General features: G+C 40.1%; 4 protein-coding genes across 4 annotated transcripts; 2 read left to right on the top strand and 2 right to left on the bottom strand.

The window, feature by feature from the left end:
• Positions 1-67,536: 67,536 nt before the first annotated feature.
• Positions 67,537-75,643, bottom strand: grk7b (G protein-coupled receptor kinase 7b). Its single transcript, XM_079825243.1, has 4 exons — positions 74,868-75,643; positions 73,689-74,126; positions 71,478-71,749; positions 67,537-68,547 (listed from the first exon to the last, which is right to left on the bottom strand). Exons 1-4 carry the CDS (start codon positions 75,465-75,467, stop codon positions 68,211-68,213), a joined length of 1,647 nt encoding a protein of 548 aa, XP_079681369.1. The 5' UTR covers positions 75,468-75,643; the 3' UTR covers positions 67,537-68,210.
• A 4,412-nt stretch (positions 75,644-80,055) lies between these two features.
• On the bottom strand, positions 80,056-89,892 carry rnf7 (ring finger protein 7). Its single transcript, XM_079825211.1, has 3 exons — positions 89,697-89,892; positions 82,598-82,645; positions 80,056-80,495 (listed from the first exon to the last, which is right to left on the bottom strand). The coding sequence occupies exons 1-3, from the start codon at positions 89,869-89,871 to the stop codon at positions 80,377-80,379; spliced, it is 342 nt and encodes a 113-aa protein (XP_079681337.1). The 5' UTR covers positions 89,872-89,892; the 3' UTR covers positions 80,056-80,376.
• LOC307131555 (uncharacterized protein) lies at positions 83,873-89,625 on the top strand (the record flags this gene model as incomplete). The annotated part of the gene is made up of 7 exons (XM_079825267.1): positions 83,873-84,234; positions 86,161-86,360; positions 86,444-86,552; positions 86,799-86,974; positions 87,213-87,421; positions 87,553-87,712; positions 87,884-89,625. 7 exons carry the CDS (start codon positions 83,873-83,875, stop codon positions 88,021-88,023), a joined length of 1,356 nt encoding a protein of 451 aa, XP_079681393.1. The 3' UTR covers positions 88,024-89,625.
• Positions 89,893-92,594: 2,702 nt separating the features above from the next.
• Positions 92,595-139,463, top strand: trpc6b (transient receptor potential cation channel, subfamily C, member 6b; the record flags this gene model as incomplete). The annotated part of the gene is made up of 12 exons (XM_079824743.1): positions 92,595-92,686; positions 106,505-107,261; positions 111,920-112,105; positions 112,292-112,456; positions 112,655-112,871; positions 113,430-113,657; positions 115,657-115,921; positions 126,552-126,747; positions 132,037-132,240; positions 132,484-132,540; positions 132,734-132,809; positions 139,327-139,463. The coding sequence occupies 12 exons, from the start codon at positions 92,595-92,597 to the stop codon at positions 139,461-139,463; spliced, it is 2,580 nt and encodes an 859-aa protein (XP_079680869.1).
• Between the last annotated feature and the right edge of the window lie 4,716 nt (positions 139,464-144,179).

Raw genomic sequence — 144,179 nt, 5'->3', positions numbered from 1 at the left:
CACCCATATATGCATGTTTACACTCTCATATCATAATAGAGATGCTATTAACACATGTACCAGCAAATATGTTGTCTTCATAGCTCCACTGCATCAATTCCCATAAATAAAAGGCAGTATTCATATTCAAGACAGCTATGACTTCACTCTTCTCATCAGAAAAACAGGGATTTGATTTCACAGCTGGTCAGGTGTCACGTACAAGTGCTAAGACAATAGAAGTGTCTTTGTAATTGCACCCTGTCCCATATGATTATATGTCTCTCTTTTTCTCTTATACACACAGTGTAAGACAACGCGTGGAGGAGTGTGGCAAGCCCTGATGGATTACCGTGATTAAAACTGAGTGTAACAGGAGAGCTGCTCTCTCACATCTGGAGTCGACACACACACACACACACACACACACACACACACACACACACACACACACACACACACACACACACACACACACACACACACACACACACACACACACACACACACACACACACACACACACACACACACACACACACACACACACACACACACACACACACACACACACACACACACACACACACACACACACACACACACACACACATACACATACACTCACTCACTCACATACACTCACTCACAAAGCACAATGCTAACACTGTTTGAGCTAGCATTATGCAATTGCCTGCTCTGGTCACACTGTCTTGCAGTATAAATTGTGTAGTCTGGATGCTGTGACACGTTTCCAGGTGAACGTCAAGGAACTTTTGTTCCTAAGCTGGTGGCAGAGAGTTGGAGGAAAGGATTGTGGGATAAATTTATTTTGAAACATCTTTTTTGTTGTTATTTACAAAGCAACATGACATTTTTTTGACAGCCCCAGTCCTCATCCACTTTCTCTGTATGGAAAAGCACACTATTGGGAAAAAGAAGTGTGCTTAATTGTATAGTGGGCTTAATAATCTTAAAATAATATTTGGTTACACTTTATTTTAAGGTGTCCGTGTTACAGTGTAATTATGCATTTAAGTATTAATTAACCGTATGTACTTACTATAGGGTTAGGGTTAAGAATGGGGTTTGGTATGGGGTTAGTTGCATGTAATTATGCACAATTTATAGTGGATACTAACTAAATGTAACGTGTAACAAGGACACTAAATATGTTTTCCGAATATTTTTTAAACTATACCTGCAGATAATATAATAATAGTGAAACAAAAGACCACTTACTTAAAGAGAGCCCAGTTACATGGCTATGATTTTATAACACATTTAAGTACACTTTTAACATGTACATTTTGTGTAACATTTTATTTTGATGGTCCCCCCAACAGACATTGTACTGACTATAAGTAAATTTTCAAGTACATGTCATCTTATTCTACTAACAGTCTACTAATACACAACTAATACTCTAATTAGAGTTAGTAGACATGTAGGTGCACCGTTACTTATAGTCAACAGAATGTCTAAAAGGGCAGGGTTGCCAGCTTTGTGTAGCAAAACCAGCCCAATTGCTAGTCAAAAACCCACTTAATCACAGTCCAAACTAGCCCAATCGTTTTACTGGGTTCCCCAGTAAAAATTGTGTTCAGGGGGGACGCTTCAACCTGCGTTTTTGGCAACACTGCTAAAGGGGACCATCAAAATGAAGTGTAAATGCAAACCAATTTTGTAATATATTAAAGCATACACTCTAAAAAAAAAAAAAGGTTCTATATGGCACCAAAAATGGTTCTTGGCTCGTAATCATAGGGGAACCTATTTAAGTGCTATATAGCACCAATTTTGGTGCTTCAGTGGTTCTTCAGCGGTTCTTCACCGGTTCTTTGACTAAGGTGCTATATAGCACCGCTACCATATACAGAACATGTTAAGATATGGTGCTATATAGCACCAAAAGTGGTTCCTCTATTATTATTCCTATATGATTTTTGGTGCCATATAGAACCTTTTTTTTTAGAGTGTATAGGCTACTAAAGAACACGTACATTGCTTGATTGTAATTTTAACTGTAGTGTGTTATTAAATCATTACACTATTACAAATGTGTTACTAATATATTTCAATACATTACAAAACATTTCAATAGAAATTTTTTAAAACAATATAAATAACAGAAACGATTTAGGTATCATTTGTTAACATAATATATTAACTTACATGAACTAACAATGAGCAATACATTTGTTACAGTATTAATTAATCTTTAATGTTAGTTAAGATGTGGACACAATCTACATATTAGTCTCACAATGCATTGTCTCCAAATGTAACCATAAGAAAGAATAATTTACTAAAATAAAATGTGTTAATGTTAGTAAAAATTCAGCTGTTCATCGTTTGTCCATGTCCACAGTGCATTAACTACTGTTGTTAACAAATGCAACATTTGATTTCAATGATGCATAAGTAAATGTTGAAATTAACATTAATTTAGATGAATAAATGCTGTAGAAATATTGTTCATTCTTAGTTAACTAAAGTAGTTAACTAATGAAACCTTATTGTAAAGTGTTACAGAAATAACTATGCAATTACAGATGCAATTACAGACAGCACCAGTCACGACTGCAAAGCCCTGCAAAGAGTGGTGCGCTTATCCGAGCGCATCTCAGGCTCAGCTCTCCCGTCTCTGCAGGACATCTACACCAAACGCTGCAGAGGTAGAGCTACCAAAATCATCAGAGACATAAATCACCCTGCAAACTCTCACTTCACCCTGCTGCCATCTGGTAAGCGCTTCCGTAGCCTGATGGCAAAGACTGAAAGACTCAGGAGGAGTTTCTTCCCCCAGGCCATCAGACTCCTGAACTCAGTCACGTGACTCACTTCACCCCCGCACACACATAAACATACAGTCTTTTAACATTAACATCCACATACTGCAATTGCACTGCACTTTACGTCCCTATTGTTACTGCGTAACAACCTGTAATAAACCTTGCACATTATACTTCTTTATATATACATATTATATATTTTATGTTAACCACTTATTTTTAAGTCTACAGTTTATCTCACTTATCATATCCACATATTTTTTATATTTTTATTTTTATCTTATTTCCTATTTTTATCTTTTACTTGATTTATTTATAATTCTACTTATGTTAATACTTTTTATTCTAATTTTATTCTATTTCTATTTAATTTCTTGTAACTGTTATTTGCACTGTCCATGGAGCGGACCTGTTTACATTTCACTGCCAGTTGTATATTGTGTATATAACTGTGTATGTGACAAATAAAACTCTTGAATCTTGAGATGTACTTAAACTATAATACAATTTAATTTATCTGCTATTAACATGCAATTAACAGTTAAAAAAACAGCCAGTTCACACTTAAGTATATTCTTTTAAAATATTTTATTTCTGTAATTAGTTTTTTTTTTTTTAAAGTATTCTGAATTGTAATTGTTTTCATAAGGGACAGCATTTTGCACAATTACTCTGTTGCATGGAATAAATAAATCATTACATTATATATAAATTATACGATTCAGATTTGGAACCACATGAGGGTAAATATTGACATTTTGGGTTGAATTATTCTTTTAAAGGGCCAGCGTCAGAGATTCTTTTGGTGTCAACTGAAGCAAATTTGGAATGTTTACAAATAGAATTTTGGAATTAAATTAACTTTCCTTCGGGATAATTAGGAGGAAAACCAGGGCTGTCTGCAGATTACTGATGGACAAAGTTTGTCCCTTATCATGAGGGTTTGCAGTGTTTGCACTGCGTCTTTCACTCTTTTTAGGGTTTGTGTGCTGATAAGAGATACGTTTTTTTTAGATGTGTATTTAGAGGAGTAAGGAAAGAGGGAGATAAATAACGTTCTGCAGCTTCTGAGGAAGATAAACGAAGGATCAGAAACACCTCCTCTTCCTTCAAATCTGTCCATAAAGATGAATAAAATTTTGGATGTTAAATTGATTTAAAAGAAAAGTGAATATTTATTATGACACTTTTGCTAGTTTAACGACGGAAAAAAACCCCACTACGATTGGCATGTCATGCACATGGTCCAAAAGGGTTGTATCTAGTCTCTTAAAGGGTTAGTTCACCCAAAAATTAAAATTATGTCATTAATTACTTACCCTCATGTCGTTCGACACCCGTAAGACCTCCGTTCATCTTCGGAACACAAATGAAGATATTTTAGTTGAAATCCGATCGCTCAGAAAGGCCTCCATTGGCACAATGCACTTTACACTCTCAAGACCCATAAAAGGTACTAAAGACGTCGTTACAAAGTCCATCTCATTACAGTGGTTCTACAATAACTTTATAAAGTGACGAGAATAGTTTTTGTGCGCAAAAAAACCCTAAAAAACGACTTATATCATGATGACCGATTTCAAAACAAGGCATCATAAAGCTTCGAAGCATTATGAATCAGTGAGTCGATTCAGCGGTTTGAATCGCCAAAGTCACGTGATTTCAGCAGTTTGGCGGTTTGACACGCGATCCGAATCATGATTCGACTCGCTGATTCATAACGCTTTGAAGCTTCATGATGCAGTGTTTTGAAATCGTCATCACAATATAAGTCGTTATTTAGGTTTTTTTTGCGCACAAAAACTATTCTCGTCGCTTTATAAAGTTATTGTTGAACCACTGTAGTGAGATGGACTTTGTAACGACGTCTTTAGTACCTTTTATGGGTCTTGAGAGTGTACCGTGCATTGTGCCAATGGAGGCCTTTCTGAGCGATCGGATTTCAACTAAAATATCTTCCTTTGTGTTCCGAAGATGAACAGAGGTCTTACGGGTGTCGAACGACATGAGGGTAAGTAATTAATGACAGAATTTTCATTTTTGGGTGAACTAACCCTTTAATGATCTAGTCTCTTTATAATCTTGGGTGTGTTTCGGGCGTAACGTGCAATAAACCAATCAGACACTCACCTCTCATTTAAGCTTTTTGGTGCGCTTGCACCATGGTGGATTCACAATTTACATGGCGGAAAGACAAAACTCTTCTCCATAGAGGACTTTTATTTTTAATATTTAAAACTGTTTGCGTACTGCTGCGAGTCCGCGCGTCGTGCACCTGCCTATATGTGCATATCACTAACGCGCCTTTTAAATAACACAAAAAATACTGCGCTATTGACTTTAAACCAGGTTTTTGTTAGTCAATGGCGCAGTCGTTTTTAGTAGCCTCAAAATAGCAACGCGCCAACAATGCGCCTGAACACACCTCGTTTTCAGACTAGCACGCCCATGGGCGAACAGATGAGCGCAAGTGCATTTGGTATTTAAACAGTGTGGCGCTGGATGTGAAAATGATAACTGCATTGGGCTGAAACTAGCAAAAAAACACTTGCGTCGCGTCGCATTGTGCCGGGTGTATGATAGGGCCCAAGGAGTCATAGGGCCAGATTGACTAACAGCTTGCGCCAGCGAAAACCCTTTTTTGGTGTTGAAAAACTACTGTCAGGATTTACTAAAGACACGCAGTGATAAATTAGCGCGGAAAAGCGTGGACAGGGTTATTTTTGCAGCTGAACTTATTGTATATATGCATTTGTAGGAGTTAAAAGCCCCCTTTCAGCTGCAAAATTCATGGGAGGAGAGTATTTAAATGAATCACGTAAGGTAATTTACAATGGTTTGAGCTCATCGATTTACGGATGTTTGCGCCATTGTTTACCGCACAAAAAAAACACGTCTTAAACCAGACGCTTTTCTGCAATTGCGCTCTCATGCTAATTTGCCCTGTTTAGTAAATCTGGCCCACACTCTCAGAAAAGAAGGTACAGTGGAGGTACAATTTTGTTCCTTGGGGAATAAAACGTATAACTGTACCTTTAAAGGTACACAATTGGTCCTTAGGGTAAACCATTGTCAGGCAAGTTCGGTCCTAGTGAGTCGATGTCCTGCAGAGTTTGGCTCCAACCCTGAAAGACGTCTATAGAAGCTCTTATTGAGAATTAACAGAGGTTTAGATGTTGATGTTTTATTCAAAATTACATAATCACCATTATGGTGGTCAGTGTTTCCTTTAGTTGGGCAGTTTGACTGTTGGCTTTTTATGCAAGTTTGTGGTTTTGGTACAATGTTAACAAAACACAATCTGATCATTCTACATCCCTAATCCCGCCCAATACCTAGATTTAACAACTACCTTACTAACTATTAATAAGCAGTACTAAGGAGTTTATTGAGGCAAAAGTTGTAGTTAATAGTGTTAATAGTTAATAGTGTCTAAAGTGTGACCGAATATAATAATAAATGTGTGTAGGGGTGTATAAAAAGTTTATGGAATTATTTTAATACCGTAGGTCCATTCTGGGTTGATTTTTCCACAGGTTGATGTTTCAGTAGTCTGCCTTGACAATCCCAGAAGGGCTTATTGTTTGTCTAACTCACAGGCCACACGTACACCTTCCATTAATGTGTTTGCTGTGATTGGATGACAATCAGATCACTTGACCGCATTAAAAGACCATTGTATAGACTATGCACCCAAGATGAATTGCGATTCGTCCACTAAACTACATTTTGAAATGGGCTCTGACCACTAATAAAGGTGTACATTTAGTAAGTAATATGTAATAAGGTTACATTGCAAATTATAATTTATGTCAGTTTGATGAACCGAGTCGTTCAAGTGCAGTGTTGTGGGTTCTTGGCTTTGACATTTTATTTTGCTCGAACAATCAACAATGTTTAATTATTTATCAACATATTTTAGTGGATTACAATTGGGATTTTGTTTGAGATTCATTTTGGGAAAATTTCAGAACCGTTTCTGGCTGAAATCATTTGAAATGATCGGTGAATGTTTTTAAAATTCAGTTAATGACAGAAATAGTTCATTTAACATGACCGCTTATGTAGCATTTAGTGTGGGTATGTGTGATAATCAAAATGAAATAAGAAAAACAAAACAAAAACTAAGGTTAATATTTGGCATTTATGGATCTCCAAACCCCTTCTATTGAGAGCCTACTCTGCTCAGATTAGTCAGATGGCACAGTCTGCTGTGATTGGTCGACCACTTACCGTGAGTGTCGGAAATTAAATATCCATTACCATATCTGAATTTCTGCTCCGGATCTTCCTCAGTGCTTGATAAGCAGTGATATGAACAGTAACGATGCCATAATTTTTTTCCATATCAATTCCACCGCGCGCTGAAAACAGCATCAACACAAACCAAACTCTTCCAGGCCTCAGTTACTACAGTGTTCGAGGGCGGGTCTAAGTAGATATTGTTCGGAATGATCTCTGAAATTTCGTGTGACACTGAAGACTGGAGTAATGAAAATGCAGCTTCGCCATCTAAGGTATTAATTATATTTTAAAATATTTTAAGTCTTTCCCAGCCAGAATTTTTTTTTTTTAAGTTGCCAGCCACCACCAGGGTTTTTGATCATTTTCACAAAAATGTAATGGCCCATAGAATATTTTGTTGTATGAATATCTTAGCATGCAATATATATATAAATAAAGAGCAGACCCTCTGTTTTTAAACAAATGTTTTATTCAAGCTTCATGCATTCCTTTTTTATTAACACTTAAATATGGGTATGTTTCATAAAAAAACAACATTTTGAACAAAAGGCTGAGAAAATCACGTTTTTGTCAATAACTACATCCAGATCAGATTCAGAGCGATGATCAAACACAGATGGAGTAGATCGAGTCCATCAACACCCCTAATGCTTGCCCTGGGTTGACATTTCATTCAGTAACATTAGGCAGTTTTGATTTATATGATGTTTAATGTTGATGATCGCGCTATTTTACATATGCATCTGTTTACATACGATCGCTTGTTTTTTTGCGTCTTCTTCACCTGTGTTTTGATCAGGAGATTCTGAGTTTTCTCACAAATAACGGAAAATTATGTGTTTGGCGGGGAAAGAGTTAAACTAGAAAACAGTTAGTTTGAATTCAAATAACATTTCTCAATATTACTGTTTTACTGTATTTTGATCAAACAAATGCAGTCTTGGGGCCAAATTTACTAACAGCTTGCAACAGCGCAAAACCCTCTCTTGTACTGTCAGGATTTACTAAAGACGCGCGGTGATAAATTAGCGCTGAAAAGGCGTGGACAGGGTTAATTTTGCGGCTGAACTTATTGCATATGCATTTGTAGGAGTTTTCCTTTCAGACAGCAAATTTATGGGAGGAACTTATTAAAATTAATCACACAAGATGATTTACTAAGGTTTATGCTCATCAATTTACTGGTGTTTGTGCCATTATTTTAGCCTGGTCATACCAGACTCTCGTACATTTCATTTGTACAGAGAGTCTGGCCACCCTCCATTGACAAGCGTTTACTTCCTTGAAGGCGGGTACTCTGTTGAAGTTTAAAACTATTGGATCTGCCAAGAGCCACTCTGGATCTGCCATAACCAATCGCTAACGTTTGGTTGTGACGTATGTAATTCGCATGGAAGTCCGTAAAAATAAATGTGGAGCCACCTCAGTGATAAAACCTTGTGCATTCAGATTGTGATTTATTCACAGTGGAGGGGATAGTTTTGTGATCGGGAACACGCTGCTCACGTGGTCCGTAACATGATTGTATGCTGTACATAAAATATCATATGCTTGGAATGATAAGAATAAATGTTGCCGTAAACAACGGCCCAATTCAAATGTTTACGTACTTTTTTTCCTTTTATTTTTTGAGCGTGATGAAATATATTGCTCTTGAAAATACTTGCCAGCATTTAAAGAAATACAAGTCTAGAAATGCATCCAAATTACAGCGAAGCGCAGCCGTACGGTGCTCTGCAGTGGACAAAAAGGATATAAACAGTGAATTTTTAAGCGATATATTCTTGAAAACTCAGAGATTTGGATTCGGACAGAAATTAAATTATCACACGACCTTGGTGTTTGTCAAAACCAGTAGGTCATTCGGCCAGGGATTTTTACATGGGTGGTGGGAGACGGCCGGCAATAAAATCACTGACTAGCCCTTGTAAATGATGACAATACTTTCGGACTGCACGAGAAACAATTACCGGGGCTTCAGCCAACTCCTTCACCACTAACGGAGCGATCTGGAAAATCAAACTTTTCCCGGGACACAACATCATGGCCACCAAAAACACTCAGCAAAGATTGTTTTTGCTCCGGCTTTAACTTCTGGATATTCGGCAGGGTTGCCACAACGGAATGAATGGCTTCGCTCGCATCTTTCTCCGCCGCCATTACTGAACTACAACTCAAACTAGCGCACGACATCAACATCATCGTTCTCATCCACTCCCTCTGTTCGCTGATTGGACCGGTAAAAAAACCCCTAAGACTACACCGCAGTCCCAGAGGGAGTACTGAAGGAAAATGAGAATTGAGCGGAAGTACGTAGGAGTGTGGAGCCAGGCTACCATTATTTATCGCCTATGTTTTTTCATTTGCGTGTCGTCAGTAGATAACGCGCAGAACTTTCCACTCCCATCAGCGCTTTTTTGGAATTCCGTTTTCATGCTAATTTGCCCTCTTTAGTAAATCTAGTCCTTGGTGAGCGGTGAGTTTTGTGTATCCAAAATCAAAACTTTTATGTTTTATATTAGGTGATCTTTCAGGTTAATAATCATATTTGCATAGAAAACCTGAAGTAATTTGAGAGGGATCAACATTAATGTTGACATTCTGATTACTAAGTGCCAACCTGATGCATCCTTTGACTAGAGTGGAAAAAGTGAGCAGCGGTTTCTCTATTTCTCTCCCTCTTACTCGTCTTGTCTTTCCATCAGCTCCTTTGATCAGCGTTTCATTTTAGAGGGGGTCTGATTCAGCTTTGAGGCTCCAGCATAAATCATCTACTCGACTGTCAGGGGCCACATGAATAACAGCCCAATCATCTCAGTTAACTAACACATGCGGTTCATCCCTGCCTCGACAGCCATCAGCACCTGGCGCAAGAGAACTCACACACACACGCGCGCACACACATGCACACTCACACACACAAGAGACACAAACATACTATACTATCCGTGTTTTGTCTATCACACACACTCACACCCACATTTCAATTCCCCACTACTATCACACACGAGAGACCTATTAATAAGACCGAAATAGCAGCAGATACGGGAAGACAAAAACACCCTCTACACTGTCAGTTTTTGTGTGAACATACAACTAACTTTCTTGCTGCTTTTGGGGTTCTTGTAACATGAAATGTGTCTTAGAGTAAGAGTTTTTTGAAAGATCTGTTTATTGGATCAAAAATACTGTAAAAATAGTAATATTGTAAAATATTATTACAATGAAATATAACTGTTCTCTATTTTAATATATTTTAAAATGCAATTTATTCCTGTGATGCAACGCTGAATTTTCAGCAGAATTATTCCAGTCTTCAGTGTCACATGATCCTTCAGAAATCATTCTAATATGCTGCTTTGCAGATCAAGAGACATTTCTTATCAACATTGAAAATGGTTGTTTTTGTGGAAAATGTGACACTTTGTTTTCATCTTTATCTTATTCCCGATAAATCGAAAATTGAAATCTTTTGTAATATTGTAAAGTCTTGTAGTTGTTGACACACAGTAAAACATAGAGCAATCAAATTAATGTGGATAATAAATAATAATGGTGGAAATATTTGTTCATATTGAAATCTTGTGATTGCAGTCTTCAGTATCTCTGTAAATCTGAGCACAGTTTTCAGGATACATTTCTGAGAAGCAGGAGATTGACCTTTTGCTCTCAATTGCATCTCAGATCTGCTGTTTATAACAAACAATTGATATCTCTTTTTGACAGATTTTTTTTTCTTATGGTTAAATTTGAGAGTAATATAGTCTGTGTCCAGGCAGTTGCCTTGGGACGATTAGAGGACATATGCAATGTGATGGTGGCTATCTTCACAGAAAGATTAAAATAAATGACCTCTTCCAAACACACATACACACACCTGAACTCATAACGTATCCCAACTCTCCAAGTAAGACCCCTCCACAGTTTTACTATCACACACACACACACACACACACCCCACCCTGATGGATTGTTAGCGCTTCTGTCGAGCCATGCAAGGCCTATTAATAACGTGTGGATGGATGGAAGAGTCAGGTGGCCCAAGGGGGAGACATCCCGACATGGGGCCCACTGAGGAGGCCTACTGCTCAGTTACTGAATGACAAACAGCCCCTTAGACAGATCCAGGGTTGCTGTTAACCTGCATCACAGGCCAGGAGAGGTGTCAGTGTTAAAGGCTCTTTATGCTGTCAGTACAAGATCTACTTAGTGAGCAATAACTATATTAAACCCCGAGACAGACAGTACATGTCTGTCTGCCTGTATAATGATGCAGCATTGAAAAAGTACTACTTTGAACACCTTAGCAATCATATAGCAATGCTCTACCAAGCCCCATAACACCTAAGATACTATATAGCAACATCCTGGCAACCACCCAGAGAACACCTTAGCAATGTCCCAGAAACAACTCAAACCATCCTAGCAACCACACCTGCCAACCACGCAGAACATTACCTTAGAAACTACATAACAACGCCCTAGCAACTACTCAGAACACCCTAGAAATTGCATAGCAATGCCCTTCAAACAACCCTTAGGCACTTTAACACTATAGCAGCCACACACTGTAACAACAACCCAGAAAACCATTGCAATGACTTAGAAACCACTTTAAAATACCCCAACAACAGTAAAGCAACACCCTAGCAATTATTGGGAACACAATTGCAAACACGTAGCAACTCCTCTTTCTACCACTCAGAATACTTTAGTGTGTTTGACATAGCAACACCCTGGCAACCACCCAAAACCCAGAATAAAAACAGCATAGAAATGCCCTAGTAACCACAGCCACCGTCATTTTGCCAAGTAAGACAACAAGATTTTTTGTTGGTCCTGGAACAACACTGTTTCCGAAAATTCAGTCCTAACCTTATCCCTAACCCTAAGTTATCCCTAAAATCAGAGGGAAATGACATCGTGTAAACTTGTCCCTCGAATCTGACTGATTTAAATGATGTTCCAGGATCAATAAAATAGTTAATCCAGGAACATGTTGCACTTGAAATCACGTTCACCATAGCAACACCCTTTAATCCCTTATGGTGCGTTCACACCAGACGCGCGAATTGAGCGTTTTGAATCGCGCGAATCGCTCAAGTTGAAAAATCTGAACTTTGCTGAGTAGCAGCATTAACAGTAGATTTTAACAAAAAAAGACATGTAAACACAGCCCATGTCAGCCATTTCTCAACGAGACGAGCCGGCTGGCAGAAGCCCCTCCCATGACGCAAATTCGTGTCTGTTGTGCAGTGAATGTCACGCACCATTCGCGCGAATTTCACGCACGAATGAAGCGAGTAAACTCAAAATGTTCAAACGTCCACCTTCCATCAATCGCGTCCGGTGTGAACGCCACATTAGAACACCCTAGTTTGGTTGACATTCTAAGGATCTGGCAACCACCTAAATACTCTAGCAACTACAGCATTCAGTAAGGTATATTTTCTTCAGAAAATGTAACCGTAACACTTTACATTAAGGTTCCCTTTGTAAAGGGTTTTTATAAAGGTGTTTGTCAATGCATAATAACTCATTTACAAATGCGTTAATAAGCAGTTATAACTGCATGAATAAAAAGGGTGACTTTAACACAATACCTGCCAAATAGTGAGCCATTTTTAATTCACATGTTATAAACGCTTAATAAATGTATTTATTCACACTTATTTAACTCAATACCAGATTCCTGATTCCTGAAGTGAACAGGTTCACAGGTTTCCACTTTATATTAAGGTTCACTTTCACAGGTTATAAATGTTTGTAACTCATTAATAAATGGTTCGCAAGTGTCCACCCTACATTAAGGTTCACAATTAACTAATATTGGAATTAAAATATTCATTATTAATATCTCATCAAGTTATCGTTGTGCTCTTGTGTTTTTTGTTTTTTTTTAAACAAGAAAACTGTTTTCTACACTGCTGTGGATAAACTTAAAAAAATGCTGGGTTAAAAATAACCCAAGTTGGGTTAAAAATGGACAAACTCATCAGTTGGGTTGTTTTAACCCAGCGATTGGGTTAATTTAACCCAGAAATTTGGTTGTTTTAAGCAAACATTTAACCCAACCACTGGGTTAAAACAACCCAACCGCTGGGATTGTCCATTTTCAACCCAACTTGGGTTATTTTTAACCCAGCATTTTTTAAAGTGTAGGTATCATGAGCTTTTTGTGGGATATCATGGGTAAGACAGTAACCTTGGGTAAGGAACATTTTAAGAAAAGTTGCAGTCATGAGATATTAATGAGAAAACCACAAATACAACACCCTTCAGTCTCACTATGATAGTCTTTTTTTGCTGCATCATGAAATAAATCAGGAATCTGGTATTGAGTTAAATAAGTGTTTATAAATACATTTATTAAGCATTTATAACATGTGAGTAAAAAATGGCTCACTATTTGGCAGGCATTGCGTTAAAGTCACTCTTTTTATTCATGCAGTTATAACTGCTTATCAACTGCTTATTTATAATGCATTTGTAAATGAGTTATTAGTCATTAACAAACACCTTTATAAAGGGGACCTTAATGTAAAGTGTTACCAATGTAACTACTTTATTACTTATAAGTACTTCATTGAAATATGATGCCCCGCACTGCCTGTATCTTGCCATATCTTGTAGTAAGAGTGGTCAATAGCAAGAGTGTGAGACTTCTGTTTTTGTCACATGGCACATGTGTTTGCCACCAGGGCCCCTGAGCATGCTGTAAGATTAGACACACACACACACACACACCGATGATGCCATCAATCATATAGCAAATGAGACAGACCAAACTGAGCGGACCGACTGGCCTAACTCTCACCTCTGAACACACACACGCAGACATTCCTTAGACATAATAATTTTAATACGGTACAAATTGTATATTCTATCCCCTAACCCTAAACCTACCCCTAAAAACAACCCTCACAGAAAACTTTTTTGCATCTTTACATAAAAAAGTAAAATAAAAAATAAAATAAGCCAATAAATAATAAAAAATAACAATTTTGGTAAGATTTATAACCCCATGGAGACTGAAAAATAAGACAAACATTTCTGGTATTACTATCATTGTAGGGATATTTTGCCCCCACAACATAGGGTACACCTGAACCACATGTCTGGTTCGATATCTTTGTGGGGACTCTCCATAGACGTAATGGTTTTTATACTGTACAAACTGTATATTCTATCCCCTTACACTAACCCTACCCCTAAACCTACCCATCACATAAAACTTTATGCATTTTTACATTTTTCAAAGTACTCATTCTGAATGATTTATAAGCTTTTGTATCCATGGGGACCTCAATTTAGGTCCCCACAGTGACATGAGTCCTCATGAGTCTGTGTGCATTCAGGTTGAAATCCCCACCGGGATAGAAAAACATGTCCACACACACACGCACACACACGCACACACACACACGCACGCACGCACGCACGCACGCACGCACAAACATGTTTGTTTTTGTGAAATGTGAGGACATTCCATAGGCATAATGGTTTTTATACCGTACAAACCGTATTTTCGATATCGTATGATTTATAAGCATTTTGAAAAGTGAGGACATGGGGAACGTCCTCATATTTCACCCTCTTTTTGTAATACCTATGTCATACCCATGTCATTATACACATTTGTGTCCTGATATTTCACAAAAACATGCCCACACACACACACACACACACACACACACACACATTTGGACCCACTTCATTTATTCACGAGAACTCATGTTTAATGGAGCTTGTGAAAATATATCACTATGTTAACTTTTTCTCCTCTTTTTCTGCGGAACAAGGCCCCCTTCAGAACGACTGATAATTTATCCAGTGTTTCCTTTCACGGAGCTCAGAAAAAAAACCAAGGCCTGGAAACACGGGAGTGTGGGTCAGAGAGGTTCTCAAAACCTCAAATCCACAAACTCTTCCTGGTCTTCAGCTTCAGACCCATGGGGGAACAACCTCATAACTGTGTCTCCTTACTGAACATGAAAATACGAATCAATCAGTGCAACCATTAGGAGCTGGATCGCTGCGGCGTCTCGTTAGTCATTCTTACGACTTTTACACAGCGTTCCTTGTCCAGACGAGCTGTTAGCCTTGGAGGTGGTTCGTGTTGTTTTATGCATTTGAAGGCATTGTGGAAAACCACTAAACTAAAGCATTTACTTCCTCCTCGTGTTTCACAAAACAGAGAAAACCCTTTATTTAAAAACCTAGAACAGGAATTCTTGGCTGCACAGTGGTAGTTGCTTCCAAGGTCACAAGAAATATGATGGAGATGTATATGACAGTTAGGCCTATGTTTTATTATATATAATATTTAATGCAAAAGTAGGATTCTGAAATTACGTTTGATCAGAGGTGGTAAGTAATGAAGTAAAAATACTTTGTTACTTTACTTAAGTATTTTTTTCGGGGATCTGTACTTTACTTGAGTATGTTTTATTTGCATCTACTTTCACTCTTACTCCACTACAATATTAAAGACAAAGTTTACTTTTTACTCCAATACATTTCCCCATGCCCGCTCCAAGTATTTATTACACTTGCTTTCCAAACCAACAAAAAACGTGGGTGCAGTAGAGAATCAAGCTAGTAAGCTGGTTCTCCCTGCATGCTGTCGATCGGTCATGGATGATCCAGTCGGGGCTAGACTTGGAAAAGCTGACTAGGTTTGCCACACTAACGTTAGCTCAGTGTTTCCCAAACTTTTTTCTTTCGCGGCACACTATGAAAGCATCGGTAACACTTTACAATATGTGTGCACTAATATGCATTAATTCATGCTTAACTAATGCATAGATAATCAAGAGTTAATGTATGACTCATGAAAAACTAAATCATTTATTAATGATTACTGCATCAGCAATGAAATGTATATATGATTAATAGGTTAAGCAATACATGAATTTCTATTAATTAAATATGACAATGTATTAATTCCCTAATAACATATTATATTAACTAATAAATGATAAATTAATCTGTTAATTATCACAATGGGTCAAAGCCATGTATTTCAACTTCCAGTTGTCTGCTTTAATTAATCATTAGATAACGATTTGCAAAGGTTTCATTATGTCATGACTTCACTTGTTGAGGCACATCACTATTAACTAATTGTTAAGTAATATGTCATTGTGGTTATGGCTTTTTAATTCATTTTAAATTAGTTTAAAGTATCTTGCTCATCTTCTGTTTGATGCAGCTAATGTTATGGAGCATGTCTATTTTAAGTTCAACCCCTATACTGTGTTAAGTTGCTTAATTGTCTCTTATGATTGCAAATCTAACAAATTCTTAATTGCAGTATCTAATCTTATAATTTGTTCAATTAAAGCATTGCATATCACTCCCAAAACAATTGATCTGCTTAATTATTGATATTTACAATTAATTTGAATATTTACTTTTTACTTTCGGTACTTGAGTACGTTTTAATTTGGATACTTTTGTACTTTTACTCAAGTAAAATGGAGGACTTTCTACTTTTACTGGAGGCATTTTTTATTTAGGTATATATACTTTTACTTGAGTATAACTTTTGAGTACTTTTACCACCCCTGCGTTTGATAATGAAGAACCACCTAATTTAAAGCTTGACAGTAGTTTAGCCATAGATTTAGTCTTCCCTTGCAAAAAAGTGTGCCTAATTGTATTGAATGTGCACTTGTAACATATTATATTAAAGTTATATTACAAAAGTCCAGGCTAATCCAAGCATTAGAATTGGATTCATAGTTGCTCTGTTTTTGAAGTCCAAAAAAAGCGCATCTGTCCGTCAAATAACGTGCTCCACGCGGCTCTGGGGTCTTAATAAAGGCCTTCTGAAGCGAATCGGCGCGTTTGTGTAAGAAAAATATCCATATTTAAAACTTTATCAAGTAAACTTTTGGCCAACACCTTCCGTGGAAAAGTGTTGAATGTTGAAAGTGAAACTCAAGATGCATACGTGACGTCATGACGAGCGGACCTGGTCGCATTAGTCTTTCGTTCGGCAGGGAACTTTCAACAGTTTTTCCATAAATTGAACAGGGAAGGCGGTCGGCCGAAAGTTTACTTTGTAAAGTTTTAAATATGTATATTTTTCTTACACAAACGCATCGATTCGCTTCAGAAGGCCTTTATTAACACCCCAGAGCCGCGTGGAGCATGTTATTTGACGGACAGATGCGCTTTTTATGGACTTAAAAAAAACAGAGCAACTATGAATCCAATTCTAATGCTTGGATTAGCCTGGATTTTTGTAATATAACTCAGATTTTATTTGTCTGAAAGAAGAATGTCATATACATTTAGGATGACTTGAGGGTGAGTAAATTATGGGCTAATTTTCATTTTTGGGTGAATTATCCCTTTAAGTGTACTAAAAGAGATGTCATTTTCATGACTATTCCCTGGTTTCACAGACAGGGTTTAATGCTACTCCCAGACTAAAATACATGTTAGAGCCCTTTTAACTGAAAGCAATTTGCACTGGCATATCTTAAAATATGTCAGTGTCATTGTTTTGTCTCAAGATGTACAACAGTAATGTTTTTTTCTAAGGAACATTTATAAAAGCTACTTAAATGTCCTAACTGAACTAAGGCCTTGGCTTAATCCTAATCCCTGTCTATGAAACCAGTCTTATGTGTTTTAACAGTCTAATGTCAAATTAAAGGATTAGTTCACTTTTAAATAAACTTTTGCTGATAATTTACTCACCCATGTCATCCAAGATGTCCATGTCTTTCTTTCTTCAGTCGAAAAGAAATTAAGGTTTTTGATGAAAACATTCCAGGATTTTTCTCCAAATAATGGACTTCAATGGGCTCCAAACGGTTCAAGGTCCAAATGACAGTTTCAGTACAGCTTCAAATGGCTTTAAACGATACCTTTAAAACCGATGGCTTTAAAGTTTTGGTTCCTTGCCACTTTGGCTTGGCTTGCTCAGTTGGGGACACAACATTTTCAACTGAATATCCAAATAAATCTAATTACTAAACTACATTAACTATATCAACTAAATTACTGATCTGCCCACATTGTCACTATATGATAATTGAAATGAGCTGATGACATCACCGTTTTCTCCAGAGCGGCTGAACAGCCGAATCAAATTCTGTTGCATTATTTTCTCTATAGATGTGTTTTACCTCAATAATATCAAATATCATTGGTTCTTGTGCATCTCATAACAGCAAGGTGGTTTGTTTGAATGCTCTGAGTTGAAGACCATGTGGATTTTAGTCTGTATTTGTGGGTTGAAAATAAAAATAACCACTTACATTTAGTGTATGTAAAAAAAAAAACAGCTTAGATATTCAGTCAAATATCTTAGGTAGTATTTTTGTACCACGGAATAAGTCATACTAGTTTGGAGTGACATAATAAATGTTGACATATAGCTTAATATATCACAAACATATAACAAGCCAATATATGCAAATATATATTCTCAAGTCACAGATAAAGCAAACGTCCGTACAATATAAAGACATGTACAAACATGCAATCCAGCTTATTGCCATGAGAGCCTTTGCACAAGCAGCGCTCTTTGAATCAGGCCCCTTTTCTCTCTCTGTATGTTTTTCTAAGAGCAGGAAACTCATAAAAAGCACAGGTTTCTAAATTACTGTCACTCAAAGGGCTCCTTTCTTGCTTCCCTCCACTCCTTTCCTTCCCTCTATACCTTACAGCGCTCTACCTTTCCCTTAATTTACTCAAACCAGAGTCTCTCTCTCTCTTTTTCTGTCCTCTGGCCCTGGAGGTAGAAGAGTAAACAGTGGAACCCCGGCCTGAATAAAGACTTGATTCTTCTCTTTCGTGTTAAAAATGGATACAAAGGCAAATCTGTATGATAATTTCTGGCATATGGTGGCAGGGGCCAGCAAGACACACTGTTGTCCCTTGTTCTCTTGCAAGTATAAAAAAATAGCAGCTCTCCTAACTTAACTACATTTTTTCAGTAGCGGTGACAGTAGCACAGCTTTTTTAGAATTGTGTGGCTTTTCTAGCTCTCCTAGAAAAAACATTATTTTCAAATAAGGCTGGAATGTCTGGATTGTCTGGACAGTTCTTGGAAATGAACCTGTTTACAAGATTCATTGACTTAATTGATTCCCCTGCAATGACATTTTGTAGTGAAATATTTTTAGATGCTGCTGTTTGTCCCTGCTTTGTGTGTGTGTGTGTGTGTGTGTGTGTGTGTGTGTGTGTATATATATATATATATATATATATATATATATATATATATATATATATATATATATATATATATATATATATATTTTTTTTTTATTTTTTATTTTTTTATTTATTTATTTTTATAAATAAATAAAGCTAATTACTTTTTGTTTGTAGCTTGTAGTTTAACAAACTAAATTTCTGGGTCCCAATTTATATTAAGTTTCTTTAACTATTTACAAACATTAATCATTTAATACAATGGACTTATTGTGCACATACACTATATTGCCAAAAGTTTTGCGATGACTGCCTTTACATGCACATGAACTTTAATGACATCCCATTCTTAATCTGTAGGGTTTAATATGGAGTTGGCCCACCCTTTGCAGCTATAACAGCTTCAACTCTTCTGGGAAGGCTTTCCACTAGGTTTAGGAGTGTGTTTATGGGAATTTTTGACCATTCTAGAAGCGCATTTGTGAGTTCAGGCGCTGATGTTGAACGAGAAGGCCTGGCTTTTTTGCAGTCTCCGCTCTAATTCATCCCAAAGGTGTTCTATCAGGTTGAGGTCAGGACTGTGCAGGCCAGTCAAGTTCCTCCACAACAAACCCGCTCATCCATGTCATTATGGACCTTGCTTTGTGCACTGGTGTGCAGTCATGTTTGGGACAGGAAAGGGCCATCCCCAAACTGTTCCCACAAAGTTGGGAGCATGAAATTGTCCAAAATGTCTTGGTATGCTGAAGCATTAAGAGTTGCTTTCACTGGAACTAAGGGACCAAGCCCAACCACTGAAAAACAACCCCACACCATAATTCCCCCTCCACCAAACTTTACACTTGGCACAATGCAGTCAGGCAAGTACCGTTCTCCTGATGTCCATCGAATTATCAGACAGAGAAGTGTGATTCTTCACTCCAGAGAACAAGTCTCCACTGCTCTAGAGTCCAGTGGTGGCGTGCTTTACCCCACTGCATCCGACGCTTTGCATCGCACTTGATGATGTAAGGCTTGGATGCAGCTGCTCGACCATGGAAACCCATTCCATGAAGATCTCTACACACTGTTCTTGAGCTAATCTGAAGGCCACACAAAGTTTGGAGGTATGTAGCTATTGACTCTGCAGAAAGTTGGCCACTTCTGCACACTGTGCGCCTCAGCATGCACTGACCCCGCTCTGTGATTTTACGTGGCCTTCCACTTCGTGGCTGAATTAGAATATTTAGAAGTGAGGAAATTTCACTAACGGACTTATTGCACAGGTGGCAACCTATCACGGTACCACGCTTGAATTCACTGAGCTCCTGAGAGTGACCCAATCTTTCACAAATGTTTGTAGAAGCGTCTGCATGCGTAGGGGCTTGATGTTATACACCTGTGGCCATGGAAGTGACTGGAACACCTGAATTCAATAATTTGAAGGGGGGTGTCCCAATACTTTTGGCAATATAGTGTACAAGTTTTTACATTGTACTTATATTTTAAAAATACCTGCATGTAATTATATATTTCCCTTACCCCTTAACCAACCCTTAAACTTACCCATATCACCCACCAAACCTGTCCCTAACCTTACCCATGTTAAGTGTTTGACAATACAACTTGGACACAATAAGTACATTATAACTTTTTTTTTAATGTAAGTACATTGTAGTTAAAGACAACTAAAATAAAGTTTGACCACATTTTCAAATAAGCATCTTGACTGCAATTTAACTAAATAAGAGTAGTTTGTGAGTAGTTGTATCTTGGGAAGCTATAGTAAGGCAGTGAGCACAAGTGCTTCTGTGCATGTGGCACGTTTTTAGGACTCTGCTGTGTCTGTACATGTCTGCGATGTGTGTTTGGAAAGAAGGACAGCTTTCACGACTCATTCACTGCTGGGTGCCAGGTGGGGATGTTTACATAAGGCTGCCTGGTGCCAGGCTGACAGACGTTCCTCTTTACCAGGTACAATCTGGAAACTTGACACAAGTTACGAGCCAAAAAACTTGACGGTACACTGAGGGTCTTCGGGACACCCTGCAGAGCATGGCATTGTTGGACAGGGGTGTCCTGGTTTTAATCTTTTTGTGAGCTCTGCGGGCAGCTGGAAAGGTTCAGAGATATTTGACTGCTATAGAGAAGTGTGTTGTTTTGTTCAAAGTTAAAATGTTTTCTTCTATCCCAGCCTAAAGTGCAGAGAAAACCCATTGATTATCTTGTCACCTTTAACCTCAGGTTGTTGCAGAGTTGCTTTGGATAAAAGTGTCATTATATACAAATATACAGATTTTAAATAATATAGGTTTTCCCATGTTATAAATTATATAATATACAAATTACATACAGATTTAATAATACAGTTTTTCATAAACATGTCAAGCATAGCAACTTTGGGCTCAGTTGGCTTGCATGTGTGTATTTCTTTTTATTTTCTATATTTTATTTTATTATTTTATTTTGCATAAAGACAATTGTGCAACAATGGAAAGGCATTTATGTTCACCAACTGCCACATGACAGAAACTAATTTTCATTAAATTACTCAAATGCTTTTCACTTAAATGTTAATTCAATGTAAACGCTAAAAAGGTAAATATTAAAAAAATGCATAGTACAATAATCTACCTTCAAAGCCATAATTTTATTACCATTTTATTACATTTTATATGCATAATTTGTTAGCAAAGTGAAGGAAATAGGTTTGTTACCAGAGAGGAACATTGTTTTATAGAGGTTTACCAGAAGATAAGACCCCTCAGCTGGGGATCCTGTCCAGCATCTGTCCATCAATGAATGGCATAAGAAAATCAATGTACAAACATGTCCACAAAACAGCGCTTTGCTCATTGATAGAATCCAGCATCATATTAAGTTCTGATGAGCATCTTTGACCCATAAATCCGTTCAATGTGAAAGAGTGCGATCAGTCAGCAGAGGGAGAGCAGGCCTGAGGTCAGACACGTTTGACAAGCACCACCAGGAGAGAGGATGAGACCGTTTATCTGCAGAGATAAGATTACAGAGATGGCCGAGAGAAAACAGGTCAGGGGAGTGATAGCAAGATGACAGGGGCGAAATAAAGGAGGTGATAGAGGCGTATCAGATTAAGGCCTGAAAAACCATTAAGTCACTATATGAGACCACTACAAAAATGACCACTGTGACCATAGTTTCCAAAACACATAATAATTGTTACAGATATTGTTCCTTCAAAAAAAATTTATTAACATGTGGTGACAATGACAATATTAGACTTCCACGAGTCACAACACAAATCGGCACAATGCCAAATGATTTTGCCTCATTATTACAGTGTAAAAAACTTAAAATACTCCATCATTTATGGTCATACAGATAAGAGTAAGACATCATTCGAAATTGTTGTACACTCACAATAAAAACAAAAAAAAAACTGTGCTTTTGTAAAATAAAGAAAACAGGACACCTCTTTCTGCCGTCCTGGTTTCCTTTCCGTGAAGTTTGTGGAGAGCATCACAAAAATGAATCGAAATTTAGCATATAGGCTACTAGCAAACTCTTGCATGCCACCTGAACTCTTGTTTTGGGTTGGTGCATAGATTGTCTCTTCTACTCTTTTTCCTGTTGTGGCGGTTAGCAAACAGCCTTCTGGATTGGAGTGTGGATCTCCTGTGACGGACTGTATTCACCGTCTGACTGTAATAATAATTTGTTACATTTATATAGCGCATTTTACATTTACTTTTCTAGGCACTCAAAGCGTTTTACATAGAAGGGGGAATCTCCTCACCCACCAACAATGTGCAGCATCCACCTGGATGATGCGACGGCAGCCATATTGCGCTAGAATGCCCACCACACACCAGCTGATTGGTGGAGAGGAGAGAGAGTGATGAAGCCAATTGTATATAGGGATGATTAGGAGGCCATAATGGACAGCGGCCAATGGGCAAATTTGGCCATAATGCCGGGGTTACACCCCTACTCTTTATCGAAGGACATCCTGGGATTTTTAATGACCACAGAGAGTCAGGACCTCGGTTTAACGTCTCATTCGAAGGACGTGTATGCACCTAATTGACGGTTTGGGGCGAATACATGCACTGTTATACCCCTAATGTTTATCATATTGTTTTTTACAGGTAATGTATCTGATCATTGATCGTGAACTCTAAAACTGCACAATTCTTCATTATACAAATATACAGACTTTTTCTTCAGATACGTCAGATACAACAAAACTGTGGTTACCACGGTCATGTTTTGTATGGACAAACACTGTAATATTGCTGTAATAACAATGTATATGTTTTATTGGTCTCCAGCATTTCATTTCATGGTGATGCTGTTCCAGGAAATACATAAACCTTAGAATTAACTTCTAATTTCTAAGTTTCTTCCATAGGAAGAGTGAGATTAAGTTGTTTTTAACTTAGGGTACAGTACCGCTACCAAACTTTGAGCCTGGACAGAACAATAACATGTCAATTCCAAGACCAAAGACGAAATGTGACACAACCCAGTGACTGGCCCAGTCAACAGCCCAATCAATGTGCAATTTATGGCTTTGCATCACAATTCACGCCAATGAAACACCATGTCAGAAATAATTGTGTCCAACAAAAATAAATAAAATAAATAAAGGATGAATGAAAGGTTGGCTCACAGCGCTAATTGACATCTTGTGTGCTCTATCGTGAGTGCAGACACCTCAGACCGGGTCCATAATACCTCAGTTCATTACGTGAGGTGTGAGAACACAAAGCAGGCATTCACTGCAGGCCAACAGACACAGAGCCGCAGGAGTTCGGAGGGGGGGATATGAAACACAGGAGCCGTCGGCTGTTTCTCTTGTAATTGTCCCAAAGGCTGCTGCAAGTTTTCACCCCATCATAGACCCCCTCTCTGTTCCTCTGCACAAGCATCCAGCCTGCCCTGCCAAACCATTGGAAAAAGAAACCAATGCCTCAAAAGACTATAGCCGCTGTGGGCAGGGGAGTAGGGCATTCAGTGCTAACATCAAATGCAGCCTTTTGTGCATTGTTATAGAAGACAATGAAGGGGATATTTATCAAAATTCGAATCGGAGAAGGAAAAAAATCGTACTTAACAATAAGAAATCCCTCAAACTGAAAGAGTATACTTTGTTTTGACAAGCATAGCCGCTGGTGGTGCCACTAGAGAATAAATGCACTGCTAAGTGGCTAATTCAATAAAAAATTACACAAATAAACTATTGTTAATAATAAAACAAACACACTTGTTACAAACCATACTAAATGAACTGAAAATGAAAACATTGAAGGGTATATTTATTTTTAGAGAGCCAACGATTTGCTAGAAGTCTAGCTTGTATAGACTTCTTTAAAAAAATACCCTTGTGAAAAAGTACACTCTCAAGACCCATAAAAGGTATTAAGTACGTCGTTACAAAGTCCATCTCACTACAGTGGTTCAACAATAACTTTATGAAGCGACGAGAATAGTTTTTGTGCGCAAAAAAACCCTTAATAACGACTTATATAGTGATGACCGATTTCAAAACACAGCATCATGAAGCTTCGAAGCGTTATGAATCAGTGAGTCGATTCAGCAGTTTGGATCAGTTTGGCGGTTTGACACATGATCCTAATCATGATTCGACTCGCTGATTCATAACACTTTGAAGCTTCATGATGCCTTTCTGAGCCATTGGATTTCAACTAAAATATCTTCATTTGTGTTCCAAAGATCTTACGGGTGTCGAACGACATGAGGGTAAGTAATTAATGACAGAATTTTCATTTTTGGGTGAACTAACCCTTTAATAGCATGTCATTTACAATTAAATGAAAATGCAGTTAGTTGAACTTAAGAGTGCTTTTTTGACCCACTTAAGTAGTATCGTACTTTCATAATTACTTGTATTGCCTTTGAATATGGACAAAGTGCACTGTCAAATATACTGACAAGCATTTATGGTAAGCTAAAATTTACTTTATTGTCATTTCTATTGAAACTTGTATGTCATGTATTTAAATACATTTGTAATTGCACATTTGTAATGATGACGTTGCAATTTAGAATATTTAAAATAAATAAACTTTGAATGTGTAATAACAAATAATACACTACCAGTTAAAATTATAATCAAGTACTTTACATGTAGTGCTGTGTTAGTCAACGCATTAAAATGACTGTACTTCTTTAAAGCATAACAAAAGATTATTAAAGCATGATGAATGTAAAAATGTAGTTTGAAATAACACTTTTACTTTTACATAAAAGTGTAGTGTGTCAAACATAGTCATGAATGTGTATTCTCCTTAAGTATACTCTGTTGGCCTTTTATTTTGTTGTTATTAAATTAGCTGCAAGTACAGTTTTTTTTTTTTTTAAATACTTTTAAGATTTAAAGTACACATTCAATACAATTAAGCACACTTTTCACCAGGGTAGTCAATTTGGACTGGTGCTTTTAAGCAATGCACATATTTTAATGTGTTGACTAAAGCGCATGATTATAATTGTAAATGGGAAACATTTTACAATAAGGTTTAATTAGTTAACATTTGTTAAAGGGTTAGTTAATAATGTCATTTATTACTCACGCCCGTTTCACACATACTCCATCTGCAGTTCGTATGCGCTGCGTGTTGCAGTACGTATGCGGTGCAGGAGCAGCGCGCGCTGTTGTGCTTTCACATATGCTGCGTTTGCAGTGCGCAACTGATCCGCGGTTGTAGCCTATACCACAAACACAGCATCCATCCATCTTCTTCCGCTTTATCCAGGGCCGGGTCGCGGGGGCAGCAGTCTAAGCAGAGATGCCCAGACTTCCCTCTCCCTAGACACTTCCTCCAGCTCTTCCGGGGGGACACCGAGGCGTTCCCAGGCCAGCCGGAAGACATAGTCCCTCCAGCGTGTCCTAGGTCTTCCCCGGGGCCTCCTCCCGGTTGGACATGCCCGAAACACCTTCCCGGGAAGGCGCTCAGGAGGCATCCGGAACAGATGCCCGAGCCACCTCAACTGACCCCTCTCGATGTGGAGGAGCAGCGGCTCTACTCCGAGTTCCTCCCGAGTGACTGAGCTCCTCACCCTATCTCTAAGGGAGCGCCCAGCCACCCTGCGGAGAAAACTCATTTCGGCCGCCTGTATCCGGGATCTTGTCCTTTCGGTCATGACCCAAAGCTCATGACCATAGGTGAGAGTAGAAACGTAGATTGACCGGTAAATCGAGAGCTTCGCCTTACGGCTTAGCTCTTTCTTCACCACAACAGACCGGTACATCGACCGCATTACTGCAGAAGCTGCACCGATCCGTTTGTCAATCTCCCGTTCCATCCTCCCCTCACTCGTGAACAAGACCCCTAGATACTTGAACTCCTCCACTTGAGGCAGGAACTCTCCACCAACCTGAAGTGGGCAAGCCACCCTTTTCCGACTGAGGACCATGGCCTCGGATTTGGAGGTGCTGATCCTCATCCCAGCCGCTTCACACTCGGCTGCAAACCGTCCCAGTGCATGCTGAAGGTCCTGGTTAGAAGGGGCCAACACGACAACGTCATCCGCAAAGAGCAGAGACGAAACCGCATGGTCCCCAAACCTGACACCCTCCGGCCCCTGGCTGCGCCTAGAAATTCTGTCCATAAAAATTATGAACAGAACCGGCGACAAAGGGCAGCCCTGCCGGAGTCCAACATGCACCGGGAACAAGTCTGACTTACTGCCGGCAATGCGGACCAAACTCCTGCTTTGGTCGTACAGGGACCGGACAGCCCTTAGCAAAGGACCCCGGACCCCATACTCCCTGAGCACCCTCCACAGGATGCCGCGAGGGACACAGTCGAATGCCTTCTCCAAATCCACAAAACACATGTGGACTGGTTGGGCAAACTCCCATGAACCCTCCAGCACCCTGTAGAGGGTATAGAGCTGGTCCAGTGTACCACGGCCCGGACGAAAACCAGACTGTTCCTCCTGAATCCGAGGTTCAACTATCGGCCGAATTCTCCTCTCCAGTACCCTGGCATAGACTTTCCCGGGGAGGCTGAGAAGTGTGATCCCCCTGTAGTTGGAACACACCCTCCGGTCCCCCTTCTTAAAAAGAGGGACCACCACCCCGGTCTGCCATCCCAGAGGCACTGTCCCCGACCGCCACGCGATGTTGCAGAGGCGTGTCAGCCAAGACAGCCCCACAACATCCAGAGACTTGAGGTACTCAGGGCGGATCTCATCCACCCCCGGTGCCTTGCCACCGAGGAGTTTCTTGACCACCTCGGTGACTTCAGCCCGGGTGATGGACGAGTCCTCCTCTGAGCCCCCAGCCTCTGCTTCCTCAATGGAAGGCGTGATGGCGGGATTGAGGAGATCCTCAAAGTATTCCTTCCACCGTCCGACGATATCCCCAGTTGAGGTCAACAGCCGCCCATCGCCACTGTAAACAGCGTTGGTAGGGCACTGCTTCCCCCTCCTGAGGCGCCGGACGGTTTGCCAGAATCTCTTCGAGGCCAGCCGATAGTCCTTTTCCATGGCCTCACCGAACTCCTCCCAGGCCCGAGTTTTTGCCTCCACAACCACCCGGGCTGCAGTCCGCTTAGCCTGCCGGTACATGTCAGCTGCCTCAGGAGTCCCACAAGCCAACCAGGCCCGATAGGACTCCTTCTTCAGCTTGACGGCATCCCTTACTTCCGGTGTCCACCACCGAGTTCGGGGATTGCCGCCTCGACATGCACCGGAGACCTTACGGCCACAGCTCCGAGCGGCAGCTTTGACAATGGAGGTGGAGAACATGGTCCATTCGGACTCAATATCTCCAGCCTCCCTCGGGATCCGGTCGAAGTTCTGCCGGAGGTGGGAGTTGAAGATCTCTCTGACAGGGGGCTCGGCCAAACGTTCCCAGCAGACCCTTACAGTACGCTTGGGTCTACCGGGTCTGTCCAGCTTCCTCCCCCGCCATCGGATCCAACTCACCACCAGGTGGTGATCAGTTGACAGCTCCGCCCCTCTCTTCACCCGAGTGTCCAAGACATACGGCCGCAGGTCAGATGAAACGACCACAAAGTCGATCATTGACCTACGACCTAAAGTGTCCTGGTGCCATGTGCACTGATGGACACTCTTATGCCTGAACATGGTGTTCGTTATGGACAAACCGTGACTAGCACAGAAGTCCAATAACTGAACACCACTCGGGTTCAGATCAGGGGGGCCGTTCCTCCCAATCACGCCCCTCCAGGTATCACTGTCATTGCCCACGTGGGCGTTGAAGTCCCCCAGTAGAACGACGGAGTCCCCAGTCGGAGCACTTTCCAGCACCCCTCCCAGGGACACCAAAAAGGCCGGGTACTCTGCACTGCCGTTCGGCCCGTAGGCACAAACAACAGTGAGAGACCTATCCCTGAGCCGAAGCCGCAGGGAAACGACCCTCTCGTTCACCGGGGTAAACTCCAACACATGGCGGCAGAGCTGGGGGGCTATAAGCAAACCCACACCAGCCCGCCGCCTCTCACCATGGGCAACTCCAGAGTGGTGAAGAGTCCATCCTCTCTCGAGGAGTGTGGTTCCAGAGCCCAAGCCGTGCGTAGAGGTGATTCCGACTATCTCTAGTCGGAACCTCTCAACCTCACGCACAATCTCAGGCTCCTTCCCCGCCAGTGAGGTGACATTCCATGTCCCAAGAGCCAGTTTCTGTGTACAGGGATCGGGTTGTCTAGGCCCCTGCCTTCGACTGCTGCCCGATCTTCTCCGCACCGGCCCCTTACGGTCCCTCCCGTGAGTGGTGGGCCCACGGGAAGGTGTCCCCACGTCGCTCCTTCGGGCTGAGCCCGGCCGGACCCCGTGGGGGAAGGCCCGGCCACCAGGCGCTCGCATACGAGCCCCAACCCCAGGCCTGGCTCCAGGGTGGGGCCCCGGCTGCGCCATACCGGGCGACGTCACGGTCCTCGTTGTCATTGTCGTCATAAGGGGTTTTTGAACTGCTCTTAGTCTGACCCGTCCCCTAGGACCTGTTTGCCTTGGGAGACCCTACCAGGGGCATATAGCCCCGGACAACATAGCTCCTAGGTTCATTCGGGTACTCAAACCCCTCCACCACGTTAAGGTGGCAGTTCAAGGAGGAGAACAAACACAGCATTTATTCATTATTTTTTATTTCAAATCCAAAAGTTGTAACTGAACATGGCTTGTCAAAATTGCAAATCTCTTATAGCCTACACTCTTTCATAGATGTCACATTTAAAAACGCACTACATTTAAACAACTTTTATTCAATTAATTATTTATATTTATAGCATCTAGTGGCCTAATTTAGATTTAGCTATATTAATTGCTCATGTAAGTGGCAAAACATTTAAACATAGGTTATAGCCTAAAATCACAACCATTTTAAATTAAAAACGTACAACAGGCTAGACAAAAACAGCCGACTCTCGTCTTTTCTTTTGTTTTTAAATCTTTTTTTACAAGAAATTCTTCAGGTCATAAAGAAATTAGTTTTTCCACCTCTATGCAGGCCTCACCGAGCCATTGGATTTCAACAAAAATATCTTAATTTGTGTTCCGAAGATGAACGGAGGTCTTACGGGTGTGGAACGGCATAAAGGTGAGTAATAAATAACGTTATTTTCATTTTTTGGGTGAACTAACTCTTTAACTACTTTAGTTAACATGAACTAAGAATTAACAATACATCTACAGCACTTAGTTAATCGAAGCTAATGTTAATGTCAACATTTGATACATTATTAAAAATCAAATGTTGTATTTGTTAGTTAATGCATTGTGAACTAGCATAAACAATGAACAGCTGAATTTTTATTAACTAACATTATAAAGTATTACTAAATACTGTAAATTAATGTATTGCTCATTGTTAGTTCATGTTAGTTAAAGGGTTAGTTCACCCAAAAATGAAAAACAGCCCATGATTTATTCACCCTCAAGTCATAGGTGTATATGACATTCTTCTTTCAGATGAACACAATCAGAGTTATATTAAAAATGTCTTGGCTCTTCCAAGCTTTATAATTTAACAAATGAGACCTTATAGTGAAGTGTTACCTGTAAATGTAGTTTGTTATTTGATATTACATTCAAAGTTTATATATTTTTGCAACTTTATCATTAGACGTGTAATTATATATAAATGACATACACATTACAAAAATACATTACATTAAGTTCGCACTTAGGTATATTATAAAGGACATTATTTCTGTAAAACATACTCTAGTCTGCTAAAGCACTTCTTTTTCACAAGGGGCAACTCAGTTGTTGTGCTTAAAGGTAAACTATGGATTAACCAGGTTACCACATAACCAGGATTAACAGTCAAAGTGAGTAACACACAGAATAATATAGTCACATGCCACTGTACGTATAAAGGCTATCAGTCACAAAGCACTTGTGTTTCCATTGCCTCCAGATAGCATTCCATCAAATCAGAAAGAATGATGGAGTGAAAATGAGAGAATACCCACACCCCCCTCATCCTAAACCTCAAATCCATTAAATGAAACATGTTTCAAAAGTCTCTTTTATTCAACTCAGAGCTCAGGTTTGACCTCCACCGTGAATATCTGCTGTGCTATGTAGTGAAATCTGTAAGTAATTATGTCACAGCTCAGAGAAGAACAGGTCATTTGTAAGCTAGCCATGAGTAGAGGAGTTCAAGCGTTCAAAAACAAGACCAATTCAGACCTGCACTTCTCATTCATAACCACACTCAACTGAACACAAACAGAGCGGCGGATAGAAGGCCCTCATCCTCTTCTCAGGAAATAGATTGAAGAGATAAAAGGACTGATAAGGTGTGTCTGCGCGCTAGAGTTTGTTTTGCAGGAACCAACGCAGACTTCCTTGAGTACAGAAGAAGAATTACAAAGAACGAGACAATAAGACAATGCAGTGGCTTAAAGTGAAAAAAGAAAGAGAGAGTGAGATAAAGAAAGGAGACGCTGATTCGGAGAAGGGGACGGAAGTGCAAAAGTACCTGACAGAAACTGAGAAACATAACATCCTGTTACCCTCTGATGTTTTCAGAGCTGCAATTGAAAGTTCAATAGCAAGGTCAACATCACCACCTCAGTCAGGTTTAAAAGAACCAGCGTTACATAATAACAAATATTCCAGAGATTGTGGCTTTACTTACACTTTCACAACTGAATCTGTTTCATAGTTCGTTTGTTTGGCTGAAACCTGGCATCTCCACCATCTAAATATATATAAAGATCTTAAGGTGATTTGCATACAGACAAACTAAGTTTGAATCTGGATTGGATCTTTTCCTGATTCCAGGCCTATCCTTGTGAAAAAGTAGTAGGCCTTCACTTTAGCATACTTTTAAAAAGAGTACTTTGTTGCAGAAATAATATACAGTACTTTAAAGGGATATTTCATCCAAAATTGATAATTTACTCACCCTCATGCCATCCTATATGACGTTCTTCTTTCAGGCAAACACATTCAGAGTTATATTATAAAATATCCTGGTTCTTCCAATCTTTATAATAGGATTGATTAGAGAGTGAGTATAAATAATAGTATACAGCATATAATAGGAGTATGTATACCAGTATACACTGTAAACCGATCAGGCATAACATTATGACAGGTAAAGTGAATAGCACTGATTATCTCTTCATTACAGCACCTGTTAGTGGGTGGGATATATTAGGCAGCAAGTAAACATTTTGTCCTCAAAGTTGATGTGTTAGAAGCAGGAAAAATGGGCAAGCGTAAGGATTTGAGTGAGTTTGACAAGGGCCAAATTGTGATGGCTAGACGACTGGGTCAGAGCATCTCCAAAACGGCAGCTCTTGTGGAGTGTTCCTGGTCTGCAGTGGTCAGTCTCTATCAAAAGTGGTCCAAGGAAGGGACAGTGGTGAACCAGCGACAGGGTCATGGGCGGCCAAGGCTCATTGATGCATGTGAGGAGCGAAGGCTGGCCCATGTGGTGCGGTCAAACAGACGAGCTACTGTAGCTCAAATTGCTCAAGAAGTTAATGCTGGTTCTGATAGAAAGGTGTCAGAATACACAGTGGATCACAGTTTGTTGCGTATGGGGCTGCATTGCTGCAGACCAGTCAGGGTGCCCATGCCAAAAGTGGCAACAGTGGGCATGTGAGCATCAGAACTGGCCCACGGAGCAATGGAAGAAAGTGGCCTGGTCTGATGAATCCCGTTTTATTTTACATCACGTGGATGGCCGGGTGCATGTGCGTCGCTTACCTGGGGATACCCTTTCATGGAAACGGTATTCTTTGGTGGCTGTGGCCTCTTTCAGAAGGATAATGCGCCTGCCACAAAGCAAAAATGGTTCAGGAATGGTTTGAGGAACACAACGAGTTTGAGGTGTTGACTTGGCCTCCAAATTCCCCAGATCTCAATCCAATCGAGCATCTGTGGGATGTGCTGAACAAACAAGTCCGATCCATGGAGGCCCCACCTCACAACTTAGAGGACTTAAAGGATCTGCTGCTAACATCTTGGTGCCAGGTACCACAGCACACCTTCAGGGGTCTAGTGCTGTCCATGCCTCGAAGGGTCAGGGCTGTTTTTAGCAGCAAAAGGGGACCAACACAATATTGGGACATAATGCTATGCCTGATCGGTGTATATATATGTATATATATATATATATATATATATATATATATATATATATATATATATATATATATATATATATATATATATATATATATATATATATAATAGGAGTGAGTTTTTGAGTGTTGGGGGGTTAATAAAGGCCTTTTGAAGTGAAGTGATGCGTTTTTATAAGAAAAATATACATAATTATAACTTTATAAACTATAATCACTGGCTTCCGTGGCTGTACACAAGTCGAGTCAGTGAACTCTGACCCAACGTATGACTTAGGATGTAGGGGCAGCATAAGTTAGGTGAGAGTAGATGCCTCTCGCGGTTCAAACTAATGGGGCTGGGCAACAATCTCAAGCTCCTACAACATTTCTCTGTAAAAAAATTATAATTTTAGACTTCTAATTTGTGACTGGTGTTTTGCCCTATCCTCTGTGCTTCCAAGTTCATCAATACATCATGCATCAGGTCAGAGATCACTACTCACTCCCATTACAAAGCTTGAAAGAGCCAGGATTTTTTTTTATAAATATAACTCCGATTGTGTTTGGCTGAAAGAATAAAGTCATATACACCTAGGATGGCTTGAGGGTGAATAAATTATGGGACAATTAAAATTTTTGGGTGAACTATCCCTTTAAAAGAATATACTTAAGTGCAAAGTGAATGCAATGTTTTTGTCACCTCATTGCATGTTAATTTAGCCTGACGTCGTCATACTCAATTCTAGTCAGAATTTGAGTCTGATACTGCTCCGTTGGGCTGTGATTATGGGGCGTGTTTCAACCGAACCAGGAAAGACCTCAATTGGATAGACCTACAACCATTCAGAGCAACGGAGCGACGCATAACGTTAGTTGTCAAATGTCAACAGAACTCAACTGCACAGTGTTGCCATGTCCACGGGTTGAAGCGACCCCTTTTATGTTATATACAGACCCAGGAATGCGAATTTTAGCTGCCAGCCCTGCCAAAATAACACATATTTTACCTCCCAAATGCCTTTTTTTCCCTGGAGAACACCCCTGGAAAGCTATTGGGCTTGTTTTTGGCTAGTTTTGAGGAACGTTAGCAATTGGGCGGGTTTTGTTGTAAAAACTTGGCAACCCTGTCTGCACGCTGGAATAATGCTGCCTTCACGTGCTATCGGAATTATCGTAAATACGAGTTTCCGAGGTAAAAATTGCACATGAACGCCCCCATATTCTGAAACTTGAATGCAATGAGCTCGTAATCACGACTTCAGAAGTCAGAATTATCAAATTTCCGATAGCACGTGAAGGCAGCATAAGTAGCCTAACGTTAGAAGAAAAAGATGAGTATAAACGTTTAAACTTTGCCGGTGTTGTAAAAAAAGAACTTAAGGATACACAGAGTTTACTTACCAACACGATCATCATTTCTGAGAGAAATAGTGAAGGTGAATGCATATACGAACAAGTTCTCCGTTTAGGATAAGAGCAAATTCAACCCAAGCGCCTTTGATGACGTGGATGATTACGTTACTGTTTATCATCTGTCCATCATCGCCTAAAGCCCGGCTTGACAATTTCATTGGTCCGAACAGTTTCTGTTCGGGCATAATTACTTCTCTACCGATCAAGTCCAGACCGAACTGCCCGAGTAAAAATGTTGTGGGCGGGGCTAAGTTCGTCTGGCATCCAGGCTAATGTTAATTACAATTAAATGAAAATGTATTATCATGAACTAAACTGAAGAGTTTTTTTTGTGTGTTGTGTGCGGAAGTGCCTGGAGCTTTAAAAGGCAGGATAGACATCTTAGCATGATAGCATCGTCTCTGATGGGCCACTTCTGCAATCCGTCTGGCTGTATGCATTTCTGCAGAGGTAGTCTTATCATACTTAGACTTTACTGAATGATGCCAATCAGACCTCAGCAAACGAGATATTGGATTTGTGAGGAAGTACCATACCCCATTCATTATGGCTAGGAATCCCACTGCACTCTTTTGAGCAAATACGATTTCATTCATTTACCAGTGTAGTATAAGTCTGCATGTCTAAACAGCTTCGTTCAACACAAATAACCGAGTTACAATACTTTTGAGTTTTACTATATACCTATTTAGATGTTTTTTCAAAATATTTCTTCAAAGTTGTTACTGTGAACGTCTGTAGTGTTTATCTTAATTTAAAAATCACAAGATGGGTGTTTCTACTGTGTTTATTTATGCAATTTTTATTAATAAATCAGACAATTCCTTTATTTTTGCATTTTTATTTATCCTCCCCCTCCTCCAATAACTCTTTAAAACAGACTGTTGTCCAAAAAAACAGACTCTATAGGTCGTTTTTCAAGCACCTTATTACATTTTAAAGTCATGCTCCCTCTAGCTGGCATAAAAATAATGACAGAGTCGTTACGTCTGTCTGTCGTCATGAAATGACATATGACTGTCGTTACTAATCAAAATGTATGTTCATTTAAATGCAATTTGTGGACTTTTTATCACCATTTGTCATATTTCCATTTAGCAAAAATATTTTTTTATTAACAACTACACCCCACCCCACCCCCAAACAATATTGTCAAACTTTTCCAATGCAATCTCCTGCTCCATATACTTCCATTGTAAATGCATCACTGTAAAAAAAATATTTTTTTTAAATGATGGCTGAGAGAGAAAAAGAACCTTTATGTGAAAGCAGGCAAACACTAGTCCATGTTTTAAGGGTAACCATATGTCACAAGGCCTTGACTTGTGGAAGCGCTGTGGTGGATTCAGTGACAAACTGATGACCGCAAAATTACGGACTCCTGAAACCAACATCTAATTACCACATTACCAAAGCACCATAGACAGGCTTATTTTGGACTGGCATAGTCATACATTTATCTGTGTTAAGATCAGCATGTGCTGTATGTACACTAAACAGCCACTTTATTACGTACGCCTCTTTAACACAAACATCTTATCAGCCAATCACATGGCAGCAACTCATTTGCATGCATGCAATCATGGTCAAGACAAACTGCTGAAGTTCAAACTGAGCCCAAATGGGGAAGAAAGGTGATTTAAGTGAATGTAGCATGTTTGTTGGTTCTTTGTATTTCAGAATCTGCTGATCTACAGGGATTTTCACGCACAAACATCTCTAAGGTTTACAGAGAATGGTCCGAAAATGAGAAAATATCCAGTGTGTCAGATGTTTGGATGAAAATGCCTTTTTGATGCCAGAGGTCAGAAGAGAACGGCCAGAGCTGATAGAAAGGCAAAAATAACTCAAATAACCAACTGAGGTCTGCAGAAGAGCATCTGAAAAGCATCTTCTTGCCGAGTCTTCTAATGGCTGGGTCGTTCTGTCAGGGTGTGGTACATGAAAAGGGAGCGAGGACTCAAGTGCAAATAAAGATGGAATTTAGATACAAAATAAAACAAACACAAACAAAACATCCACAAGGGGACAATCAAACTAGAAATACTTAAACACAAGGAGCAGGAACATGTAGCAGGACAGAGAACAGACGACATCTGACATAAGACAACGATCCAGCACAGGACTGTAGACACGGGAGATTATAAAGAGAATGAGGAAATGAGGGAGAACAGGTGGGGCAAATTAACCAATAATCAGATAACAAGAAGGGCGGGGACCAGAGACATGACATGACACCAAAACCACCACATGTGCTGCACAAGACAAGACAGACATGTGACAAACAACCAACTAGTTCATATTCAATAACAGTCTATCTAACAGCATTTTATTTACTATAAATCTTCCATTTCAAAATGGCTTTCTGTGTAAATGCTAAAATTAGATACAATTGCTGCGTAGCTGCTGCCGTGTGTAAACAGGAGACGTGCTGTGAATGAGAGCTGAGTTATGAATCTGTTCTTGCTCTAGAGTTTGACTGCTCTCTCTCACTCCTCCTGGGTCTTTGGGCCTGTTGCCTGGAGCATGTGATGTACAGCCTCCGTCTCATCCACTTCCTCAACCCTGGCTATGTTTCAGACAGCATAATTCCATGCTATATATATTATTTCTACAGTATTATATATGCAACTTTTCAGTGTGAATAGAATACTTGGATGAGCTACTACTATATTACAGTCATTATTGCACAAAATGTATTTTTTGATTTCTCTTGATAGTTTTTAAAACTCCAGAGTGGTGAAGAGTCCACCCCCTCTCGAGAAGTGTGGTTCCAGAGCCCAAGCCGTGCGTGGAGGTGATTCCGACTAGCTCTAGTCGGAACCTCTCAACCTCACGCACAAGCTTAAGGTCTTTCCCCGCCAGCTAGGTGACATTTCATGTCCCAAGAGCCAGTTTCCGTGTCCAGGGATCGGGTCGTCTAGGCCCCCGCCTTCGACTGCTGCCCGATTCGCTTTGCACCGGCCCCTTACGGTCCCTCCCGTGAGTGGTGGGCCCACGGGAAGGTGTCCCCACGTCGCTCCTTTGGGCTGAGCCCGGCCGGACCCCGTGGGGGAAGGCCCGGCCACCAGGCGCTCGCATACGAGCCCCAACCCCAGGCCTGGCTCCAGGGTGGGGCCCCGGCTGCGCCATACCGGGCGACGTCACGGTCCTCCTTTTTTTTGGCATCATAAGGGTTTTTGAACTGCTCTTAGTCTGACCCGTCACCTAGGACCTGTTTGCCTTGGGAGACCCTACCAGGGGCATATAGCCCCGGACAACGTAGCTCCTAGGGTCATTCGGGTACTCAAACCCCTCCACCACGTTAAGGTGGCAGTTCATGGACTCTTCACCACTCTGGAGTTGCCCATGGTGAGAGGCGGCGGGCTGGTGTGGGTTTGCTTATAGCCCCCCAGCTCTGCCGCCATGTGTTGGAGTTTACCCCGGTGAACGAGAGGGTCGTTTCCCTGCGGCTTCAGCTCGGGGATAGGTCTCTCACTGTTGTGTGTGCCTACGGGCCAAACAGCAGTGCAGAGTACCCGACCTTCTTGGTGTCCCTGGGAGGGGTGCTGGAAAGTGCTCCGACTGGGGACTCCGTCGTTCTACTGGGGGACTTCAACGCCCACGTGGGCAATGACAGTGACACCTGGAGGGGCGTGATTGGGAGGAACGGCCCCCCTGATCTGAACCCGAGTGGTGTTCAGTTATTGGACTTCTGTGCTAGTTACAGTTTGTCCATAACGAACACCATGTTCAAGCATAAGGGTGTCCATCAGTGCACATGGCACCAGGACACCCTAGGTCGTAGGTCAATGATCGACTTCGTGGTCGTTTCATCTGACCTGCGGCCGTATGTCTTGGACACTCGGGTGAAGAGAGGGGCGGAGCTGTCAACTGATCACCACCTGGTGGTGAGTTGGATCCGATGGCGGGGGAGGAAGCTGGATAGACTCGGTAGACCCAAACGTACTGTGAGGGTCTGCTGGGAACGTTTGGCCGAGTCTCCTGTCAGAGAGATCTTCAACTCCTGCCTCCGGCAGAGCTTCGACCGGATCCCGAGGGAGGCTGGAGATATTGAGTCTGAGTGGACCATGTTCTCCACCTCCATTGTCAAAGCGGCTGCTCGGAGCTGTGGACGCAAGGTCTCCGGTGCCTGTCGAGGCGGCAATCCCCGAACCCGGTGGTGGACACCGGAAGTAAGGGATGCCGTCAAGCTGAAGAAGGAGTCCTATCGGGCCTGGCTGGCTTGTGGACTCCTGAGGCAGCTGACAGGTACCGGCAGGCTAAACGGACTGCAGCCCGGGTGGTTGTGGAGGCAAAAACTCAGGCCTGGGAGGAGTTCTGTGAGGCCATGGAAAAGGACTATCGGCTGGCCTCGAAGAGATTCTGGCAAACCGTCCGGCGCCTCAGGAGGGGGAAGCAGTGCCCTACCAACGCTGTTTACAGTGGCGATGGGCGGCTGTTGACCTCAACTGGGGATGTTGTCGGACGGTGGAAGGAATACTTCGAGGATCTCCTCAATCCCGCCGTCACGTCTTCCATTGAGGAAGCAGAGGCTGGGGGCTCAGAGGAGGACTCGTCCATCACCCAAGCTGAAGTCACCGAGGTGGTCAAGAAACTCCTCGGTGGCAAGGCACCGGGGGTGGATGAGATCCGCCCTGAGTACCTCAAGTCTCTGGATGTTGTGGGGCTGTCTTGGCTGACACGCCTCTGCAGCATCGCGTGGCGGTCAGGGACAGTGCCTCTGGGATGGCAGACCGGGGTGGTGGTTCCTCTTTTTAAAAAGGGGGACCGGAGGGTGTGTTCCAACTATAGGGGGATCACACTTCTCAGCCTCCCCGGGAAAGTCTATGCCAGGGTACTGGAGAGGAGAATTCGGCCGATAGTTGAACCTCGGATTCAGGAGGAACAGTGTGGTTTTCGTTCTGGTCGTGGAACACTGGACCAGCTCTATACCCTCTACAGGGTGCTGGAGGGTTCATGGGAGTTTGCCCAACCAGTCCACATTTGTTTTGTGGATTTGGAGAAGGCATTCGACTGTGTCCCTCGCGGCGTCCTGTGGAGGGTGCTGGGGGAATATGGGGTCCGGGGTCCTTTGCTGAGGGCTGTCCGGTCCCTGTATGACCGAAGCAGGAGTTTGGTCCGCATTGCCGGCAGTAAGTCAGACTTGTTCCCGGTGCATGTTGGACTCCGGCAGGGCTGCCCTTTGTCGCCAGTTCTGTTCATAATTTTTATGGACAGAATTTCTAGGCGCAGCCAAGGGCCGGAGGGTGTCAGGTTTGGGGACCACACGGTTTCGTCTCTGCTCTTTGCGGATGACGTTGTCGTGTTGGCCTCTTCTAACCAGGACCTTCAGCATGCACTGGGATGGTTTGCAGCCGAGTGTGAAGCGGCTGGGATGGGGATCAGCACCTCCAAATCCGAGGCCATGGTCCTCAGTCGGAAAAGGGTGGCTTGCCCACTTCAGGTTGGTGGAGAGTTCCTGCCTCAAGTGGAGGAGTTCAAGTATCTAGGGGTCTTGTTCACGAGTGAGGGGAGGATGGAACGGGAGATTGACAGACGGATCGGTGCAGCTTCTGCAGTAATGCGGTCGATGTACCGGTCTGTCGTGGTGAAGAAAGAGCTAAGCCGTAAGGCGAAGCTCTCGATTTACCGGTCAATCTACGTTCCTACTCTCACCTATGGTCATGAGCTTTGGGTCATGACCGAAAGGACAAGATCCCGGATACAGGCGGCCGAAATGAGCTTTCTCCGCAGGGTGGCTGGGCGCTCCCTTAGAGATAGGGTGAGAAGCTCAGTCACTCGGGAGGAACTCGGAGTAGAGCCGCTGCTCCTCCACATCGAGAGGGGACAGCTGAGGTGGCTCGGGCATCTGTTCCGGATGCCTCCTGAACGCCTTCCCGGGAAGGTGTTTCGGGCATGTCCAACCGGGAGGAGGCCCCGGGGAAGACCAAGGACACGCTGGAGGGACTATGTCTCCCGGCTGGCCTTGGAACGCCTTGGTGTCCCCCCGGAAGAGCTAGAGGAAGTGTCTAGGGAGAGGGAAGTCTGGGCATCTCTGCTTAGACTGCTGCCCCCGCGACCCGGCCCCGGATAAGCGGAAGAAGATGGATGGATGGATGGATGGTTTTTTAAAAGACTGACACAAAGACTATAATAGCAATTTTTTTGTGCAAGTTTCTTAAATTTAGAGTTTCACCAGGAGTTCCCTTGAGAAAAATATGTGCACTAAATTGTATTGAATATGTACTTTTAGTGTACTTCAAATCCTTATTTTTTTTAAATGCACTTGCAGATAATATAACAATGAAATAAAACGCAACTTATGTGTACTTATAGAGGGACATTTATGTTTCTTAACGCATACTTTTAAAAATTGCACTTTGTAATGTAACAAATTAAAAGTTTTACTTTCAATTACATTAAACTATTATGTTTCAATCTTTCTCAGGCTTTAAAGTACACTTATTTTGTTGTGTTGACTAACATACTAAAGCACATAACTGTAGTGTAATTGTAATGATTAAATATTAAATTTAATGTTAATATTTGAAATGTATTAAATTGCAACTTCAATATTACAAATGTGTAATTACAAATATATTTAAATATTTTACCATAAATGCTTGTCAGTATTTTCAGAAGTACACTTTAACCATACTTCAAAGACAACAGAAATAATTTTGAAATGTACATATGAAAAGTCCTAAGGTCAAAAACAAAAACTTTGTATGGTTGTCAACACTCTCTAGATCTACAAATAAAAAAATTAATTGGATTGATATCTGTTTTTATGTTCGTGTGACAAAAAAAGAAAGTGGACAAAATTCATCCTCAAAAACAGAAAACAACACAAAACACGCATACAGAAATGAAGTGGCACACTTCCAACAATGCATAAAACATCCACAATGCAAAATGATCATGCTCACACACATTGTCTATTTTTTACTCAATATGTAATAAAACTGTTCATTTCTTTTAATTTTTGTTCTGTTTATATTTGTAGAAGTATAAGAAAATCAGATGTTTGAAATAAATGATAAACTCTAAAGACTCCAACTTTTCTCTTGTTCAGGTTTCATTGTAATCATAATGTAACATCATTGAAAAACATATTTTTTTCAGTACAAAAAAATGCTAAACTTTGACAAAATTAATTCATTTTAATTGTTATAATTTTGATTTCATAACATTATGATATGAATACAACTGAAAAATACTTGTGAAAAGATGCCTTTCATTCAAATATCACATAGCAAATAGTGGAGCTCTGCAGCCATTTACTGGTAAAAGTCTTTAAAAAATTTTTTTTTTCTTTTCATTTTAAAACTGTATTTTCCAAAAGATGGGTAAAAATCTTACACCGAACCATGTCAAATTTTCCATGTTATCCCCACGAATGAAAGTTAGAAATGTGGGTCTTTTATAAAGTGAATTTTACATAAAAAACTGATTTTGTGTGAAAATCCATGAAATAAAAATAAAATAAAAAAATGTATTTATATAAATATAAAAATTATTATAAATACTCCAAATACTGAAAAAATGTTGAGTAAAAACATTAATAAACAGAGTAAAATTACATTTTGTTGCCTGGGGTCTGTGGAGACCCCAAAGACCCTGAGTGTAATTCCCAAAAGAAGACCGTACAAGGGTTAAGTTAATCTAATATTAATTTGTATATGTTTTTTGGATGACCAAGTTTTTCATGCTTCCTTATTTATTCTCTCTCTCTCTCTCTCTCTCTCTCTCTCTCTCTCTCTCTCTCTCTCTCTCTCTCTCTCTCTCTCTCTCTCGTTGTTTTTTTTTTAGTTTTTTTAGTTTATAGTTGCTGTTTTTGTGTATATTGTATGTACTTCTGATGTTATTTTATTCTCTCCATCCCTTTATTTGTAGTTCATGTGGAATGCTGTTTGAACACAATTTGCATCATATGACAGATCCATAATTGTATATCTCCTTTTTATTTTTATCTTAAAGGTCCCATGGCATGGCATTTTTCTATTATTTTATAATGTTTCCTGAGGTGTACTTCTATTGTTAGTATGATTTTTACATCATAAAATGTCATAATTTAGAAATAAAAGGCATTTTTTCTATACTGCTGTTTGCCCTGTGGCTGAAGGCCCTGTTACAAGAGGCGTGTCTGCTGTGAGACTTCAGTAAAAACGCCCACTGTTGTGATTGGCTGACATCTTTGCATTTGATATGATATGAGCGAAGGGGGCGTGGTTTAACGAGGTCTACGAGGCACGAGCAGGCACGAGCTGCTGCCAGAGAGATCGATGGACCGGAGTTCACTTCACATCGGTTCTGTCAGTCTCAGTTCAGTGAACTGTTTTAGTTACAGCATATACTTCTGGTTATTAGTCTATTTCTAGTCAGAGGGGCTGTCACTCATGTCAGAAAGATAGTAACTTTAGTAAATTATGGATCAGCGCTGACTGGAGACGCGAACCGTTTAGAACGATTCAGTCCGATTTGGTGAACTGATTCGGTTCACTAAAAATAACCGGTTCAAAAGAAAGATTGTTCGCGAACCGGACATCACTAATGTACCAGAGACTGAGCTCAGCGATTGCTAACAAAGTTATTTATAGTAACTACTGAGTTATGAGAGCGCTGTCAGCGCGAGTTTATTGTGTTTGTATTTGAGAGTTCTGAATAAACACGAGTCCCAGTCACGCCGAGTCCGTCTTCATCATTATTACCATCTTTATAACACATGCAAATTACCATTACAGCTGTCGAGATGAACGAGTTATGACTAAGTGTTGATAATACCATTACTTTTAGATATGTTCCTATCATATGAAAAGCGTCAGTGACGCGCATTGAGTCCACAGCGCAAACAAAGACACAACAGCAGTAATCGAATGTAATCCAGTTTATTGTGGGAATAGCTGGCTAGCCTAGCCCAGATACCCTCACGCTTACCCCCCTTCTGCTTAATCTCGCGCCGCGTTTGGTGCCTCCGCTGTGGGCCAGATGCAGTACTGGGGGTCGGGGATGTTGGAGGCCGACTATTCAGTGCAGCCCGAGCCTAGGCGTGTGTAAGGTTTATCTCTAAAGATGTAACTCTGCTGATGTTGAGCAGAAACGACTGTATGCACATTGTAGAACAGATAGACGCGACGAGGACGTACAAAAACACTGACTCACAAGATAGAAAACACGAAAACACCGTTCTGTCGGGAGAGAGAGAAGCCGCAGCGTGTGCACGAATAATAAATAATTAGCTACACATAAGAAATCACTGATCACAGATCAGAAGGAACTGAAAAAAGACTTCTGCTTTCATTTGTACATCCAAACACTGAGAAACTGCCAGCGTTCACTCGTTCACAAGCAATGATCTCTCCAGCGTTTGCATGGGTGTGCCAGATTCTCTGGGCGGAGGAAAGGGAGGTAACCGTTCCTGCTTGGACGTCAAACCAGGAGACTTCAGGATTGGCTCATCTGGCCTGTCATTTTCTCAAAGGCAGAGAAAGACAGCCAGAACTCGGGTTTACACCGATCAAAATTTCTATCCACTTGGGGACAATATTCAGGCTAGGGGAACTCATATTAATGTTGAAAAATCTCATAAAATGAAAATTTCATGCCATGGGACCTTTAACTTAGAACTATCCTTGTTCTGTCTCCGTTTGCTGCATGGTCATTTTTATTATCAAGAGAGATGGACTATAATACATATATGGGATATTTCAATGGTATCTGTAATTGTGTGATGTATTCTGTTTAAGTGGAGAAAATCATAATAAAAAAGTTAATCTAATATAATAATTTAATGGTAAATAAGAATACATGTATTGTCCCAAAACTTTCCATTAACTTGTATATTCTATTATACTAAGTATACTAATATAATAATATTTAAAAAATATTATTTCAACAATAATTACTCTTTGTGCTAAAGCTTATTTCTCACAAGTGCTGTGTTAGGACTATATTTCTGTTTCCAGTGTACAAACCCTTTCATCCCATCCTTCATTCATTCAGCAACTCTCTAGTAATGACTGAAGTCATTGCAAACTTTTGAGTAAGGTTTTTGTAAATTTTGGATAGTAATTCCTTCTGACAGATTTGGTAACACTTGAGTCATTACTAGTGGGTTACCATGATGTTCACTTTAGAATTCCGATCCAAATAATTAGTAATTATTTTAGAAGGATATAGTAATACTTGAGTCATTACTGGTTACAATGATCATCAATTTAGAATCGGCTACTGTTCCAAATGGCCAGTAATTCCTTTAGAAGGATGTAGTAACACTTGAGTCATTACTATCTAAAACCTTACAAAAAACTCAAAAGCTTACTTTAGGACTTTAGTCAGTACTGGAGAGTTATCAAGCTTTTCACTTTAGAATACTGATCCAAATAATTAATTCCTTCTGAAGGATTTGGTAATACTTGATAGCCTGACAAGCCAGACCCACATCAAGATTCACCATTGACAGGGCTCAATCCGAGGGGCGGGATTAACAGTTGTCTTTCAAATTCCCTCTGCACCCAATAGGATAGCACCACAACCAACCAGAGCATTGAAGAAGGTAATGCAGAGCTAGTTGATAGATTAAACTTTTGCCGTATCCAGTCGGCAAACCTCTGAACACTTCTTCCTTTCTTAAGAATGACTTCAGTGCCGTTCTTTGTTCTTTTCTCAAAGAAAAGCTTAACAATAAGTCTTCGAGAGACGCGGCCAAAGCTGATTCAAAAGACCGCTGTTCGCCAGCTTCTTTGTTTCCAAGTAGCACGTGGAACTGCGTCAACTCTGCCGTCATTATGTTAAGCCCGCCCACCGACTCTATACACGATGTGATTGGCCTGACCAGAGTTTGGTTTTTTCAGCTCGCAAGCCAACGGAGAGTTGCTAGACACCCTGTTGCAAATTATATTTGCTGCCGATAGGCTTCTAGATTTCTAGGCTAAATACTTGAGTCAAAACAAATGGGTTACCATGATCTTCACTTTAGAATTAAAGTCACACTTTAGGGTCCAATTCTCACTATTAACTTTGGGGTTGCACAGACTAGCCTGGGGTCGCTGGCGGGGCGCAACTTGAAAAGCCATTTCCTGACACGCACACTCTGTTTCCAACAATTAAAATTACAAATAAATGCATACTCTGATAGCTCTCCACAAGACTTTTTTGATTATGCCACCTGGATGCTCAAAATTTATCGGGAGAATGCATGTTTTAAACAACTTATTGTACACATAAGGTAATCGCTGTTCTAATGCATGCTGCATTGAAACGCACACACATAGCTCGCACATCACACAGATTGCGCGCGCCGCTCATAGAATAATTCAGTAGTGCAGAAATGTATTGTCTACACTGTTATCAATAAAATAGCGTATAAACTGAAAAGTTCTAGCATATATTTCTTAATAACTAAAACCCACAGCTTCACTATTAGTAGAGAGACGTTGCCAGGTAGAATTAATGCTGCATTCCAGGCAGGTTTTTGAGCCCGTAAGTTACAACTTCAAACCACGACTCACAACTTTGTAGCGTTCCAGGCAAAGTCACGCCAAACTGCCTGAGAGCAAGGAATTGTGATAGCTAGATGTAAACAAACCATGGTGGACTGTACAGGGCTTGTGCTCATTTGCAATCATTTCTATCGCCAAAGGTGCTTACTCCTTGCTTATTTGAGGGAAACGGAGGAGAAAAAAACGGTGCATAAGGCAAGAGAAGCTGTTAGACCCTTTGTATTTGGTATTAATTTTTTCTTGCACTCAATGGACTGAAACGCTAGAAAAGCTGCTGATAATGCATAACAATTTGCGGATAAATAACGTTAGAGCAATACCTTATTTTAATAAACTATTTGGTTTTTAATGTACAACTTTCATAAACACCGTATCCGTAGGGGCTGCCATTGTTGTTTCGCGGGCAATGTGACGTCAGAGCTCGTAACTGGGAGTACATCGATCTAGTACGAGTTCACGGGTGGGATATCACGGGTTTGACTGCCGATCCAGTGCACTTTCACGGGTAGAAGGTTGGAAAAACACGGGTCACAGGTTGCCTGGAATGCGACATAATTAACACGCAATCTCTCTCTCTCTGTGTATCTGATCCAAAACGAGCAGAAATCTGTGAGAGATATAACGACCTAAACTAAATAATTGACAAACAAAAGCTGTTATGTAGGAGCAATAACCTTTCGGGCAGCATGGTGTCATATGCTGTGCACAAAAATAAACCCAGTGGATAGTCGACATCGACTCGACTTTTGTCACATACATTTCGACTTTAAAAAATCTGAAGTTGTTTAACCCCTACTATTAACTAACTATTAACTACGACTTTTGCCTGAATTCCTAATTACTGCTTATTAATAGTTAGTAAGGTATTAGGTTTAGGTATTGGGTAGGATTAAGGGATGTAGAATATGGTCATGGAGAATAAGGCATTCATATGTGCTTTATAAGTATCAATAAACAGCCAATATCCTAGCAATATGCATGCTAATAAGCAACTAGTTCATAGTGAGAATTAGACCCTAAACTAAAGTGTTACCAGAATTAATTAATTATACATTAATTATGAACCTGTAGTAGTTCTTAGAAGTCCTCTGGGAGGTATTAAAAAAATAGTTACTGATTAGTTAGCAATATCGTGCGGCCCAGTCTGTAGCCATTTTCAAAAAACATCTTAAAGACACATCTCTTCTAGCAGCACCTGACCAATCAAGAATAGCACTTATCATTCTATTCATTTTCTGTCTGTCTAATTTATTTATTTAAAAAAAAAATAATAATAATTATGTTCTGTGCTAGATTAACTGAAACTTGTTACAGCACTTGCATATTGTTGCCCTTGACTGTTCTAGTTGCTTCTATTGCTCTCATTTGTAAGTCGCTTTGGATAAAAGCGTCTGCTAAATGACTAAATGTAAATGTAGTTAACAGTGCTGTTACTTACTAATCAGTTTCTTGTTAGTTAATAGTAGTTACTAGAATGGCCTAGTGCATTACTCATTTGTTTCTGTAGTACAGTTATTCAATAATGACGGAACAGTATTCTAAAGTGTTACCGCAGGATGTGCTATTTCAGGCCAGTTCACCGCAGTGTTTCGTTTGAGATACCAAAAACTCATACAGTCAAAGATCCGTATCTCTAGGTGGATTGATTTCAAACCACAGACCTACTGTATAATTTACCCTTTAATCTTCTGACATTAGTCCCCAGCACAGAGAGCTGTGGACTTGCCAAAAAACCTAAAAGTCCAGGTGAAGTGAGCTTTAACAGAAGCTTCGCTTTTAACCCAAAACAAGCTTTAGATGTTTCACCTTTAATTCATTCTAAATAGGCAAAACAATGAGAGCATTTTAAGAGAGTGTGGTCTACACTTGCAACCAGGATGTGATGTACAGGAGAGATTTGGGTAGGCTTGAAGACTCTTAGGGAAGTCAAAAGAAAGAGTTATATATTAATAGTATCTTTATATGACATGAAAAGACACTGCAACAGCATTTTCAAAAACCAAAAACCATTTCAGCTTTGTGTTGGATTTGACTTCAGTAGGAATCGATCCTTTTGTTCTAACTACTTTATCTTGAGTTACAGGCTTTTGTGCTCTCATGCAGGCTCTTTATTTCCATTTCTCTACTTTGTATTTGACAATAAAATTAAATATATTTTACCCAGCCTGCACTGAAAAAAATCTGTCGTTTTTATAGAAAAAAAAAAAAACCCTGGATTGACATTGTGTCATGATATTTCATTTGAATGTCATTTATTTCAGTATTCTCTTTATTTTGTTCCAGTTTAGGTAAACCTTTTTTTCCAAATGTATTCTATAACATGCAAACATTCATTCATTTGAATGCCAAAGGTCAAACAGGGGCCAAAAAAGCAGACAGAAAGCTATAGTGCAATGAAAGTGCAAAGCCAATGATGACCACATGTCAGAGAAACCTAAAAATATGACTAACATATTAACTTACAGGAGTTCTAAACATAGGCCTCATCACCAAGGCATTTTCAATAGGCACATGGGAGTCTGGACATGCGAACGGCATACCAGACCAGCAAACCACATGACGCTCTCCTACAGAGCAAGACACTAAAAGAACCTGAAAGTTTCAAATGTACCAAATATAAGCTATGAATCACAATTTGCTCTAATGATGGAATATGTGGATTCAGTATAGGTATATTGAATGCAATTACCCAACTTGTCTTGAACTGTTCTGTGGACATACAAAAAAAAGAAAAGAAAATCCAATATCACTTATCTAGTGACCAAACTATCATTGTACTTAGGGATAGTTCACCTAAAAATGAAAATCGTCATCATTTACCCACCCTCATGTGCTTCCAAACCAGTTTGGCTTTCTTTCTTTGGAAGAACACAAAAGAAGATATTTTGAAGAATGTTGGCAACCAAATAGTTTTGGTAACAATTGACTTTCATTGTATGAAAGAAACAACAACAAAATGGAGACATCTCAAAAATATCTTCGAAAATGAAGTCATACATGAGGGTGAAAAAGTACACTTAAAAAAAAAAGAATATACTTATGTGAACAGAATGTACAGTTTTTTGACCCATAATTGCATGTTACAGTACTTATACTTTCTTTTTCTTCTAATATATCTAATATATCAACTATTATATCTAATATACTTATAGTACTGCTGAATGTACTGACAGTCATAATGGTCAACTAAAATACAATGTGATTTGAAACTTGTATGTCACATATTTAAATATATTTGTAATTACACATTTGTAATGATGATGTTGCAATTTAGTACATTTAAATATCTATTAACTTTAAATGTAAAATATAATAACACTACAGTTAAAATTATAATCAAGTACTTTACGTGTGCTTTAGTATATTAGTCAACACATCAAAATGAGTGTACTTATTTAAAGCACAACAAAAGTTTATTAAAGCATGATGATTTAAAATGTGCTTTGAAACTAAACTTTTAGTTTGACATTATTACAAAGTGCACTTTTTAAAATTGTATTTAAGTGTGTAGAAACAGACATAAAAATGCACTCGCTATAAGTATTTCAGTACAATTAAGGGGTCAGCTAAATTAGAAATACTATCTAAGTTTCTTTATCAACTAAGTACTCAGTGTTTAAAAAAATTACGGTAAAAAAACAATAGCTGTGGTTGCCAGAACTTTACCGTAAAAAATACGGCAGCAACATTTTAGGTTTTACAGATTTAAGTTAAATCACTGTAAAAAACAAAACAAAACATGGGCACACTTTATATTAGGTGTGTTTAATTAATATGTACTTATATCAACAAAACATTGTTAGGTAGAATGTCCTTATTGTGTTCATGTTGTATTGAAAAACACATTTGCTGATATTGAGGTGGGATACGGGTAAAATTAGGGACAGGTGTGGTGGTATGTGTAGGTTTAAGGGTCGGTTGAGGTGTAAGGGAAGGGTCAACAGTGTAATTATAGATGTAATTACAGAAATTACTGCCGTAATTACATGCAGGTGTTTTTAAATATAAGGACAATGTAAAAAATAATATGTATATACTGCACTGTATCTGTTTAAGTAAAATGTTGTAGTTTACATGGATTATTTAAGAGCTGTACGTTGAAAGTGGGAGAGAGGAGGAGATATGAGAGACAGACAGAAGAGATATATTACACTGCGTTAAATCGAATAATGACAGACACAATATATCACATGACGTGTAAAATAAATTTAAATCAGACAGAGAGATATTAATGGCTTTGGGATGTTTCCAGCTTGGCATTGTGCCAACTCACCAAATTCCATCACTGAGAGGGAATGTAATAAGTGTTTCATGATCAGCTTTGAATCTGATACCTCATTTTCCAGCGATCTTGTCTGGCTGTCAAAGTTTTATATTGTCTCTCTGATGCATTTATTGATTTTCTGTTCTTCTTCATTAATCCAGTATTTCTCTCTTTACTTTCCCTATTGTCAAATCAAGTTTAATTACCATGTCCATTTTTCTCTTCCCATCTGTTCTCTCTCTTTTCACTCCCTCACTTCCTAACACTCATGCAAAGATGCCTGAGCCAAACCTCTGGACCACATAAGCAGGAAATTGCAGTTTGTTTTAAGTAAATTTGCACATGTAATGATATCTCTATGTTAGGTCTGACAGCGTGCAGCAGCATGTAATTATTGTTCGAGGTTTGCGGGATATATTCCCATCAGGGTGATCACTTAAAATATTGGGGCCCAGGACAACATGTTTATGAAGGCCTCCCGTAGCTCCGTTGAGTAGGTTATACCATAGAGCACCTCTGAGAAAAGCTCTTATTCATTTATTCATTCTGTTCAAATGAGTAATAACCACTGTGACAAAGTACACTTTAACATGCTTTCAAAAAGAGTACTTATTATGGAAATAATATACTTTAACAGGATATACCTAAGTGTGAACTTAATGTAATGTTATGGGACACTTAAGTAAATGTCATACAATTAAATGAAAATGTATTATATTTTAAAGAGTACTTTTTTGACACACTTAAGTAGAACTTAAATACATATTTATACTGTACATAAATTAATAATTATTTCTTCTATTGTTTTTTAAATATGTTTAAAACTGTCCTGCTGAATATACTGACAAGCATTAGAGGTCAACTATAACATACTTTAATGTCCTTTATTGAAATGTATTTAAATATATTTGTAATTTCACATTTCTAATTATTAGTACATATAAAATACAGGATATTAACAATGTTATCAAAGTTAAAATCATCATCAAAACAAGTGTACTTCTTTAAAGCTTGACACAAGATGATTGGTAACACTTTACAATAAGGTTCATTAGTTAACTATTAGTTAACACAAACTAATAATGAGCTGAACTAATAAAGCATTTATTTATCTTTGTTAATGTTAATTTCAACATTTACTAATACTTTATTAAATAATTGTTAACATTAGTTAATGCACTGTGAACCAACATGAACAATCCATGAACAGCTGTATTTTTTTATTAAGTAACGTTAACAAAGATGAACAAATACATGTATTGCTCATGGTTAGTTCATGTTAGTTAATACATTAACTAATGAAACCTTATTGTAAAGTGTTACCAGATTATTAAAATATAATGATTTAAAATGTACTTTAAAGTAAAACCTTTAATGTCACATTATTACAAAGTGCACTTTTTTAAAAGTGTGTTAAGTTTACTACCTTTAAGTGGCCTTTTATTTCATTAATATTATTTTATCAGCAAGTACAGTTTTATAAAATTTATTTATTACCAGTCATCTTTCGATATGTCCGGCTGATTGACTTGATCAGCTGTATAAAAAAATTCTATACAGAAAAAAAAAACAGGCAGGAGAAGAAAAAACTATCTAAAAAGAGACAAACAAATAGACAGAGACAGAAATAGAGAGAAAATATTCTCCAGGTTTAGTGACAGTTCACTAGATTTCCCTACTGGTCACATATAATAGCAAAGTTTACTTAACCGTCTTGGAATATTTTTAATTGATGTAAACAGTCTGACCACAGAAACAATAAGAGCATCTGTTTTCTAGATGACTGTTCCTATAAAACTCATCAAACGATTCTTCATACGGGACCTGCTTACAGCAAACAGGAATAAATCAAAAGTTTGTTCACTGATCAGAAAAAAGTCTGAATGTGAAAGTGTCTTATTGACTTTGTTTTGCTCCAATTGTAAGATGACAATGGCGGTTGTGGTGGTCAGTGGGCCTATGGATAGAGCTGAATTCGATAAGCTACATTTATTTCTTTATTATAACACTGGGGCATGACAAATGTTCACATTAGGAGAGAGAAGGGGAGAACGAGAGAGAAACATGCCAGTGTTTGAGGTTTGTGTTTCCTTTGGCCTCCTCTATGGAATTCACTTATTTGTGGAAATGTTAAGAATTCAAGTAATTTGGCCCTACTGAACACAGTCAAACACAGAAAAATAAATGCAACGCTCAGCATATGAGGAACCATGACAACCGGACCTGTGAACAATCTTCTCTTCTCTCTTATTTTACCTGTATCTTTGATCAAATCTTAAGAGACTTCTTCCATTTATTCATATTCTATATATCTATATATTCTTTATAATCCAACACGAAGAAAGCTGTTGTCATTGGCAAGAATATCACATAGCAAGGTTTGTTCATGTTCACATACCAAAATAAATAACCTCAAGAAAAGTTCATATTGTCACACGTAGTGTGGTAAGCAACACTTTAAATAGTCTTTAATAATATGAGATATGAGATAAACTGAAGGCTTATACACAAGGAAGTATAATCAAGACAACAGGGAACAGGTGTGGAACTCCATTACCCGTTTGAGTGGTACGGTCCCATGTGGGATTTTTATTTCTGTGCCCCTGAGAGTACGGGATATGGGATTTAGAATGTTCAGTGACATGAAATAACTGCCAGATTCAAACTGTGCTTTCGTGCTTTGGCTGGTGCTGAGCCAGAGGCAGACTTGCTCAGCGCTTGTCATATATCACAACTATGCAGTGTTTTCAACCACATAATGTTTATTTTAGGTTTCAAACATTAACAGACACGTAAGTACTAAAGTACTAGTAAAACAATACATTTAGAGTTTGTAAAATACACACTGGTGTCTATGGAAGCAAAAATAACTATCCATTCAAATATAATTTACAGATGTGTTATATTCATATCGGATTCACATGGTGTAAGTAACTATGAAGTTTACTCTATTCTTCTCCCAGTTCACGGCCACTTACTTACATGTATTCCGGGAGAAACTGATGAATTCACGTGATGTAAATCTGACTGGCTGTACTCTCTGAACTGCGGTGCGAACAAACATGGAGGCGCCCATCTCACGTTATAGATCAAGATCATTTATAAAGTTTTTTAAATGACAAAACACACTCACTTAAATCGGAATATTTATGTAGCAGGTGAGGTTGTTGAGACCGGAAGAGGGTATGAGGGCCGGCCCACTGGCATTAATTACTTGATCAGGTGGCTGGCACTAATTACTTGATCAGGTGGCTGCAGGGTGCTTTCTTTTTAAATGTGTCCAAGACGTGGACGGGTGAACAATAGTGTGGTGTGCGTTCGAGGAGTGAGCCTTGGAGTTAAGCTGTGCGGTCAGGAGAATCTCGGCCTGGTGTCTGGTGCATATGGTGACCAGTAAATGGTACACGCAGTTACAAGTCTACATTGCTCACAGTATAGCGAGTAACGTTAGTGATTCCATACGGGTTTGCAAAAACAAGCAACGCTGACGCTGGTGAGTGTGCTCAGCTAGTCATCCACACTGTTAAACTTTACTGGCTTCGAATTCATCTACTGTAGGTCCTACATCTACTGGCTTCAACTGAGGATTACTTCGTCTGTCCAACTAGCCACTGTTTTTCCTGGGTTAAACCATCCTTCACACTTTTATTGCTTTGAGCATGCGTGTTACAACTGTGCTCTGACCTGGAGCTTGGTGGGCCTGCTAAGCTTAGCCTGCTAGCTTCATTGTTTGTTTGTGTTTGTCTTTTTTTTCTCTCTCCTTTTTTTTTGTTGTTGTCTGTTTGTTTTGCAACCATTGTAATTTTGTATTTGGCCTTGGGCATTGTGCAATATTCCTTGTGGGGCAGTGTTCCTTTTGTAGTGCCCACCGGTGTGCAGTGTGAAACGCCGTGTGTGTACGGCCTATTTGGTGTGGAGTCTGTTGTAGTGTTGGAGTGTGTTTGTACAATACCCATTTATTCGACTTTATTCACCAAGTTACAATGTGAACACATTTTGCTGTGACTTATTTATTAACTGGTTCACCGCTTTCAACAGAATATTTGCTTGCCCCAATTCATGGTTGTATTTATTGTGTCTACTGTTTTAATAAAATTATATTTTTGATTACATCAGACCCATTCGTGTTCCTTCGTTGGACAACCTGCCTAGATAGCCTTAAGGGGAGGGCTACTTGGGTTTTCTAGTTTAATTATACAAAGTGTGAATCTGGGTGCCCGCTAGGGGTCACATTTAGATAGTTGATGACATGGTAAGCAAGTGTGTGAAAATGTTGAATAAAGAAAGGAAAAACGGAATAAAAGCGATACATCTGTCATACAACTATTTTGGCTGCGTTGAGTCGCCATGGAAACAATAAGGTGAAATGTTCTAAAATAACAATCGCCGTAAAAAAACTCACTCTGGGGGGTCAGCTAGAATATTTAAAACTCACGCATGAAAGGGTTAATGTCCATAGAAACTTGTGTCGTATATGACTAACAAAGTTAGGAGGGAGGGTGGGGTGGGTTCTCTGAAGGAGGACGTAGAGCTGTAGAGGGATGTGACCAAGGTGGGACTGGCAGATGGAAACAACAAGACGGAGATGATGGCAGCAGGAGCCAGGGAGGGGCTGATGGAGGGAGTATCCAAATGACAACCCAGAGTACAGCCAGGACGAAGGCCCATGGACAAGGTCTGACAAACAGAGGTGGAGCCAGGAGAGCTGGAGACCCAGGCGGAGCCAAGGAGACAAAAGAGACTTGGAGCCGGGGCGTGACAAGCAGAGACGAATGAGACTTGGAGCTGGGCAAGACCAGCGGAGATGGGAGATTACAGGGAATAACTTCTACTTCCTCATCAAATAATACAGAGGGCAGGCACAGCTCTTCCTCAGCAGCGAGAGTGTAGACAGGGCTTCCCCCCATGAACTCCTACACCATGCGCACACCTACTGGGACGGGCGATGTTGCCAGCTCACTCACCTGGACAGAGTTGGGCTGTGGTTGGTCTCATCCTCAAGGCAGACGGTCATATGGGAGTTGTTGTTAGCCAGTACCCACTCCACAAAAAATATAGCTCAAATTTCTTGTCAAATCTGTTTGTACAATCAATCTCAAAGCTCTTTCCTGTTTTAGGTGTGTTTTGTGTGTTTTTTGCAGCATTCACGCTGAAAACCAATGCTGCCTTTTAGTCTTTTTGCCACTCAATGAGCGTAACTGTAGAAACAAAACCAAACTAAAACACAATGAAACTAACATATTCATGACACATATTTGTAAGAAGACTTTTATACATTGAAAAATATATTGGAAAACATACTGAAAATAATGATTAAGATGTGGACCAATGTATTCAAGGTGCAAGGATGACATTTTATTTATTTTTTTTATAAAAAAAAATGAATGTTTACATTACTTGACATTTTAGTAATGAAGGTGCTTGCAAACTGCAATTGAAACAACATAATGTATTTATAGTGTCTCAGAGATATAGTGTTTAGACTTTTTGAGCGAACTACTCAAATGACTACTTATTATTGACTCTGCATATAAAAGTGCCCCAATTATGCTTTTTCAAATATTACACATGAAGTGTGTAATATAGCTGTTTGTGAATGTAAAAAGTCTGCAAAGTTTCAAAGAACAAAGTGCACGATAAATATAATTATTAGCCGTATTTTTCCACCGTGGGACTGAACAGTTCTAAGAACAGTTCCAGTTGTATTGGAACTGTTCTTAGAACTGTTTAGTCCCACGGTGGAAAAATACGGCTAATAATTATATTTATCGTGCACTTTGATCTTTGAAACTTTTTTCAAATACTTATTTTCCTCACTGTATATATTTGTAACAAATGTGCATGTTGCCACCCTATGGTCTTTATTGGCTGCCTGCAAACATTGTGTAGGCTACTTTGTATATTGACGTGATACTGCAATGTATATTATGAGAAAATTAATTGTTTTTTTTTTTACCTTGAATGCATGTAAACCTAATAGGAGACCTTTAAAATAGGAACCTTTAAAATAGCATATGGGCATTTAGCATAGGAAAGGAAATAATGTATTAATATTAAAACATGACACACTTCAACTTTAAAGGAGTCATGCATAAAATATCCCATTTGGCAGATATAACTGAAATTGGTGAAAAAATCGCATCACATTTAAAAATCAAAAATGTACTTTCTTCTAGAAATGGAAACTTTTCATTAAGATTACATTTCTATGACCTTGGCACAAGGAATTTAAAGGCAGGGTAGGCAGGTGATTTGTTCCAGATACATTTTTTGTTACACTGGTTGAAAGTCTCCTCCATGAACTGCCACCTTAACGTGGTGGAGGGGTTTGAGTACCCGAATGACCCTAGGAGCTATGTTGTCCGGGGCTATATGCCCCTGGTAGGGTCTCCCAAGGCAAACAGGTCCTAGGTGACGAGTCAGACTAAGAGCAGTTCAAAAACCCTTATGATGCCAAAAAAAAAGGAGGACCGTGACGTCGCCCGGTATGGCGCAGCCGGGGCCCCACCCTGGAGCCAGGTCTGGGGTTGGGGCTCGTATGCGAGCGCCTGGTGGCCGGGCCTTCCCCCACGGGGTCCGGCCGGGCTCAGCCCAAAGGAGCGACGTGGGGACACCTTCCCGTGGGCCCACCACTCACAGGAGGGACCGTAAGGGGCCGGTGCAAAGCGAATCGGGCAGCAGTCGAAGGCGGGGGCCTAGACGACCCGATCCCTGGACACGGAAACTAGCTCTTGGGACATGGAATGTCACCTCGCTGGCGGGGAAAGAGCCTGAGCTTGTGCGTGAGGTTGAGAGGTTCCGACTAGAGATAGTCGGAATCACCTCCACGCACGGCTTGGGCTCTGGAACCACACTTCTCGAGAGGGGATGGACTCTTCACCACTCTGGAGTTGCCCATGGTGAGAGGCGGCGGGCTGGTGTGGGTTTGCTTATAGCCCCCCAGCTCTGCAGCCATGTGTTGGAGTTTACCCCGGTGAACGAGAGGGTCGTTTCCCTGCGGCTTCGGCTCGGGGATAGGTCTCTCACTGTTGTGTGTGCCTATGGACCAAACAGCAGTGCAGAGTACCCGACCTTCTTGGTGTCCCTGGGAGGGGTGCTGGAGAGTGCTCCGACTGGGGACTCCGTCGTTCTACTGGGGGACTTCAACGCCCACGTGGGCAATGACAGTGAAACCTGGAGGGGCGTGATTGGGAGGAACGGCCCCCCTGATCTGAACCCGAGTGGTGTTCAGTTATTGGACTTCTGTGCTAGTTACAGTTTGTCCATAACGAACACCATGTTCAAGCATAAGGGTGTCCATCAGTGCAAATGGCACCAGGACACCCTAGGTCGTAGGTCAATGATCGACTTCGTGGTCGTTTCATCTGACCTGCGGCCGTATGTCTTGGACACTCGGGTGAAGAGAGGGGCGGAGCTGTCAACTGATCACCACCTGGTGGTGAGTTGGATCCGATGGCGGGGGAGGAAGCTGGATAGACTCGGTAGACCCAAACGTACTGTGAGGGTCTGCTGGGAACGTTTGGCCGAGTCTCCTGTCAGAGAGATGTTCAACTCCTGCCTCCGGCAGAGCTTTGACCTGATCCCGAGGGAGGCTGGAGATATTGAGTCCGAGTGGACCATGTTCTCCACCTCCATTGTCAAAGCGGCTGCTCGGAGCTGTGGACGCAAGGTCTCCGGTGCCTGTCGAGGCGGCAATCCCCGAACCCGGTGGTGGACACCGGAAGTAAGGGATGCCGTCAAGCTGAAGAAGGAGTCCTATCGGGCCTGGCTGGCTTGTGGGACTCCTGAGGCAGCTGACAGGTACCGGCAGGCTAAACGGACTGCAGCCCGGGTGGTTGTGGAGGCAAAAACTCGGGCCTGGGAGGAGTTCGGTGAGGCCATGGAAAAGGACTATCGGCTGGCCTCGAAGAGATTCTGGCAAACCGTCCGGCGCCTCAGGAGGGGGAAGCAGTGCCCTACCAACGCTGTTTACAGTGGCGATGGGCGGCTGTTGACCTCAACTGGGGATGTTGTCGGACGGTGGAAGGAATACTTCGAGGATCTCCTCAATCCCGCCGTCACGTCTTCCATTGAGGAAGCAGAGGCTGGGGACTCAGAGGAGGACTCGTCCATCACCCAAGCTGAAGTCACCGAGGTGGTCAAGAAACTCCTCGGTGGCAAGGCACCGGGGGTGGATGAGATCCGCCCTGAGTACCTCAAGTCTCTGGATGTTGTGGGGCTGTCTTGGCTGACACGCCTCTGCAGCATCGCGTGGCGGTCGGGGACAGTGCCTCTGGGATGGCAGACCGGGGTGGTGGTTCCTCTTTTTAAAAAGGGGGACCGGAGGGTGTGTTCCAACTATAGGGGGATCACACTTCTCAGCCTCCCCGGGAAAGTCTATGCCAGGGTACTGGAGAGGAGAATTCGGCCGATAGTGGAACCTCGGATTCAGGAGGAACAGTGTGGTTTTCGTCCTGGTCGTGGAACACTGGACCAGCTCTATACCCTCTACAGGGTGCTGGAGGGTTCATGGGAGTTTGCCCAACCAGTCCACATTTGTTTTGTGGATTTGGAGAAGGCATTCGACTGTGTCCCTCGCGGCGTCCTGTGGAGGGTGCTGGGGGAATATGGGGTCCGGGGTCCTTTGCTGAGGGCTGTCCGGTCCCTGTATGACTGAAGCAGGAGTTTGGTCCGCATTGCCGGCAGTAAGTCAGACTTGTTCCCGGTGCATGTTGGACTCCGGCAGGGCTGCCCTTTGTCGCCGGTTCTGTTCATAATTTTTATGGACAGAATTTCTAGGCGCAGCCAAGGGCCGGAGGGTGTCAGGTTTGGGGACCACACGGTTTCGTCTCTGCTCTTTGCGGATGACGTTGTCGTGTTGGCCCCTTCTAACCAGGACCTTCAGCATGCACTGGGACGGTTTGCAGCCGAGTGTGAAGCGGCTGGGATGGGGATCAGCACCTCCAAATCCGAGGCCATGGTCCTCAGTCGGAAAAGGGTGGCTTGCCCACTTCAGGTTGGTGGAGAGTTCCTGCCCCAAGTGGAGGAGTTCAAGTATCTAGGGGTCTTGTTCACGAGTGAGGGGAGGATGGAACGGGAGATTGACAGACGGATCGCTGCAGCTTCTGCAGTAATGCGGTCGATGTACCGGTCTGTCGTGGTGAAGAAAGAGCTAAGCCGTAAGGCGAAGCTCTCGATTTACCGGTCAATCTACGTTCCTACTCTCACCTATGGTTATGAGCTTTGGGTCATGACCGAAAGGACAAGATCCCGGATACAGGCGGCCGAAATGAGCTTTCTCCGCAGGGTGGCTGGGCGCTCCCTTAGAGATAGGGTGAGAAGCTCAGTCACTCGGGAGGAACTCAGAGTAGAGCCGCTGCTCCTCCACATCGAGAGGGGACAGCTGAGGTGGCTCGGGCATCTGTTCCGGATGCCTCCTGAACGCCTTCCCGGGAAGGTGTTTCGGGCATGTCCAACCGGGAGGAGGCCCCGGGGAAGACCAAGGACACGCTGGAGGGACTATGTCTCCCGGCTGGCCTTGGAACGCCTCGGTGTCCCCCCGGAAGAGCTGGAGGAAGTGTCTAGGGAGAGGGAAGTCTGGGCATCTCTGCTTAGACTGCTGCCCCCGCGACCCGGCCCCGGATAAGCGGAAGAAGATGGATGGATGGATGGATGGATGGATGGTTGAAAGTCTCTTCACATCCTGATAGAAATCACTAAGTTAAGTTGTCTAAATGTATTTTATATGTATATATATATTTAGTCTGTGGAAGGCATAGGACCATAAAATGTTCATCCAATGATTGCATTCCTACCTGCCTGTATTTCCATATCTCCACGCACCCTGCTCATGCAGATATCACGTCATCAGCTTTTATGCTATGCAGAGTAAAACCCTATTCGGACAGGATTAGTTTTATAAGGTAGATGGAGTAATATAATTTTACAACAGGACATCTGTAATATTAAAGGCCAATTCGCACAGGATAAGAAATCTCAGTAAAACTAGCAGAAGTGGGAGGGGTAACTCGATTTCCACACCGTCATCACCTCCCTGTGGTTATGAGCATAATACATTGGTTCCTGATATCACATGCACAAAAACATATAATCTATATATAACCTAGTTAGGTCTGGTTAAACGATTTATTAATTCAATTAAATTCTGAGTGCACAATTCTGCACTTACCTAAAGCTAAAAGTTTTGTGCCTCTGACAAGAGCTTTCAACCTTCTTTTTGATCTGAATGGTATGCTGAAAAAACTTGAGTTTTGTTTTGAGACTTCTCCCACCGCCTAGAACGTAACTGAATGCTTTTTCAAGAGCCTCCATACTTGAAAACGCGCAGAAAATCAGGAGGACATAATATTTACATACATATTTACAGTGTTAGGAAGGATACTTTGGAAATGTAATAGGTTACAGATTACAAGTTACCCTATTTAAAATGTAATAAGTAGTCTAACTATTTCAATTACTTTATTAAAGTAATGTAACTGATTACTTTTCTATTTTCCAGCACTGAAACTCATTTTTATCACTCGCCATAGTGGCAATTCTCAGACAGGTTGTAGCCTAAAGCTTTCCTAAAGCTTGCGCTGCACATTCAAGCGAGAACCAATCAAAAGCATCAGAATAGCATCGCTTTACTAAACAGCCTTTAAATGGCAGGAGGCATCGTGCACATCAAAAACAGGCAAAGCAACAAATTAATATTATTCATCACATCCTAGCTTTTTGCAGAAAATATTCAGATGTAACCCCATTTGTAATCATAAACATTTTCATAAGTAATGATTACTGAGATGACACATTCGGACAGGTCTAAAATCACAAGGAAACTCTGGTAATAATTACTTTACCTCTCCATGTTAAACTAATCCCATCCGACCGGATCGGGCTTCAGACAGACGTCAGTCGCCGAGCACCACAACCTAAACAGCAGCCACCTTTTACTGTTCCTCCTGAACCAAAACAACAAGCTTATGCTGCGTTCATGCCATAACTACTGTAATTTGAGTAGTTGGAAATTTCCAAGAGATGGAAAGCTGTGACGTTATACTCGGAGCGGTTTGTGACTCGAATTTATGCGTTTCAATGGCAACTCTATCAACTGCAAAATGAATCTGCAGCAGTCAGGTGGTACAGGTCAGTGCCCTTTAAGTTGTTTGTGTTCATTATTATTGTAATGTTATGTGTTTTAAGACATAGTTTAACGCTGTCTCTTGTGGCGCTTTTGTTTGCTTTCTGCTGTTTGCGTTCATGTGTTTTGAAGGAGGCGTGGCTTTGGAGACGCTCTGAAGGGAGGGTTGGATCTTATTGCTAGCCTTTTTTTAAAATAATTATCTTTTCATCACCCGGGACTGGAATATCCTTATTTGTCATTGACATAACTGATTAAGTCATAATCAGTTCTCCACTATTACACAAGTGGAGAAAGACAAGTTCTTGAGGATCAGCTGAAGATTCGTGAGCAGGATTTCTTTTTTACACTATTCCACCTTGGGAAGCGGAGCCAGATCATATCCCAAACATGACTCCAAATTGCTGTCACTGTCACTTTGATCTCACACCCCAACTGCCCGCACAAGCGCTAAAAGTGTGCATGTGTTTATGGTTTTTGCACATTTGAGAGTGTGTGCTGAGACAGTAAATATTTAGTGTCTATACAAGTAGGTGTGAATGTGTGTTTGAGGGTGTGTGTGTGTGTGTGTGTTTTGCGAGGAGGATGGCGGCTTTCTTTGGGTGACTTGATCAACTTCCATTACCAAGAGACAGTCTTTGTAAGAGTATCACAGTTTCACACTGACAGACCAGCCTGGGAAAAACATGTTCTGAGATCTTCCATGGACTTCCAGCTGTCACTGCGGCAGCCACAGATGTCACCCTGGTTATGTAGCCTACAGCCGCAATCATAGACCATCTTGGATTTCCATCTTCACACTGGTGTGAATCTCAGCACTCTTGTCCTCTAGCACACTTCATAGGGCATGCCATTCTGACCCCATTAACCCTAATCAGGGACTAATCTCTCAGTGCATGCCTGCATTAAAATCCCTTGGACAAATGATCTGTCTTTGTTGGTGCACCATAAGTAAAACATAAAGTTAATGTAGTAAGTTAATGTAGTACCATTCAAATTTGACTTGATAAAGGCTTAAATGGTTGAAATGATTTTTGTGGACAGATTTAAACCATGGAAGTCCATAAATGCATTAAAAGGGGAAAAAAAAAACTTTTTTGGTAAGACTTCACAATAAGGTTCCATTCATTAACATTAGCTACTGTATTGAATAATTACAGTATTACTGTAATTAGTATTATTATATGTATGTATTAGTATAAATATGTATTTCTAATCCAAAGTAGCTTAATGTTACTTCATAAATACAGTATAATTTTTTGTTAATGTATATTTCTTCATAAATATGTCCTCATCAGCGAGGCAGAAGGTAAATGGTGAGTTGCACTGCAGTAGCACCTACTCCACATACTTGGCCACGCTCTCTCAAGGACCATTCACGGGCAGGTGTACCTTCGACCGCTCGCTAAGCCCAGTGAAATAGAAAACACATAGCGAGTCAGGGTAGTGGGTGAGGCACGCCAAATCAAGAAAGTCCCTTGTGTGATCCTCGAAATCCCCCTGATCCAGCAGGAGGAGGTGGACGGCGAGGATATCCATGTCTTCGCTGTTTAAATCAAATCATGGTCTTGTATTCTGTCAGGGGTTGTGTGTATTAAATCCACAAAAGAGTTGCGTGACGCACAATTAGACATTTAATAGACCTAAAGAGCGATATCTAACACAATACAACATAACGTTAACACAAATCAACAAAATGAGGAGACCTTAAGGCTTAAATACACAGAGGGAAGATCCTCAACAGAACAAGGAACAGGTGTTGACTAATTAGAAACAATAACAACTAATGCATAAATGAATATCGAGGACAGAGGTAAAATAGAGACAATGAAACCATGACCAGAAATAAAACAAGAGAGTGAAACAGAACAGACCGTGTATTCTGAGTTTACACTCTTTTTGTTTTTGTTTTGTGAGGTACTGTATCTGTTTTTGTGCAAGTGAGATGAGTAAATGCATGTAATTGTAGTCTAGAAATTTCAAGTTCTGACTTGAAACTCTAGAAACTCACAGGCTGATAGGTCCTTAACTCAGTGATCGCATCATCATCTATGCTCTTGGTTGCTCTTGCGTCAGCGGCCAATGAGCTGCGGCTCAACATTCAAACAAATACCGGTAATTTTGATGTTAGTTGTCTGCAGCACGCTTTCAGAAACCCTCCACCTTCCCCAGCTCCACCTCTATAGATCTGCTGCTAATTAATGCATGTTACATGTGCAGCAGCAGCAGCAGCATCATGCCTTACATGTTCACAACAATGTCTATGAATGTATTGGCAGCAAGTCTAGTCTAGCAGATCCATTCCCCCAAGACCAAATACATTAACATTACTGGATCCATTACCATGCCAATCTCTCCGAGAGTTGTCATGACAGAACTACAATAACCATTATGTGTACACAGCGCAGACAACACCTCTGAACTTACTCCCGATTTCTCTCATCATGGGGACTGAAGAGGTATCAGTCCATAAATGGAAAAACAATGTAACTTGGATTACATATTTGAAAAAGTAACTTAGATATTTTGTTGTAAATTTAAAAGTAATGCATTTCTTTACTAGTCAAAAAAGTAATCTGATTACATAATGCGCGTTACTTGTAATGCATTACCCCCAAAACTGGTGCCCACACAAAACCTACTGGGTGTTTTCTAGTGCATTGCTATGCGGTTGCTTAGGTGTTCTGTATCGTTGCTAGAGTGTTGTCTAAAGGAGTCCATCCTCTAGGCTATTGATTCTTCATTCCTACAGATTTTAAGACATTTTATTGTTTGTCAGGTGAAAATCGTCTTAGAAAGATGATAGCACTCCTCTCCATAACAAGCTTTACAATTTGAGATGTCATTCATTTGTGCAAGATAAACTACACATACAAGTTTAATACTTGGGTTAGAGATCTTAAATAACTAGAGCAATAGATAGCGATGCTTGCCTTAGTCTTATTAAATAATTCTAAAATGCAAGTGTCTCAACCTGTGTGTATGTCTATGCATATGTACAAGCAAACTCAAGATGACATTAACCCCTCTGAAATGGTGTAGGGCTGACCGCAGTCTGTTAAAGTGTGAAGCAGAAGGCTGAAGTGGAGGGTTTCATGAGAGTATTGTGTTAACAGCCATATGCCAGCTTGTTAAATGAGATTAGAAAGCACTGTCTGTGCCGCTGTGGTGAAATCTGAACCTAATAATTTCAATGTAAAAGAAGATACCCGAAGAGGGGGCCTTTAGATGGCGGTTTGGACGAAACAACTTAATATCCAGCACTTAACACTTGAGAACGGCAAATTAGTCCAACACAAGCAAAATCTCTAAGCAGTTATGCCTATTGTATTCAAAAGCAAGATCAATTGCTATAAATGCTCTTTCAACCAGCATTAGAACAGACAGGATCATTTGTAAGAGGTGCTGACACCACATAGAGTCCTTTGGAAATGTAACATGTGTTGTCAAGCCCAGAAGAGAATCTCCTCATTCATATAAGGCATTCTTGTGTATTTGCCAGTAATAACGAGATTTATTTCAAACTGTGGATGGCATATTGGTATGCAAAAATAGTTTACAGTAATGCCCTTACAATGGAAGTCTATAATGCAAAGCATACCAGATGGTTAAACAGCAGTGATGTGCACCTTGCATTTTTGTTAAATTGCTTATATGAATTATTTAAGTGTTATTTGAGCTGTGAAGCTCAATTGTCCTTCAGCTGCTGTCGTTGTCTGCAATGTAGAAATTAGTCTTGTGTACAGCAGAAGTTTTGGACTCCATAGCAGCTTTCATTGGCCAAGGACCACCCAAGAGGATGGCTGACCGACATGTAAAACAACCAATCACAGTTTGTTTTGTTCAGCTTCATATTTGGGAGTGTGAAAATGTAAAGTCGATGTCTCCACGATAACAGGGCGGGCGGCTTGCAATTAATTCAAGAACGATGTGCTGTGAACTTTACATACTTTTGAAAATCCAGCGTTTAGTTGATCCTGATAAGCATTTATTGTCACAGTTGTAAACACGACGGCTTTCTTCTTGCATGAGGGGGTTTGGCATTACAACGGCTTTGTTTCCAGGCAGACCATTGAAGAATGCGACACACACGTTTCCCGGAAATCCTGTAGGGTTCAATTCATCAGATGACGACTTTGAAACTCCCAAAGTGTTGCCCATTTTGTGTGCTATATGCATCAGACGTTTAGCCAACTGTCTGTGGCATGGTGTTTAAGGCTGAGACTACATTGAAGAAGGATAACCGTGTGCCCATCATGAACGTCTCTTCACAAATTTGATGACGAACGGGTAAAAAAATATAGCACTAAACAGTATAGGCCAAGTTAATGTTCATTTTAACTGAGGGATGAGTTTTTCTGTAATCAACAGCATGTCACAGATGCTGTTCACAGAGCTTCTGTTGAACCCAAATTATGGTGACCTGACCATACGTCCACATTTTCCAGGAACAGACCCGATTTAGGTGTCCTGTCCCTGTGTAGAGCTGTCCCCGGAAATGTTCCCATTTTACATTCAAAATAGTCTGTGAATAAACTGCAAAAAAAAAAACCTGACCAATACAGCCTGCTGGTTACCGACATCAACTGTCTAGTGATTATTTTCATCAACAGTGGAGGCTGCAAGCCACACTTTTTTTTACATTACTTCATTGTATGCTGCTACTTTAGCCATGAAGAACTTAGTCACCATAGCCACATTTCCAGCGAAATTACCCAGAACAATTTATCCCAGGAACTTTTTTCCCCTAGACTGGGTAAACCCAGCCCGATCTGCCGGCGATCTCCCTGAGCTCAAGCTGGAAACCTGTACATATTTCTATCCTTTTTCTGTTAAATTTCTGGTAACCATTCACAAACCGGCTTATCCACCTGGTGCGCTATTGGCGGGTTTAACACAATGACGGAAAGAGAAGCGATGGATCGTTGGTCTGATTGGTTGAAGGACTATCCAATTGCTTACAGAGTCATTTGAACTATGCCTGTTGATCACGCCTCTTGTGCAGTAGAACATCTTAAAAGATTGAGCTTGGTCTGGTGATAGCCAAAAGTTTGTTTCCCCAGACCTGTTGCTGTCCCCATCGCAGTCTAAGGTACCGTGAAGATTAGGCAAATTAGTCAGGTGACATAGGACTGTGTGCGAATTTCCAGTTCCTGCTGGATTTTGTCCTCCGCATATAAGCTTAATAAAGCCTGAACCTCGTTGTTGGTCCATCTGTCGCATTATTTTTACTCCTTTGTTGATTCGAATAGCAAACAACCCTTACTGCACGCACCGCAACAGACTTTTAAAAATGGTGGTTGAAATAAAATGCTGCGTGGAGTCAACCAATCAAAAAGCTGCGTGAACTCAACCAATCAGCATGTTCAGTGCCCAAGTCCCACCCCTGAAAGTTCCTGAACTTTGAAAAAGTACTACTTCGTAAGCAGGGACTTTCTGAGGGGGAAAGTTGTTATCTGGATCATCATTTAGAGTAGATCCTGGTCCCTGTGGTCAAAACACACAAGAGTACCAGCCCAAAGTCCTTAGTTCCTGGGGAAAGTTCCTGCAGTGAAAGCATGGCTAATGAAATCAAAATGGACATTTTTTTCTTTTTTTGATGGAACATTGCGGCATTTATTATACATTTTTTATCTGTGCACATATTTATTTTTTAATTAATGAGCACTTGTAATCTTTAATCAAAATGAGATGTTGCTGCAAGAGGGAGGGTAAGTTATTTTGATTAAAGATTATGAGGGCACAAACATTTTTAAAAATAATGATGTGCATTGATAAATCATTTGTAATAAATACAGCAATGTTCCATAAAAAAAAGAATTGTCCATTTTAAATTTAAGCCAAACCATCCTTTAAAATAGTCAAAAAGAGACCCAGACACATTCAGGCACACGTTCCAATAATGGAACAGTCTGTGGGATGATGAAGAGCAAAGCAGCATAAATATTCACATTTAATAATGTCAACCTTTGCCCATAGTACAAACAGACTGGGATTTTTTTCCTAATGAAACCACTGGCTATTTCAGTCGGTTCCCGTTAGCTGTGGACAAAACACTTGAGCATGTGGTACAGGGTGCAGCGCAGTGGGTCTGAGATCTCCGCCAGGCTGGGCCACACCCAGAGATTTCCACCCGCCTCAGGAGAGCTTGTTTATCACACAGCTGAGGTGTCATCCAGGAACGTGGAGGAGAAGGGCAAATATCTGCACCCTGTCCAAAACCACAAGCCTCTCTTTCCCATGCCTTGCCTGACCCCATCCTTCATCATATTTCATTAATAATCCACCATGACAAGAACAGGATTTATGATAATCTACTTATGAACACGGCTAAAATATTTAACAGCTCACATAAAAATTGTATTCCTTTTAAATGGATAAACTTTCTTCACCATGGATGGGTTTATCAGTGCTGTTGCTCATCTAAGTCGTTTTCCCGCCTAATATAAAGCAGTCTCTTATTGTGAACAGTGACCTCTGCTGGTCATATAGCAGTCAGTAGAAGCCAGTGGCAGAACTTTCCATGGAGCTCTGGTGTTGTTTTAATGGCCGGTTTATTACTAAAGGGACCTTATCACAACTGACACAGCAATTCACACAGACATTAAATACATTAATGTTTTTATGCGTAATTAGTATTACGCATTTAGAAGTTAATTTGGCCATTAGGTGTTTCTTTTCAATCAGACTTCTGCATATGAGAAAAAATAAAATATAGACATGGTAAAAAACACAGACATTGAAGTGAATAACACAGCATACAGATAAATATCAAGTAAAAGACTAATAATGTCAAACTGTTTAAGATGTACCCAGCAAACATCCTAAAGTTCATGCATCAGTAAAGCATCAGTCACTGAGACCTGTGACTGTAAAAACATACATTTAGGTCAAAAGGTTTGAGACCACCTGTAAAAATATTTCGCTAGAGAATTAAAAAAATATTCACAGCATAGCAACAGCACATGGCTTTGCCAATCCGCCAACCATCTGCAGGACACACAATTCATAATCTTTCATGCAAATGCTCAATAAAAGCACTTGATATTAAAAGAAAATATCACTATAAAATAGTAATAATATGTATTATAACAAAAATAACCTTAAAAGTACAGTTACTGTAAGCTCCTTCCGAAAAAAATTTGATCTTACAGGAAAAGGTTGGAAAATCTAAAAAAAACATTTGTTCTTATTTTGTCACAGAAGAGTGCAAGATTTGGATTTTTGCTCATCATCATCATCCAGTCCTGGTGACAATGTCTTCCTATTTGGGTCGTTTAGCTCATCAAAGAGTCCACTGTCAATCATCTCCTGTTGCCATGGAATTGGCACTGCTCCTGTACTGAATTCCTTAAAAAACCTCTCATCATTGGCATTAAATTCAACCCCCTTAACCTCAGAGAAGTCCTGGATATCACCTGTGTCTTTAGCATACACAACGTTAGGTTTGGGCACCCATGGAGGTGCAATAAGTCCCGCCTCTAGCCGAGGGATGTTAATGGATTTGAAGAACTCATGTTTCCGAGGGTCATCCCTGTGGGCAAAAAACAGTTTACAGTCACAAATATGGCTTATATGAATAAATGTATGGTTACGGCATTAAAGGAACACTCCACTTAAAAAAATAAAATAAAAAAATAGGCTACAAGTGCCTATTAGTAGAAGATGTAAGTACAGAAGAGTCAAGTTTTAAATAGGAAAAATATCAAAACTCTGGTAATTTTTTTGAGCGAGATGCTAACGGTCTAATCAGATTCAATGATCTATGCTAAGCTATGCTAAAAGTGCTACCGCCAGACCCGGAGATCGGTTGAATGGATTCGAAAACGGTAAAACTCAACTCTAGGGGAGTTGGAAAATTACCCTATTTTCAAAAAAAGTGTAGTGTTCCTTTAAGTTTACCCACAGTGATCTTTTTGAAAACGCTGTCCAAAGTGGATAAATTTTGCGTTGTAGTGTGGACTGTGAAAATGGAGGTATTTGAAAACGATTACACATGTTTAGTCGTGACGCATATTGAACCAATATATTCAGGTTTATACCACTATTGTGCCTGTTATGTCCTATTCACTTTCACACTGTTGCTAAAATATGTTACTTTGCACACTCTTCTCGCAATTGCTGTCCTGCGGTAAAACATGAGAGCAGTTGCGTTTTAGACCAAACATATAATGGCGACAGAGAGCGATCTGGATGCATCAGTGAATGGTAAGATTTTTTTTTATTTTTATAAAATGATCCTGCCAGAAGAATTGTGTGATAACTTTATGTCATCTTGTTCCGTCTGTATCAAGTGAGCTTTTATGAGGTTTTACGCATGCGCAGAGAGGTGAATTTTACGTTTTCCGATGTTTCAGTGTGGGCGAGAGACTTTTGGAAAATGTTTGAAAACGCTAGTGTGGACGGAGAGCGTTTTGAAATGAAAACATCGTTTTCAAATCTATCCAGATTAGTGTAGCTAACGTAGCCGTAGCCAAACATTAAAGCACTAACTCATCTCCTGGAGGGCCACTCTCCTGCAGATTGTAGCTCCAACTGGCTCCTGCCTGGAAGTATCTAGTAATCCTGAAGACCTTGATTAGCTGGTTCAGGTGTGTTTAATTAGGGTTGGAGCTAAACTCTGCAAACTTCAATGTTACATCAGTCATTCACGTTAGTGCACGGCTAATGAGTGCTCTGTATACACATTGGTTTGTTTATGGACATACACTTGTTAATGCTGATGGTGAGAAATTATAGTTGCAACATCTCATAATGTACTTCAAAATGAGTAGCGTATCACTCAAGTCGTCCTTGCAATGGAGGTTTGGGTTGAATAACTAGTTCTTCCAATGTTTCATCACCGGACTTGTGCTCGGATTGATATGGTAAAATCGACGTCTCCGGACGGAACTGAAGTTCGGCTATGGTAATGGCCGTTTAGCTTCCGACACGTGCTGTAAGTGGTAGACCAATCGTAACAGACTGGGTTGTCTGGTCAATCAAAGCAGAGTAAGCTTGCAGATAGGAGGGATTTAGAGAGTGATTCCCCCGACGAGTGGTTTGAGAATCATTGAAAATGTGGTGATGTGCAATGTATACTATTATGAGAAAATGAAACTGTTTTTGGACCTTTAATGAGTGTAAGCCTGTTGTAGGAGACAGCCAAAACAAAATTAGAAACCTTTAAATTAGCATAATAGGGGCACTTTAAAGGAATAATTCACCCGTTTACTGAACATCATGTGATTCCAAAACTGCATGGTGATATACATTTATATATATTTTGTGAAACAAGTACAAAATCCCCTCTATCACAATAATTTTACAATAATTATGTTGTAAAATTGTTTTTCCAAAGTCCCCATTGAATTATGCAAATGTAACTTACAAAAGTTCTGAGTTTTTTCTTAGTTATGGGATATTTTCTGGAAAAAGGGTATCAGAACATTCCTTTTTCTTATTATCCAAAAATTCTAATAACATTCTCTCAGGACTCTTGCAATATGAGTCTTGAACTGGATTCTTCATGTTGTGGGTGCGGAGGCGCTAACCACTGAGCCACCTATCCATCCCAGTATGAGTCTTATAAAGCCATGCAACAGCATTGTGATAAACAGACCAAAGTCATACTGACAATCTTCCTCTCTGTCGCAAATTAGATCAAACGTGGAGCCAATAATGCAGGTTGGACATCGATGACACCATAGGTCATTGCATTTTGCAGGCCTTGTAACTAAACCCATTGACATTAAATCTGGTGTGACACATCTGTCCATGACATGTTTGATTTGAGAGCTGAAGATTATCAGTGAATAATAACTTACATTTCAGTCTGTTCCCCACTCAAAACTATGAAATTACTTCAGAAGACTCAAAAGCGTCATATTGACTACTTATTTTGATATGATTTTAAGGTTTTTGGCCATTTTTTGATAGATGTGACAGAAGCTGCATAAAGATTCTTTAAGAAATTATCCTTCTGTGTTCCATGGCAAAAATTGGATTTGGATTGCCATTAGGGTGAGTAAATAATGACACATTTTTAACTTATGGGTGAAACTGTTCCTTTAACAGGATTCAAATAAACATTTTAATGGGTTGAAATAGTTTCAGCAACTGACATTGGGAATAGTATTATATGTTAAAATGTAATTTAAACCTATGAGCAATGAAGCTGGTATTAAATCTTTTGGTGTCTTCACCCACAGAATGAAAAAAGACTCAAAGCTATTTTGTTTTAACATTCATGCTTTGCTCCATCCAAACCCAGTGCTGAGGCTCCAAACCCACTGCTCTCCCTCAGAATGGCTGGCCTGTTTCTTCGATTTGCTGCCACACTGGCTTAAATTTGCTGACAGAGTAAAGCTTCTGCTCCTCTGTTGGCACGCAGAGGGCAGAGTTGGACTGACCATGTCCTAATAATGACCTAGAGTGGAAACAGTGTGTCCTCTTGCCATGAAACACAGAAACACTGCCACTTACTTGCAGCCGAGGCGGTCTTCAACGTTCTTTTTCAGAAAAAGCCTGATGATGTCCTTGGATGGAGCGTCAAAATTTTTGTGTTCAAATTTGCACTCGTCTTCTAGAGTTCTCCTGACTATCTCTTCTTTAGTAACCTTCTCTTTGTGATCTCTAAATGGCAGACGGCCGGCCACCATCTCATAGATGCTACAGCCCAAGGCCCACCAGTCCACTGACGTACGATATGGTTCCTGCTTCAGGATTTCTGGCGCCATATACCCCTTAGTGCCAGCCTACGTTGGAAAAGACAACAAGAGGGGTTATGAGGAAAACCATTTAGCTTCTTGAAGCCACCTGAAAAAGCATTTCAAATCATATTTAAAGACATCTATCATGGTACAAACACTTTGACATTTTCTTTATCCTCACTAAAATCCCATTTCAGAAGAGATTCCTGAAACAAGTTACAGGCACAAAAACAGTCTCTTTCCATTTCACCAGTATCTCCAGGGACTCAAGTCCTTGTGCCAACTAAGATGGCAGCTTTGGGTAATACTGTGATTAGCATTATAAATTCAAGGTTTCGTCGTACCCCTGGCTAAATTATTCGTTAATAATGAAATAGTCCAAAATGTCCTTATTTTGCCATTTGGAAAAATTAGTTCAGGGTTTTTTTTGTCCTTCTAAGTTTAACCTATGACACCAAGATACGGTTAACAGGATACTGAACTTAATCAAATTATTTGGTAGATTTAAATGTCTAATAGAATTAACTTTTAAAATAAACACTGATGTCATTCTAAATGTTTATTTGTCATAGGAATATCAGCAAATTTTCATGAGACATTTCATGGGTTGCCCTGCGATAGACCCATCCTTTTAAACCGTTACCTGGCTACAGCCTGAGCCGGTGAGATAGGCATTCCCGCAACTCTAGGACAAGTGGTTTGGAAAATGGTTGGATGCATTTCATGGGTTAATTATTTTATAATTGTGTTATTTATAAGGTACACCAAAACTGAGTGATAGTACTTTATTAATTCAAAGTTATCAATTCCAATTACATCAATTCCAAACTTACTATGACAGGATTTAAATAATGTAGCACTTTAGGCCCGTGTTTCCCAACTCTGTTCCTGGAGGCACATCAATACGGTTGCATCCGAATATGCATACCTCCCTACAATATAGTAGATGTGAAAAAAAGTATGTGAAACAGTATTTTATGGAACAGTGGGCAAAAATTACCCGAATTACCTACTGCTTCTGGTAAGATTTTGAAGTCTGATGGATATTACTATCCCATGATGAGGCCATGAGAGAAGATTTGTGAATGGCAGTAAAGCGACACAACTGATGCTGATAGGTCACATGACAATGACGACATGACAAATGTAGTATGTCCTGATTACAAATTCATACTACATAGAACATCGCAAAGTAAGTACCTTTGATTTTGGATGCAGCTAACACATTTTCAAACTCTTTCTAATCAAGCACATCTTATCAGTTTGTTAGTGGAGACTCCATAGATGGATGGGTCAGATAAAAGAGACATCCAGAATGTGTACTGCCGGTGTAATGGAGGCCAGCTAGTATGAGCTGTGCAAATAAACCTCACTTCTCCAACCTCAAGGCACGCTAGCAAATGACGGTAGTGGCTCTTTAGTGTCCTTGTTAGTATGCCCGTCTCCCATGCCAGTTGATGCTGGTTCAAATCCTGCTCAAAATGGTGTTAATGGAGTGCCTCCAGGAACAGGGGTTGGAAAATATTGCTTTAGGGCAGGTGTAGCCAAACCAGCTCCTGGACAGCTACCCTGGAGTTCAGCTCCAACCTCAATCAAACACACCTGATCCAGTTAATCAAGGTGTTCAGGGTTACTGAAAATGACAGGCTGGGCTGTTGAAGCAGGGTTGGAACTGAAGTCAACAGGAAGGTAGCTCTCCAGGAGCAACGTTGGCTACCTGTCTCAATAAGTACTTTGAAAGCTGTAACCACACATTTATGATTGGGGTAGTATTGGGACTTTGTAGGACTCAGGTGTTCAGCAGTTACCTTTTCAAGTGCCCACATATATACTGTATGTATGGGGAGTTCAGTCCTCAAACTTTTAATCTACCAGCCCAGATTAACCACTAGTTTACACCTCCCCAGAATGTTAAACAGAACATTTTGCAAGGGAGAAAAAAAAAATTTATTCATAAAAGCTTGTCTTATCTTCCTGTCCTTACCTTCTGAGAGATAGTTTTCCCGTTTGGTATTTCCACAGCTAGTCCGAGGTCTGACAACCTGCACTGGCCCTGACTGTCCAGTAGGACGTTCTCTGGCTTCATGTCACGGTAAACAATATCCATAGCATGTAGGTGCAGGATACCAGTGGTAATCTGAGCGGTGTAGTGAATGATTCGCTCCATCTCAATGCCATTCTCCCCAATGTGGTAAATGTGGTACTTCAGATCCCCTCCATTCATCAGAGTCATGACCAGACACAGGTGGGTCTTTGTGTCAAATGCGTAGGCCAGGTTCACCAGAAACAGGCTGTTCACCTTCTCCAAGATTTTTTTCTCCAGTAGAGCCATCTTTTCCCCACCTTTTTTCTTCAGACGTTTCTTGTCCAGCTTCTTGCAAGCATACATCTGACCTGTGTTTTTGACCTGAACCGCACACACCTGCAAAGAGAGAGGTTTAAAAAACATCAACAGAGAAAGATTGCTGTTATTGAAATTGGATGATGGGCTAGATATGGGCTGAATTCTAGATTTTATACAAAGTTTTTTTTTTATGCTGTAAAACAGAATATGGGACAGCAGTAAGAATACACGCCACAGATAAGTTTGGTGACAGTGGACATGCCAGCTTCTGAAACTAATAAAGCAATACAATTGAATATTTGGTGAAATCAACCTAACTTAGCTTACTTAACTGTACCTGCATATTGAACTGGGATAGGAGATTTTGCAACATAGTCATCATGACAACAAGCAGAAGCAGAAGTTACGATTTTCCTACCCTATTGTTATGTATATCCAAAAAATGAAACATCTTCTCGAACAAGGCAGAACTTGAAATTGTCCATCATGGATAGGATTGAATAGTTGGATTGTAGTGGTTTTCTTTTGCTGCGATCTCATGCTGCGAGTGATAAGTTGTTAATATGTAATAACTTTCTGTTCGTTTAAAATCACTACACGGGCTACTGGATATGATCTATTTTATTTCTAATGGATAATTTAATACCCCTGCTTCACTCTGAAATACTGTTGAAATATAACAAAATTACACACATGACCTCTAAAGGTTAACAAAATGGATAATAGAAGGCAATATAGTTTCATTATAAACAATAATTTGTTAACAAACATTCATAAGACTTGATATACTATAACTGTATATCACTCACAAACACTCACCTCTCCAAATCCTCCTTTCCCCAAAGTCCTGAACTCATAGAAGTATTTATCAGAGATGGGCTGCTTCTCAGATTCCTTCCACTGCACAAATCTCTCAAAGTACGGGCTAGCCTGATACTCATCGAGAGGTTTTCCTCTCAGAAACTCTTGCGTAGCTTCTTTCACCTGTCCCATCATCAACTCCTCAAAGTCATTCTCAGAGACGGCATTACACTTCTCCGCCATGTCCTCAGTCAGATAAGCCAGGAAACTTTTGGAGTCAGTTTTGCAGAATTTGTTAATGATATTCTGCCTGGATTTTTCTTTAGCACCTGCCTCTGCCAAATTCCAGTCATTCAACTCCTCTAGGAACTCTGCAGCGGCAAGGTATTCTGGATTGGAGGCTAAGAGGAACTGTCGGAAGCATGTTTTCCCAATGGGCTGCTGCTCACAGATGTCCTCAAAGTCCTTGGGAATAGCTGCACGCACATCTGTACAGTTTTCAAGTTGGGGAAGAATTAGGCTACGCCTTCGTTTCCTCATCTCCTTGTCATCTAGACTCTGTGCTTTCAGGTAGGCTGTGTTGGCCACCAGGTTGTCCAGTCCACCCATGTCACACATGGCTGTGGCGAGGTGAAGGTTTAACTATGTGACGCTGCAGGTAACAATAAATAAGGACAGAAATGTAGGCAGCACAGTGGCAAGCTCTGATACACAGATGAGTCAGAAAGAATGAGGCTTCAGTGCCTTAAGCCTGAATCTTTCCTGTGCCGCTCATGTAATTGCTCCATCAGAATGAAAAACCTCAATGGGGATTTTCTCTTAAGTAATTGTCGTTGTATGCTAATTTGTGGATACTGCTTACGAAAGGAACTTCCGCCGTACCTAACTTAAGAGGCTTTGTACTATGTTTAGCAACAATGCTAAGGGATAGACAATGCAATTGTTGCCTATGACGTGCTTAGTTCTCTACTGTGTCAACTTTAGTTCAAGAAAATAAATAGAGTTTGATGGGTTTCTGAAGAAAATGTGAGTGGTGCTTGCCCATGCAAAATATGCTGCTTTAATGCTATAGGCAGTGGTTAAAGCAGTGGTTTTCAAACTTTTTGGTCACGCCCCGCTTTTAAAAAAATGTTCTGCTGACCTCCCCCACACTTTGAGAACCTCTGTTAAAGGGTATTTAATTTTTTTCACCTAAAAAATAAATGAAAATTCTGTCATTAATTACTCACCCTCATGTCGTTCCAAACCTGTAAGCCATTCGTTCATCTTCTGAACTTCTTGGTCTTTCAGATCTTTTTGATCAAATCTGAGAGCTTTCTTTCCCTCCATTGACAGCTACACAACTACCACTTTGACTCTTCAAAAAGTTCATAAAGAGATCGTAAAACTAATCCACAGGAATTGAGTGGTTTAATTAACAGATTAAACATTCATCAATGCACACATTAGTTGTGGTAAACAGAAACTCAAGCATGCTTGCTTGAAGGGCAAAAACCAGTGAGGTTCATTCTCACATTTTACGCAGCGCGTTTGAGCTTCAGCAAGAACCACAAGCATGTTTGAGCTTCCACAAGAACCAATAAGGTTCATTCTCATGTTACGCAGCACGTTTGAGCTTCAGCAAGAACCAATGAGGTTCATTCTCATGTTACGCAGCACGTTTGAGCTTCAGCAAGAACCACAAGCACGTTTGAGCTTCCACAAGAACCACAAGCACGTTTGAGCTTCCACAAGAACCAATGAGGTTCATTCTCATGTTAAGCAGCACGTTTGAGCTTCAGCAAGAACCAATGAGGTTCATTCTCATGTTACGCAGCACGTTTGAGCTTCCACAAGAACCAATGAGGTTCATTCTCATGTTAAGCAGTACGTTTGAGCTTCAGCAAGAACCAATGAGGTTCATTCTCATGTTAAGCAGCACGTTTGAGCTTCCACAAGAACCAATGAGGTTCATTCTCATGTTACGCAGCACGTTTGAGCTTCAGCAAGAACCAATGAGGTACATTTTCATGTTACGCAGCACGTTTAAGCTTCCGCAAGAACCAATGAGTGCTCAGTTTGTTCTCGCACATCAAGCAAGTTCGGTTAAACATCTGTTTATGTTCGCAATGTTTATATGAGAATAAATTAAATGTTCATCATATAAAAATAAAAATTTTGACAAAACCATATTCATATGGATTAATTTTACGATTTCTTTCTGAACTTTTTTTAAGGGTGGTAGTGTAGCTGTCAATGGAGGGACAGAAGGCTCTCAGATTTCATCAAAAATATCTCAATTTGTGTTCCGAAGATGAATGACATAAGGGTGAGTATATGATGATATAAATTTCATTTTTGGGTGAACTAACCCTTTAAGGTGCTTAGTGTTTTTAGCATGTAGGGTTCTTGGTGGTTTTTTTACTAGCCCAAGTAAAAACCAACATTCTGGTAAATCCTTCCTTCTATGTTAATGCCAGTTCACCCAGTCAGCCAGTGTGAACCAACCTTAATGATGCCTATTTCATTATCTGCCAGGTGATAGTGAAATAATAACACTTATGTTCAAAAGTTTAGAGGTCTATTCAAATTCTGAAGCCCAAATATGAGCCATATTAGTGATGCTTGCCTTAACTAACCAGCAATTATATTTTATTACTTGATGTTGTTATAAGCTTATCTCAGTTGTTTGAGAGTCTGAAGACTTTAGAAGTTTATAAGAGCCGATTTAGAGTTCATTATGACAGTAGAAGTGAGAATAAGCCTTCATTAGGTGTAAACATTATGGTGAGATCTGTCCTCTTGGCTGCTTTTAATTGAGCTTTGTGCACTGGGGCAGCCATGTTAGCATTAAAGGATTAGTTCACTTTAGAATTAAAATATCCTGATAATTTACTCACCCCCATCTCATCCAAGATGTTCATGTCTTTCTTTCTTCAGTCGAAAAGAAATTACGTTTTTTGAGGAAAAGTTTTTTGATTTTTCTTCACATAATGTACTTCAATTGCAATCAACGAGTTGAAGGTCCAAATTAATGCAGTTTCAAATGGCTTCAGAGGCTATGCACGATCCCAGCTGAGGAATAGGGTCTTATCTAGCCAAAGCATCAGTCATTTTCAAGAAGAAAATAAACATTTATGTACTTTTTAACCTAAATTGCTCATCTTGCGCTGTGTGCTGTGCCATGGATTGCGCAATCATGCTGGAAAGGTCACGCTAGACGTAGGTGGAAGTACTTTAAAAAAAAAAATAGACAGATTGTTTCGCTAGATAAGACCCTATTCCTCAGCTGGGATCGTGCAGAGCCTCTGAAGCCCTTCAAAGCCCTATGAAACTGCATTGATTTGGACCTTCAACATTTTGGTTGCCATTGAAGTCCATTATATGGAGAACACTGGAATGTTTTCCTTAAAAATTTGTATTCTTTTCCACTGAAGAAAGAAAGACATGAACATCTTGGATGGCCTGGGGGTGAGTAAATTATCAGGAAAGTTTCATTTTGAAGTGAACTAAACCTTTAATAGGTTGTCTGGCAGACAGCTGGCATATTTCAACAATGATAAAGCCTTACAGTACTTGCATTTATTAAGATGGCAAGCTTTTTCTTTTTTATAAATTAATAATGTGTATTGAAACTTCAGTAACACTTTAGTCCAATTCTCACTTTGTTGCTTATTAGCATGCATATTACTAGGAAATTGGCTGTTTATTAGTACTTATAAAGCACATATTAATGCCTTATTCTGCATCCCTTATTCCTACCCAATACCCAAACTTAACTACCTTATTAACTATTAATAAGCAGTAATTAGGAGTTTTTTGAGGCAAAAGTCAAAGTTTATAGTTAGTTAATAGTCACCCTAATGTGTGACTGAAAGTTCAAATGCTTGACATGAGTTTTGTAGAGTAACAAATCTTGTGCCTGTACATAAATGTCTTTACAGTACTAAAAATGTAACTAAGTATTTTAAATGAGTGAGAACAGATAGTTGCCAACAAGTGTCCAGTATAGATGGGAACTCCTTTAATACATTCCAGGAGGCACCTCACGAAGTTGCCATGCAGTAATTCATGTCTAACATGAAAATAAATTCCACATCCCTTGACATGCAGCAATAGATTATATTCTTTAATATTTTAGAAATCAAATACGCCCAACTTAGAAATACACTTCACCTGTTTTCTTTGAAATTCAGCCGTAAATGAACAATTTTGTTTTGCATTTAAAATGTGCACTAATAAACAGCCTATCTGAGCATTCACCTTAGTTTTAGAAAACACAAGTCAGTGAAGATTGTTTTCTGCCCTGCCTTTTAAGAGTTTGGACATTTTTTTCTACATAGCCTATATCATTAAAATTAGACATTTAATTAACCCTGTCTGGATTAATACTAAGCTGTAAATTCTTGTGCATGATTGGTATAGACTGCATACTTAATACTCAATCAAAAAATGTTGGGCAAGCCTTGATTATATTAGGAAGTGGATCATGACAAGTGGTTGTTACGTACCAGAATGCTGCCAGACCTGAATGTTAACTCCCTAAAACAATGTGCTTTATTCTTGGTTAACATTATCTATAGCATATACACAGCTTCAAATATTTTTCACAAGAAGTTATTACATATCTTTTTTTATATCAATGTTAAATGAAGTATAGCACTGAGAAACGCCCTCAACCCCAGAATGCAAGAGGAGGGATATCCGTACAAAATGCCACTGGCTGAAAAAGCCTGCGTCACATTACTAGTAGCTAAATCTTTTGTCTTGGAAATTGTCCTTATGGGTTACGGACTAAACATAAGCACTCAAATCCTGAGCTAATTGCTTCACTTGAATTAGCAAAGGATGGGAGCAATACGCAACGTACTGGTGGAAGACTTACGAGATGCTTTTTCGCTGAGCTCTCAGTGTTGCGTAGGAATTTTTCTAATTTTGTGCAGTAAAATATTTCATAGATTTCTCTCTTTGTAAGTACTCATGTAAAAGTAAAACTTGCCTGCAAGCCAGCTTTATAACTATTGAAGTTTAATGATGACAATTTTCATTTTGAAGTATTCCTTTAAATCTGTCCATGAGGGATTTTAGAGACCTGTGTACACTAATAATGAATAATAATTTAAACAATAATCATAAATATATCATCAAATGTAAATGCTCACCAGAAATACTTAAATGATTTTCAAAAAATCCTCATCCAGTAATCAGTATCACACATAATAAAACATTGAGTTCTTTTTAATTTATTTCTAGCACACTTAAAACACACATTCATAGAACAACTTCAGTTAGAATGTAACCCAAGTGAATCTGCCGTTTCCCCGGAGCTCTTCTGGCTGGTTCTTGTTAATGCTGTATGAGGTGACAGAAGGGTAAAGCTAACCAGTGTCACCTGGATTTCTGCCTACATCCATGGTTTCACTTTAACAGTCACATACATGCAGACAGGTATTCCTACGGCTGGAGATGATCTGATAATCAGTCTTTTCTCCCTAAGTGGAGTAGTGCCAAAGTGGACGGAGGAAATGTGGGTACAAAGCTCCAATCCTCACTTGCCGATCCTCTGTACCACCCAGTCCTGTTGGCATAGCGGGCATCTATTGTTCTGCTTGACCCAGAGGGACATGCAGCAGTTGTGGAAGGAGTGGTTGCACTCTCCCCATACCACTGAAAGAAAGACAGAATAAGAGACGGTGATGTTTTGGACCTCACTGACTTTTATTGTATGGACAAAAGAATATCTTCCTTTGTGTTCCGTAGAAGAAAGACATGTGAATATATGATGAGAAAATTTGCTATTAATATTTGAGAGTTATTTGCTGCTCTAAATATCATAGTGGGAGACTTTCTTTTGATGTTAACAGTTGTCTAACCTACCAGTGTGGCGCGTTTGATGATGCAAATGAATACTATGGATTGTGCATTTGGTCAAGGTACTTAACAGGGTTAGTTCACCCAAAAATGAAAATTCTGTCATTAATTACTCACCCTCATGTCGTTCGACACCCGTAAGACCTCCGTTCATCTTCGGAACACAAATGAAGATATTTTTGTTGAAAGCTGATGGCTGAGAAAGGCTTCAGATAGGCCTCCATTGGCATTCAGTACATTTGCACTCCCAAGACCCATAAAAGGCACTTAAAACGTCGTTACAAAGTCCATCTCACCACAGTGACTCTACAATAATTTTACGATGCGACGACAATAGTTTTTGTGCGCAAAAAAAAATCAAAATAACGACTTTATTCAACCTCTTCTTGTCTTCCGTGTGTGCCTCCACGACGCATGCGGGGTTCGGGAATCCATGAAATGCACACTTTAACCCCATTTTGAGAACTACGCCGAGACCTAAAGCACGATCAATGTAGAATTCAACAGCTTAGATACGCGCGTCTTCCTCTGCTTGTAAACAAATCGCTTCTGGGTCATGTGTTCGAACGCCGGATCTGCGTAATATTCTCGCGCATGCGTCGTGGAGGCACACACGGAAGACAAGAACAAGTTGGATAAAGGTGTTATTTTAATTCTTTTTTGCGCACAAAAACTATTGTCGTCGCATCGTAAAATTCTTGTAGAGTCACTGTGGTGAGATGGACTTTGTAACGACGTTTTAAGTGCCTTTTATGGGTCTTGGGAGTGTAAATGTACTGAATGCCAATGGAGGCCTATCTGAAGCCTTTCTCAGCCATCAGCTTTCAACAAAAATATCTTCATTTGTGTTCCGAAGATGAACGGAGGTCTTACGGGTGTCGAACGACATGAGGGTGAGTAATTAATGACATTTGGGTGAACTAACACTTTAACCTCGGGTTGCCTCAGTTGGATTGCCCCTAATAAGTGTTCTGCACTTTGGATACAATTGTCTGATAAATGACTAAAGTACATTACTTTTTTATTGTTGTGTATTAAAAATTTGAGAAATAAAAGAGATAGAATACGACAGAAAATATTAGGGTGCGTTCACACTTGTAGTTCGGTTCGTTTGGTCCGGACCAAAAAACTAAAAACATACTGTCCTGGTCCACTTAGCGTTCACACTGGCATTTTTAACAGCGAACCTAAAGTTACTGAACTAACGGCATAGGGATATGGTCACAACCTGATTGGTCGGCTTTTATGACGTATATTTCGCGACGGAGCTTGCTTACAGAACTTTCAAAACAATGCTGTGTGCTGGATTAAACACGATCATTTTATGCGTGTACATATGATTTTATTTTTACCAGCTGAGAACTCACGAAGAGCTCATAAAATGTTAAAAACATTCAAAACAGCACCAGGATTTCCTCTGTTGTATGCAGAAACGAAGATCTGCATACATTGATGAGGCACTTTACCTCCTCGTTTCTCCACGTTTGCCCTCTACTCATTTTGGATACACCAATCTTTCCGCATCTTCAAATCAGCTGACTTGTAGCGTCGCATCTTGTGACAGCACGTCCTGTTTTTGGTTTGTCTACATGTCTTTGTTCCGTGTTGCGTTCATATATCAACCAGAATTTCGAACCAGACCAAAGTTCGTTTTTACAGAGACCCAACTTGTTTGGTGCGGACCAGGGTTCGGATGGCAGCGTTCACATATGTTCAAATGAACCGCACTAACCGAGCAATCACACCAGGGTTCGTTTTAATCGAACCAAACATGACAAGTGTGAACGCACCCTTAGTGAAGGGCAAACTGTAATGGCAATGGACTGTGCTGCCATCTGCTTCTAGGGGCTTAATGTAATTGATTAATTAGGCAGGTAATTAGTATGCCAGCAACTTACCAACACAGTCCTCTTGTTTGTTTTCAGCCTGGCATCTCAAGCACGCATCTGAAATACATACACAATTAACATAGCATTCAAAACATACCTGGTTCTTTATGTTCATTTGGGACAGAAATAAGTTGAAATCTAAACCCAGATAGCATGTAGTAATCGGCCCGAGCTCGGCTGCCCCGCGGCGCCTGCGGCTCTGACTCGGCATCGGCGTGTGTTTACCGGGCCGATTCTGGCCCGCAGCTCGCTCTGGCACATGCAGTTTTGTTACGGCTGTAAAGCACTGGCCCGATTGCTGTTCATTGTAACTGGCCCGATTCTGGCTATAGAGATCTGGGCCACTTCTGTCAATGACTCGGCTTATGTTCAATCACTGATGGTTACATAATGAAGCAATAATTAACATAAAATTGTTTTAAAATTTACTTAATTTCCTGACAGGATCTGATAATGTGTTAGCTACTCATTTAATGTCATGAATTTGTACAAATCAAAATATCTAAGGTAAAACTTAATCAAAATGATAATAACAGTGATCGTTTTGCACAGAAGGATCAAATCTATTTAGTTGTAATAAAGCATGCAGGTCATTCTTTACGGTGTAATGCTTTTTAAACGTGCTAAATTATGCACGTGATCTCAGGTGACTCGTTCATCGTCACTTACAGTAGTGGGAGGGGTCTCAACTGTGGCGATTGTGGTTGTGTTTGGACGAAAACAAAACAATGGATTAAATACCACAAAATACGAATATGGTAAGAAAAAATTTGAAAACATTGATGCGCTTTTATTTCCAAGTATTCTATGAAGCAGACACGCTGAAAAGGACTAATGTTACAGACTTTAACAGCACGCGTGGGACTGCAGCTAACCCCATAACTGTTGCAGCTGCTAGCACGACTTTCTTGCATGGGAATTCGATGACCACGACCTAAATCAACCTAAAAAGTAATAGCAGTGCTCATTAATTAAAAAAGTTCTTTTAAAATTTGTTTTGAAAATTGTTACGATGGGCCATATGCAGATAAAACGGTTGCCATTCAGCGATTTGTTGTTGTTGTTGTTTTCTCTCAATGACGGCTTTAAAACGAACTCGGTAAGTGCCATATTATATTCTAACAGCTTGTGTTATTACCCATTTATTTAATATAAATATTTATTCAAGTTATAGGCCTACAGCATTTAGCTGAGCTTCGGCAAATTCAAATCTTGCGTAACAATGACGCATTTCCGTAGCCGTAGCTGATTGGATGACGGTCATTGAATGGACAATAAAAGGTGATGCTAAGAGATTCGGTTTCACAACAGTTTGACAACATTTCGACGTTGGATTTCAATCGCAAAGGTAAGGTTTTTGCAACTCCTAACTCTAAGGCTAGTGATGACACTCCTCATAATCAACAGATGTACACTAGTAAAAATGAATCCTCTGAAGATAATGACTTTGACAATATTGATGTGGTGGTGTCAGAAGACTCTGTTAATTTAGATGATTATGATGCAGTGATGTCGGAAGACTCTGTAAGTGATTCTGAGAATAGTGATGACTATTTTGAGGAAAGTCCTGATGAAGCTTTTAGAAACGCTCTAACTGACTGGGCTATAGACTTCAGAATCACAATGGTTGCATTAACAGCTCTTCTGTCAGTCTTGCGTAGTATGCATCCCAGCCTTCCAAAAGATGCTCGAACACTGCTTAAGACTAACACAATATATAGGATAGAACAAGTAGCAGGAGGCTCTTTCTATTATTTTGGTATTCTTAATGCATTGTCTGGAATGCTTGAAAAAATATTGCCCCAGTTACCAAACAGACACACACTGAGATTGCAGTTGAATTTTGATGGCATTCCGTTGCACAAGAGTTCAAATATGCAACTGTGGCCTATTTTAGGCTTATTACAAGGCATAGCCAAAAAGCCTTTTCTAATAGCAATATTTGGTGGCATTTCAAAACCAAAAATACTGGCAGAGTATTTAAAAAGCTTAATTGACGAAGTTAAGGTCCTGCAGTCAGGCTTTATTTTCAGAGGAAAGGAACTACTCCTAAAAATTAGTTCTGTAGTTTGTGATGCACCTGCTCGTGCATATGTTAAGGGAGTTAAATCTCATACAGGTTATTCGTCATGTGGTAAATGTGTACAGTCTGGTGTGTACATACAAAAGCGCATGACTTTCCCTGAGACTAATGCTGCCCTAAGAACGAATGAAACGTTCAGAAGCATGTGTGATGAAGACCACCACATAACTAGATCTCCATTTACTGAACTTGATATAAACATGGTATCATGTTTCCCTCATGATTATATGCATTTAGTCTGTCTTGGTGTGATGCGAAGGTTATTAGATCTATGGACAAGTGGTCCTCTCAAGACTCGTTTGCCATCACAGAAAGTAGTCAAATTATCTCAGAACTTACTCTCCATTAAAAATTATGTCCCATCAGAATTTGCTCGTAAACCAAGGTCGATTGAAGAAAAAAACAGGTGGAAGGCAACTGAACTAAGACAGTTTTTACTCTACACAGGATCAGTAGTTCTTCATGATGTTGTATGCACTCCTGTTTACAATAACTTTATGCTTCTCTCAGTTGCGATTTCAATTCTTATTGATCCAACCCTGTGTTCTGTAATGTGTGAATATGCAAAGGTATTACTAGTGGCTTTTGTGGAGCACTTTGTGAAGCTGTATGGCAAGGAATATGTGGTGTATAATGTGCATGGCCTTGTTCACTTAGCTGATGATGTGAAATGCCATGGTCCACTTGACCACATTTCTGCATTTCCATTCGAGAATTATTTAGGGCAGTTAAAAAGATTGGTCCGACGTCCATGTCATCCTGTTGCCCAGATTGTACGCAGGATATCTGAAATATCTAGTGGTGGTTCTAAGATCGACCCTTCCAAAAGTTATGTGCGAAAAGAGCATTGTGATGGTCCTATTTTGCAGTTTGTTAATGGAGAAGTGAGACAGTATAAAGAAATATATTTCCCTGATTTTTGTCTAAAAATTTCAAAAGGCGATAACTGTGTCAGAATTGGTTCCAATATTGGGTTGGTACAGAACATCTATATTCAGAACAATGATGCTTACATCGTATATGCTGAGTTTGAGTCTGTTCGTAGATTTTATGACTACCCAATTGATTCTTGCAGGCTTGGAGCTTATCTCGTATCTGATCTTTCTAAAGAATTTAGATGTGCCAAAATTGATGAGACGCTTAAAAAATATGTCATACTTCCTTTTCAAACCAAGTTTGCCTGTCTACCTTTACTGCATTTAAATTGACAACAACAGCAGTTCAACTGTGTGTTGGTCTTAGGTTTTTTAATGTAGCATAGATATATTTAAACATAATTCACCAAAATCTCACATTCAGGTACAGGCTTGTGGAGTGTAACATAACAGTATTTTTGAAAATAGAAGGATTATTGTGCAATAATAAGCGGAATGACAGCTCAACTTGACTTGATTATTATTGTGTAAATTATTGTGTAATGTGAATAAAAATTGTGTAAAAATGTGTAAAATGCAACAAATTGCTCTTTTTTTTGTTTTGTTTTTTGAAGATTTTTTGGGAAAATGTTCCATATTGTGGAGTTCATCGAGTCATCTGAAGTGGAAGTTGTGCCATCTTCATGGGTGCAGAATGGTACCTGTGCTTGGCCGACTTACAAATCTGTGGCTAAGATCCAGAAGGCTGTAACACTCCATGAATCTCCTAATCGTACTTGGTCTGCCTTCAGGGTGCGAATTATTCACACCACAGGTACTAAAATATTAAGAAAACTGTGACAATATTTCATGATTGTTACATTTTTGGGGAGGTTAACCACCATGTATGTTTTATAGACACGTATCAGGAAGCTCGGCTCAAACTTCCGCAAGCAACTCTGATGTCTGATTTGCAGACAGAAGATGATGATGATGATCGTCCAGCATACACAAAAAGAAAGAACAGGTTTGTTTGTATTTTAAGCATGTTTTTTTACCACAGGTGTTTTTCATATAAACGGTGTAGTTAACCCCAAAATGAAAAGTCTGTTAGCGACAACAGAATGAGGGAATAGATGATTGCAGAACTTTCATTTTGGGTTAACTGTCTTATATGTAAATTGTACATATATTGCATTGATACATTATAATCTGCAAGTTTTGCTACGGCACTATTTTAACGTTGTTGTTTTTTCCTCATGTACACGATCAGGGGAAATAAAAGAAACCACTCTAGTGAGGATGATGACGATAATTACTTTGCAAGCAAGAGACTGGAAAAAACTGTCAGAATAGGGGACCGTTCAGAAGTTTTTGCAGCACCTCAAATACCGTCACCACCACGGACTATGGCAGAACCTCTGAGAACTCCATCCAGACACACAGATGGTATTGCAAGTCCTACCACCTCTAGGAATAATTTACGTCTATGTACCAGTGCAGCTGGAGATGGAGACAGAACATGTTGCAGTTCATCATGTGTTTGTAAGTATGAACTTCATTTTAAAGGCCTAATTCAACAAGGGATTTAAGATTTAACTGACTACCTACCAAAACACTATACAAAAAATATACAAAAAACAAGCTTCAAGTGCATGTACGCTTATTTATGTTTTTTTTTTTGCAGCCCTGCTGACTGAAGTTTTAAAAGCACAAGAGGTCATCAAGCAACAACTTGCCATCATTCTGAAGAATCAGCAGAAACAGAACAGTGCTCAGTCGCAGAGTGATGAACTTCCAGACATCACCACATTCAACCTTCCTTTGTCAGATTTACCTGATCTGGAAAGGCTTGAAAATCAAATAAAGGATCAGCCAGAACAAATGAAGAAGTTGGTAAGATGAAGTCCTTGAATTTTTCACACAATGTGTCTTGTCTTGTATGTATTATAATCACATTGATACTCCGTTACTGTTGTATATTTATTTTGCCTGTAATACCGTTTCATTTTTTTTTTTCTTCAAAGGTAACCTATTTAGGAACAATTGGTGGGTTTTCCACTAAAGAAGCTGTGTGGCGTATCCTGGGAAAGCTTTTGGCGAACTCCTTTGCTAAAAGAATTAACTGGAGTGGTGCAAACCAAAAAGTGGCATTTCGTGCATTGGCCCTCAGGACTATTGTAGTCAGTAAGTTGATTTGATATACATTCCAGTACATATAGGCTGCTATACATCTGTCGTGTACGATTACTTTCATATAATTGTTAATGTATTGTTAGTGTATTTTTTGCTTGTTTTTTGCGCAAAATTGTGTAACTGTATAACTAACTATTTGTGAATATTGTTTGCCATTTACAGATGCAGTGAGGACAAATGCCCATACCAAGAGCTCCACTGATAAAGAGGTGGAAAGGTATATAACAAGATGGCTACAACTTGCTCCTGACAGAGATGGAGGAAGGAAGGAAAGAGCGAAGGCTAACGTGTTTAATGTGTAAATTACTTTGATCAATTCTTTTCTTTTTTTATATTTGTAATGACAGGTATAAAAATAGGTGTTTAAGTATTTCTTTCTTTTTTCTTTTTCTTTTTTTTTTTGCACTATTTTATTTATATGCGTGTTTTTTTAATTAGTATTATTGTGGGGGTTTTTTTTTAGATTACATTTTCTTGACAAATAGGTGTTTAAAGATAGTTCTTGATACCATTTTAGTTTACCATTACCATATAACACATATACCTTTTTTTTATTTTTTCAATATAATCTAGTTTAAGTATTTATTTATTTACAATAGGTGTTTTAAGATGTTTCTTCATACTTGTATAATTTTAAATATATATATCCATTTTTTATTTTTTTATTTAAAATGTGTGCCTTTTTACAAAACTTTTGTATTCAAGTTTCTTTGAACTTATACTTGTGCACTTTAATATTTTTTTTTGGTTGTGTTTAAAGTTGTTTCTTGATAAATGTGCAATTTTCTAAATAAATATAGTTTCTTCATATTTCTGTCCTTTGTTTTTATATCATTTGCAACAATATTCGGATTAAAAATATGTTTTAAGTTATGTTTTCATTTTCTTCAAAAGTTTTATTATAGCCTAAATGTTTTGTATCACATTATCCATTTGCTGTCATATCAACACAAAAGTGGTATAAAGGTTATTCAATTAACATTAATAAAGGTAGACATTTCATAATAACATGGCAAGAATTAATCGGGCCAGCTTTGGCGGGCAGTACGCATTAGTGACGGCCCGATTCCGGCTTGATTGCGGCAGCGTCGGCAAGTTAACGGCTGCCGCATCTGGCCCGATTGATTCGGGCCGGAATCGGGCAGTGAGTAAACATGCATACGGCCCGAGTGCGGCAGACGGAAGCGGGCCGACGGGTAAGTCTCCGGCAGTCGAGAATCAAACCGGAACTGGCCCGAGTGTATTTTGCTATCTGGGAATGATGTTAACTTAAAACACTTTCAGAGAGCAGACTTGCTAAAGTCATATAAAGTCAGTATGACTCGATGTACAATTATGTTTGATTATTTTGGTGTGCACAGTAACTACATTTGCTTGTCTTGAATCAGTAAAATCCAACCTAGATAGCATTAGATAGCATTTTGGTATATTGTTTATACTATAATAAATCCATTTGAATGTTCAATGCAGCCATGACAAGTGCATTTGCACATTCAAGGCAGCATTTCTGGACATTGTTCAGATGCATTTGAATTTTTGATGCAGCATTTCTGAGCATCACAGGTGATCAAAAATTCACTTTAATATTCTTAAGTTTAACAGGTTCACTCAAACGTTAGAAGCGGCATTTAAATGTCCAATTCAGCATTTTGAAAATATGTGCATTCAAACACTCGAAGCACACGATTCCTAGACATCTTCGATCGTCATATTCACAACATTTTGAGCATAATATGACTTTCCAACGTTTGAGTCAGCATTTAAACCACCACTTGTGATTTCCACAAACGTTATCTATGTAACGTTAACACTAGGGAGCAGTATCATTCCCTTTTTTACGGGTCACTAGTTTTAACTGTTACTACTGTGTCAGGCGAACGCTTTCTACGTTCATGGTCTGCTGAGGGCAACAAGCTAGCAGTCACATAAATGCTATCTCAGGTAACGTTAGCCTGTTAGCTAGAGAAACACTCACCCATTACTTGAACCCGACAAATAGCGCAGGTGTCACACTCCACATCCCAGCTCCACATTGCCACCGCATTCCACTTCTTGAGGGAGAACATCTTGTCTCCCCCTGATTTGGATCCAGAAGAACCGCTGTGAGTGTGCGCTAAACCCGGCTCATCACCATCGTCCATCTCCGCCATGGCGAAGAGGCTCAGAAACAAAATGGCTGAGATAGGCGGGTCTGCAGACACGCAGATCGGTCTGTCAGTGGAGTTGGCTGTACACAGGCCCCTGGCTGGATGTCTTAAAATATTGGCAATAATAATCATTTACAAAAAAGTATAGCGTACCATTGGCTCTAATTTCTCCAGACTATTTAATCTAAAACAAAACACACTCATTATTTCTTGAAACAAGAAAAATGAAAAGAGTAGGATAACATTTTTTTTAAATCCAAGTTCAAAGTTATTTTGTATCCATTTGTACTGTACGATTCCACTTAATTTATTTGATATATAAATTGCACATAGTTATTATTACAATATTTTTGTTGTCACTGCATCTGTGTTCTGTGATGGACATTCATATCTTTTTCTTATTAATTATTTTTTCACCTCTCCTGTTTCATGTCTTCTTTTAACCTCCACACATTTTATTAAACGTAGAGAATTGTAGGCTCTGTTCAAAAAATATTTATTCACTTGGTTTAACATGCAAGCATTATTATTTTGCAAATAAAATGTTGAAAATGCATGCTTCATTTAAGCAATATCAATTTTAACATGGCTATGATTGCCTAAGTTCGTGCCTACTGCCTGAACCATGCAAAAAGTGCTATAGTGATTGATAACTATCCCCTATTCTTTACTGGTTATGATGCAATTGTGACGTCACATCAGTATAATACAGTATATATCATTACTGTCAGGAAAACATGGTAAGAATAAAGAATAACATAAGGCATTCATTAAAGTATACATCCATACAAAATAACGTTTAAAGAGCATTTGGAAAGTTTTCAAACTCTTAAATATAAAATCTTGAAAATTGGAAGTGTGCCCATTTTTTAAATCTGGTCAATAAAATAAAAAGGTCAATATGTGACATGTCTGATTATTATTATTATTTTAATAAAATTCTGTATAATAATGTATTGCAGCGTAAAAGTAGGCTATTCGGAGTGCTGAATACATTGACATTAACATCGACAAAGTTATACATGATCATTGCCATCCTTTAGGAAGCAATCTCTTCAAGGTTACATTAACAGATCATAAGATGTAGGCTACCCTATGCCAAGCCTGTTACCATGATTTTGGCTACATTCAGAAAATTTGATTTTTAAAAAATAAAAAAACACAGTTATTTAAACTTATGTATTACATTTTCTCTGTCTCATGCTACACATCCATCCATCCATCATCTTCCGCTTATCCGGGGCCGGGTCGCGGGGGCAACAGTAAGCAGAGACGCCCAGACTTCCCTCTCCCTAGCCACTTCCTCCAGCTCTTCCGGGGGGACCCCGAGGCGTTCCCAGGCCAGCCGGGAGACATAATCCCTCCAGCGTGTCCTAGGTCTTACCCGGGGCCTCCTCCCGGTGCCTGGAACACCTCCCTGGGAAGGCGTCCAGCATGTTCCATTGTTATGTCTGTAGTAGGCCTATGTTGTGTTTGTTTTTATTGTTTTTCTTGTACTTTTATGTTCACACTTTGTAAAACGCATTGAGCACTGATGGAATATATTATGTAAATTAAAGTTAATAAATTATTATTGTCAGGGGCGCTGCTAGCAATTTTGGGCCCTATGAAAGAATATGATGTTGGGCCCTGTACCACACCAACCTAGCTATCCAAAATCTTTGTCTGCAATTTAATAATACTGACCAATTAAGCTCCGCTCGCTCAACCCAGAATGCCCCAATTGGCTGATGAAAATTGATGAAACATTGATTAAAATTAAGATACAATTTATACAAAACAAAACTTAACGAAGTGATCATGTCTGATCAACTCCATTCATCTTATGATGTGTCCTATCTCATGCTGTTCACTTTTCATAATCGACATAGATTGACAGATTGACAACATAGACATAAAAAAACATTATAATATTTAAACATAAATATAAAAATAAATACCTTAATGGCTGCAACAATTATAGCACAGAGAAATTTCTTGTCGGAGTGGGATATGAGTGAACGTAGTTTTACCGGTGAGCGTGAGCGGTTCATGAGTGCTTTGCTTGAGATTTTGCCGGAAATGCGGCAATCATTTTTTTATATTTGTAACTCTTTGGTAGATTATATATTTATAATACATTACTACTAGTAGGCCTACTGTTACTACTAATAAAACCGATCTCTGGGGGCCCCAAAGTGTGGGCCCTTAGAATTGTCCTAACTTCACCCTTAGAATTGCCCATTATTGTATATTATCATTAACTCTGACAATTGCATCAACATGCCAGCGCCCATGAGGGGGCGACTCGCTCCACTTAGAATGAAACAGCTTTTTTCTAGTAGGCTGTATGGATTCTTCATCTCATGTTTGTGACTATAATATTTGTCAAAACAAAAGTACTGTTTTATTTTTTTCCCCATACATTGTCTAAAACCTTACATTAATTGATTTTTTTTATCACCTAATAAACTGGAAAAGGTTTCTTGTAATTTTTTTTTTTTTTTAAGGTTTCTTTGAATGACTCGTATAATGATGTAGCCATGACATCATCACACCCTCGAACACACTCAACAAGCTTCCCAGGAACGCGCGGGTAGTTTTACGAATCAAGCCCACCCTAGGATTCTCATTTTTAATGAAAAATAGTTTGAGAAGAATTTTGCTTAACTTATATCTATTCCTGGAGTGAGCTGCTCTTCCGTGCGTATCAGTAACAGTGAGAGATTCATGAAGACAGCAAACCGATGTCCACTGATCACACTGTCAAACACACTTCTGTTCATCAACGGATGAACACCGACTTTGAAAAGTATCCTTTACCACGGTATTGCAAGAGGTGAGTTCTGATTATTGGACATTTGATACAAAGTTAAGCAAAGCTTTTACCAATACATTTTCATAACCTTTCACTGTTTAGTTTTTTAGTTTTGTTATTGTATTTATTTAATGATCCAGCTGCACATAATGTTAGATAAATGGTTGTCACCCTCTCCGAAAACTCTTGACATGTTGAATTACAAAGAAATGACATAACTCGGTTCTTTGTCACATGGTTCAGACAAATTTTATAATTTGGACAATAACATCTGCCAAACTGGAAAATGTTAAGATTGTGATGTGATTTTTGGATCTATTTTTATATTAGGACAGACTGGGGATAGGTTGTCACAGATAATTTGTCACAAATCAAGGATGAAATCTCAACTATAACATTTTGAGTCAAAGGTTCAGTTACACAAATGTCTTCCCTTTCATCTGTGGGCTTTATGTGGTCTAGAATCGGTAGCCTTTCAGCATGTTATGAATTTTTGTAAATCTATGACAAATTTGACCCAAAATATTAGACATTTTCTCAGATTTAGCCACTCATATACACTATATTGCCAAACCCCTCAGAATCATTGAATTCAGGTGCTCCAATCACTTCCATGGCCAATGGTGTATAAAATCAAGGACCTAGGCATGAAGACTGCTTCTAAAAGCATTTGTGAAAGAATGGGTCGCTCTCAGGAGTTCAGTGAATTCAAGCATGGTACCGTGATAGATTGCCACCTGTGCAATAAGTCCATTCGTGAAATTTCCTCACTACTAAATATGCAGTGGATGCAGTGGTTTAAAGCACGTCGCCACTGGACTCTAGAGCAGTGGAGACGTGTTCTCTGGAGTGACGAATCACGAGTCTGGGTTTGGCGTTGAATGGTACTTGCCTGACTGCATTGTGCCAAGTGTAAAGTTTGGTGGAGAGGGGGTTATGGTCATAGTGGAAGTTTTTTTTTTCAGGCATTGGGCTTGGCCCCTTAGTTCCAGTGAAAGGAACACTTAATGATTCAGCATACCAAGACATTTTGGACAATTTCATGCTCCCAACTTTGTGGAAACAGTTTGGGGATGGCCCCTTCCTCTTCCAACATGACTGCGCACCAGTGCACAAAGCAAGGTCCATAAAGACAGGGATGAGCGAGTTTGGTGTGGAGGAACTTGACTGGCCTGCACAGAGTCCTGACCTTGACCCGTATAGAACACCTTTGGGATGAATTAGAGCCAGGCCTTCTTGTTCTACATCAGTGCCTGACCTCACAAATGTGCTTTAGAAGAATGTTAAAAAAATTCCCTTAAACACACTCCTAAACCTTGTGGAAAGCCTTGCCAGAAGTGTTGAAGCTGTTGTAGCTGAAAAAGGGTGGGCCAACTCCATATTAAACCCTACAGATTAAGAAACGGATGTATCAGATTAAGAATGGGATCTTTTGGCAATATAGTGTATACTGTCTTCTTTGGTTTGTTCTACTTTTTAGGATTAATATCGCTCAAAATACAAAGATGAAGTTGTTGTTCTTGACTTGAATCTTAAAAGGACAAAGTATATATACAGATTTAAGTGTAAAGAAGAGAATGTAATTTATCTAACAGTAGTTAGATGCCCCTTGGCTTCTGAGATGAGTTTTTTCTTGAATCACCAAGACAACATTAGTGTGGGAGGTCTCATCAATCTCTGATTCAGCACTGTTATTGCTACGGAAAATTATAATTTTTTTAAATTTAAATACTTATGATTAAATTAGCCAATTGAAATGCAATCATTCAGGCACATTTTCATCCTTCTGTATTATTTGTCTGAAATATACATCTGTTACCCAGGTTTAAACAACCTTTTAAAAAACTCTGTAATTTGGTAAATCTCAGATGTTTCACATTTAGAATGCTTGCTGCTGCTTTTTTTTATCAAAACTATCTTTACAATTTACTAGGAGTGGCACGGTACATGGAAAAAACCGAACCGTTCGGTTCGCTTGTCTCGGCTCGGAGTGTGTTCGACGCATGGTTCGACGCATTCGCAATGTATCCTCGTGCCCGTATGTTACCTCAGACAGTGGGTGTCCTTTTTGTGCAAAATAAGAGGTGTGTGTGTGTGTGTGTGTGGACATACAGTAAAGTAAAAGTGGAGTGCTGCAGGTCACGTCACGTGTTCAAATGCAAGTGGGAGAGATAAGGAAGGCTGCTGGGAGTTGTTGGACAATGCGCCAGCGTTGTATAGCAGGCAGGGCAGATGCAGTGCGGAGAGCGGGAGCCGCACGCGCCCGTTGAGCATACACACACTGGCAGTGTTTGTTTCGCGCAGCTGAACCGCGGCTCGTGTATTGCAAATACAGACAAATATTGTCCATTCTGTCACATTTTCCGGTGTTCTCCTCCGACCCCTGTCTGTCTCATGCTTTGATTTATGATGGGTAGCATATATCTGCTGCAAATGCGACCGTGTTTCCCTCTGTCTCATACACGTATGCATATAACATGTTTTATATAAGTAGTTCACATGATAAATGTAACATTTAAATGTTAAGATATGCTTCTAGTTTTAATAATTTAAACATGCCTTTGAAGTTTGGGCAAAAACTTCTGGCAGTGTTTTGTTTTCGTGTATTTATTTATTTATTTTTTCACAGCGCTGGATGTCATATGGTGATTTTGAAACACACGGAACACTTCATGGTGAAATTTGTTAATCAGTTCAGCTGAATTAAAGCCACAGTGCATTGTTCTGATCAAAATTGACATGATTAACATGAAAAATGTTACGCCAATGTGTCGGACTCGATAGACAGCCAGTTAGGAAACAACTTGATATAAAACATTTTTAATACTGAATCCTAAATTGTGGATGATAAAGCTATATATATCATATGCTGAAGTAAATTTCTGGAGTTTTAACGATTAAAAACAACAACAACAAGAACCGTACAGAACCGAAAACCGTGACCCTAAAACCATGATACGAACCGAACCGTGGGTTTTGTGAACCGTGCCACCCCTACTATTTACATACATTTTTATGAATGTATGAACTTCTTTTCAAGTTTACACAGGTGTCCAATCAGAGCAATCACAAGTGTTGTTCATGATATGAACATGATACATTAACTTTCTTCGCCACCAGATGTCCAAATATTTTTTGTTTTCATTAAACTTTTTCATTCTGAACTAGGGCTGCACGATTTGGGGAAAATATGTTTTAATATTTAATATACATAATATTTGTATTTTATATATTATTATGACTAATAATAATTATTATGATTAATTATTATTGCTAAATAAAAATATTTAACAAAATAAGAAATAATACTATTACAATAACATTTTTATTAAAAAAATTAAAATAGAGTATTTAAGAATAAATATAACAATGTAATAATAATAATATTTATATTTGATAGAAAACTTATTTTACAAAAATACTGCTGGGTTACCTGATAATATGCAGACAGCCTATGACTAAAAAATCATTAGAAAGGTCTAAGGATTTATTGTAAAAAAATATATTATTTTTTTCTGTGATATCAATTTCTTAAAGTCTGTCTTTAATATAAAATATAAGCCTCTTATGCATCCGCTGTGGGGGAAAAAAACTCTTGTACATTGAAAAAACAACAACATATGGATTGTCATATAAATTTATTTAGAGAGAAATATAATTTTTCTTATTTGTTACCCAAAAGTTTCATTCATACTGGAAGCCAGAGGGCACCCTTGAGCAGAAACGCCACATTTACCTCAGAGAAGTAATAGTTTTCAGGAAATCCCTAATGTCAAGCTTGCGCCGTAGGCCGAATAAAAAGAAGATAGAAACGCTTTGATTAAAGATGAAGATATTAAACACATGACTGAAACAATATATGGTGTATTTGAGTTCTTCAAGCCTTCTTGAGTATTTTCATAATTATATAAAAGTATGCAGTGCTGATTGGCATAGATGTTATCACCAGTGATGGGAATAACGGCGTTACAGATAAACGGCGTTACTAACGGAATTATTTTTTTCAGTAACGAGTAATCAAACGAATTACTGTTTCTCCCGTTACAACGCCGTTAGCGTTACTGAGGGAAAAAAATGCGGCGTTAGTCGCGTTACTATAATTGAGCTCACAGAAGCGCTTTTCATCCGAACAGGCTCTCTGTCAGTCGGACCTGCAACGTGTGTGCGTGTGCGCGCGCACCAGCCATGCGTGTTGGGGGTGGGTTGGGTGGTACACATAACTGATGATGATTGGTGGGTGGAAGACAAGGTTGAAGTTGATAGGTTGAGTTCACACCTATTTTTTTTCACGGTCTATGGTTCACAGACACACACACACACACACACACACACACCTATGACGCACACGCATATGCACATTCAGCGATGGTCCAACGACTTCAAAGGTAGCTTTTCGCAAATCGCAAAAAATAAAAACCCAGGTGATAACGTGAGCTCCACTACCAAAGGAAAGTATAGTACTGATAATATTTACACAATATTTGTCTCTCACATTGTCCCACAGCAACATTACAATAGTGCACATTAATGTACAATGTTTTATAATAATAATTTATTCTATTTAGTGTCCAATTCATTCATTTAACATATCTAATATTGGGGGCATCCAAGTTATTTGACATATTTGAACATTTGGAAAGAAAAAAAAAAAGTAACGCAGTAATTACTTTCCCTGGTAATTAGTTACTTTTATAATGATGTAACTCAGTTACTAACTCAGTTACTATTTGTAAGAAGTAACTAGTAACTATAACTAATTACTTTTTTAAAGTAACGTGCACAACACTGGTTATCACTGTATATAATACTATAAAATAATGCATTGTCTGCCTCATTCTGTGATAAGAAGCCACATCAGCTCACAAACACTCGACTGATGATATGAAGTGAGTTAAAACGTGTTATTAAACGTTGTATATTGTTGGACAACACGTTATAAGCGACTCAAACTCGCAGTGCTTTCAGACAGAGCAGCGTTTACTACTGATCACAGAGCCGCGCTTCACTAACACTGTGCATATATTTATTCAATTAAAATCGCAGCCTCAAATAACTTAATTTCTTTTGAACTGAAGAAAGAAAGACATGAACATCTTGGATGAGATGGGGTAAAATATCAGGAAATTTTCATTTTGAAGTGAACTAATCCTTTAATGTTTACATCAGCTGGGCTAGACCAATCGCAGTAGACCAATCACAACAGACTGGGTCGTCTGACCAATTAGAGCAGAGTAGGCTTGCGGAAAGTAGGTATTTAGAGAGACTGATTCATCCTTCGAGTCGTTTAAGAATCATTGAAGATTGTGGTGATGTGCAATGTATATTATGAAAAAATTAAACAGTTTTTTGACCTTTGATGCATGTAAACCTTAAATTAGGAAACTTAATAGGGGCACTTTAATATGCTCTTGTTCATAAAGATTTTTAACATGGATTCTGATGGTTTTTAGGTCAGGTAGAATCTGTGATCTCTGACCCAGTATGTTTGCTGGCTTCCATGGCTGCAATACGCTGTGTTTTCTGGCAACTGGCAACCTGGAGTGTCGAAATACTATTGGGTAAACTGGCGGCTTGCGGTTTTGCACAGACCAGAACAAAAAAAGACATTCCGACACGGAACGCACATTTCAAAGTAGAATAACTGGCTGTAGCACTGTTTTTCTGAGAGACAAGTAGGTAAATTTAGCATGTTTCCTACATATCTGCAAGCATATTATATTATATTATATTTTTATGCTTTTGTAAAGTGAAAAACTTACATACAGCACCTTTAACTGCAGTTTTAAGCTAAAATGACCACTAGTGGTGGTAAACCACACAAAAAGTGTATTTCTTTTCAAACAAATTCAGCAAAAGATTATCAACTTATTTTGTGTGGTTCTTATATTACCTGGGCTCAGGGTATCGGCCAATACCGAGTACTGATCCGATACCTGGGTGTGTATCTGTATATACAGCTGTATATACAACCCCAAATCAGAAAAAGTTGGGACAGTATGGAGAAAAAAAAAAAAAAAAAGAAGTGATTTCTAAATTTACTTTGACTTGTATTTCATTGCAGACAATATGAACAAAAATTATTTCTTGTTTTGTCTGGTCAACTTCATGTCATTTGTAAATATGCATCCTTTCCTGTCATTCAGACCTGCAACACATTTAAAAAAAAGTTGGGACAGTAAAGCATTTACCACTTTGTAATGTTGCCATTCCTTTTCACAACACTTAAAAGACGTTTAGGGACTGAAGACACCAAGTGATGAAGTGTTTCAGGTGTAATTTTGTCCCATTCTTCCTGCAAACAAGTCTTAAGGTGGGCAACAGTACAGGGTCTTCGTTGTCGCATTTGGCGCTTCAAAATGCGCCACACATTCTCTATTGGAGACAGGTCGGGACTGCAGGCAGGCCAGTCAAGTACCCGTACCCTCTTCCTCCGCAGCCAGGACTTTGTAATGTGTGCAGAATGTGGTTTTGCATTGTCTTGTTGAAATATGCATGGACGTCCCTGGAAAAGATGTCTTCTTGAAGGCAGCATATTATGCTCCAAAATCTCTATGTACTTTTCAGCATTAATGGTGCCTTCACAGAAGTGCAAGTTACCTTTGCCAAGGGCACTGACACAACCCCATACCATGACAGACCCTGGCTTTTGGACTTGTTGCTGGTAACAGTCTGGATGATCCTTTTCTTCTTTGGTCCGGGGCACACGGCGTCCATTCCTCCCAAAAAATACCTGAAATACTGATTCATCTGACCACAGTACACGTTTCCACTGTGTGATGGTCCATCCCAGATGCCTCCGAGCCCAGAGAAGTCGACGGCGCTTTTGGACACTGTTAATATAGGGCTTCCTTTTGGCACAGTACAGTTTTAACTGGCATTTGTGGATGTAACTACGTATTGTGGTACTTGACAAAGGTTTGCCAAAGTAGTCCTGAGCCCATGTGGTGATATCGCTTATAGATGAATGACGATTCTTGATGCAGTGCCGCCTGAGGGATCGGAGATCACGGTTGTTCAGCTTAGGCTTGCGCCCTTGTCCTTTACGCACTGAAATTCCTCCAGATTCCTTGAATCTTTTAATTATGTTATGCACTGTTGAATGTGAAATATCCAAATGTCTTCCTATCTTTCTTTGAGGAACATTGTTTTTAAACATTTCAATAATTTTCTCACGTATTTGTTGGCAAACTGGCGATCCTCAGCCAATCTTTGCTCCTAAAGGATTAGACCTTTCTTGGATGCTGCTTTTGTACCAAATCATAATTACAATCACCTCATTCCAGAGGTTAATGGCACACTACACTCAAGCAGGACACATAAATATGAACTGCTCATTCTCAAAATGTGCTTTTACATGGTTTCTTAACCCGTTTCAAATCTGTTCATTACTAATCTGTTTTTAGAAAAGTCTGCTCGGTTGTTTTGTTCTGATATCATTGTTTTTGTTTTGTCTCAGATCGCAGACAGAGTACAATCCCTTGTTCCACTGAAGCAGTCTCTCTCTCCTTCTCTCACCCACATTTATCTTTTCAACAGTCTTCTAAGACTTTTACTATAATGTTAAATTCACTAACCCTTAATTCATTAATCCTTCACAAAGTTTAGAAATTTAACTTTTTAACTTTCAAATTGGAACATCTCCAATAAGTTATACTGTGAAATTGTTATCTTTAGTTTAGATACCTCTGTTATCCAGAACTTCTCTTTAAACTTCAAAAGCCGTCCTCTTAAAGCCATCACCATGTCTCCAAATTATCCTCTGCCATCCTAATGACCTGCAGGATTAAGACTATGATAGAGACATATTAGTTCAATATCATACAGTTTTACTGATACAAATAAATTTTGTTCTGTTCCACAAAGTTTTCAATCACAGCTGGTCTCAGCTGGCTCTTAAATGGCTCTTAGCTCTTTTCTTCAGGGTGTTTCCTGGCTCTCAATTTATGCAGTATTTGGTGAGCGGTATAGAGGGGCCAATATTAGGGCAGGGGCTGCTGTGTCCAGTGTTGACCTTGTATGAAGGTATTTTTGGTGCAAAACAACTGAACACGCGTGCGAGTGGAATTTGTATCTGTAGAGCATATCCGGGTCATTCCACGAAATCGGTGCCTTTTCAACTTAGAAAAATTAAAATATAAAATAAGTTTAATCTATGTTTTAAAAATATCCATGAAATGAAGACAGCTTAAAATGACAATAAATTCTATTGTGCCATCTCAGGCTACGAAATTTTTTATTTTATGACTATTTATCTACCTCATGTTTTGATATTTTTGTCATCCCTGTTACAGACACAAGCGTTAGTACACTCTAAAAAAAAAAAAGGTTCTATATTGCACCAAAAATGGTTCTTGGCTCGTAATCATAGGGGAACCTTTTTTAGTGCTATATAGCACCAATTTTGGTGCTTCAGTGGTTCTTCAGCGGTTCTTCAGAGGTTCTTCAGCGGTTCTTCAGAGGTTCTTCACCGGTTCTTTGACTAAGGTGCTATATAGCACCTCTGAAGAACCGCTGAAGAACCACTGAAGCACCAAAATTGGTGCTATATAGCACTAAAAAAGGTTCCCCTATGATTACGAGCCTTTTTTTTTAGAGTGTATATACAATAGTTTTAATTAGAAATATGTTATAGTTTTAACGTATTTGGGCAGTATTTTAGTCCCTCTTTTCAGTTGGATTGTTTCAAATTTTGGATAATTTTTTTCAATCTAATATTTGTCATTCAGATGGCCAAGAATTTACTAATTTTAGAGGATGATCACATGCCAATTAAGAAAAATATATATTTTTACAAGAGAGATATTAAAAGAAGGGCTTTGTTCAAAATACAATGTTGATATGTTTACAATGGAAAAACTGGGAAGGCCATTTTAAATATAATTTTTATATTTTTTATGAAATTAATGACGGTAACAGGATTGACATCATGGTAACAGGACTGACCAGAGTAACAGGGATGACAGGACACACATTCTTCAGCATACACTGCACAAATTTGTTTACATAATATTTTTTAAATTGCATTATATTTTTTGCACTTACTTGGCATAGTTGTATTAGTGAAGCACATTACATTTCAAAGATATCTAAAATGTTGACTACCATTGACTACCATAGTAGGAAAAAAATACTATGGTAGTCAATGGAGGGCGAGATCTGCTTGGTTACAAACATTCTTCCAATATCATTTGTTTTTCTGCTGCACTTAATGGCATACTACTATCATCTGAAAAAGTGCATTAAAATGCAAATATAAAATAGAATTTAAATCATCACACAAATGTTAAAACTATTTAAACAGTTAATACTTTAATTACCAATAATACTAATACCAACAATTTTAAATAAAAATTTAACTGATCCTCATACCACCCACTCTGAATAATATAGGCATTAGCTCAATAATACACGCAGGATGACATTTAAAAATGTTTGCATTTTACACAGATAAACTTAAAAAACAGTGTGGCTTAGGTGACACATGTCATGTCATCCCTGTTACCCACATGTCACAACCTGTTACTAGAAAAGTAACAGGGCTGACGGTAACAGGTTTGACAAATTCAAGCTAATTTGCTACCTGCTAGCTAACAGTCAATACCACAAAAGCACATGGTGTAAACTTTGAAGCGATATTACTTGTAGATATTGATTTCATTATGTTAAATAAATAATCATTTTAATCTATACTTTAAAAATGGTAACAGTTTTGACATTGCATGATGTCCCCACCTCAGTCAACCCTCATAAATCATCAAAAATAGAACATTATAAAAGAGAGAGAGAAAATTACTTGTGTTTTAACTGTTGGAATAATGATGAGAGATGATGTAACTTCCTGGAAGTGATGTCACTGGAATGTACAATTATTTTAAAGGGGTTTTTGGTGAGGGTAACAGGAATGACATGGAATCAAGGGACAACGATAAAATGATTTATATGTAAAAAAAAAAAAAAAAAAAAGTATACTTATGCCCAAACACTGCTTAACAATGAGAATATACTTATAGCTATATGCAAATGTGATTTTAGAATAATTTTGCCTTCAGTTTGCAAATTAAAAGTCCTGCTGAAAAAGAACAATCATATCGAGGGACATGGCAAAAACCTTACCCTTATCATCTTAGAAGCAATTTTAATTACTTAAAATAATATTTAATTGACTTTAATTTAATGTAATATTGCCACCTCGGGTTCGTTTGTTCCATTGGCCTCTCTCCCTCAATATGTCGGGGTAGAGCTGTGACTCTAAAGTCCAGGATGATCAGTAACCATCCGCTCCCGGGGTCCAGAAGGCACATCCATGGAATCTCCGCTTCTGACACCAACTGTCGTGGCAAAATTTCTACTATCGCCGCATTACTGAATAAGAGACAAAACCTTGGCCAATTGTCTTTATAAAGATTTAATTTCTTGCAAGAAATGAGTCACAGTCATACAGCCATCTTCAATGTCTGCAGAGTGCACTAACTAGACATAACAGCACTCAGCTTTTTATCAGTTTACCAAACAAAGTCACTCCACACATGACAAGAAAAGCAGCACTTGCTCAAATCCCAAGTGTGCTGTTCATTTTAACTCTGATCCCTACGTTTAGGCCATCCTGACCTCTGAGTGTAGAACGTGTTCTCTATATTCTGTATATGACCTTTAACCCAGTAAGCTGGTTCTGTATGAATATATGCAAATCAATAAACATTTCATGCGCAATGTTTAATGTGTAGCTATGATTAAATTTTCCCATAGCACCTGTTGACATCACCTGTTTCAAATCACATCATTATTTAACCATTTTACCTCATTACTAGCCCTAAATTGCTCCTGTCCCAACTTTTTTTGAAATGTGTTGCAGGTCTGAATGACAGGAAAGGATGCATATTTACAAATGACATGAAGTTGACCAGACAAAACATGAAATATTTTGTATTCATATTGTCTGCAATGAAATACAAGTCAAAGTAAATTTAGAAATCACTTCTTTTTTTTTTTTCTTTTTTTTTTCATACTGTCCCAACTTTTTCTGATTTGGGGTTGTACTACTAGACCTGTATGAATTGCTAGAATTATTTTATGGTGTGCTTCAGACTTATCCCTTAATAAAACATGAACAAATACATGATGAACTACTGTATTTATTACGGTATTTTTATTATCTGACATGCATTTGACAATAATATATTTTTTTTTCTTAAGCTAAAAATAACTTTAAATGCAGCCACAAATCTAACACCGCAAATAAAAACAAATATTTTAGTTTTACAATATAACTGTATAAAAAAACTGCAACAAATAAGTCTAGGAATATAAAAAATGATATTAATCAGAAAATAATCAATTAAGTAAAAAATAAGCAACCGTCTAGGCATAATTATTATTATTATTAATAGAGACGTATTATTATTACATAGAGATGTACCTAAATCTAGTGTAGGCTACAACAGTAGCTTAATATATTGTCAATTTATTCACTTTAAACCAAACTTTTATTTTGAAGGGTTGCCGTGAACACCTTTGAGTGTCTGTGTTCATGATATGACAGTTTTCTCAAATGAAATGGTAAATTCTCATGAAGTGACAGTTTATGCGTTCGTGTCCTCATATAGTGACACACTGCAGAGACTACAAAGACAGCGTACGAGTGTCATGTGTGTGTGTGCGCGCGCCCGCGCATCTGCGCCCGTCATCCACAGAGACGTAGAATTTCCAGGAGTAATATTTAAATAGTATTTTGCAGTTTAATATTCACAGACAGTATATATTCGGCTACAGTCTGGAGCCCTGCGCTTAGATTAACACGGAAGCGACTTAACGCAGCTGCGGGTACCGAATATTGCCTACTTGGGAGTCGGTAACTTACTACCGGTACTACAGAAATGCTGGTATCATCAATTTTTTTTCAATTTCAGCACCGACTTGGTACTGAAGTGCTCGTACTTGTGACATCCCTAGTCGCTGTTTTACTCTCTGGTTGGTCCAGTCTGAAATACTGCTAAACAGCGGACATACTGCTAACGCATTTTCATTTCTTCTTCGCTGCTCTAAAAAGGGGTTTCTTGTGGCAACACAGCACAACTTCCTGTGTTTGCAATGCATTCTGAGCAGTGAAGAAGAACCGCGCAGTGGTTAAGCAAAGCTCGCGGTCATAACTAGGTCTTGTTTAAGAAAATGGTATCGGATCGGTACATGGGTTCAAGTACTCGCCGATACCGATGCCAGAATTCTTTTGTGGTATCGGTGATATTTCCGATATTAGTATCGGAATCGGAACAACTCTAAATAAAACATTGCCAGATTAACATTCACCTGTTTCAGATAAAACTGAACAAGCTTTTAGCAGCACTCACTGGACATTTCACTTTGAAAGTGTTGCAAAACGTGCAAGAAGAAACATAATATAATTTTGCAGAAAGGTCACTACAGTCACGATTTTCCATTGACACAAGGTGTTGATCAGGGTGACGTATGTTGATTTTTTAAATAATTTTTTGAAGAATCACTTAGATCTTTCTACACAACAGCAGTTCACTTGTCAGGGTTCTTTCACTTTGGTCTGTTTATTCTTGGTTTGATGACAGAGCTCTGACACTCCTTCTGTCGTTGTGAGCATGTGGTTCAGAGTTCGCTTGGGCCTTAGCTCTTTTGTCCATTTGTGTGCAGAGCATGGTGTTCGGATCCCAGCACTGCGGTCTAGTTTGGTTTTGGTTCATGCCTGGTGTGTTTGTCTTCTATTGTGAGTGCACGGGATGAGCATTTGCATTCTTCAAGGTGATGATACACTGGGCAAATTTTTGAGCAGTTTCTTTCAAGCTTTGTTGCTTGGGCACTTTCCCATTGAGAATGGGCAACACATTTCTTTCTAGGTCCTGTGTCTCACCTGGTCGCCCGTTGATGGCAACATTACTCAAAAAGTTGCCCTGTGTATCATCACCTTAAGTGTGCTCTGTGTTGTTGTGTGAGTGTGTAGTTTCTAGTTCACTCGGGCCGCACACTCTTCTCTCCGCATGTGTGTTGTGTTCAATGTAGCACGCATTTTGTGTTTATTTCGACTGCATGCTTTCATGTTGTCATGTTCTGTGTGGACATGCGTAGTCAGTGAGAGCTCTCATTGGCTGCGCATTCTTGTCATGTTTTGTTTTGTTTTGTTTGAGCACACGACTTGTGATTGTGTCCCCTGCCATGTGCTCTTGTTTTTGCTATGTTTGGTGTAAGCACATGGCTTGTCATGTTTGTTTCTATGTGCCATGTGCTCTCCTGTCTATTGTCTAACCCCGCCCTTCTTGTTATCTGATTATTGGTTCATTTACGCCACCTGTCCTCCCTCGTTACCTGCTTTGTTTGCTCACCCTATTTATTCTCCTTGTGCTTGCTGTCCTGTACCAGAACATTATTGTATGTGCATCATGTTTACCTTGCCCTTGCCCTTGCCCTTGCCCTTGCCCTTGCCCTTGCCCTTGCCCTTGCCCTTGCCCTTGCCCTTGCCCTTGCCCTTGCCCTGCCAGTCATGTTTTCCTCATGGGGGTAGATTTTGTTTGTTTTGTTTTATTTTTGATTAACAAAATGCCATATCTGTATTCCTTAGTACTCTCCTTATCCCTTTACCCAAAACCCCTGACACTATGTGGGATAAAAGCAAGAGGAGTGCTTTCTTATAACTACATGGTTTGATTTGAAAGTGACTTCTGTGTGAGCTGTGCTTCTTTGATACAATTGTTTGAAAGTAGATAATGGACCTTTCTTTCCTCCACACAATTTTGCTAATGTGACTGCACTGTTCACTTACCACTACTCTGTTTTAAACAAGTTTGTTGTTCAAATTCAATTTTCTCTCTGTCGGAATAGGTGGAGCAATGATGACATCCAGAGGCACACATTGGCTAAGAGCCGGCGCATGGCTATGCGAAGACCGGCCTACATGTTTAACGCCCGATGCAATAGTCTGTCCTCAACTGAAGAGCGTTTCCTAGAGGCGGCCGAGTATGGAAATATCCCCGTCATCCGTAGGATGCTTGAAGAACTTCCGGAAATGAATGTCAACTGTGTGGACTACATGGGCCAGAATGCAGTGCAGCTTGCTGTTGCCAATGAACACCTGGAAGTGACAGAACTCTTGCTGAAAAAAGAGAACTTGGCAAGGATAGGTGATGCTTTGCTTTTAGCCATAAGTAAAGGATATATTCGTATTGTGGAGGCCATTTTGGGCCACCAGGCCTTTGCAGACACAACCAAACTCACTAGCAGCCCCCTCCAGACACAGACACAAGACGACTTCTTTGCCTACGACGAAGATGGCACTCTTTTTTCCCATGATATTACACCCATTATACTAGCTTCTCATTGCCAGGAATACGAGATTGTGCACATTCTGCTAAGGAAGGGTGCCCGCATTGCGCGCCCACATGACTACTTCTGCAAATGCAACAGTTGCCTTTATCACCAGAGGCATGACTCTTTTAGCCATTCACGTTCCAGAATCAATGCCTACAAAGGGCTGGCTAGCCCTGCCTACCTATCCCTGTCCAGTGAGGACCCAGTACTGACAGCTCTAGAGCTCAGCAATGAACTGGCTGTACTAGCCAACATAGAAAAAGAGTTTAAGGTAGGAATAATAGGATGTAGGAAGAAAAAATATAGATTATTTTATTAAAGGGCTCCTATTATGCTCATTTACAGGTTCATAATTTTGTTCAGTGGGTCTACTAGAATAGGTTAACATTTAGTTATTTTTCTTATAATTTCATTGTAGCAGCACCTGTTTTCACCCTCTGTCTGAACAGTCTGTTTTAGTTTCGTTTATTCAAAAGCCGCCTTCCGAAAACCCAGTCTGCTCAGTCAGCCAGCCCCCATCTGTTGTGATTAGTCTACCGTTTAGAGCATGTGTCGGAAATGTAACTCCCCTTACCATAACCGGAAAGTCCTGAGGCTTCCTGAGCTGCATTCTACCTGAGGTAAATACTACTGCAATAATCAGTTTGAGCCGAGTCCGATAATGACAGTTCCAAAGCACCTTCGCAAACACAACTCGAGCAGTACAAGTTTTATTTTATACATCTCTTACATTTCAGTTGTGATTTTATAACTGTCATTTCTCTGCATCACGGTAAAAACTGTATGTCCGTTAAAGGAACACGCCACTATTTTTCAAAATAGGCTCATTTTCCAACTCCCCTAGAGTTAAACAGCTGAGTTTTACCATTTTTGAATCCATTCAGCCAATCTCCGGGTCTGGTGGTAGCACTTTTAGCATAGCTTAGCATAGATCATTGAATCTGATTAGACGTTAGCATCTCGCTCAAAAGAATTGACCAAAGAGTTTCAATATTTTTCCTATTTAAAACTTGACTCTTCTGTAGTTAGATTGTGTGCTAAGACCAACGAAAAATGAAAAGTTGCGATTTTCTAGGCCGAAATGGCTAGGAACTGCGTAATATAATTGCGCCTGCTGCACCCATGGTACGGCAGCAAAGTTCCTTGATTATTATGCAGGGATGATAGTTCTTAGTCATATCGGCCTAGAAAATCGCAACTTTTCATTTTCCGTCTGTCTTAATACACGATGTAACTACAGAAGAGTCAAGTTTTAAATGGTAAAAATATTGAAACTCTTTGGTCATTTTTTTGAGAGATGCTAACAGTCTAATCAGATTCAATGATCTATGCTAAGCTATGCTAAAAGTGCTACCGGATTCGAAAACGGTAAAACTCAACTGTTTAACTCTCATGTTTAACATGTTTAATTTTCAAAAATAGTGGCATGTTCCTTTAACACCCTCCATTGAAATGCTTGGTTCAGGAAGCAGTTGTTAGAAAAAAGGTTGTGGTTGTACTGCTGAGGAATGATGTTAAAAATACATTTAAATAATTGATTATTCAATTGCTCTGCCTTTGGAAATCCAGGTAATTGTTTTTCCCTCGCAGTAAAAAAACTCGACATATCATAAACTCTTCCTGACCTTATAAATACCTTATGCAAATGTTTTACATGGTCATGTAGCCACGTCATGAAAATAATGGCAGGAGTACAAACAAGGCATTTAAGGTAAGGGTTGGAGCGATTTACGCGTGGACTTTGTGGTTTGTAACTTTGCAGATAGTTTACATGCACAAACAGCTATTACACACTAAAGGTATAATCCCTTTAAATAATGGAACATGGACAAATGTGATATTTCCCATCCCAAATTACTGTTTCAATAGGTTATATCATGTCATTGTCAACACAGTAAGAAGACCAGGGGCACGTTCAAAGCTCAAACCGGTGCGCAACGTTTTGCTACGGTTTCCGGTTGAACGTCATGTTTCCTGGAAACGGTGTGTAACGGTGTGCAACGGGTTTGAGATGCGTTTTTTCTCGTTTGGTGGGTGTGTCAAATATGTCAGTCCAATCAGCAGCAACATGTATATAAACCACGCGGTATTAAAGAGACAGCTCACACAATGGGTCCAAGTAAAGATGTTTACAAATGTGTCCGCTGCAGCTCGGTATACACAACAATTGAAGATATTAGAACACATGATTGTCGTAAGAGTATATATATATATATATATTGATATATTATCAATATCAGGCAGGACATACATTAGAAAATTAAGCAACTAATGGGTTTAAGAAATATGATTAAAGTTTGTATTAACTTTTAACTTATGCAGAGTGCATATGGATGTGGGTGTGCAGTATTGCCTGATAGTTAGTGAGTCTGCAGCCTTTGCCATAGAGTGGGTGGATTTGCTCTTCTTGCTTATATTATTATTGATGGTTTTGTGTGCAGCTTCAGTTTTAAACAGATGGTAAGATGGCTCTCTAGAAATAAAGAAAAAACATAACTATCATCTGCTATGACATGTGCAAAATCACATGCCAGTTGCATTCAATTTCCAAGCATTACGGATAATCATAGGTGGCAAACTCTGGCAGTGATCATATTTTTGACAAGAAACACCTTACAATATCTTTCATTACATCAATTAACTGTGTGGCGCTCAGCCATGCCAAAATCAATTTGGGGGTTGCTGCAGCATTAGAGAATAGTCCTGGGGTGTTTGATGTGGTCAGGTGGTTGCTGTTACGGGAGATTGCTTACTGTCTCAATTCAGATATCAGATTGTTAAAATCTCTCCCCCTGAGTATGAACAGTACTAATAGTGATTCTTGCCTTAGCACACCGCTAATGCTAAAGGAATAGTTCAGTAAAATTAAAAATTCTGTCATCATTTATTCAAGATATTTTAAAGGTAACCAAGCAGTTTTGGTCACCCTTGACTTCCATTGTATGGGCGGAAAACAAAACAAAAAAGTTCTTTAGGTACGGCAATTACATAATGATGGAATGGACATTTTTTTATTAAAGGGTTAGTTTAGCTAAAAATAAAAAATAGTTTGGTTTTAGTTAGTTATTTTAAGCTATAAAAACGGGGGTGTGACGCTGAGCTATGTAGTCACTGAGGTACTAATGGACATTTTTCGGGAACTTCGGGAGGAGTATGGAGCTTTAACTTTAATCTCTACATTTCTATAACTGTTTATTTCACAAAAAGTTGTTGATTAGGCGGGAGTGTGGGCGGGAACTTGACTCAGGCTTCAAGTTGCTACTGCGCAGACTCGAGACCCAAGATGTCAGCGACATATTTGAACACTGGCGGCTTCACTTGCGTTAACGGAAGACAGTGAAGGCTCGTCATCCATCTTTTTTTACAGTCTATGTTCCAAACCTGTAAGACCTTTGGATCTTCGGAACACGAATTAAGATATTTTTTGATGAAATCAGAGAGCTCTCTGAACCTTCCATAGACAGCAGTTTAGTTATCACTTTCAAGGCCCAGAAAGGTAGTAAAGATATTGTTAATATAGTCCATGTGACTACCGTGGTTCAACCTTGATTTTATATAGTGACGAGAATACTTGTTGTGTGCAAAAAAACCCCCAAAAATTACGACAACGATCAACAATTTCTTGTTTCTTGGTGTCAGTCTCCTACGCTGTTGACATAGTAAATACAGTGTAGCACTTCCAAGTTCTACGTCAGAACGCCTGCTCACCATTGGCCAATGCTGTTTATGTGAGCACCACGCTGCATGTGTGTGATGCTGACGCAGGAACTGGCCAATGGTGAGCCGCCATTCTGCCGTAGAACTCGGAAGCACTGCATTGTATTTACTACGTCAACAGCATAGGAGACTGACACAGACCTCCATGGATCGGACTTGTTTGTTCAGCACATCCCACAGATGCTCGATTGGATTGAGATCTGGGGAATTTGGAGGGCAAGTCAACACCTCAAACTTGTTGTTGTGCTCCTCAAACCATTCCTGAAAATGTTTTGCATTGTGGCAGGGCACATTATCCTGCTGAAAGAGGCCACAGCCATCGAGGAATACCATTTCCATGAAAGGGTTCCATGGTTTGCATCAATGCCTTAGGTAGGTGGTACGTGTCAAAGTAACATCCACATGGATGGCAGGACCCAAGGTTTCCCAGCAGAACATTGCCCGAAGCATCACACTGCCTCCGCCGGCTTGCCTATCCGCTTTTGGCAGTGGACAGGGGTCAGCATGGGCACCCTGACTGGTCTGCGGGTATGCATCCCCATACCCAACAAACTGTGATTCATGGTGTATTCTGACACCTTTCTATCAGAACCAGCATTAACTTCTTAAGCAATTTGAGCTACAGTAGCTCGTCTGTTTGATCGGACCACGCGCTCCAGTCTTCGCTCCCCACGAGCATCAATGAGCCTTGGCCGCCCATGACTCTGTCGACGGTGCACCACTGTTGACCACTTTTGATATATGCTGACCACTGTTGAGCGGGAACACCCCACAAGAACTACAGTTTTGGAGATGCTCTGATCCAGTTATCTAGCCATCACAATTTGGCCCTTGTCAAACTCGCTCAAATCCTTACGCTTGCCCATTTGTCCTGCTTCTAACACATCAACTTTGAGGGCAAAATTTTCACTTGCTGCCTAATATATCCCACCCACTAACAGGTGCCATGATGAAGAGATAATCAATGTTTTTCATGTTTTTTCACATTTCAACATTTTTCATAATGTTATGCCTGATCTGTGTATTTTTGTCCACATGCCATGTGCGGAGAAATATACTTGATTTTCTGTAGAAATGTACTTGAAATAAAAAATACTTTTTCTCACATTTTATTTTAAGGTGTACTTTATATTTAGGGTCAGAATGTTGAAATTTGTATCATACCTTTGTTTTTTATATTTTCAACAGATCTTTGCTAATTTTCATTCACAGAATGATTATAAGAAGCTGTCCATGCAATGTAAGGATTTTGTAGTTGGACTTCTGGATCTGTGTCGGAATACAGAGGAGGTGGAAGCCATTTTAAATGGAGACACAGAGACAGGTGGCCACTTTGACAAGGGCGGGAGACCTAATCTGGTTCGATTAAAACTGGCCATCAAATATGAGCTGAAAAAGGTGGGTTTCTCTCATAATAAACATTAATAATGCACATGTTTTCAGTAAGTGATATAGTTATTAAGTAGATTGATTCAGCCAAGTAGCCTTAAGTGTTGAAAAGGCTTCATCACTGTGGATGATAGTACAGTAATATTAAGATATATGTTTACTTTATCTCTACCTGCTTTTATGCCTCCTACACAGTTTGTAGCCCATCCAAACTGTCAACAGCAGCTTTTGTCCATATGGTATGAGAATCTGTCTGGGCTCAGGCAGCAAACCACAGCTGTCAAGTTACTTGTGGTTTTGGGGGTGGTGGTTGGACTTCCCATCCTAGCCTTACTGTACTGGATAGCACCCTCAAGCAAGGTCAGACTGCAGTAAACTAACCTTTAGTCAATGTGAATTCAGCCATGGCATTGAATTTCTATTCTGCTTATTTAATATAACAAGTAAGAAAAGAACACAATGCTGTGTATGGATTTATTCTTATTATGAATGTGCTGCAATAACAATCATTCAACAATGCAATTCTTTATTTGTTTTGTGCAATGTTTTTAATTCTAGTTGGGGAAGATCATACGTGGGCCTTTCCTAAAATTTGTGGCTCATGCAGCTTCTTTCACAATCTTTCTTGGCCTTCTCATCATGAACGCTGCTGACCGTTTTGAAGGGACAACTCTCTTACCAAATATGACCATCCACGACCACCCCTCCCAATTGTTCCGCATGAAGACAACACCTTTTACCTGGATGGAAATGCTGATCATTTCCTGGGTCGTAGGTCGGACATAATCTCTCACTGTGTTACACAGCAAATCAAACATTTATTCTAAACCAGATAATTTCTTGCTCACATGACATTCCAAACCTATATAATTTTTTGAAACACAAAAGGAGAACTTTTTTGAGAAATGTTCTCAATGACAATTGGTGACTAAGTTCCAAAAAGGACAATAAAGCACTATAAAAGTAGTCCATATGACCAGTACATATGGGTTTGGAATGACATGAGGGTGAGTAAATGATGACACATTAGACATCAAGCTTAAGGAAAGTACCCACAGTGATGTACTAAAATGAATCCCAAATGACTGCTGCAAGCACACAATGAATCAGAAGGGCCACGACTCTTCTAACTGTCTAGCATCTGTCATATCTGCCCTATACAAATATTTTTTTAAATGATCTTTAAAAGCAATATTGTTAATTTAGAAAGAAAAAAAAATACGTTCACTACAGACTTGACACATTTGCTTAAAATATCAGACACTAAATGACTGAGTGCATGAATATTTGTATAATACAACTCTAATTACCTCTTTCTTTTTTGGAATTAAAGGAATGATTTGGGCTGAATGTAAAGAGATTTGGTCTCAGGGTCCTCGGGAATATCTGCTGGAGCCTTGGAATTTGCTGGACTTTGGAATGCTGGCCATTTTTGTGACTTCCTTTATTGCTAGATTCATGGCATTTTGGCATGCAAATGTTGCACAGAGTTACGTCGACAAGCGCTACACAGATCTATCGAACATTACCTTGCCCCTTGAGATAGAATACTATCGTCTTGGTGAGTACTGCTGTCAAGCTTTACTGAAGAAATAATCGTTTTTTTGTCCATTTAAAGGGGGGACAATTTATGCTTCTTTTCAGAGTCTTAATTTTGTTTTTGGTGTCTTCTAGAATAGGTTTTCATGCTTGAATGTTGAAAAAACATTCTTTTTTACATTGTTGCAGCACCCCTCTTCCCAGTCTGTCAGTAACGCTCTTTTTAGTTTGTGTCTATAATAAGTCTCCTTCTGAAAAGTGCTATGTGCTCTGATTTTTTTTTAAAGTTTCAACACACTACTAATGCAACTCACTAAACTTTTTCATGCTCAAACACTACTTAAGAAAGCTGAAAATGTGACCACTGTTGAGATAAAAATTTTTTGACATTATCTCAAGAATGTGTTCTGTGGAGGGTCAAAACTGCCAAATAAATAAAAAATGAATATGATTTCTACAACATTACATCAACAATGCAATTTGTTTTGTGCAATGTTGATCATGGTCCTCTTCTAAAATGTGTGGTACATGCAGCTTCTTTTAAGATTTATCTTATTAAAATAAATAAATAATAATACAGTAATACATTTTTAAGGTTTCTATATCATTACTTTAACGATGCAAAAATTATTTTTGCAAAACAGTGTACACTGCTTTGGGTAATATCATCTGTTTAAATAGCAAATGCACTCGTGCGCATTTGTTCGCCCATGGGTGTGCTGGTCTGAGAATGAGGTGTGTTCAGGCGCATTGTTGGCGTGTTGCTATTTTGAGGCAACTGAAAACGACTGCGATCAAAACTACAGAAAAAAACAGTAATATTATTACAATTTAAAATAATGGTTTTCAATTTGAATATACTTTATATCTAATTTTTTTTTTGTGATACAAAGATTTCATCAGCCATTACTCCAGTCTTCAGTGTAACATGATCCTTCAGAAATCATTTTAAAATACTGATATGATACTCCGTTATTATCAATGTTGGAAACCTGTGATACTTTTTTCAGGATTTATTGAAGTTATTATAAATCTTTACTATCACTTTTTATCAATTTAACACATCCTTGCAGAATAAAAGCATTAATTTCTTTTTTAAAAAATAAAGAAAAAAATGTACTGACCCCAAACTTTTGAACGGTAGTGTATATTGATACGAAAGACTTATATTTTGAATAAATGCTGTTCTTTTTTAACTTTTTTTTCATCAAAGAATCCTGGAACAAGTATTATAGGTTAATTAAAATATATATATTAAGCAGCATATTAGTATGATTTCTGAAGGATCTTGTGACACTGAAGACTGGAGTAATGGTTGAAATTTTTTTTGCTTTGCATCACAGAAAACAAATATATTTTAAAATATATTAAAACTGAAAACCATTATTTTAAATTGTAATATTATTTCACAATATTACTGTTTTTTTCTGTATTTTGATCAAATAAATGCAAGCTTGATGAGCATAAGAGACTTCTTTCAAAAAGATTTAAAAACATTTGACCGGTACTATATTCATTCAACAAAATATTCTGGGGGCCATGAACTTTTTGTGAAAATGATCAAACATGCTGGTGCTGGCTGGCAACTTGTTTAAAAAAAAAATGCTGGGTTAAAGGGATAGTTCACCCAAAAATGAAAATTCTGTCATCATTTACTCACCCTCAACCTCAAGTTGTTCCAAACCAGTATGAATTTATTTTTCTGCTGAACACAAAAGAAGATATTTTGAAGAATGTCAGTAACCAAACAGTTGATGGGCCTCACTGACTTCCATAGTATGGAAAAAAAATACCATGGAAGTCAATGAGGCCCATCAACTGTTTGGTTATCCATATTCTTCAAAATATCTTCTCAAAAATTTTCATTTTTGGGTGAACTGTCTCTTTAATGAACGCAGACATGTGGGAACATAAATGTAGAGGCTCACACTTTTTCCACCAATAACTTTCCATGTTGAATACCTTCATCTTGACCATCTCAGATTCTCAGCTTTTACACGTTTCTTTTTTATATATTTCAGCCCGTGTCTACTGGGTTCCTTCAGACCCTCAGCTGATCTCTGAGGGCCTTTATGCAATCGCAGTGGTTCTGAGCTTCTCTCGGATTGCCTACATCCTGCCGGCCAACGAGAGCTTTGGGCCCTTGCAGATCTCTCTGGGCAGGACTGTGAAAGACATATTTAAATTCATGGTGATCTTCATAATGGTGTTTGTGGCCTTCATGATTGGAATGTTTAACCTCTACTCATACTATCGTGGAGCAAAACAAAACGGTGCCTTCACAACGTAAGCACTGAATATAACTGGTTGATTCACATTAATTCCTTTGATTATTGTTTATCTCTTCCTTTATAATCATATCACATCCATGCCTTTATTTGTTATATAATTACAAAACGCCCAGAGCCTTTGGCAGCAATGCACTAGGACATACTGGAAGTAGGCGTTTGGCAAATTCAATTATGACTACCACACCACGACCATGTCCATGTGGACATCGGAGTGAATAAGAGTCCTGGACTCTTCATGCTCTTGATATTAAAAAGCCTCAGGTCGATATGAAATAGACAAGTAATTAATTGAAATACAAAATCAATTAATTAATAAATGTGAAATAAAAATTGGACTGTTGTGCCATTTAGTACTTAGAGAAGCTTTTAGGCCAAATAGGCCAGTTGCACGAACCCAATCTCATGAGTAAATTAGTTTAATTTGTATGACAACCAAGCATGAAGGTCCACCCCCAATCACTAAAGTTAAAGGGTTAGTTCACCCAAAAATGAAAATTATGTCATTTATTACTCACCCTCATGCCGTTCCACACCCGTAAGACCTTCATTCCTCTTCGGAACACAAATTAAGATATTTTTGTTGAAATTCGATGGCTCAGTGAGGCCTGCATAGCCTAGCCTGACGTCGTCATACTCAATTCTAGTCAGAATATGAGTCTGATACTGCTCTGTTGGGCTGTGATTATGGGGCGTGTTTCAACTGAACCAGGAAAGACCTCAATTGGATAGACTTACAACCAATCAGAGCAACGGAGCGACGCATAAGGTTAGTTGTCAAATGTCAACAGAACTCAACTGCACTGTGTTGCCAAGTCCGTGGGTTGAAGCGACCCCAATTATGTGATATACAGACCCAGGAATGCGATTTTTAGCTGCCAGCCCTGCCAAAATAACACATATTTTACCCCCCAAATGCCTTTTTTCCTGGAGAACCCCCCCTGGAAAGCTATTGGGCTTGTTTTTGGCTAGTTTTGAGGAACGTTAGCAATTGTGCAGGTTTTGTTGTAAAAACTTGGCAACCCACTCTGCACGCACGTTGGAATAAGTAGCTTAACGTTAGAAGAAAAAGATGAGTGTAAACGATCTTTGCCGGTGTTGTGAAAAAAAGAATTTAAGGATACACAGAGTACTTACCAACACGATCATCATTTCTGAGAGAAATAGTAAAGGTGAATGCATATACGAACAAGTTCTCCGTTTAGGATTAGAACAAACTCAACCCAAGCGCCTTTGATGACGTGGATGATTACGTTACTGTTTATCATCTGTCCATCATCGTCTAAAGCCCGCCCTGACAATTTCATTGGTCCGAACAGCTTCTGTTCGGGCATAATTACTTCTCTATTGAGCAAGTCCAGACCGAACTGCCCGAGTAAAAATGTTGTGGGCGGGGCTAAGTTCGGCTGGCATCCAGGCTATGCATAGCCAGCAATGACATTTCTTCTCTCAAGATCCATAAATGTACTAAAAACATATTTAAATCAGTTCATGTGAGTACACGCTGATTCATAACGCTCTGAAGCTTCTTAAAGCACAGAATATAAGACACAGACGGCCAAACAGACAATCATAACGGAGCGCGGTGCAGAGTAAAGTGAGTGTTTCAACTTTTCAATGAATTCCTGTGATAGTTTAGCTTCCATATGCGATCTGAAAACATGCCAGACTGGCGCTTAACGTTACCTCAGCTCTGCTCAGCTCTTCGTGATGCATGAAATCTTACACTGCTGCATCTGTGCCGTGACTTTCATTCGGCTTACTCACACTTTATTGAAAAGACACGTTCAGTTCCCTATCAGTCCGTCACGTTCGGCGTACGTCGGACTTCACCGACGAATTGGGATCACTTCAGGGAGCCCCTATCAGCTTTGAGATATAGAGAACAGAGATAGAGATTTGCATCTCGCGCTCTGCCCCGCACTGCGGGTATAAACAGGAAGCGAGAGCAGCGCACTATTGTCATTCACTTCGGAGCCGATGAAGCAAGACTGCTTTTCTAAAAGGGAGCCTATCTACAAGAGAGATACTCCAGAGAACGAGAGGGACGCTTGTTTGCGAAAAGGCACAATCAGCGTGACCGCGTGCTCACCGCTGCATCAGCATAACAAACTGCTGTTCTCACAGCAACTGTCGGTTTGGTGAGGGCGTTTGTCTCAGTGAGTGCAGACACAGGACTCCTGTGTGCTGCCGCGGTCTTCCCCTGGGTGCTTCAGCACTGTTGAGCGTTTCCTCACAAAAGAGCAACACGGGTGTGACACTGCGTCTTCTTCAAGACGTCATTCCACCCGTGCATTTCTGGATGCGGTTGTTTCCTGTCCTGATGGCCACGATCCCTCTCGCATAAACATGTGACTGCGGTCGTGGGTGATCCGTGTTCTCTCAGGGGAACGGGATCACGTCGACGCGCTGTTCGTCTCGCCTTCTGCGTGAGGGTTTGAGTGTTCAGCGCGCCGTGTGCCGGCTAGCTGCCGGGTGACATGCGTGGTCGAGACTATGAAACCTCAAACGGGGTTGAGTCCCTTCGCTTATACCCCAATCTAGTTTCTTTTCTGGTGCACCAGAAAAGGGGCTACTTTGGCTGATAAGCCTGGGTGACCTGAGGTTTACAGTGATGCTTCCCCCACCGAGTACATCTCCGTGGGCCCCCCACTCCTCTATCGCATCGCAAGCATGTTGAGAATGTGTTCGTGGGTGGTCTATGTTCTCTCATGAGAGCATAACCACGTCGGCGCGTTGTTCATCTTGCCTTTTTCATAAGGGCTTGAGTGTTCAGCGCGCCGTGTGTATCTAATATGCCTGCTGGTAGCTTACAGAGGGGATTGCTGGTCCTTAAAAAAAAAAAAAAAGGATCTAGCGTTTCATTTGGGGCTCTAGCAGAGGACAGATGTCAATTGCTGCATCGGAGAGAGGGCTGTTATGTGTTGGAAATGGTGATGCTGAGATACCCACTATAATAGTGGGCGCTCATGCTGAATCAGATTCATACTTGACAGCCATGCTTTCCCGGGTGGCTGAGGCGTAGTGCAACGCGTAAATCGCCTTGCCCGCCCCTTGCCTTTTCCCGGATGTGCATTGGAAGGCTCTGGCATTGTGGGACTATTTGGTGCCAAAATATGGAACACTAAAAGGGCCATAATATGTATAAAGTTTTCCTCTCTCTCATTACCCTCATCAGTGGGGTGGCAGTGCCACTGGCAGGCCACCTCCGCCCTGCTTAGTGCACAAGGGTAGTTCTGAGCCGAGGTTGAGCTGCGCACAGCGCTGGCCCTTGGCCAGACGATGTCCACCCTGGTCCAGAAACACCATTGACCCGGATTTGGTCAGGAGCTGCTCTTTCCCCGGAGGAGGGCCGGGTGGAAAACCATTGGTAATTCTGTTCTGCCACTGGTGTTAAAAACAGCCAGTGATACCCAAATTCTTAAGAGCAGTTCCAATACCTCTGGGTCTCGGGAGTTCGGGAATGGCAGCGTGTGACGCTACAAAGCCTCGCCGCTCTCATTCCCCTCCCCACAAGAGGGTGAGAATGGCAGTGTGTGTGACGCTACAAAGCCTTGCCCCTCTCATTCCCCTCCCCACAAGAGGGCGAGAATGGCAGTGTGTGACGCTACAAAGCCTCGCCACTCCCATTCCCCTCTTCTCAGCGGTGCGAGGACGACTATGCCTAGGACGACTTGTGCGACGCTATGCCTCGCCGCTCTTGTTCCCCGCTGAGGAAGGAGGTGAGGCAGGCCGTGTGCGACGCCATAAAGCCTTGCCACACTCAGCCCCTCCTTCAATCGGAGAGTGCGCTTGCCGGTGTACGACGCTCCCATGGCTGTGGGGATGCACATAAGCGGCCTTCCCACACTCGCACAACCCCTCAGCGGAAGCAGGTAGGGTTGCACAGCACACTCAGACCCCACTTCGGGCCGCTACCATGCCGTCCGAGTCGGGTCCCTGCACGCCGCTACACTGCCCTGCTGCGGGTACGTCTGTAGTGCTGTTGGTCAGCTTGCATGGTCACTGGGAGCCTGGCTAGTGCTTCCCAGCCCGGCTTGCCGGCTCGTCTGTACCATCAGACTCGGCTCTGCGATTCAGTTCGCCTGGCGCTCCCCCAAGCTCAGGGGCGTTCACTTCACCTCCGTGTCGAAGGAGGACGCCCCTGTGCTCCAGGCAAAGATCGCAGTCCTACTGGCGAAGGACGCGATAGAGCCGATATGAATATGTTGATATGATAGATCCCTCCAGCCGATACGAAGTCCGGGATCTACAGCCCGTACTTCATTGTACCCAAGAAAACGGCGGGTTATGGCCAATCTTGGATCTGCAAATTCTTGAATCGGTCCCTTAAAGAAATGCCGTTCAGAATGCTAAACGCAGAAACGCATCTTCAGGTGCATCCGTCCCCAAGATTGGTTAGCAGCGATCGACCTGAAGGACGTGTACTTTCATGTCTCGGTTTTCCCTCGACGCAGACCGTTCCTACATGTTGCGTTAGAGGGACGGGCACATCAGTACAGAGTCTTACTCTTCGGGCTGTCCCTGTCGCCCCGTGTCTTCACGAAAGACGCGGAGGCGGCCATTGCTCCCATGAGAGAGCATGGGGCACCTCAGCCGTTTGGGGTTTCAGGTCAAGGGAGAAAAGAGCAAACTCTGCCCCACGCAGAGGATCTCTTTTCTCTGTACGGAGCTGGACTCGGTCGGTCTGACAGCGCGCCTCACCAAGGAGCGCATCCAGTCTGTGTTGAACAGCTTGAACTCGTTCAAACGCAGGACAGCGTTACCACTGAAACATTTTCAGTGGCTCCTGGGGCATATGGCATCCGCAGTCGCAGTAACGCCGCTGGGATTGCTTCATATGAGCCTGCTTCAACGCTGGCTACTCGGCCGAGTCCCGAGATGGGCGTGGCACAGCGGAACCCTCCGTGTCCAAGTGACGCCGAGATGCCGCCAAACCTTCAGCCCGTGGTCGGACCCTTCGTTTTTATGGGCAAGAGTGCCTCTACAACAAGTGTCCAGTCATGCTGTTATCTCCACGGATGCCTCATCCACCGGCTGGGGCGCCACGTACAACGGGCTTGAAGTTTTGGGTCTGTGGATGGGGCCTCAACTGCAATGGCATATCAATTGCCTGGAGTTGTTAGCAGTTCGTCTTGCACACAGCCACTTCAAGGAGCCGCTCAGAGGCAAGCACGTTTCCTGTCCGTACGGACAGCACGGCGGCCGTTGCGTACGTCAAAGAAAACAGGGTGGTCTACGCTCCCGTCGCATGTCACAACTCGCCCGTCATCTCCTCCTCCTCTGGAGTCAGAAGCATCTGAGGTCGCTTCATGCCATTCACATTCTGGGCCTGCTCAATCGTGCAGCCGACGAGCTCTCATGTCAGCAAGTGTACCCGGGAGAGTGGAGACTCCATCCCCAGGTGGTCTAGCTGATCTGGAGTGGCTTCGGGACCGCACAGGTAGACCTGTTTGCCGCCCCGGACACGACCTACTGCCAGTTGTTTTACACCCTGACCGAGGGGACCCTCGGCTCGGGTGCTCTGGCACACAGCTGGCCCCGGGGCCTACGCAAATATGCATTTTCCCCAGTGAGCCTTCTTGCACAGACACTGTGCTACGTCAGGGAGGACGAGGCCTGTATTGGCCCAACCGGACTTCGTTCCCGGAACTAGTACTCCTCGCGACAGCACCTCCTTGGCCCATTCCTCTGAGGAAGGACCTGCTGACTCAGAGACGGGGCACCCTTTGGCACCCGCGTCCGGACCTCTGGAAACTCCATGTCTGGTCCCTGGACGGGACGTAGAGGTTCTAGGTGGCCTGCCACAGAATGTGGTAGACACCATCACTTCCGCTAGAGCTCCCTCTACGAGGCACCTCTATGCATTGAAGTGGAACCTGTTCGTCAATTGGTGTTCTTCTCGCCGAGAAGACCCCCGGAGATGCTCGATCGGTTGTGCTTTCCTTCCTACAAGATGGGTTGGAGCGAAGGCTGTCTCCCTTCACCCTCAAAGTTTATGTTGCCGCTATCGTCGCAAACCATGATTGATGGTAAGTCTGTTGGGAAGCACGATCTGATCGTCAGGTTCCTGAGGGGGGCGAGGAGACTAAATCCGCCTCGCCCTCCCTCCATACCCTCTTGGGACTTAACTCTGGTGCTAACCGCACTACAGAGAGCGCCCTTTGAGCCTTTGCAGTCGGCAGAGTTGAAAATCCTGTCTTTAAAGACAGTACTCCTGACTGCATTGGCCTCTATCAAGAGGGTAAAGGAACCTGCAGGCATTTTCGGTCAACGAATCGTGCCTGGAGTTCGGGCCTGGTACCTCTCATGTAATCCTGAGACCCTGGCCTGGATATGTGCCCAAGGTTCCCACCACTCCCTTCTGGGACCAGGTGGTGAGCCTGCAAGCGCTGCCTTCGGAGGAGGCAGACCCAGCCCTAGCTTTTCTCTGTCCTGTCCGCGCCCTGCAGACTTATGTCGACAGAACGCAAAGCTTCAGGACCTCAGAGCAGCTCTTCGTCTGTTACAGAGGACAGCAGAAGGGAAAGGCTGTCTCCAAGCAGAGGATGGCCCACTGGATAGTGGATGCCATCGTCTTGGTGTATGAAACCCAAGACGTGCCCTGCCCGCTCGGGTTAAGAGCCCACTCCACTAGGGGTGTTGCTTCTTCCTGGGCGGTGGCTCGTGGCCTCGCTGACAGATATTGTGGAGCTGCTGGCTGGGCGACACCTAACATGTTCGCTAGATTCTATAGCCTGCGTGTAGAGTCGTTAGCTTCCCATGTGCTCACTTCCTATACTCAGTAACACCGGAGTGCCCGTTCTAGTATCGGCTTGCTGCGCCATTCCCTTCCCCATGGAACGGATACGTGCGCTTATCTGCTCCAGTCGAGTTCCCCTAAGGATAGGCGAACCCTGTCGAGTCATCCGCAACCCGCGGCAGTCGGATGTGGCGGAGCATCCGACGCAAGGTTTAACACTCGTATGCATTGGTGGAACTTGTGTTAGGCTGGGTTCCATATGTTGTGACCCCCACGGCGGTCCCATATGTGTATTCTTCCACAGTACAGCTCCCTACGGCGAGCTTGTGTCTTTCCCTCGGCAGAGCTCCTCTGCCGTCCCAGTACGGTGTTGTTCTCCCGCCGTAATTGGCCAGAGCCACCCCTGGGACTTCTGTATGTTGCACTGCCCAAGGCCAGTCCATACGTGTATTCTCCGCATGGTAACTCCATCCGGGCATGATGTGGCTTCCGCAGCGGCCCTCCGGGCACGCTTCCCAGCGTTATCCAATAGTCGGCTGAGTGGGTCTTGCGGAACAGCAGTGTGACTCTCCCTGCATGAGATTTCCCGCCCGGAACAGACAGGGTCTGAGGGGCTCTTTGCTGGGCGCTGGAAGTGGTAGTAACTGTCGCGTTTTCCAAAGATCCCAATTCGTCTGTGACGTCCGACGTACGTCGAAAGTGACGATGTACGTCAAACGTGACCGACGTACGTCGAACGTGACCGACTGAAAGGGAACGTCTCGGTTACGTATGGTAACCCTCGTTCCCTGAAGGAGGGAACGGAGACGTACGTCCCGTCGCCACAGTTGCTGTACCATCACTGCATGGCCGAGTCACTAGTTCAGCTCCTCAGTGAAAAACAATAGTGCACTGCTCTCGCTTCCTGTTTATACCCGCAATGCGGGGCGAAGCGCGAGATGCAAATCTCGCACGCCAATGGCCCATTGGCCTGTTCTCTATATCTCGAAGCTGATAGGGGCTCCCTGAAGTGATCCCAATTCGTCGGTGACGTCCGACGTACGTCTCCGTTCCCTCCTTCAGGGAACGAGGGTTACCATACGTAACCGAGACATTTTTAATTGTAGTGTTTATTCTCTAACTGAACGAAATTATTGTATTACTATGAAGATCAAAACTACGGTGTACGGAGTGGCCTCGTAGGGCAGCGAAGCAAGTGCATTTTGGGAGTTGATGTCTTTCATCCACGAGACAAAAATACATTTTCTGTCTTTTCTCAGTCTAGAAGGCACCAAATTCAAAAATAACTTCACATTTCTACTGCATAAATGACCCAGTATAAATACAAAGCTTAATGTGAAATCACTGAAGTAACCCTTTTATGGATCTTGAGAGTGGAAATGACATTGCTGGTTATGCAATATGCAGGTCTCACTGAGCCATCGGATTTCAACAAAAATATCTTAATTTGTGTTCTGAAAATGAACGTAGGTCTTACGGGTGTGGAACGGCATGAGGGTGAGTATAAATGACATTATTTTCATTTTTGGGTGAACTAACTCTTTAAAGGTGGAGTAAGTGTTATTTCAAAACTGCTTTAGAAATGTGACTCGGGCTGAGTACAATGTCTACTAATTACACGGTGAAGAGAGCGCTCAGTGCACGTCATTGTTCAAAAGACATTACACAGGACGGACATTAGCCAAGCGATAACAGAAAGAGAGATGGCAGATAAAAAACAAATGTGGAAGATGTCAGTGGAACAAAAGAAGGCTTACGATCACGCAAGAAGTAGGACTCCAGCACTGGAGAGAACTCAAGGAGGGAAGGCCGAGGTTGCTTTATTTCTTCTCGATAGGCGAGTAGCATTGATTTTGTTTTGTTTCACAGAACTAATATATCCTGGCTTTTGCTTGAATATGCTCATGTGTCATGTTCGCTTGTTTGTCCATTTGCGATCGTCTCGTCGTTCACTTCAGCTATGATAAAGACCCATTCATTTCCACACCGTAGAAGCCTGAAGCGTCTATACCTCCTCACTCTCTGTTTCAAGTGTCAGCTTCCAAAATGTGTCCGACAAGTAAGATAATAAACTCCTAATATATGTTTGTTTCCTCTTTTCGTGATCGAAATCCCTCTAATCTTGTCATAATTGTAATATGTTCGTTAGTTGGACTGTCATGCTTGTGCTATCAAGTTGTTCATTGAGAACTGTTTGTGTTATTGTGATCGCTATGACCCTCTAATCTTGTCATAATTGGACTGTCGTGCTCGTGCTATCGAGTAATCCATAGTCGTTGCCTGGATTACGTATGTGTGGGGCGGAGCTATCTAAATAGGGGCGTGTTTGTTTGGTGATTTGAAATATCAACATCGGTTACCAGAAAGCACTTACCCCACCTTTAACCCTCATTGGAGCATAAACAGATTTTCATATGAATTCGCACACATTTTGCCAAAATCTAAAATGGTTAGGAATATCAATGAGAGTGTGTTGGTTGCACTGATTTAAATCATTTCTTTACTTTTATTTTAGGAGTAGATCACCATAGTCACATAAATTAAACAATCTCATTAATTTTCTTTATTACACAGTGATTTTTGATGAAAGCATTTCAATCATATTTTTTGCATAATGTAACTTGAATCTTGGGTTAAGCTATTTCTGGTAACCGATGTTGATATTTAAAATCACCAAAACAAACACGCGCTTACCCCAACAGGGTCTCGCACCTATTTTGATAGCTCCGCCCCACACATACGTACGCAACGCAGGCAACGACTATGGCGGAATCTGCTGTGCCAGCCGGCCGAGGGTATGATGTCATCAATAAGTGAAAGCAAACATATATTAGGAGTTTATTATCTTACTTTTCGGACACACGTTGGGAGCTGACGCTTGAAACAGACATTGGAGGAGGTTTAGACGCTCCAGGCTTATACAGTGTGGAAATGAATGGGTAATTATCATAGTTGAAGTGAACGACGATATGATTGCAAATGAACAATCAAGCAAACATGAGACACAAGTAAATCCAAGCAAAAGCCAGCATATATTAGTTCTGTGAAACAAAACTAAACCAATGTTACTCACCTATCGAGAAGAAATAAAGCAACCTTGGCGTCCAAAATATTATTAGAATATATTTGAAATATCACTTACCCCACCTTTAATGTTGCAAACTGGTATTTGTTAACATATTATTTTATTGTATCATCATACTCATAAACACTTGTTTGTAGAGCAAATAGTTTTGCTGTTTACTGTGCTTCAGAACTCTCTATCACCTTCTTTGATTGGAACATATCACATCATGTGTTGTATTTTAGAATATGCCTATGGAGAAAAATAATGGAAAAATATTTCTCTGACAAAGTGGGTGATCACTTTTAGCTTTGTATCAAAGTATTTTTGTTGTTGTTGTTGGCTTATAAACTATTAAAAACAGGACTTTAAAGAACATGTTCCTTTAAAAAAAAAAAAATAGGACATACTGTAGGCTTTAGTCAGAGCCATGAACCATTTGTTACTTGCTATTCCTAGTCAAAAGCAGCTGATATTACAGGAAGGCTCATTTGAGAGGGCATTTGATCAAAATACCCCTGTGAGAGTCATCAAACAATTCCTCAGAGTAGAAATATTGTACATTTGCTAAAAGTAAATTTTCTAAATTTTCTCAACTTAAACCTAGGATGGCTTGAGGGTGAGTAAATCATGGGGTAATTTTCATTTTAAAGTGAACTAATCCTTTAAACATTTGTTTGTTTATGAAATAATTATCCTGACCATAGCACATCTTGTATTGATTTTTTTAATTGACATTGATGAATGATATACTATTATGTAACATACCCCAGACCTAAAGGAAGTCGTCTGTTTCTTCTTCTTCTTCTTCTTTTTCTCCAGTGTGGAGGAGAGCTTCAAAACTTTATTCTGGGCTATTTTTGGACTTTCTGAGGTCAAGTCTGTCGTTATCAACAACGGGCACAAATTCATCGAGAATATTGGCTATGTACTTTATGGAGTCTACAATGTTACCATGGTTATCGTCTTACTCAACATGCTCATCGCCATGATCAACAACTCATTTCAGGAAATTGAGGTAATCATATTATGAAATGAGATCTATGAAACGACCAGACGTTGGGATAGGAGAGTACAGGCCAAGGGTAAATGTCCAGACCCCATAATTTCCCATTCATATTCCTTTTCAAATGAGATACAGATCCTTTATTTTACTGTTACATTTGTTCAAGTGCAATGGGAAGTCCTTTCTTTTCACAGTAGAAATTTATTATCATTTGTTTCATAAATTACAGCCTGTTTGTGTACACTGTAGAAACAACTTGTCAAAACTGGCTGTTCACAATGTATTGCAGTAGCATCCAACAGTGAAATATAAATTTGTCATGCATTGAATGAAACAAGTACAACAAATATAGTTGCTGCTGCAAAGTAAGAATGTATTGCACCAGGGAGGGTCTGATGGGGCAACAGGAAACAGAAGAAGTTATTTTTGATGCATTTTATTGCCATCTGGGGTCTGGGGATCTCATTATATGAACATTACTAATATGGCAACACACTTAACTGTTCAAATCATACGGCCCCTTACTGTTTTAGCATGCTATGGTTTTATCAGTGCATTTACAGATGCTACAAATTCCAGTTCCATGTTAGTACAGGATAAACTGGGGCTAGTGGTCACATGGGGAAGTTCTATATCTCAGTGAAGGTTTTGTCAAAAATCCAGTTACATAAATGCTTTCTCTAGCACTGGCTTTGAATATTGGTTTCAAAATCCTAGTTGAAAATTAAAATTGTTTAATTAAATTGATATTGTGATTATTTTTGTGATTTCTGTCATCCCATTTTAAATCTAAATTTTAAAGTTTACTTTTAAATGGGGTTCTTCATTTATGGCTCACACTCAGGACCTTCGGGTCAAAAATGACCCGGAGGGCGGGATTAAGATAAAAAAGATTTGAGTAAAATCAATGAAATATATTTTTGTTCAATAATATTTTTTATTTTCTTTTTTGGTGTTTTGAGATAATTTTATGATTTATAATGAATATTTATGCAATAATTATGACCAATTTTTTTCAATTCAATATAATAATATATATATATTATTTTTTTCTTTTTTTTTATTAAAGCTGTATTTCATTTTAGAGTCAAGCCTAGGCCTCATGAAAGCAATTTTTTAAATGAGATCGGTGCCATCCGGTGGACACATTGAGTATTTTTATCACGCAATATCAAATTTTTACCACTATAGTGGATCTTGCGTTTTATAAATTTTTTTTTAAAATCGTAGCTTCATTGGAATGGTCCGAGACTTGGTGACTTTATTGGTACTTGGTATATGAACACCCAAAAAAATGGGGACAGGATTTGAAAAGTCTTAGTTGTCGTAAAAAAAAAAATAGTCACACTCATGACCCCCATAGGAAATAAAAGGGAAATTGGCAAAAATTTGAAAATACAGAGTTTTTTTTGTGCATACAATCTACAAATCAGCCAGGATGCAGAAAAAAAGGAATCAACAGTGAAGGGGTGAATCTCTAAAACATCAAGAGTGCAAAACAGACAAAAAAACTTACACACACACACTTATACACACAAAAACACACGCACACACAAATGAACGCGTGCCATTTCAAAAGCTAATTGTGTTTTTGTGTGTGTGTGTGTGTGTGTGTGAATTATTTTGTCTGTTTTGCACTCTTGATGTTTTAGAGATTCACCCCTTCACTGTTGAGTCCTTTTTTTCTGCATCCTGGCTGATTTGTAGATTGTATCCACAAAAAAACTCTGTATTTTCATATTTTTGCCAATTTCCCATTCATTTCCTATGGGGGTCATTTTTGACCCAAAGGTCCTGAGTGTGACTATTTTTTTTACGACCACTTAGACTTTTCAAATCCTGTTCCAAATTTTTTGGGGTGTTCATATACCAAAGACCAATAAAGTCACCAAGTTTTGGACCATTCCGATGAAGCTACGATTTTTTTTTTTTTAAATAAAACTATTTATAATAAATTTATAATTTATAAAATTATTTTTGACCCGAAGAACCCCAGAGGGTTAAAGGGATAGTTCACCCAAAAATGAAAATGTGATGTTTATCTGCTTATCTCCAAGGCATCCAAGATATAGGTGACTTTGTTTCTTCAGTAGCACACAAATGAAGATTTTTAACTCCAACCGTTGCTGTCTGTCAGTCGTATAATTCATGTGAATGGTAACAAAATCTATGAGAGTGAAAAAAAACATGCCCAGACAAATCCAAATTAAACCCTGCAGCTCGTGACAACACATTGATGTCTTAAGACACAAACGATTGGTTTGTGCGAGAAACCGAACAGTATTTATATAATTTTTTTTAACCTCTAATACAGCCTAAGTCCAACAGCCTTGAGCGTGCAATCACTTCCGGTGTGTGAGGTCTGGACACTAGTTTAGATAAACAGATAAACATCAAATTTTCATTTTTGGGTGAACTATCCTTTTAAAGCTACACTGTGTAACTTTTTTAGTCTATTCTTAGCTAAAAACACTTAGTTCTTTAAAAATATATGTGCTCTTTAATGTATATTTACTTCTTTCAAGTAATAAAGTATTCTCGTAAGTTTATAATATGCCATTGAAAATACATAAGGTAATGGGATCTAACGGTGGTCGCCATGTTGCCCCTCCATCTTGAAAGTACATTAGCCAAAGAGGGACATACCCGTAAATTCAAGCTTCGCTTTTCGCGTTTTAACCGGTTTTAAAACTCGATGGCACTGTACAAAATTATCTGCCTCGCGCATGTGCGCGTCAACTTGTTCAGACTTGTCTGGTGCATGTGCAGAGAGTTTTCATCTCAGCAGCGTCCAGTAACAGAGTTATACGGAGTTTTCCTGGCTTGTTTATTCCTCAAAAGTCTGTTTTTCCTTGTGTGGTATTTCTGTGCGTTAATAACTCCGTAAGTAATAATAGTTATTGTCATTGTAGATGTGTTTCAGAGTGTGTCATCGCGTAATTCAGTTGATGTCACCTCAGAAGTATTTTTGTGTCAACATACAATAACGTAATGCTCACCTATTTGAATAATCATTCAGTTATTTTGTTATCAACAATGTTTATTCGTTTATAGAAAATATTTGCTTGTAATGTATGTTGATGTAAATATGTATCAGGTCTGATCGGCATATTAACACTTGTTATACAGAGCGCACTGCAGTGCTAACGTTAAAGCGCCGCCAAGCGGCAACCTCCCGCAGTTTCTCTTGAAGCCAATACGGAAGTGCCTCAAACTGCAATTCATCGACTGGCCGCTAGGGACAGGATCCAGAAGGGAGCAGAATTTCATTGAGCCCCATGTTAAAATGGCCAACTTTAGAGCAGAATAAAACATGTTTACAGCCTGGTACAAATTGTGCTTTTGGTCTATACGGCTCATTTTGCCCTTCATGACAACTGTGAGGGGGGTGGATTTTTTTATAACTCATTCGTTTACATTATATAAAGCCTTAAAATTCTGCATAATTAAGGGCGTGGCCATTTCGAGTGACAGGTGGATAGCCATTTATCTGCTGTCTGTTAGTCACGCGTCACTTAAGCTCCGCCCACGTCCCGCCTTTTTGCCCATTTTCTGTTATCCGGGAGTGACGCGCGATGACGCGCTGCCAAGATGGCTCGTCCCTACTTTGCGCTTCAGAACGGCTCATCAGAATCCTATGGGTGACGTCACGGACACTACGTCCATATTTTTTTACAGTCTATGAGCGCCGCACACACTTTTGTAACCGGACACCGCTTGTTAGCAGCGGCAGCTCCGCTCCTTTTAATGCAGCTGCCTTTAGCGCCTATATATGGTACAATACGCTCTGGTTTACGGTTACATTATACAAATGTAACTTATAAGTATAGTTATACAGTTCTTAACTGTGTATGTATATTTACCATCCTTATTTGTTCTCTCACAGAAACCACATTTATGTACATATCCACGCAAACCTGTTTATGCCTTGCAATTGGATGACTGAATAAACATTACTATCATCAAAGTTCACTCTGGATTAGCTGCAGTTCTTTCTAGCCGAATAATTAGGCCAGTTGAGTTCCAACCATCCCACTGCGCACAGAATATCCCACAGGCACCGTGTCGAATGTGGACGAGGTCGAACTGGAAGCCATGTTAATCTTGGACTAAATCGGCCACCGTAGGAGTTGAAACGAAATCGGAATTGAGAGGAACAGAAACTAAAATTCACTGGATGGTCATATACCTTTTCACCACTAGATGGGGGAAAATATCACACAGTGTAGCTTTAAAGTGTATTTGTGCTATCTTTATCTTTATAAATGCTACTTGATTTATGTTTTCTGTTAATGAACTGTTAATGTCTGCATTTCCATCGCGGTCCTTGAAGATTAGGCAAATTAGTCTGTTGACATAGGACTGTGCGCAACTTTCCTTCTGGATTTCGTCCTCCACATGTAAGCTTAATAAAGCCTGAACCTCGTCGATACCTCGTCGATGGTCCATCGGTCATATTTTTTTTAAAACTCCATTGTTGATTCGAAATAACAAACAACTCTTACTGCACGCACTGCAACAGACTTTTAAAAATGGTGGTTGAAATAAAATGCTGCATGGAGTCAACCAATCAGCATGTTCAGCGCCCAAGTCCCACCCCCGAAAGTTCCTGAACTTTGGAAAAAGTACTACCTCACAAGCAGGGACTTTCTGAGTGGGACATTTTTACCCGGAACGTCATTTAGACCCTGGTCCCTGCGGCTTTTGTGAGTTAAGTTTGGAAGTTGCGCTCAACAGCTATAGCTCAACTTGTAAAAATGGGTGTTGCCTGACCAATTAATAACTTATAACTTTGCGATGCTTTCAACGAATCAATATTCTTTTGATAGCTTTTAGCCAGCACCATCCCTAGCTGCTGTGTGCTTATTTTGGTGAAGATGAGTTCCAAAAAGTTGTTTTTTAGGTTAATTCAAAATTAATTTGGGCTTGACTCAAGAATTCTGGGGGAAAATAATTTAGTTTCTAGCCCTTAGGTTTCCAAAGTTATGATGCAAAATACAAATTGCCTTATAGCAACACCTAGTGTCGTACGGGTGTGTGTTCGTACGCCTGAGTAGCGGTGCACGATTAGGACCATCCTGCCAAATTTGGGGTCTCTGACACCCATACACTTCTAGAGCAGAAAAATAAGGAAGGAGAAGAAAACCAGTACAAACACAATACCTTCGGTGCTTGGACCCTTAATTATGTCCACATCATTTTTGAGGCCCCTCAATATGTATCTCCATGGAAATACAATGATATTATTGTGACAAATTGTATGCCATTTCCAATAAAACCATATATATATCTTTGTGACAGGACGATGCAGACGTGGAGTGGAAGTTTGCCAGGGCTAAGCTGTGGTTCTCTTACTTTGAGGAAGGAGGGACGCTGCCTGTGCCGTTTAACCTCATCCCCAGCCCAAAATCAGTCATCAGCCTGGCTATGAAACTCAAACAGCTCCTTATCATACCTTTACACAGACAAAAAGAGGACCTGAAGGAGGACACAGAGCTTAATGAAGTGAGATGAAAAGGAGACTCTTTAAATCGTTTAAAATGCATCTAATGTGTGAGAGAGTTTTCTCACAACATTTCTTTTAGTTTTATTTATATCATGATCAAGGTCTGTCAGTGGGGTTCTCAGTGAAAATGATATCCTTTTATTGGTATTTGGTGCCCTCTAATGGTCAGACAACAGCTTTTCATTTATTGAAAGAACTAAATATTTTATGTTAAATATTCACAAAGAATTTTTTTCTCCCAGACAGGTAAACGAAAAGAGTCCAGTGAGAAGAATTCACCTCATACAAGTCGCTACCAGGTAATACACACAACCAGTTAGTCGATAGTCTTATTTCGTGCTGAAGGGGTTTATTTTTGTGATACCTGTTCATTCTCCTGATTATTAAACAGCTACTTAATAAAATACATAAGCAATATGAGAGACAAGAATCTAGCCCAACTATGTAGGTTTCCTGCTATTTTCGATATATATATTTTTTTTGTATCCACAGAGGATCATGAAACGGCTAATCAAACGATATGTGATCAAAGCACAGACTGACAAAGAGGGAGATGAAGTTAATGAAGGTAAATTGTGAATTTCTGTTATATTGACTATGTACTGGACATCTCTGAGTTTCAGCACACATTCACACAAAATCATTGATGTTGCAAAATGAATCAAACATTGTGAATGAGAATGTTAATCACTGAATACACCTAATACACCCTTAATTGGGGTCTGAGTTCATTAAAGGGTACATAACACACACAGTTTCTGCTAGTCTCATGTTAATCTTGAGTACCTATAGAGTAGTATTGCATCCTTCATATCTTCGAAGAGCCCTTAGTTTTATCATATTTATAAAAGACAGATAGGCTGTACAGATTCTTTCCGAAAACAGCCAAACTTGTGGAGGCGTGCAGTGGTCGGCTACACACACACACACGTCATGGCTTTATCCCTGGATAACTTCCGATTCACTATACGTTCGTGTTGTTTACATTAAATGCACTTACTCGCCGATTGCCAATAAAACAGACATTTTATGCAGTTTCACTCACCGCCTGCGGTTTCGACTCTTGACCGTGAAGAAACAAACACACTTGCAGAACTCCGTTGCTACTCCGGAAAAACAACTGCATCCACTGTTTCCTTAACGCTGGGTTATTTGGGAAGCTGAACAAGGTTATCTTTCCCCCACAACCATAAAACCAACTTCTGTAGTGACATTGTTGATTTTGTGGTCTAAAAACAAAAGGACAGAGCTGCCGACGGCTGCTGAACCAAACAAAGCTCGTTGATGGACGTGCTCTTGCTCTGGTTGATGTGCGCACGCGCTCATCCGGGAAAAGTGCCCATACAAGCAATTCCGCCCTTTAAAGGGCACAGAAAGGACACAGAAATACTCGTCCAACTCGTTTTTTAAAATTTATGGCATGTCTAGCATGAGAATCTAAAGGCCTGTTCACACCGGGACGTTTTTCGTGCGCGTTTATCGCCGACGTTTAACACCTCGTGACTAAACAAAGGGTGCAATGTGAGTGTGCACACTGACACACAAAAAACGGCGGGCGTAAAAGCACCATTTAAAAAAAATGCCTTGGGTTTGTTTTTTTGTTTTGACGCGGCACGTTAAAAACTGGCCGACCAATGAGATCGGCGCTTTTGTTCACGTGCCTGGAGCTGCTGAAGTTACAGTAAAACACTACTTGGTGGTGCCCAAGCACAAAACGGTCTTGCCGAGGAAGACACCCATACATTTTTAGAGCAGAAAAATAAGGAAGAAGAAGAAACCCAGTACAAACACAATACCTTCGGTACTTGGACCCTTAATTATGTCCACATAATTTTTGAAGAAGGAAGTAAGTTGACAAAGAAGAAGGTGAGCTGCTAATTCAAAAAGTGTGTGAATGGATTTTGCAAGCACCTAAATACTGTCTCTCTTTTTCTTCTGCGTGATAAGCGAGTGTCAGAAGCGTAAAGTGTCGCAGGACCAGCTTGTGTACCGGGAGCGGCATCTACTGAATTTGCACGTTCACTCGGCACATCGTCAGTGAAAATCGGTTGGGTGTGAACACTCAATACGCGCCGAAAGACACTGGCGATAAGCGTGCACGATATTCGTCCCGGTGTGTACAGGACTTAACTCTTTAACAGTGTAAAGAAAGAGCATTAGACAACCCCCCCCCCCCCCCCTTTAAATTGCCCCTTTTATGCTGCATTAAAGGTTCCTAATTTTGTTTTAAAGGTCTCCTAGAATAAATTTACATGCATCCAAGGTCAAAAAACACCTATATTTTCTCATAACATACATTGCAGCATCACCTCTTTTCTCAGTGTGTGAAACAGTTGGTTCAAGGTCTCTCTAAACCCCTCCTCTCCGAAAGCCTACTGTGCTCTGATTGGTCAGATGGCCCAGTCTGTTGTGATTGGTCTACCGCTTACAGCGTGTGTTGGAATTGCAACACTCATTACCATATCTGAATTTAAGTTCCAGAGGCTTTCTCAGCACTTGTAAACACAGTGATATGAACAGTAACAATTATGTTTTACCATAGTCTCAGGCTCAGACGTCACATCCATGAACTGTTGGATAAATGTCTAACTGTGAGTTCACCCCGCCGCCGACTAGAGTGTCAAAAGTAGGGTATAAGTTAACCTCACGAAATATGGAAAAAACTTAATTATAGTTACATGTTTGCTAACGAAATAAACCAATTAAAAGCAATTTGTGTGTTGTGGCTTTTGTGTTCATGGTTAAGTGCTATTCTAATTTCAACACAACGTTTACTAGCCTTGGTCTTTAATTAACATTAACATAAATTTGTGTTTATACAGCCTACATTACAATAACTGTCCTGGTTGAAGTGTAGCCTTAATGCAATTGGTCAAATCGGTGTTGTTTTGTTTTTTTGCATTCCTGCTGAAAAACAAGTGTTCTAGCACGCAAATGTTGCCTGTTAATAGTGTTGCATGCCTTCTTATCAAACCTGCCACAGCAATGATTAACCTCTCCTCCATTTTGATTGGGAACTAATGTGGTCAGAACCAAAGTTTACAGGACTTTACTTAAAGTTCTCTGGAATCCTCTCATGTGGAGGACTTCTACATTCCGATTGGTTGCCGCCGAACCGCGCCATTACCATAAAGTTGACCTGATTTCAACTCTCCCCAACGGCCAAATCGTCCAAGAATCGCTGCGTCTCTGCTTGCCGGAGCTTGCTGCTCGCTCACATTGAAAATGAATGAGCTTCGGCCACTTTGATGCTCTCACAATCGGCAGTGTGAACTCACGGTAGGCACACAAAATGGGAAACACTTTCGAAGTCGTCATCTGATTGGTTGAATTCTACAGGATTTCCGAGAGATGTGTGTGACGTTGTGTCACGTGTGTGCCAAACCCGCTCATGGAAGAATAAAGCCGTTGTATGACAATGAGCGCTTATTAGGCTCAACTAAACGTTGGATTTTCCAGAGTATGTGATTGGTTGCTTTATATGTTGGTCTGATGTCCTCGTCCAATGAAAGCTGCAATGGAGTCCAGACCTTCTGCCATCAGTCTGAAGGTCTGGCTACATGAGACTAGTTTTACCGGATCAATTGTAGCCTGAGTTCTTGTTCTTGTCCAGCTGAAAACCGTGTCTTCTCGATATGTCAATAACATTAACCAAACTCTTCCAGGCCTCAGCTACAACTACAGTGTTTGAGGGCGGGTAAAATTAGACGTTGTTCTCAGGCAGCCACTAAAGATTATAGGCTGGCATTATGCAAATGTATTACAAACTTACATAGGCTCGTAAAATTGGAATTAGTGACGACTCGTTTCAGGCATTTCAGAATCAGCTCTTTCTTTTGGGATACAATAATAACCTAATTTATCATGCACTGATCTTTTGAACTCTCAGAACTTTTACATTCACAAACAGCTATTCGACATACTACATGTCAAGTCAACTTTATTTATATAGCGCTTTTAACAATGCAGATTGTTTCAAAGCAGCTTTACAGTGTTAAACAGGAAAATAGTACAGCATAATTTTATTCAGCCGTCTAGCATTCTGGAGAAAACGGTTATGTCATCAGTTCATTTCAGTTATCCTACAGTGACAGTGTGGGCTTTAGATCAGTAATTAGATCAGTAATTTAGTTTATATTGTTAATTTAGTATAATAATTAGATTTATTTGGATATTTAGTTGAAAAATGTAGTGTCCCCAACTGAGTAAGCCAAGCCAGAGGCAACAGTGGCAAGGAAACCAAAACCCCATCAGGTGGCCTAATGGAGAAAAATAAACCTTGGGTTTATTGAGGATGACATATCGATTTAAGTATTATTAAATTGTAATATTCGAACAATCGGAGTCATCACGCCGGAGACGGGTTTATTGGGATGCCGTGTCGACGATGCAGTTTCAGGGGAGTCTAATTGACACAGTCTCTGCAGACACTTCAGGGTCATGCGTTGGTCTTCTCTGGGCGCAGGTCCACCATCTGATCTGGATACGGCCCGGATACGGCTGACTGCAGTAAACCTCGGGATAAAACCGAGAGACTGTATTAGCGTAGATGCCATTCTTCTGATGATGTAACGAGTACATCTGGTGTTTGGGAAGTGTTCACGGTTCCGGCTGACCTAGTTAATGCAGCCTAACAATCATTTAATTGAAAAAGTGTTTTATGTGTATACCACAGTAGAGAGATGTGTTTTTAGTCTAGATTTAAACTGACAGAGTGTGTCTGCTTCCCATACAATGTTAGGAAGACTGTTCCAGAGTTTAGGTGCTAAATAGGAAAAGGATCGACCGTCTGCAGTTGATTTGAATTTTCTCGTTATTATCAACTGGCCAGAATTTTGAGACCGCAGTAGACGTGATGGAGTATAATGTGTTAAGAGCTCGCTCAAGTATTGGGGAGCTAAACCATTTAGTGCTTTGTAAGTAATAAGCAAGATTTTAAAATGTATGCAATGTTTAATAGGCAGCCAGTGCAGTGTTGACAGAACTGGGCTAATATGGTCATACTTCCTGATTCTAGTAAGAACTCGAGCTGCTGCGTTTTGGACCAGTTGGAGTTTGTTTATTAAGCAAGCAGGGCAACCACCCAGTAGAGCATTACAATAATCTAACCTTGAGGTCATGAACGTATGAACTAACTGTTCAGCATTTTGCATTGAGAGCATGTGCTGTAATTTAGATATATTTTTAAGATGGTAGAATGCAGTTTTACAGATGCTAGAAACGTGGCTTTCAAACGAAAGATTGGTATCAAAGAGCACACCCAGGTTCCTCACTGACGACGAGGACTTGACAGAGCAGCCATCAAGTGTTAGACAGTATTCTAGGTTACTACTTGTGGAGCTTTTTTGTCCAATAATTAAAAAAAAAATTTTTTCTGAATTGAGTTGCAGGAAATTACTGGTCATCCAATGTTTTATATCAGCTATGCATTCCGTTAATCTTGTGAATTGGTAAGTTTCTACAGGACGTGAAGAAATATAGAGCTGAGTATCGTCAGCATAACAATGAAAACTAACGCCATGCTTCCTAATGATATCTCCCAGTGGTAGAATGTACAGGGTGAAGAGCAGCGGTCCTAGCACTGAGCCTTGCGGTACTCCATACTGAACTTGTGATCGTTGTGACATCTCTTCATTTACTGCCACAAACTGATAGCGGTCACATAGGTATGATTTAAACCATGACAAAGCAATTCCACTAATGCCTACATAATTTTTGAGTCTATTCAAAAGAATGTTGTGGTCAATAGTATCAAATGCAGCGCTAAGATCGAGTAACACTAATAGAGAGATACAGCCATGATCGGATGAGAAGAGTAAATCATTTGTAACTCTGATGAGAGCAGTCTCAGTACTATGATAAGGTCTAAATCCTGACTGTAAATCCTCACAGATACCATTTCTTTCTAAAAAAAAAAAGGAACATAATTGTGAAGACACTGCCTTTTCAAGTATTTTTGACAGAAAGGGTAGATTTGAGATCTATAATTTACTAATTCTGTAGGATGAAGTTGCGTTTTTTTAATAAATGGTTTAATAATAGCCAACTTAAAAGTTTTCGGTACATATCCTAATGACAAAGATGAATTAATGATATTAAGAAGAGGATCTATGACCTCTGGTAGCATCTCTTTTAATTGCCTAGTCGGTACAGAGTCAAGCATACATGTTGTTGATTTTGATGATTTAACGAGTTTAGCCAATTCTTCTTCTCCTATAGCAGTGAATGTGTGTAATTTTTCCTCAGTGACACTACAATGCTCTGTCTGATGTGATACTGTAGTAGACGGCTGCATGGTTAAAATTTTCTTCCTAATATTATCAATCTTGCTTGTAAAGAAGTTCATAAAGTCATTACTGCTGTGCTGTTTACAAGCATCAGAAGTTGAAGCTTTATTTTTGGTTAATTTAGCCACAGTATCGAATAAATACCTAGGGTTGTGTTAGTTTTCTTCCAAGAGAGTCGAGAAATAAGCAGATCTAGCAGTTTTTACGGCCTTTCTGTATGCGATCATGTGCTCTTTCCACTAATTACGAAATACCTCTAGTTTTATTTTCTTCCTGCTGCGCTCCATTTTTCTTGCTGCTGTTTTAAGGGCCCGAGTGTGCTCGTTGTACCACGGCGTTGGACTATTTTCTTTAATCTTCTTTAAGTGCAGGGGAGCAACTGTGTCTAAAGTACTGGAAACGAGAGAGTCAATAGTTTCTGTTGCAACAATGGCACATGAATAGATAATATTCGAAAAAGCATAAAAGTGGCACCTTAAGCTTTGCTCTTGTTTATTTTCTTAAAAATTTAAATTATGCGATCATATCCTTATATTGTTCCAAGAATGTGTGCTGTTAATATAACAGATGGCCATAGCACTTGTTGAGAGCTCTTGTCCAAAGGAAATAAACCTATGGGGAAATGCATGAAAACTCTGCATGAAACCTGAAGTTTTCTTATCTAAAATGTGGTTTCAGCTAAAACTACCTTTCTAGGCGGATCAACGTCTGGTTATGTGTTGTTCATGTAATGATCCAGTTATGTAATAATGTGACTGATCATAGAAGGTCTTTATCACTCTCTTGACTGTTTTTCAGGGGAACTAAAGGAGATAAAGCAGGACATCTCAAGTTTACGCTTTGAGCTCCTGGAGGAGAAGTCCCGTCAGACGGAGGAGCTAGCAGAACTGGTCAGGAGACTGGGAGAGAGGCTGGCCAGTCAACAGAAACTGTAGTTTTTCTCAACAGGAGCACTCTTCATTTTTCTCAATGGTGATTCTCATCAGAGAGTCAATAGTGTAATACAAAACAAATTATATGATTTTCAATTTAAAATATCATGGATTAAAGGTAGTGCAACAAATACTATGACACAAATACTTGAAAAAATAGAGTTAAATAAATATATATTTAAAGACAGATCAGAACTGGGGTGCTAAATTCATGAAAATATCATATTGTAATAGTTTAAAAAAGTTATGATTAGATAAGAAAAAAATCATAAAATAGTCAATGTACTAGTCTAAGCAGATCATGCAACTGACCCCTAGACATGTTTTTAACAGGGTTTGTAAAAATTACGGTCAAAAGTTACATTCTCCTTTCCTCTGAACCATATTTGCTTTTTTTTATAAGCAACATTTCCTCTGGAAAGCACTAATTCTTAAGGGGAAAAAGCTGAAATTAGTTTAAATAAATATTTTATTACATATCAGTTTTAAAAGTCATGTTTTTGCTTCTGAAAATGCTGCAGTTTGCCACTGTGTTGCCATGTTGTGTTATATTCTAAATATGCAATGTTACAAATATAAATCCTAGCAACAGCAAGACTAAGAAAAAAGCTTCAAAGTTTTCATTGAAGCTGAGCATCGAGCAGCCAAACTTATGTCACAGAGCAGAACCAAATGTTTCTAATTTTTGACCACTGTAAATGTGTTACTGTGTTTTGCATGGTGGTATTAATGTTAATGAATGTGGAAATGTGTCATATTTTATTAATTAGGGTATACACTATTTGTTGATACCCCCTCAAACATGCTTTATTAACCCTAATTATTAATTATACATTTTGTGAAAGTCTGACAGTTAAAAGGTGTCATTGCTACTAGTCAATGGTTAATTTATAATACAAAATGTAAATGTAAAATAAATGTTTCTTTGACACAAGGGGTAAAGTTGTGCTTTCAACTAATTTTCGCCCTCTTTTGCATTCTCTCTTTTATGTTAACACATGCACATATACACTATAGAGACCTATACGTTCACTACACTCAGTTACTTTAAGGAAATTAATCTACTGAGATTCTCAGTAATCCCTCACACAGTCTGTTTATCATAATTTGGAAACAAGATTGTATTAGACAGTTTAAGTTGTTGAGAGAATAATCCCTGATCAATTTATTAATTACAGGTCCCAGACTTAGTAAAATAATTCAATCTGTTCTTTTGTATATTGCATTTACAAACTGCCCAATGATGAGCAAGACCTCCCTGGTTAAAAGGTGAGCTTAACTGAATTGAATGTGGACTTGTAGTGTACTTCAAATTTACAAAAATAAAAAACGTGACAAACCTACTAAACCACATGTAAATAATTATAATTTTAAGTTATTTTAATATACTAAATTGCAACTTTTTCATTACAAATGTGTAATTAAAAATATTAAAAGACATGATAATATTAAAATACACAACAGACATGTTTTAATAGAAATGGCATTAAAATATATTTCGCTTTAACATAAATACTTGTTAGTACATTCAGCAGTAAACCTACACTTCAACCATATGTATAAGACAATAAAAATTATAATGGAATTACATACAAAAGATGTCTGTCAGAAATGCAAAAATGCTCTTAAATTCAACCAATTGCATTTAATATAAATTTAGACAAATATATTTTAAATCAATTGTAAATAACATGAGTCCAAAATAATTCTATTCAGTTCACACTCAAGTATATTCTTTTTAACATTACCTTAATATGCACTCTTTTTAAAGAGTGTGCTTTTTCAATTTCAAAAAAAGTTTGGCAAGTTAAGGCCTGGTTTCACAGACAGGGCTTAGATTAAGCCAGGAGTAGGCCTTGCTTGGATCAATTAAGACGTTTAAATATCTTTTATAAATGTGCCTTAGAAAAAACATTACTGGTGTGCCTCTTGAAATCAATGGCACTGACTTTATTTAAGATACACTATATTGCCAAAAGTTTTGGGCCGTCTGGCTTTACTTGCACATGAACTTTAATGACATCCCATTCCTAATCCATAATTTAATATGGAGTTGGCCCACCCTTTGCAGCTATAGCAGCTTCAACTCTTCTGGGAAGGCTTTCCACAAGGTTTAGGAGTGTGTTTATGGGAATTTTTCCCCATTCTTCTAGAAGCGCATTTGTGAGGTCAGGCAATGATGTTGGAGGAGAAGGCTTGGCTCACAGTCTCTGCTCTAATTCATCCCAAAGGTGTTATATCAGGTTGAAGTCAGGACTCTGTGCAGGCCAGTCAAGTTCCTCCACACCAAACTCACTCATTCATGTCTTTATGGACATTGCTTTGTGCACTAGTTTGCAGTCATGTTGGAACAAGAAGGGGCCATCCTCAAACTGTTCCCACAAAGTTGGGAGCATGAAATTGTCCAAAATGTCTTGGTATTTTGAAGCATTAAGAATTAATTTCACTGGAACTAAGGGGACGAGCCCAATCCCTGAAAAACAACCCCACAGCATAATCCCCCCTCCACCACTCGGCACAATGCAGTCAGGCAAGTACCGTTCTCCAGGCAACCGCCAAACCCAAACTCGTCCATCAGATTGCCAGACAGAGAAGCATGGCACATGAGTCTCCTCTGCTCTAGAGTCCAGTGGTGGTGTGCTTTACACCGCTGCATCCGACACTTTGCATTGCACTTGATGATGTAAGGCTTTGATGCAGCTGCTCGTACGGAAACCCATTCCATGAAGCTCTCTACGCACTGTTCTTGAGCTAATCTGAAGGCCACACCAAGTTTGGAGGTCTGTAGCTACTAACTCAGAAAGTTGGCGACTTCTGCGCACTGTGCGCCTCAGCATGTGCTGACCCCGCTCTGTGATTTTACGTGGCCTACCATTTCGTGGCTGAGTTGCTGTTGTTCCCAATTGCTTCCACCTTGTTATAATACCAATAACAGTTGACCGTGGAATATTTAGTAGTGAGGAAATTTCACAAATGGACTACCTGTCACGGTACCACGCTTGAATTCACTGAGCTCCTGAAAGCGACCCATTCTTTCACAAATGTTTGTAGAAGCAGTCTTCATGACTAGGTGCTTGATTTTATACACCTGTGGCCATGGAAGTGATTGGAACACCTGGATTCAATGATTTGGAGGGGGAGAGGTGTCCCAATACTTTTGGCAATATAGTGTATGTTGCAAGTTGCTCTCAGTCAAAACAGCTCAAACATGCATTTTAGTCTGGGACTACGCTTAAACTTTGGATGTAAAACCGGTGGTAAATGTGGGAAATTAATCCACAGCAAGAGCAATATTACAAAATTACTAGATTGAATAACAAATAAATTAACTATTTTTCTAAAGTAATACTGTTTAAAAGTGACACATGGGCCTATATGGCAAAAATAGTAAGATTAGTATGCTACTTGACCCTGATTCATCCAGTGTGTCAAGGTGAGCCAAGGATGAGGAAGCACGGATCTCAATTTCAGCAGTCTTTATTTACCTAAACTTAACAACACTCTGGAAAACAGTTGAACTGCTAAGCAAGCTAAACTACACCCAGACGAGGACTGACAAAACTGAGCTGGAAACACAGGCTTAAAGGTGCAGTAAGCAATTTTTGAAAAACTTTGATGAAAATCTATCGGAGAGAGCACCACAACAAACTTGTAGCCAATCAGCAGTAGGGGGTGCTCGTGACAGGGGAGGAGATTGAGCAAAAGGGGGATTTGAAGAAAGACTGTAAGAGAGAGAGAAGTCTGATAGATATTACAAAAGAGAAAAGCTCAGGGGAATATCATTGGAAAAAGAAGGGTTATGATCAGGCGGGTCATTCCGGACCCGCATTAATATAAGATATAATATAAGCTTTCCAGTGCTGGAAAGACCTAAGCGAGAAGGCCTGAAAACAGACGCCAAGCTCCATGTGTTTCTGCTCCATGTGAGTAAAATTGGTTTTGAATGTGTGCTGCTGGCGACTAACAATGAACTCTTGCTTGTATATACTCTTGTGTACTATGTGCTCAATGTTTTGTACTTTGTACGCTGGTCGGGCCATGGGACTGACAGAGGCAGCTGGAGAAGAAGCAGTGCATGCTGGGAGTTGGCGTGCGGCGCGTACGGCATGCACAAGCTCCGGAGTGACTGTGGCAGAAGTGCTAGAGGAGGACGGTCGCAGGGAAGATCGCATCGCCGTGACCAGGGTGGTGAAGGGATCCGGCGGGCGATCGCCGCCTGTGTCCGTGGCGCTCTGCATGAATCCTGGTCTTCTGTCAGGACACAGACGGAGGCAGAGAGACCGGTAAGGTGAATGGTAACAGAGACACGAACACAGTAGCACTGCACATTCACTTAGCTCGGTGAATATCTTGATGGCTGGTTGGATGAAGGAGAACACGAGGAGACAAGGAACTGGAGACAAGGAAGGCGTTGGAAGGAGTCAACAGTAGTGATGTGACATTGGAAACGAGGCGTCGGAGCTTGTGTCGAGAATAAATGGGCGTGCCAGATGAAGCCCCGATTCGAGGCTTGTGATGTTAACGCAGAATTCACGTGACCAATGACAAACGAGGCCTCGGTTTGTGTAAAATACGTCATCGGTTCGGGTTCGAAACTCACTCCACCTTGTGGTTGTTGTGGCGTTTCAGAAAAGTGTCAGGAGTAGTAGAAGTGTGAGTGTATAGGTATAGAGGTATAGAGTTGTCATTGTCGTTATTGTGGTTCATATGTGTTAGGGC

This window comes from Gobio gobio (assembly GCF_949357685.1).
Source record: "Gobio gobio genome assembly, chromosome: 9".
Classification (NCBI taxonomy): domain Eukaryota; kingdom Metazoa; phylum Chordata; class Actinopteri; order Cypriniformes; family Gobionidae; genus Gobio; species Gobio gobio.
This window is presented reverse-complemented; position numbering and strand designations above follow the sequence as displayed.

Excerpts from the sequence above, each read along its gene's own strand:
- grk7b (XM_079825243.1), bottom strand. The coding sequence starts at position 75,467 with ATGTGTGACATGGGTGGACTGGACAACCTGGTGGCCAACACAGCCTAC. Across the intron at positions 74,127-74,867 it reads GGAAAGGAGGATTTGGAGAG|GTGTGTGCGGTTCAGGTCAA; the intron begins GTGAGTGTTTGT and ends CTCTCTTTGCAG. Across the intron at positions 68,548-71,477 it reads GAAGACCGCCTCGGCTGCAA|GGATGACCCTCGGAAACATG; the intron begins GTAAGTGGCAGT and ends TTTTGCCCACAG.
- rnf7 (XM_079825211.1), bottom strand. The coding sequence starts at position 89,871 with ATGGCGGAGATGGACGATGGTGATGAGCCGGGTTTAGCGCACACTCAC. Across the intron at positions 82,646-89,696 it reads TTGTCGGGTTCAAGTAATGG|ATGCGTGCTTGAGATGCCAG; the intron begins GTGAGTGTTTCT and ends TATGTATTTCAG. Across the intron at positions 80,496-82,597 it reads CAAACAAGAGGACTGTGTTG|TGGTATGGGGAGAGTGCAAC; the intron begins GTAAGTTGCTGG and ends TCTTTCTTTCAG.